Source organism: Amblyraja radiata, chromosome 6 (genome assembly GCF_010909765.2).
Source record: "Amblyraja radiata isolate CabotCenter1 chromosome 6, sAmbRad1.1.pri, whole genome shotgun sequence".
Lineage (NCBI taxonomy): Eukaryota > Metazoa > Chordata > Chondrichthyes > Rajiformes > Rajidae > Amblyraja > Amblyraja radiata.
This window is the reverse complement of record NC_045961.1, coordinates 44,044,171-44,188,349: the sequence shown is the minus strand read 5'-3', so window position 1 is coordinate 44,188,349 and position 144,179 is coordinate 44,044,171. Positions and strand designations below refer to the sequence as shown.

The 144,179-nt window shown below is 41.9% G+C and overlaps 4 protein-coding genes and 2 long non-coding RNA genes across 18 annotated transcripts in view; 3 read left to right on the top strand and 3 right to left on the bottom strand.

Annotated features, from left to right (window-relative positions):
• Window positions 1-31,083, bottom strand: part of dync2h1 (dynein cytoplasmic 2 heavy chain 1) — a 413,286-nt gene extending 382,203 nt beyond the window's left edge. The window contains exons 1-3 of one of the 2 annotated variants that reach the window (XM_033022666.1): window positions 30,847-31,083; window positions 23,876-24,081; window positions 1,721-1,891 (exon numbers count right to left, since the gene is read on the bottom strand). In XM_033022666.1, the coding sequence (XP_032878557.1) occupies window positions 1,721-1,891; window positions 23,876-24,070 (366 nt within the window). In that variant the 5' untranslated portion in view covers window positions 24,071-24,081; window positions 30,847-31,083. The remainder of the gene's footprint in view (window positions 1-1,720; window positions 1,892-23,875; window positions 24,082-30,846) is intronic. The other variant, XM_033022665.1, reaches the window with a different exon arrangement.
• Window positions 3,178-9,171, bottom strand: LOC116974324. Its single transcript, XR_004412335.1, has 3 exons — window positions 9,102-9,171; window positions 7,579-7,583; window positions 3,178-3,189 (listed from the first exon to the last, which is right to left on the bottom strand). It is a non-coding gene; the product is annotated as an uncharacterized LOC116974324 (long non-coding RNA).
• Window positions 31,084-32,050: 967 nt separating the features above from the next.
• dcun1d5 (defective in cullin neddylation 1 domain containing 5) lies at window positions 32,051-64,425 on the top strand. 9 transcript variants are annotated; one of them, XM_033022656.1, is made up of 11 exons: window positions 32,051-32,136; window positions 34,057-34,115; window positions 43,378-43,420; window positions 43,497-43,614; window positions 44,577-44,656; window positions 48,749-48,819; window positions 60,979-61,070; window positions 61,262-61,370; window positions 61,458-61,562; window positions 61,693-61,795; window positions 61,876-64,425. In XM_033022656.1, exons 1-11 carry the CDS (start codon window positions 32,085-32,087, stop codon window positions 61,929-61,931), a joined length of 888 nt encoding a protein of 295 aa, XP_032878547.1. In that variant the 5' UTR covers window positions 32,051-32,084; the 3' UTR covers window positions 61,932-64,425. The 9 variants fall into 9 exon arrangements, with proteins under 9 accessions (XP_032878547.1, XP_032878546.1, XP_032878555.1 ...); XM_033022655.1 differs by having other exon boundaries at window positions 44,568-44,656; XM_033022661.1 differs by lacking the exon at window positions 32,051-32,136 and adding an exon at window positions 32,746-32,954 and having other exon boundaries at window positions 44,568-44,656.
• Window positions 64,426-85,014: 20,589 nt separating this feature from the next.
• On the top strand, window positions 85,015-98,815 carry LOC116974319 (collagenase 3-like). Its single transcript, XM_033022654.1, has 10 exons — window positions 85,015-85,220; window positions 85,331-85,572; window positions 85,658-85,806; window positions 85,899-86,024; window positions 90,761-90,922; window positions 91,314-91,431; window positions 96,064-96,197; window positions 96,989-97,148; window positions 97,237-97,340; window positions 98,474-98,815. Exons 1-10 carry the CDS (start codon window positions 85,065-85,067, stop codon window positions 98,572-98,574), a joined length of 1,452 nt encoding a protein of 483 aa, XP_032878545.1. The 5' UTR covers window positions 85,015-85,064; the 3' UTR covers window positions 98,575-98,815.
• LOC116974321 lies at window positions 87,303-92,122 on the bottom strand. Its single transcript, XR_004412334.1, has 3 exons — window positions 92,048-92,122; window positions 87,616-87,695; window positions 87,303-87,509 (listed from the first exon to the last, which is right to left on the bottom strand). It is a non-coding gene; the product is annotated as an uncharacterized LOC116974321 (long non-coding RNA).
• Window positions 98,816-101,246: 2,431 nt separating the features above from the next.
• LOC116974318 (regulator of nonsense transcripts 3A-like) lies at window positions 101,247-136,557 on the top strand. Of its 4 annotated transcripts, none has more exons than XR_004412333.1 (11): window positions 101,247-101,419; window positions 107,786-107,892; window positions 112,573-112,679; window positions 114,417-114,515; window positions 115,577-115,687; window positions 118,552-118,650; window positions 119,039-119,094; window positions 119,184-119,354; window positions 123,850-123,998; window positions 129,964-130,276; window positions 130,387-130,525. XR_004412333.1 is itself a non-coding variant. In XM_033022651.1 (11 exons), the coding sequence occupies exons 1-11, from the start codon at window positions 101,303-101,305 to the stop codon at window positions 136,050-136,052; spliced, it is 1,497 nt and encodes a 498-aa protein (XP_032878542.1). In that variant the 5' UTR covers window positions 101,247-101,302; the 3' UTR covers window positions 136,053-136,557. The 4 variants fall into 4 exon arrangements, 3 of the variants coding, with proteins under 3 accessions (XP_032878542.1, XP_032878543.1, XP_032878544.1); XM_033022651.1 differs by lacking the exon at window positions 129,964-130,276 and adding an exon at window positions 135,882-136,557 and having other exon boundaries at window positions 130,387-130,696; XM_033022652.1 differs by lacking the exons at window positions 118,552-118,650; window positions 129,964-130,276 and adding an exon at window positions 135,882-136,557 and having other exon boundaries at window positions 130,387-130,696.
• The last annotated feature ends 7,622 nt before the right edge of the window (window positions 136,558-144,179 follow it).

Genomic DNA, 144,179 nt, shown 5'->3' with positions numbered 1-144,179 from the left:
TGCAGAACTTGCTCGTTCACAGAGAGGAACACAGAACAGGGAGGAGTCAGAGAGCCAAATGCCAGCGCGCTTCGGTGGAAGGGGGGGGGGGTGGGGGTGTTGACATAACTCAGCCTTGCAACGCCCGCAGCCGTTGATAACTGCCAGCTGACAACAGCCCTTTAAAGCTGCTAAGGCAAGACGCGTTCGCCCAGGAGCGAGCATTCACAGCAAAGAAGCACCGGCTTCTGACTCTCTGGAAACCCACAGCTGGAATGAGCGCACAGGGGATAGGAGGGGCGCACAGGCGGGAGTGACTTCGCGAGCTGCGTGGGCATGTGGGCATTGTGACGTCAGCAGCTGCTGAGCGCCGTTTATATTTTGAAAATTGAGTTTTGTGATCAATTTTATTCAAAATCTGGGGAAATAATTGACCAAGGGTTGGATATCTGAACTCATAAATTAAATCCCTACCATCCCTAAATGCAACAATCTCCGCTTTTTTGCATCTGGTTTTCGAGAAAATACGTTTCACATGCAAAATAACACACACACACACACACACACACATACAGTTTGAATAGATACTAGACCAAGTTGCGGGTGAGGGGGGGCTTGGGGGGGGCGGCATGCGGCGTCACACACACTTAACTACCCCCCCCACACACACGCTAACTATCCCCCTTGATAGACAGAGAGAGCGAAATGCAACTGTGCGTCACGCGTTCAGAATGTTCCGGAAATTAAGCGTGCGCGTCTCATGCATGAAAGCTTTCGGCAGCTCTATGGAATTCAGGGGAGCAGCCTGCCGCGTCACACACACACTAACCATCACCCCTCTCCCCCCCCTCCTCCCCTCTCCCCCCTTCCCCCTCCACACACACACACAGCGGGTCCGATCTAAGCTGTCAATGAATACAGCAAAAAAAATGTTTTAACTGTCTTTGAAATTAATATTAAGAATTAGTGATGTTAAGTGACAAATAATTAAATTCAATTCAATGAAAACCAATGGAATCCACAACCTGGCAGCTGGGGGCGGGGCCAGCAGACAGGCTGGGGGGGCAGAGCTGGGCGGGGCCACCAGGCAGGCTGGGGGGCAGGGCCAGGTGCAAAGGCATTGTGAGGTCAGTGAGCAGGGCCGGGCAGGGCCACCAGGCATGCTGGTGGGGGGGCAGGGCCGAGCCAGTTGGGCCAGGTGCAAAGGCATTGTGAAAGAGAGGGGGAGAGATCTCCCACCCCTGTCCCATTGTGATTAGACATCTGTGAGATGACACTGTGACTCATGCAGCAGTTTGATTTTAGTGGGATCATGTGAAGGCTCCAATCTCCCACACCTGTCCCATTGTGATGTCACATATGTAAATGAGATCCATTGTGATTGGACATCTGTGAGGTGGCACTAACTCATGCAGCAGTTTGATTTTTAATTATGTTAAGGTCTTGTGAAGAATTTTATTCAAAATCTGGGGAAATAATGGACGAAATGTAGAGAGGAGAGGATTTATGAAATCGTAAGTTAAATCCCTAACGAGATTGAAAAAACTGCTTTTTTGCGTCTGGTCTTCGAGAAAAAACGTTTCACATGCAAAATCACACGCACACGCACACGCACACACACACAGTTTGAATAGATACTAGACCAAGTGCAGAGCCGTTGGGTCTGTTCCCCCAACATGTGGTTGCGGGAGAGGGGGGGGTGGGTATAAACCAGCATTTGCATCTCCTTTCTACACATTACCTTTAAGAGCACAGGTGCAAATATTTGACGTATTGCTTGATAAAAAGCAGTTATGGGTGAATCCAGCATTGATGACACAAGTATATTGGTGTGCAAATTTTCCTCAGTAATGACATCTGGGCGCATCTTAAAGAACACCAGAATTTTGTCCTTAGCATCTCCTGGTTCAACCTTTCATTAAAACAAATAAAAATCATTAAAAACCACGTTCAGTAATATTAGAACATAGAACATAGAAAAGTACAGCACAAGAACACACCTTTCAGCCCAGAATGTCTCTGAACATGATGCCGAGACCATCACTTATCTACCTGCACATAATCCATATTCATCCATTCCCTTCATATCCATATGCCTACCTAAAAGTATCTTAAATGCAGGGCTGCCAACTCTCACGCATTGAGCGCGAGAAGCACGCATTTCGGCAAATTCTCACGGTCTCACGCTGATCACAAATTTCTCACGCTCTGTCGTGAGAAATTCTGTGATCAACGAAAATTTCAAAACTCATATCAACTGCATAGGCCACGGGTGTTGGAGAGCCGGGGCTGAGGGGGGGATGGAAGCAGAAGCAGCGGTGGGAACAGATGCGGACGGAGAGCCAGGGCTGGCGAGTGTTTGCTGGGCTGGCGAGTGTTTGCTGGGCTGGCGAGCCTCAGTGCAAGAGTCCCGGGCCGTCGGAGGCGTCAGAAGCATTGCACGCTGCCATGAGAGTCTCTGTGCAGAATCCGTCCAGGTGACCGGCATGGATCAAGCTGTGGCTCGGTGCATCCTGGAGGACAACCAGTGGCTGCTGGAAGTAAGTACCGAGCACTGGGTAGAAACGGTGGAAGATAGTGGCCTTCAAATGGGGGTGGTTGGAGAAAGCATCCTGCTTGCCTGCTAGATTTTTACTTACTGCAGGAAAAATGTTCCCGATGTTGGGAGAGTTCAGAACCAGGGGTCACAGTTTAAGAATAAAGGGTAGGCCAGTAAGGAATGAGATGAGGACAAACTTTCTTCACGCAGAGAGTTGTGAATCTGTGGAATTCTCTGCCACAGAAGGCAGTGGAGGCCAATTCACTGGATGTTTTCAAGAGAGAGTTACATTTAGCTCTTGGGGCCAGCGAAATCAAGGGATATGGGGAAAAAACAGGAAAGAGGTACTGATTTTAGATGAACAGCCATGATCATATTGAATGGCAGTGCTGGCTCGAAGGGCCGAATGGCCTATTCCTGCACCTATTTTCTATGTTTCTATGCTTGAGTATATGGCAATAAAACTTGATTTTGTTGCATTCATGCATGATGGAGGTATAATTTAGTCATAAAGTGATACAGTGTGAAAACAGGCCCTTCGGTGCAACTTGCCCACACCCGCCAACATGTTCCAGCTACACTACCTGCTTTTGGTCCATATCCTTCCAAACCTGTCCTATCCATGTATCAGTCTAACTGTTTCTTAAATGTTGGAATAGTCCCTGCCTCAACTATCTCCTCTGGCAGCTTGTTCCATATACCCACCACCCTTTGTGTGGAAAAAGTTACCCCTTAAAAAGTTACCTCTTAAAAATACTTCAAACAAAAAACATTGAAATCATACTTTTACAATGCACTAAAACATAATTTTAATACATCAAATTTCAAAAATGTCCGCAATCTCGTTGTTTTATTAATTGAACACATAGATGAGCATCCTCAAGGAGTGTAATCTGATGGAAACTGATTCAGATGCAATGTTTAACAGCTTGTTCAAAGAAGGGGCATATTTTAAAGGAGTGACAGAGATACTTGCAGAAGAATGTGTGAGGAGGTTATTATTTATCTTTAGTTTTAGCTTGAACCAGGACATCTGAAGATTCAAAGTTGAATATAGTAATTGTGCTGATACTGACTCCAACCAACCACATAATGAATATCATCCATTTCGGAGGTTTTATTTTTCTGATGCCATTTAAACTTCACTTGGATTTCATTCACTTCGATGTAAAAGTAATTGGGAATGAGGAGCATTGGAACAAAAATTTGCCCTCGGTACATATTAACTGTAATATAACAATGTATGCATTTTGGTGCAATCAAAACAAAGATCTTTTTATCAATGTTGTGTTGTGAATACCACAGAAAATATTATGTACTCTCAAGATCACATTTAATAGAATAATAATGCTTAAATATATAGTTATTGGACTTTGCATTTCGGAAAAGTCCCAGCTGAGAGGAAGACAGCAAAATACTGAAAATATTGGGGGAGAAAATGAATTCAGGACAGTTTGTGAGGAAAATGAAGGAAATGGTAACAGAATACTTATACAGCTGAGTGAATATAATTTTATGATGAGAAATTGTGTTCAACCAATTGATGACTTCTTTGACAAAGTAACTAGCATGTTAGATAACAAGGAAACCAATGGATGTAGCAAATTTTGTTATACAAAATTTGGTCCGTGATGTGCCCCATAAAATATTACCACATTAGATAAGCACCTGTGGACTTGAACGTAATAGGTTTAGTCCAGGGGGTCAGATATGGGGCTTTATGTGTGGGCCAGACATATTGTCAGTGCAGAGGGGCTAGGAGCAAGGCAAAGTGTGCATCCAGAGTCAAGGTCTGTAATAGTACCAGGTGTGCAGTCAAAGCTGGGACACTGGGACTGTTCAGCACTGGGAACCCAAGCAGGTAAGCAGCTATGATCAGGGTAGAATAGGGGGGCAGGTGTAAGGCTGGACTCAGGGTCAGGAATGAGAGAAGGTATGCAACTGGAATCAGGGTCAGGAGTAGTACCAGGTGTGCAGTGAGACCCAGGTTGGTCAACATGGACCAAGTTTTTGATTATAATCTGATTTCCATACATGAATATACTAAGACCATTCAAGTGCTGCACCACCTGTTGTTCAGAGCCTGGCTCTACTGTGGAATGTAATTAGGAATGTAATTTAGCCTAACCTTATTCATAGCTAATCCAATTTAAAGCATAAATATTGCATTCAAGTGTGAGTTAAAAGACTCGCTACAGTATGCACTAGATTGCACAATTTCAAGCTGAAAACTGCAAAAGCTCCGTACCAATGGGAGGGGGGACTTAATTTTGTTCTTACAATTAAGTCCTTTTTAATCTTTCCATATCTAGATGTACAATAAACACAACAGAAAATGCTTTCCTTCATTGATCACATATTACAAGGAATCAGTTCTATGTCCCGATGAATCAATCTGGGATTTTTTTTTTACATTCCCCACATTAGAAAGATAGCTTTTACAAGTTCAGCCAAACGCAGACAGCAGAATGCTGCTCAGGCAGCATTTTCGATATAATAATCTTTCCAGTAAAAATTAGATGTTGTTCAATTACTATGTCGAAGAATTTTACGTGAAATAAATTAACAATGAGAAAATGATGTTTGGTATTTAATTCCTGCAAAATCAGGTTCTCTTTGGCGGTAATATTCATATCAAATTATAATTTCTCTCCCTTAGACAGTTCTCCATGGCCATAGGCAACTTATTCTCACTCGGGTTCTTTGGATTCTAAGGTGGCAGAGACCAACGGGTCATTCACAGTTTCTGCCACCTGGGAAGAAAGAGGTGCTGGATAGGCCAGGCAGGTGGAGTGTTAAAGAGGTGGTGAAGGTATTCTCACAAATAGATGGAAATGTTACAAGTTTACAAGAACATTTTGAGAACATCCTTCATCTGTTCCTTCTGTCCATCTGGTGAGCAAAGCAGATGGACAGTTGTGACCAAAGATACTAGAGCAAGGTAGACAAAAGTGCTGGAGAAACTCAGCGGGTGCTGCAGCATCTCTGGAGCGAAGGAAATAGGCAACGTTTTGGACCGAAACCCTTCTTCAGACTGATGTAGGATGGGGGAGGGGGGGGGGGGGGAAGAGGGGGTGGGGAGAAGGCTAGAACAAGGTTGGTTGCAATAAAGCTCACAGAGCAGACTGTGTGTGTCAGAAGTCTGGGGTCACACATACGAGCAACGTGTTTTGCTTATCAGAGCTGACTGAGTGTGACTGGAAACTTAGTGCTAGAGTGTTGGCCCATTAGAGGAAGTTAACAGTAGTTTGTTTATCCTGCTTGTGGATCTGAAAGATTTGGTGCTTTGCAGTGCTTTGCGGTGTATGCTGTGGTAGCTCGTGACTTGAAAATGCAATAGGATGGAGATTAGTGCAGCTCAGTAGACCATGAGCTCTCTATTGGGTTTGAAAACTTGACCATCAAATATCTTTTTCTCAGTCACTAAAAGTTGTGACGGCTTACTGAAAATAATTAATTTCATCAACAACATCTTCATTCATTGAGAGTTGGTTAGTTTAGTGTATTATTGTCACGTGTAAGGTACAGTAAAAAGCTTTTTTGTTACGTGCTACACAGTCAGCGAAAAGACGATACGTGATTATAGTCAAGTTGTCCATAGTATACCGATAAAGGATAAAGGGTACCCGTGTTCAAGAAGGAACTGCAGATGCTGGAAGATCGAAGGTACACAAAAATGCTGGAGAAACACAGCGGGTGCAGCAGCATCTATGGAGCGAAGGAAATAGGCGACATTTCGGGCCGAAACCCTTCTTCAGACTGATAGGGGTGGGGGGGGGGGAGAAGGAAGAAAAAAGGGAGGAGGAGGAGCTCGAGGGTGGGGGGATGGGAGGAGACAGCTCGAGGGTTAAGGAAGGGGAGGAGACAGCAAGGGCTAGCAAAACTGGGAGAATTTAACGTTCATGCCATTGGGACGCAAACAACCCAGGCAGAATATGAGGTGCTGTCCCTCCAATTTCCGGTGTTGCTCACTCTGGCAATGGAGGAGACCCAGGACAGAGATGTCGGATTGGGAATGGGAGGGGGAGTTGAAGTGCTGAGCCACCGGGAGTTCAGGTAGGTTATTGCGGACTGAGCGGAGGTGTTCGGCGAAACGATCGCCCAACCTCCGCTTAGTCTCCCCGATGTAAATCTGCTGACATCTAGAGCAGCGGATGCAGTAGATGAGGTTGGAGGAGATGCAGGTGAACCTTTGTCAAACCTGGAACGACTGCTTGGGTCCTTGAATGGAGTCGAGGGGGGAGGTAAAGGGACAGGTGTTGCATTTCTTGCGGTTGCAACAGAAAGTGCCCGGGGAGGGGGTGGTACGGGAGGGAAGGGAAGAATTGACAAGGGAGTTGCGGAGGGAGCGGTCTTTGCGGAAGGCAGACATAGGGGGAGATGGGAAGATGTGGCGAGTGGTGGGGTCACGTTGGAGGTGGCGGAAATGGCGGAGGATTATGTGTTGTATTTGCCGGCTGGTGGGGTGAAAGGTGAGGACTAGGGGGACTCTGCCCTTGTTGCGAGTGCGGGGATGGGGAGAGAGAGCAGTGTTGCGGGGTATGGATGAGACCCTGGTGTGAGCCTCATCTATGGTGGCGGAGGGGAATCCCCGTTCCCTGAAGAACGAGGACATTTCCGATGCCCTGGTGTGGAACGTCTCATCCTGGGAGCAGATGCGACATAGGCGGAGGAATTGGGAGTAGGGGATGGAGTCTTTACAGGGGGCAGGGTGGGAAGACGTGTAGTCCAGATAAGGATAAAGGGTATATCATTTATTGCAACATAAGGTTCGATAAAGTCTGATTAGTTCAAAGGACTCCATGAGATGGATGGGAGATCAGGAGCACACTCTAGCTGGTGAGAGGACAGTTCAGTTGCCTGATAACAGCCGGGGGGGGAGGGGGGGGGGGGGGAGGGGGGGGGGGGTGGGGGGGGGGGTGGATTGTCCCTGAATCTGGTATGCATTTTGGTGTAGATGCAAGGATAGGCCAGGCATGGTATGTGGGCATTTATAGGAAAAGGATTTGAGTATAGGAGCAGGGAGGTTCTACTGCAGTTGTACAGGATCTTGGTGAGACCACACCTGGAGTATTGCGTACAGTTTTGATCCCCAAATCTGAGGAAAGACATTCTTGCCATTGAGGGAGTACAGAGAAGGTTCGCCAGACTGATTCCTGGGATGTCAGGACTTTCATATGAAGAAAGACTGGATAGACTTGGCTTGTACTCGCTAGAATTTAGAAGATTGAGGGGGGATCTTATAGAAACTTATAAAATTCTTAAGGGGTTGGACAGGCTAGATGCAGGAAGATTGTTCCCGATGTTGGGGAAGTCCAGGACAAGGGGTCACAGTTTAAGGATAAGGGGGAAATCCTTTAGGACCGAGATGAGAAAAACATTTTTCACACAGAGAGTGGTGAATCTCTGGAACTCTCTGCCACAGAAGGAAGTTAAGGCCAGTTCATTGGCTATATTTAAGAGGGAGTTAGATGTGGCCCTTGTGGCTAAAGGGATCAGGGGGTATGGAGAAAAGGCAGGTACAGGATACTGAGTTGGACGATCAGCCATGATCATATTGAATGGCGGTGCAGGCTCGAAGGGCCGAATGGCCTACTCCTGCACCTATGTTCTATGTTTCTATGAAGGTTTGTTTGCATGATGGTTTGGGGCATATCCGCAACTGTTTGCAATTTGCTGCGGTCCTGGATGGAGCTGTTCCGATACCATGCTGTGATGCATCCCAAAAAAATGCTTTCTATGGTGCACCTGTGAAAGTTGGAGAGTTGTCGGGGACATGACAAACTTCCTAAGCCTTGTAAGGAAATAGAAGTGATGGTGTGCTTTCATGGCTTTTAATTGTATGGCTGCATGGTAACTCAAATATCACTGTACCTTACTTGGTGCACAATAAATGTGAATCTGAATCTGAATCTATTGTTTCGATGTGGCTGATCCAGGACAAATTGCTGGTGATACTTATTCCTAAGAACTTGAAGTTTTTGACTGTCTCTATTTCCGTTTCATCAATGTATACTGGGGTACGTGTACGGCTTCATTTCCTGAGGTCAATCACATTCTCCTTTGTCTTGCTGACATTGAGGGAGAGGTCAGTGTTTTGGCACCAGATTATGAGGTTCTCAATCTCCTCTCTGTACTCCGTCTCATCATTATTTGATATGCGGCCCACTACTGTGGTGTCACCTGCAAACCTGTAAATTGAGTTGGATTGGCATTTGGCTGCACAATCACGAGTGTATAAGGACTATAGAAGGGAGCTGAGAACACATCCCTCCGGTGCACCAGCGTTGAGGATGATTTGTCACTTAGCCTCACTGATTGTGGTCATAGACTACATCTCTATACCATTATTCCAATCAAGCTAATTTCCAAACTCGTGAAACTTGGAGTCAGCTCTCCCGTCTGTAACTGGATCCTCGAATTCCTGACAAACAGACCATAATCAGTGAGATAGACTGGGAAGATCAAGTATAAGGGACTTGACCCGAAACGTCACTCCAAAGATGCTGCCTGTGCTGCTGAGTTACTCCAACATTTTGTGTCTATTTTTAGTTTAAACCAGCATCTGCAGTTCCTTCCTAACCATAATCAGTGAGGACAGGTGACAAATCACCCTCTATGATAATCCTCAGCACTGCTGCCCTGCAAGGATGTCTGTGGCTACACTAGTGGCTCCTGGTATATAGGAAGCACGCCACGATTTCCTGAGCAAATTCTGAGGAGGACCTGAAGAAATGTTGCATATCCATTCCCTCCACAGATGCTACCTGACTTGCTGAGTTACTACAGCACATTTGCTCAAGATTCCAGCATTTGCAGATCCTTGTGTTTCCATGTCATAATTTCCTGAATCTCATTGTGGAACTTTATTGCTTAATGACAGTATTCTACAGCGGGAGCAGGTTGGTCAAGGACAACAGTTTGGAGAACATTCTTTTGCAGATGTCCAGTGTAAGACCCATTTTCTCATATGTTTCAGTACACAAGTTGAAATGACTTGGAGCTCAATCTCTGAGCATGTTAATATAGTGAGGCTGCATTTAGAGTTTAGTTGGGCACCATGTTATAAGAAAGATGTTGTCAAGCTGGAAAGGGTACAGATAAGATTTATGAGGATGTTGCCAAGACTAGAGAGCTATAGGGGGAGGTTGAGTAGGCTGGGACTTTATTCCTTGGAACACAGGAGGATGAGGGGTGATCTTATAGAGGTGTATAAAATCATGAGAGGAAAAAAAATCAGGTAGATGCACAGAGTCTCTTGCCCAGAGTGGGTGAATCGAGGATCAGAGGACGTAGGTTTAAGGTGAAGGGGAAAAGATTTAAAAGGAATCTGAGGGGTAACATTTCACACAAAGGGTGGTGGGTGTATGGAACAAGCTGCCAGAGGAGGTAGTTGAGGCTGGGACTATCCCAATGTTTAAGAAAGTACGTGGATAGGACAGGTTTGGAGGGATGTAGACCAAATACTGGTAGGTGGGACTAGTGTAGCTGGGACATGTTGGGCGGTGTGACCAAGTATTACCAAGATATTAAACTGAGGAACTGTCCATCCCTACAGACAGACATAATAAATCCCATGCACTAAATGTGAAGGGCTGATACTTTCTTTGAGTACACCAACAACATTAAACCTTCAACCAACACCATTAAAAAGATGAAAATCAAAACCCAACTGCTGATGCTGGAAATCTGAAATAAAAAGAAAAAGTGCTGGAAACAGCAGGTTAGGTGGAAACTTAGGAAGATCCTATATCTGTAGCATTCATTGTTTCTCTTTCCTCAGATGCTGCCTGATCTGATGAATGTTGCCTACATTTTATATTTTTATTTTCACCAAAAATAGATTTGCTATTTATTCATCTTGTTTCTACATATTGCTGTGTGTAGTTTTAAAAAGTAACTTTGACAATACTTAATGAGTATCTGTCAAGCACATTGACATCACAGGCACGTGACAGATACCACAAAAGCAAATTCACTATTCCTACTTTTAAAAGTCTATGGCAATGTTGCAATGCTGAATACCTATCACCAGAGGGTGCCAGTGAATTAATACCACAGTTACAACAAATAGTTTGATGGTTCTCTATTGTCATGTATGCACTGCACAGTGATATTCTTGCACCGGTTGCCATATTTTGGCGGCATTTACAAAAGAAACCTACCACGCAGAAACTAACCGAGGTTCAAAAAATGCAGCATATTATATGTAGGTCATCCCTGGATTACCATTGGGTTCATTTCCTAAGAATTGTTCGCAACACGAACCTTTGCAATTCAGAAATGTGGCTGCTAACCAAGTTCCCACATGGCAGAAAATGCCTATAGAGCTAGGTTGTTCCATAAGAATAAATACTCTGGAGGAACATTTAAATCTATTTTTGCCTTTCGCAAAAATTAAAGGCCACGTTAACAAATTTAGCATGAACCTACCTCCGGCTAATAATTACATTTATTTGCAGATGCTGGAATCTTGGGCAAATATCTAACTGCAGGAGGAACTCAGCAGGTCATTCTTTTAAAAGATTTGTTTGCAGACGAGGTTTTAGACGGTATTGACAATTTTAAAAAGGACTCTGCTGTTGGCCCAGCTGACGTCTTTAGCTTGGAGTCACAAAATTGATGTTAACTAAAATGTATTCTTCCTGGGTTTGATGTGGCAAAATTCCTGCTAAGGTCAAGAACAGTCACCAGTCAACAACCGGCCCTGCAGCTGCTGGCTAATCCATTCCAGTGGTCTCCCAAATGCTCATTTTCATTCATACGCCATACGCAAGTCAAGCATTCTTAAACTGGGTACGACTTGTAGATAATTATATTAACCTACACCTTAAATCCTTCCATAGTTTTGATTTGCTTTACTTACAAGACATAGAAACATAGAAACATAGAAAATAGGTGCAGGAGAGGCCATTCGGCCCTTCGAGCCTGCACCACCATTCAATATGATCATGGCTGATCATTCAACTCAGTATCCTGTACCTGCCTTCTCTCCATACCCCCTGATCCCTTTAGCCACGAGGGCCACATCTAACTCCCTCTTAAATATAGCCAATGAACTGGCCTCAACTACCTTCTGTGGCAGAGAATTCCAGAGATTCACTACTCTCTGTGTGAAAAAAGTTTTCCTCATCACGGTCCTAAAAGATTTCCCCCTTATCCTTAAACTGTGACCCCTTGTTCTGGACTTCCCCAACATCGGGAACAATCTTCCTGCATCTAGCCTGTCCAACCCCTTAAGAATTTTGTAAGTTTCCTAATCAACCACCATTCAGATAATAATCTACTTTCCTGTTTTTGCCACCAAAGTGGATAACCTCACATTTATCCACATTATACTGCATCTGCCATGCATTTGCCCACTCACCCAGCCTATCCAAGTCACCTTGCAGCCTCCTAGCATCCTCCTCACAGCTAACACTGCCCCCCAGCTTCATGTCATCCGCAAACTTGGAGATGTTGCATTCAATTCCCTCGTCCAAATCATCAATATATATATCGTAAATAGCTGGGGTCTCAGAACTGAGCCTTGCGGTACCCCACTAGTCACTGCCTGCCATTGTGAAAAGGACCCATTTACTCCTACTCTTTGCTTCCTGTCTGCCAACCAGTTCTTTATCCACATCAATACTGAACCCCCAATACCATGTGCTTTAATCTTCCACAATCTTGCATAACAAGATTCCTCCACTACCTTCTGTGGCGGAGAATTCCACAGATTCACAACTCTCTGGGTGAAGATGTTTTTACGTATCTCAGATCTAAATGGCCTTCCCTTTGTTCTTAAACTGTGACCCCTGGTTCTGGACTCCACCAACATCTCAATTTTCTTCCTGCATCTAGCCTGTCCAATCCGTTAAGAATTTTATATGTTTCTATAAGATTCCCTCTCATCCTAAATTCCAGTGAATACAAGCCCAGTCCACCCATTCTTTCATCATATGTCAGTCCCGCCATCCCAGGAATTAATCTGGTGAACCTACGCTGCACTCCCTCAATAGCAATAATGTTCTTCCACAAATTAGGAGACCAAAATTGCACACAATACTCCAGGTGTGATCTCACCAGGGTCCTGTACAACCGCAGTAGGACCTCCTTGCTCCTAAACTCAAATCCTCTCACAATGAAGGTCAACATGCCATTAAGCTTTCTACACTGCCTTCTGTACCTGCATGCTTTTTTTCAGTGACTGATGTACAAGCACACCCAGGTCCTTTTCACCTCACCGTTTCCTAATCTGACATCATTCAGATAATCTGCATTCCTGTTCTTGCCACCAAAGTGGTTAATCTCATATTTATCCACATTATACTGCATCTGCCCACTCTCCCAACCTAGCCAAGTCACTCTGCAGCCTCAAAGCATCCTCATCCTCAAAGCAGCTCACACTGCCACCCAGCTTTGTGTTATCCGTAAACTTGGAAATGTCACATTTAATTGCCTCGTCGAAATCGTTAATATATATTGTGAATAACTGGGATCCCAACACTGAGTCTTGCGGCACTCCACTAGTCAGTGCCTGTCATTCTGAAAAGGACCCGTTAATTCCTACTCTTTGCTTCCTGTCTGCCATCCAGTTCTCTATCCATGTCAATACCCTACCCCCAATACCATGTGCTCTAATTTTGCACACTAATCTCTTGTGTGGGACCTTGTCAAAGGTTTTTTGAAAGTCCAGATACACCACATCCACTGGCTCTCCTTTATCCATTCTACTTGTTACATCCTCAAAAAATTCCAGAAGATTAGTCAAGCATGATTTCCCCTTCATAAATCAATGCTGACTTTGGCTGATCCTGTCATTGCTTTCCAAGTGCGCTGCTATAACATCTTTAATAATCGACTCAAGCAATTTCCCCACTAACGATGTAATGGGCCTATCCCACTTAGGTGATTTATTTTGGCGACTGCTGGCGACTGTCATGGTTGTTACTTGTTCGCGAAAAAACGGCGGCAGGAACCCCCCCAAGACAATGTCTACAACAATCTACCACCTAGTTGATGTCAAGCTACAGCAAGCTACCGACAACCGGCGACCCATTAGGACGTCCACCTACGACAACCTACATCCACCCGCGACAAGCTACGACAAGGAAAGACAATTCAGTCACCGGTACCTGTTGCCGGTTGACGTAGGTGGTCGCCAATGGAATTCACCAAAGTCAGCACCGGCAACAACCTACGTCATCCTGGCGCCAACCTACGTCAGGCTACGATCGTTGGCGTCAAGTGTTGCCGAAAAGTTTTGAACATTTCAAAATCCAGTGGCGACCAGAAAAATGGTACGACTCTGGGCGACTGAGGAGACCATACAGGCAACACCCCAACGACCATGTGGCGACAACCTAGTCGCCTATAGTTGCCTAAATAATCGCCTAAGTGGGACAGGCCCATTAGGCTAACTGGTCTATAATTCCCCGTTTTTTTTCTCCCTCCTTTCTTAAAAAGTGGAGTTACATTGACTACCCTCCAATCCACAGTAACTGATCCAGAGTCGAGAGAACATTGTAAAATGATCACCAAAGCATCCACGTTTTCTAGAGCCACCTCCTTGAATACTCTGGGATGCAGACCTTCAGGCCCTGGGGATTTATCTGCCTTCAGTCCCAACGGTTTACCTAACACCATTTCCTGACTTGTGTGGATTCCCTTCAGTTCCTCCCTCCCACTAGACCCTCAGTCCCCTTGTCTTCCTTAGTAAAAACAGAACCAAAGTACTCGTTTAATTGTTCTGCCATTTCTTTGTTTCCCATTATTAATTCACCCGTCTCTGATTGTACGGGATTGTACAGTACATTTGTCCACTAATCTTTTCCTTTTTATATATCTAACAAAGCTTTTAGTCAGTTTTTATATTCCCCACAAGCTTTCTTTCATGCTCTTTTTCTCCCCCTCTTAATTATCCTCTTTGTCCTCCTCTGTTGAGTTCTAAATTTCTCCCAGTCCTCCAGTTTGCTGCTTCATCTAGCCAATTTATATCCTTCTTCCTTGGATATCCTTGATTTCCCTCGTTAGACACGGTTGAGCCGCCTTCTCCGTTTTATTTGTTCGCCAGACAGGGATAATAATAATAATAATGGATGGGATTTATATAGCGCCTTTCTAATACTCAAGGCGCTTTACATCGCATTATTCATTCACTCCTCAGTCACACTCGGTGGTGGTAAGCTACTTCTGTAGCCACAGCTGCCCTGGGGCAGACTGACGGAAGCGTGGCTGTCAATCTGCGCCTACGGCCCCTCCGACCACCACCAATCACTCACACACATTCACACACAGGCAAAGGTGGGTGAAGTGTCTTGCCCAAGGACACAATGACAGTATGCACTCCAAGCGGGATTCGAACCGGCTACCTTCCGGTTGCCAGCCGAACACTTAGCCCATTGTGCCATCTGTCGTCCCAAGGGATGAACAATTTTTGTTTCTTTATATCTTTGCCATTTGAACTTTATATCTTTGCCATTGCATCTCCACTGTCAAACCTTTAAGTGTAATTTGCCAGTCTATCCTAGCCGTCTCATACCTTCAAAGTATTCTTTCTTTAAATTCAGGACCTAAGTCTCTGAATTAACCATGTCGCTCTCCATCCTAATGCAGAATTCCACCATATTATTGTCACTGTTGGCCAAGGGGCTTTGCATAACAAGATCGTTAATTAATCTTTCCTCATTACACAATACCCAGTATAGGATGGCCTGCCCTCTAATCGGTTCTTCTACATATTGGTTTAAAAAACCATCACGTATACATTCAATGAAATCCTCCTCCTCAGCACTGCTACAAATTTGGTTGGCCCAATCTATATGTGGATTAAAGTCACCCTTGATAACTGCTGTATCTTTGCTACATGCATCCCTAATTTTCTGCTTGATGCTATCCCCAACCTCCCTACTGCTGCTTGGTGGTCTGTATACAACTAAGCATTTTCTGCCCTTGGCTACTTCGCAGCATCTCTAGATAGAAGGAATGGGTAACGTTTCGGGTTGAGACCCTTCTTCAGGGTCATTAGTCTTGTTTTGTTCAAAAAAGGGCTTTGGTTCTAGAAAAAAGACACAAAGTGCTGGAGTAACTCAGCGGGTCAGGCAACATTACTGGAGAACATGGGCAGGCGAGATTTTGGGCTGAGACCCTTTTTCAGACTGAATAATTAGGGGAAGAAAGCTGGAAGAGAGGAGGGGCAGGACAAAGCCTGGTTGGTCGATTGATGTCAAGGAGCATCTCCGGATAAACGATGTTTTAGGGCCCTTCTTCAAACTGATAAATTAATTGTTCATATATTTGGGTTGTAAGCTGCCAAAGTATAATATGAGGTGTTACGCCTCCAATTTGTGTGTGACCTTACTCTGGTAATGGAGGAGACCCAGGACAGAAAGGGCAGAATTGGAAAGGGAAGTTATAATGGTTATCAATGGGGTGCACAGTGGCATAGCTAGCAGAGTTGCTGACTCATGGCGCCAATTTGATCCTGAGCTCGGATATTGTCTGCGTGGAGTTTGCGTGTTCCCCCTGTAACCATACGAGTTTCCTCCATGTGCTTCTGTTTCCCCCACATCCCAAAGACATGCAGGGTTTGTAGGTTAATTGGCCTCTGTAAATGGTAATCGATGGTCAGAGTGGATTCAGTGGACAAATGGCCTGTTTCAATGCCATATCTATAGATCAATCAAACTATACCAAAAAGCAAGCCTTGGTAGGTCGAACGCAATTGTTCAGCAAAACAGTCGCCTAGTCTACGCTTGGTCTCGCTGATGTAAAGGAGGACACATTAAGAGCACTTGAGTTTGACGATTTATGTATAATATGATCTGTGTATAGTATTATCTGTACTGATTAGATAACATGCAAAACAAAGCTTTTCACTGTACCTTAGTACACATGACAATAACAAACCTAAACCAAATGATGTGTGGGGGTTGTAAAGAGCTCAAACCACACAGGTTGAAAGACAAGCATCTTTATTGTTCAGGTCATAATCTACTAAACAGGTCATTACACGTTCACACTGCTACGGATACTGCCAGGCAAACATGCAATAGCCAATCTAAATCTCTTCTTGTATAAATGAAAAGCAAAGAAGGCATTACAACTGCAACGAGTAAATAAAATGTTAAATGCAAACCGCCACATCTACTAATAATGGGGTTGAACATAATCGCCATATCTAACAGGTGGCTTGCTAACGCGCCCGGCCCTCGTACGGTATGGAGCTGCCTCATCAACCTTTTCCTCCAAAAAGTTGAGGGCGTGGTTCAGTGAGCCCGACAGGCTATGGAGAGACACCGTAGGGGAACCCCAGCAAGACCGTCGCGGGGGCACCGGAGAGCTGGTCACAAAAGGGGAAGTGGGGGCAGACCGACACGGGGAGTGGACGGGACTAGTGGCGGCAGATGCTGGAACGTCTGGAACAGATGGCATCAGGACCCTGGAAAGCCGGACGCCGTTCCTCCACAGGATGAAGGTGTTGACGGTTGCGTCTATAGATACCGACATCGACCAGGTAGGAACGCAGTTCCTTTGAGGGGCCGTAAATGTACCCCAGTTTGGTATGTCCTTTGGCTGTCTGTAGTTGGACCACTTGGCCTTGAATGAGTGGCTTAAGTGGTTTGCTGGTCTTATCGTAACTTCGTTTCTGCGCGTCTAGATTGGACTGTACGTGCTTTTGTACTACAGCGGGGGGTGAAGACTTTAGGTTTTAGGTGATCCTGGGTGACGGGCAACGGAGGTCGCATTCGGCGGGACATCAGGCGCTGGGCTGGAGAACCTAGAATGCTATCTCTTGTAATATTCTGCAGGTTCAACAGGTCCAGGTATACATCGGATTTTACTAAATAGGAACGCTCACAAGTTGTTTAGCGCTCCGAACAGCACGCTCGGCAAGTCCATTGGACTGTGGGTATTCTGGGCTGCTAGTGACATGTTGAAAGTTCCACCGTTTTGCAAAGTCTTTAAACTTTTGGCTGGTGAATTGGGTCCCATTGTCAGTCTGAAGACGAGCTGGAATTCCATGTACAGAGAAATGGATCTTGAGCTTTTGGACGACTATCTCTGAAGAGATGGTTGGCAGAAAGTCAATTTCAAACCAGTTAGAATACGAGTCCACTAGCACGAGGTAGTGCTTCTCGTGCCAGTCAAAGATATCGGCAGCCACTGATGACCATGGTTGAGACAGCAGGGGTTGTTTTTGCTGGTACGCTGCCTGTCTGTTACAGATCGCGCATGATTCTGTTTTCTCCCGAATGTACTTGGTCATTCCGGGCCAGTAGAACATTTCTTTCGCACACTAAGGTAGCCTCCACGCCTGGGTGACCACCGTGGATTTCCTCATAGTACTCGTTTCGCAGGGATGAGGGTATGACCGTCTTGTGACCCCTGACAATTACCCCATCCTGTAGTACTAGTTCGGCACGTACCAGGAAGTAGGGTCGTAATTCAAAAGGGGTGTTAGACTGTTTGTTTGGCCACTCGCCTTTGATGATGGAAGTTAGCAGTTGGGAGGTTTTATCTGCAGCGGTGTGTTCGGCAAGGCGGCGTAAACGGTCGGTGGGAACAAATGAGACTTTCAGGACGGAGAATTTGTCCTGTTCGAATGGGTGTTGTTCGCTGGTGATGCGTGGAGCTCTAGATAGAGTGTCTGCGATGTGCATGTCTTTACTTTTTTTGTAGAAGATGCGAAAATCAAACCGTTGTAGCTGCATCATCATGCGTTGAAGTCTGGCTGGGGCAGCATGGATCGGTTTGCTCAGGATAGTGACTAGTGGTTGATGGTCAATCTCTACCGTGAAGGTCTTGCCAAAAATAACGTCTTTGAATTTCGAACAGGCGAAAACCATGGCGAGCAGTTCCTTCTCTATCTGTGAGTAGCGTTGTTCAGTATCAGTTAGGGTGCGCGATGCGTAGGATACTAGCATCACGTCGCCGTTGAAGGAGGTTTCAGGCATGCTGCGCCTAGCCCATACTGGGATGCATCGCAGGTGATTGTGACGGGCAGATTGATGTTGAAGTATGCCAGGGTTGGTGCACTAGCGAGCTGTAACTTTAAAGTCTCGAAAGCTCGTTGATACTGTGGGTACCAGGACCAGGTGTTGTCCTGGTGGGCTAACTGTCGCAGTGGAGCTGATAATTCGCTGAGATTGGGGATGAATTTGCCCAAGTAGTTGACCATACCTAAAAAGCGTTGTAAGCTGGTGACGTCGGTTGGTACTGACAGCTCGTTAATTGCTGTAGTTGTCAGCGGGTCAGGCTTTAACCCGTTGCTGATGAACACGTGACAAACGTAAGTAACTTCTGTAACTCTGAACTTGCACTTCAGAGGGTTCAGCTTTAAATTAATGTATCTGGCACAGTTCAACACCCTTCGTAGGTTGGCATCATGTTCAGTTGCGTCTCGACCGTATACTAGGATGTTGTGAACAATGATGGCACAAGGTTATTCTGCGAACAGCTGTTCCATTGCGCACTGGAAGACTTCACTAGCAGAGTTGAAACTGAAATGCATTCTTAGAAATCGGTAGCGGCCGAACGGAGTAGCAAAAGTTGTTAGCGCAGATGACGCACGGTCTAACGGGATTTTCACAAAAGGAGCTTTTGGCATCTAGGACTGAGAATACCGTTGCGTTACCGATCTGTGCCGCTACGTCTTCAGTGGTTTTCATCGGGTAGTGTTGCCGTTTGATTGCTGTGTTCAAATCTTTAGGATTGATGCAGATGCGTAATTCCTTCTTGACTTTCTTGGTGGTGACGACCATGGTGGAGACCCAGTCTGAGGGTTCGCTGACCTTGGCAATAACTCCGATAGAGAATATGCGTTTGAGTTCATAGTGTATTTTCTCTCGCATGCCGTGAGGGACGCGGTGAGGTGCACGTACAATTGGGGTCAATAGTGATCTTATATATTGTCGGTAACTTGCCGAGTTTGTTGTCAAACAAGTCCTTATAGTTGGATAGCATCTGTTGTGTAGGTTCCTCTGTCAGACAGAGTTTGTGTACAGCACGCCCAAAATAAACCAGATCCAAGTCATGGCATGCATTGATGCCAAGCAGGGTTTTAGAACTTGGTTGGACAATGTAAAAAAGTTCTTTGTCTGTTCGTTGATGGTACATTTTAGATCAACTTTACCCAGTGGGTGTAGAATTCCCCTCCATAAGCATGTAGAGTGGAGGAGTATTTTTTCATGAGCTCAGTGGTTCTTATGTTGTTGAACACTTTGAGTGACATGACGTTTACTCTGGCGCCGGTATCGGCTTTGGCGATCAGAGGTTTGTTATTGACTATCATGGTCACCGCAGGATCAGTCACTTTGCCTGGGATGCGCAGGTTTAGGGAAAGTACGGTAGACTCAGTGTCTGTGTTATCAGAGTCATTCCCGTGGGAAGATTCGTCTTGTTCATGGGAATCAGAATTGGACGGGTCTTGTTGAATCAGGTGCAACTTCGTCCTTGAAGCTGTACTCCCACTAGACCGACAACAATTAGCAAAGTGGTTGAGTTTCTTGCAATTATGACATACTTTCCCATGGGCTATGCAAAATTGGCGCACCCCTGGGGTGGAAATAGTTACAGTTGGAGCACCTAGTTGCAGGCACATTCTGATCTTTGTGGAGAATAGCTAGCCAGATTCACATTAAGTTGTTGATTAGGGTTAACGCTATCAAAGTCAGCAAGTGGTGCTACAGTCTCAGCCATCCGACAAGCATGAATCGCTTGCTCCAAAGTCAGTTCAGCGTTCCGCAACAGTTCGGCTCTTAACTGGCGGTCGCTGATAAATCGTTCTACAAGCTCATCAGCCTGTTGCATTCGGGCAAAGAATCTCGTCCTCTCGAGGATCCTGTTAGATGGCAGGTCACAATGTTCTCTAAACTTCCTCAGCAGAACCGTCGGGTTGTCAATATTTTCAGCAGGCACCACTACCAGACCATTCGCGTCTAGGTGAGCTGGTGCAAATTCGAAAGAGTCAGCGCCGATCATAGCTTCCGGACCCGCTAAATTCAACAACAGCGATGCTTTCAAATCGTCGGGATCGTTTCAGTGGATGATGCGGATATAATGAGCATAGTCTTTCTCAAACATTCGCCATTGCTCGGCAACAAGGGTAAGGGATCCATCAGCAACATCATTCTCCCTTGCTGTTGTAGATGGATTTACCAATACAGAATGAGGAACTTGCAGCAAGATCTTGATCGGTTGGGCTGAGGAATGGTTAATGGAGTTTACACAGCAAATGGCAGGACTTTGGGAAGTGTTGTCGAACAAAGAGACCGAGGAGTGCAAATACATAGTTCCTTGAAAGTGGCACACAGGTTCACAGGCACACTGTGGTCAAGTAGGCTTTCAGCATATTGGCCTTCATCAGTCAGAGTATTCAGTACAGAAGTTGGGAGGTTATGTTACAGTTGTACATAGGTGAGGCCACATTTAGAGTATTGTGTTCAGTTTTGATCACCCTGTTATGGGAAAGATGTTAAGCTGGCAGCACAGAAGATTTACAAGGATGTTGCCAGAACTCGAGGGCCTGTGCTACAGGGAGGTTGAGCAGGCTAGAACTTTATTCCTTGGAGCGCAGAAGTATGAGGGGTTATCTTAAAGAGGCTATAAGGTCATGAGAGGAATAGATTGGGTAAATGCAACAAATCTTTTATCTTGATTAGGGGAATTAAGCACCAGAAGACACAGGTTTAAGGTGAAGTGAGTAAAGATTTAATAGGAACCCAAGGAGCAACTTTTTTTACACAAAGTGTGGTGGGTATATGGGACAAGATGCCAGAGGACATTTGCGGCAGGTACTATGATAACATTAAAAAAAAAATTTACAGGTACATGGATAGGATAGTGTTAGAAGCATATGGGCCAAATGCAGACAGGTGGGACTAGTATAGATGGGGCATGTTGGTCAGCGTGGGAAAGTTGGGCCCGAGGGCCTGTTTCCACACTGTATGACTTTATTTACATTTCACTCCTCTACTCCCCATATCTGACACACCTTTATCCCCATTTATCCCATATTTGTCATTAGCCTTTATCCAACCATCTGCCAATCAAAAACACACCTCGTCTATATCCACCTATCACTTGCCAGACTTTGTCCTGGCACCACCTCTTCTCCAGCTTTTTTTCCCCTACTGTATTCAGTCTGAAGAAGGGACCTGACCCAAAGCATGTCCTAAAGAGATGCTGCCTGACCCGCAGAGTTACTTCAGCACATTGGGTTCTAAGTAGGGGGGAAGCCACTTTTACGAAAGACAGAAATTATTTTAGATGTCCTAGAGTGGAGAGCCTCATCTTGGGAGCAGATGGAGTGGAAATCGAGAAATTGAGTGCAGGACATGCCACCCTTTCAAGAAGCATGGTGTGAGGAAGTGTAAGCCAGATAACTGTGGAAGTCAGTGGGTTTATAGTTGTCACTGCCCACATCATAGACTAAATCATTAAAAACATACTCATTGCAGTAATGATAGCCACATTAACACACTGTTAAATAGTAATCTTTTAATTGCCCAATTTACTCAAGCGCGAGACATAATGCATTCCTATCCTAAATTCATCCATTGAGAACATTTTCTTTAATCGAATGGAGTTAAAAATTGTGATACATTTTTTTATCAGATGATTTCCCAACACTAACTTTCCTGTTTTTCACTAGCTACGGCTACAGACAAAAATCGGGATTTATTTTTAGACTGTTTAAAATGTTTTTTCATTATTTGTTAGTTAAGACATTTTAGTCAACTGTTTCATCCTATAGGCATAATACCAGTTGCAATAAACTTAATGATCAATCGATAAGTAGAAAGAGTCAATTGATTTAAAAAAACAGACTAGGTAAATGCGTTAGTCAAATTGTGCAGTAATTTTGACAATATCAATATTTTTATTACAACTTATGTAATGTGTGCATCAGTGCAATAATGAAATATCAAATCATTAACATTTTTCACGTGTTGAAGGGTAATTAAAAATGCTGAATGATTGGCAAAATAGTTGCAATTAATCAGCATTTTTAAACCATAAGTTTTGTCCAACATTCCAATGTCAGGAAAACAGCTCTGGATAGGGATAAACTGCAGAGCCAAAATATGACTAATTTTGTTGATGGCTCTCCTGCTGCTAATGTTAGCATAAACTGCAATATGAACATGCAGTAGTTCAACTAGTATAGTATCATCCAATTCAAATCGGATTCAAATAATTGATAAGCTCTAAAAGAAAAAGGTTAATTTTAAAATGTAATGGTTAATGATGCTGCTTTTAAAGAAATGAATTGAGATTTCTGATAAAGATTTATGTTTGACAAGCTAAGGAACACCAGTGCACAGGATAGGGCATTCTATCCTGTGTAATCCATTTGTAATCCAACATAACCATTAATCACTCCCTAGAGGAATGGAATAGTTAACCTCCTGACCTTATAATGTGTATCATTCAACCGTAATAGAACACTACCCTATGTAAAATTTCCCACAGAAGAGACAGGTGAAAAAATGCAGGAAAATTAGGAAGTTCTGCATGTACCCAACAATTCCAACCAACTTCTATAGATCAGCTGTAGAAAGCATTTTATTGGGATGCTGCACAGCATGGTTTGGAAACAGCTCCATCCAAGACCGCAGGAAATTACAGGGAATTATGGACACAGCCATCCTACAAACCAACCTCCCTTCCATTGACTCCATTTACACTACACGCTGCCTCAGCAAGGCCACCAGCATAATCAAGGACAAGTCTCACCCTGGTCACTCACCACTTCCAACAGGCAAGAAGTACAGAAGTGTGAAAACGGACACCTCCAGATTCAGGGACAGCTTCTTCCCAACTGTTATCAGGCAACTGAACCATTCTATGAACAACAAGAGATGGGTCCTGAGCCACATCTACCTCATTGGAGACCCACGGGCTATCTTTAATCGACTTTACTGGACTGTATCTTGCACTGAACATTTTTCCCTTTACATAGAAAGTAGGTGCAGGAGTAGGCCATTCAGCCCTTCGAGCCTGCACCGCCATTCAATATGATCATGGCTGATCATCCAAATCAATATCCCTTACCTGCCTTCTCTCCATACCCCCTGATCCCTTTAGCCACAAGGGCCACATCCAACTCCCTCTTAAATCTAGCCAATGAACTGGCCTCAACTACCTTCTGTGGCAGAGAATGATGTATCTATACACTGTGAATGGCTTGATTGTAATTTCGCTTTCCACTGACTGGTTAGCACACAACAAAAGTGTTTCACTATACCTCGGTACACGCGACAATAAACTAAATTAAACATTTTGAAAATTATATGAAAATTATGTTATGTGGGCATAGAAAATTAAACTCTACAAACTGTCATTAAGTATACAAGTAAAATAAAATGATACCTTATTACACACAACCAGCTGGTCACCCGATTTCTGTAATGAGATAACAAACACACTGCCATCGTCCAGAAAATTGTTCAATTCTCTTCTGTCTCCAAGTGAAGAAATTAAGGAATCTGAAGGCGAAATGCCAAAATAATTTCCTGCTGTTCTGAGGATGAAACTTTTTCTCGTATCATCTAGACATGCAGGCATGTTGTCTTCCCCTAAATAGAATTTTAAAACAATTTTTAAGTTCTAGACTCCACATTTTCACGCGTAAAAGAATAAAATGAGCCAGAAGATAAAAGATCAACTAGAATGCATTGCAAATTTTTACTGCAATGAAAAATGTTTTAAATCAGTTCTTAGCCAGCTGAAATGGAGTTCAGAATTGTTCAATGCAAACCCCAAAATAATCAATAAAAGTCCCTTAGCAATTAGACCCGAATAATTAATCAGCTAAAATGAAATTGCCCCCTCTGTTTTAAAGGCAGTTTTTCATGCAAAACTTCAAATGAAGACATTTTAAATAAATAATGTTGGACTGATGTTGTAAAATCAAGAGTCGAGAGTTTAGCTTAGTTTAGTTTAGTTTATTGTCATGTGTACTGAGATATAGTGAAAAGCTATTGTTGTATGCTAACCAGTCAGCAGAAAGACAATACATGATTACAATCTAAGATTATAGATACATGATAAAGTGAATATCATGAATAACGTTTAGTGCAAGATAAAGTCCAGGAAAGTCCGATCAAAGATAGTCTGAGGGTCTCTAATGAAGTAGTTCTCTAGTTGTTGGTAGGAAGGTTTGGTTGCCTGAAGAACCGCTGGGACAAAACTGTCTCAGAATGAGACAAAGAGTAGGGATTAACGGGTCCCTTTCAGAATTGCAGGCAGTGACTAGTGTGGTACCGCAAGGCTCAGTGCTGGGACCGCAGCTATTTACAATATACATCAATGATTTGGATGAAGTGATTCAAAGTAACATTAGCAAATTTGCAGATGACACAAAGCTGGGTGGCAGTGTGAACTGTGAGGATGATATGAGAATACAGGGTGACTTGGACAGGTTGGGGGAGTGGGCAGATGCATGGCAGATTAAGTATAATGTGGATAAATGTGAGGTTATCCACTTTGGTAGCATAAACAGGAAGGCAGATTACTATCTAAATGGCTTCAAGTTGGGAAAAGGGGAAGTACAGCGGGATCTGGGGGTCCTTGTTCATCAGTCTATGAAAGTTAGCATGCAGGTACAGCAGGCAGTGAAGAAAGCGAATGGCATGTTGGCCTTTATAACAAGAGGAGTCGAGTATCGGAGCAAAGAGGTCCTTCTGCAGTTGTACAGAGCCCTAGTGAGACCACCCTGGAGTATTGTGTGCAGTTTTTGTTCCCCTAATTTGAGGAAGTGCTATATTCTTGCTATTGAGGGAGTGCAACAAGATTACTTCCCGGGATGGCGAGACTGTCATATGCTGAGAGAATGGAGCAGCTGGGCTTGTACACTCTGGAGTTTAGAAGGATGAGAGGGAATCTTATTGAAACATTTAATATTGTGAAGGGTTTGGACACGCTAGAGGCAGGAAACATGTTCCCGATGTTGGGGGAATCCAGAACCAGGGGCCACAGTTTAAGAATAAGGGGTAAGCCATTTAGAACGGTGATGAGGAAACACTTTTTCCTCACAGAGAGTCTGTGGAATTCTCCGCCTCAGATGGCAGTGGAGGTAGGTTCTCTGGATGCTTTCAAGAGAGAGCTCGATAGAGCTCTTAAAGATAGTGGAGTTGGGGGATATGGGGAGAAGGCAGGAACGGGGTACTGATTGGGGGTGATCAGCCATGATCACATTGAATGGCGGTGCTGGCACGAAGGGCCGAATGGCCTACTCCTGCACCTATTGTCTTTTGTCTAATGTCATATGTACGAAAATGGAACACTGAAATTTTTACTTGCAGCCGCGTAACATGCCTGTAAAAACAGTGCTGAATGGATAACATAATAAACAAACAAAACGTTCAATAAATAAATAAAATATATAGTGTGAAACAAAACAAAAAGTGCAACCAAGACTGTGAGAAATTGTGAGAAATCAATGGAATCATGCAGCATTTAGTTTAGCTCCAATTACTCTTGGAGAAAGTTAAATACTGAAATGCCATTCGGTAACAAATTTAAAGTTCAATTATTATCATGCTTTAGCTGAAGAAGCAGTAAGCCATTTGGCCCTCAAACCTGTGCTGCTATTGAATAAGACCGAGGCTGAACTCATATTTCAGCACCATTTTCCTGTGCTGCAAGAAAGAATGTAATTGTTCTGTTTGGGACATATTACAATAAAGCACACCTTGAGGAGTTTCTCCAGCATTTTTGTGTACCTTACAATAAAGCACACTTGACTCTCTTGTCTCTAATGCCATAATCCCCTTAACATCCAAAACATCTGACGTGAACAGATTTAGCAATTGAGCCTGCTCAGCACTCTTGGTTAGAGAGCTCCTAAGATTCACTATTCAATGTGTAAAGATGTTTTTCCTGATCTCAATTATGATTGGCTGACCCTTTATTTAGAGACTGTGACCCAGTTCTAGACACCTCAGCCACGTAGTATAATATCCCAGCATCTACCAAGTCTGTTAAGATTTGCCTACGTTTTCATGCGATCACATTCAATTTTTCTGTACTCTAGAGAGTACAGGCTTAATCTTCGGACAGAGCAAGGCTTCTACCCAATATTGGGAGTCAATGCGATGAACATTCATTGTACTCAGTAGGAATATATTCTTCCGAAAGCAGAGAATATACCTGCATAAACTATTCCAAGTGCAATCTCAATATACCCAATACAAATTTAGTATGACATCTGTATTCTTGTACTCAAATCTACCTGCAATGAGGCTCCAGCTCCATTTGCCTTCCAAACCATATAGTCACAGAATGTCCAGTGAGCAGATTTAACAGAATGATAACAAAGGCAGGAAGCTATGATTCAGAAAGAACAAACAAGGACAAACAAAAAGCTTGCAATTTTATGAGGCTTTTTTGTAATTCAGGACATCCTGAAGTACTTCAATCCAATGAAGCTACTTTTACTGTAATCACTGTTAATGCAGAAAATCCAGTGAATCTGTACACTGGTGACTCATATCAATCTGATACTAACCAGATATGTTTAAGAAAGAACTGCAGATGCTGGAAAAGTCGAAGGTAGACAAAAAATGCTGGAGAAACTCAGCGAGTGAGGCAGCATCTATAGTCAAGTCAAGTTTTATTCGTCACTTGCACGTAAAGTGCAGTGAAATGAATTTGCCAGGAGCAGTACAATAACAAAAGAACACACAATACACAATAAATATTTAACACAAACATCCACCACAGCATTCATCACTGTGGTGGAAGGCAACAAAGTTCGGTCAGTCCTCCTCCATTTTCCCCCGTGATCGGGACCACAACCCTCCGCAGTTGCCACAGCGGGCGTCCAGATGTGCAGACAGGGCAAGTCCAGGTCGGTCCTGAATCGGTGCTTCCCCACCGCAGACCGCGGCTTCAAGATGGTGTAGGCCGCAGGCTGGCTTACGAAGATCTAAAGGCCCCGCCGCACCGCAGCCAGAAGCACCGCAGACTGCAGGGCCGGTGGTCGGAGCTCCTCTCCAGGGATCCCAGGCTCCGGAAGCCGCGCCAGCTGGAGCTCCGCAGACCGCGGCTTTGGGCTGCCGTGGGCCAGCGAACGGAGCGCTTCCCACCGGCGACCCCCAGAGAGGGCTTGCCCGCTCCGCGACGAAAGAGTCCTCACTGCGCCCGCTGCTGAAGCCCCGGGCGCGTCTCTGGGAAAGTCCGCACCAATCCTCTGTGTTAGGCCACGAGGGAGGCGACATGGAAAAAGTCGCCTCTCCGTGGAGGAGGCGACCAAAGCGGTTTCCCACCCCCCACAAGACACACAGAGAAATATTAAAAACACACATTGAGACACTAAAAAAACAAAAAAAGTTGAAAAAACTAACACGCTGCTGGCAGGGCTGCCGGCTCGCAGCACCCCCACCGACCCGGAGAGAAGGAATAGGCGACGTTTCGGATCGAGACCCTTCTTCAGACTGATGTTGGGGAGGGGGGGGGAGGAAAAGAAGCGCCGGCTCGGCGATCGCTTCACCAAACACCTCCAAACACCAAACACCTTCGTATTAACCAACCTGATCTCCCGGTTGCTCAGCATTTCAACTCCCCCTCCCATTCTCAATCTGACTTTTCTGTCCTGGGCCTCCTCCATTGCCAGAGTGAGGCCCAGCGCAAAATGGAGGAAAAACACCTCATATTTCGCTTAGGTAGTTTACACCCCAGCGGTATGAACGTTGAATTCTCTAATTTTAGATACCCCTTGCTTTCTTCCTGTTCCCCTCCCCCTTCCCAGCTCTCCCACAAATCATACTGCCTCCTCCTCTTCCTTTCTTTTCCTCACATTCCCCCCCCCCCCCCCCCCTCCATGACATCAGTTTGAAGTAGAGCAGGGGATTGAGCACAGAATCTTGAGGTACTCCTATGCTGAAGGTTACCGAGGAGGAAGAGTTGTCCATTTGTACTGAATGTGGTACGCCAATGAGAACGTTGAGGATCCAGTTGCAAAAGGATGAGCAGAGACTCCGTTCCCTAAGTCTGAAAACAACTTTGATGGGGACGATGGTGTTGAATGCTAAACTGTAGATGTAGTCAATGCACAATAGCCTGATGTATGTCTTAATTTATGTTGGGAACCTTGGGCCTAAGAAATAAGAGGTTGAAGATGTCTGCAAACACTTAAAAATATATATTTTTAAGTGTTTCCCTTTTTTATATTCTTGACAGGCCTCCCTGACTTTAGTTCCCGATACCAACTTATAGACCACTGGGATCTCTTCTGGAGTAGGGTGACCTGTACAAAAGGCCTTAACTGGAGGGGGACCGACATTCTGGCAGGCAGGTTTGCCCAAGCCATAACACCCCCACCAGATGGGTGGTATGCTTTGGATCTTGACCAGTTCCTTCTCTCCTCCATACTTTGCTCTTGCCATCACTCTGATATGTTAATCTGTGTCTCATATGTACACAAAACCTTTTTCAAGAACTGGGATTGCTCCTTTAAGTACTTCTTGGCAAACGGTAACCTTGCCATCCTATTTTTGCAGCTAACCAGTGGTTTGCATCTTGCAGTGTAGCCTCTGTATTTCTGTTCATGAAGTCTTCTGCAGACAGTGGTCATTGACAAATCCCACCTGACTCATGAAGAGTGTTTCTGATCTGTCAGACAGGTGTTTGGGGATTTTTCTTTATGACAGAGAATTCTTCTGTCATCAGCTGTGGAGGTCTTCCTTGGCCTGCCAGTCCCTTTGCGATTAGTAAGTGCTCTCTTTCGTCTTAATGATGTTCCATACAGTTGATTTTGGTAAGCCTACAGTTTAGCTGATTTCTCTAACAGCCTCATAATGGTTTCTTTGACTTTCATTGGTACAACTTTATGAGGCGCAACTTTCATCATTGTTCAACTTCTGTCAAGGAGAAGCTATACTTCACCCTCGTTAGACCGCAGTTGCAGCATGGGACCCATACACAAATAAAAACATTTCTTCCATCGAACGTGTCCAAAGACAGGCAGCTTGATTTGTTACTAACACCTATGAGGGAGAAGCGAATGTCACCAAACTTCTGAATTCTCTGGGGTGGAACCCTCTCCAAGACAGACTGTTTGACCTGTTTTTACAAAATGTTAAATGGTCAGCTCCACATAGATTACAAGACCTACACCAAACCAAAACCAATTAGGAGCAGACGAGGGCATTCGATCCAATTTGTGATCCCAGCTACAAAGACAGATGTGTACAGCAATTCGTTCTACCCCCGCACAATTAAAGCATGGAATAATCTCCACCCTACTATAGTTACCCAACCAGATGCAACTAAATTTAAAGTAGCTCTTTCTTCCCAATAACCCTTTCTGGCTTAAGTCCTCCCTCCACCACCTCCAGTTTAAATTCCATTTGGAATATTTTGGAGGAGCAAGAAACCAAGAAGAACAAGAACTTTGGTCCTCATGTTGAGAAACAGCAATAAAAGTTTCCAAACGTGATGAAAAGACTGGAGGAAAAACTAGCTGCTGAGAGCTCTATTATACCTGTCTGAAGGCAATTAAACACACCTGAGCAATTACAAACACCTGTGAAGCAATGTGTCCCAAACATTATGGTGCCCTGAAATGGGGGGGGGGACTATGTATAAACTTAGCTGTAATTTCTACATGGTGAAACCAAAATGTATAAAAACGGCCTTTATTAAAATCTGATAATGTGCTCTTTAACCACATGCGTTTTTTCTATTACAAATCTCCAATTGTGGAGTACAGAGGCAAATAAATAAATGATGGGTCTTTGTCCAAACATTATGGAGTGCCCAAACATTATGGAGGGCACTGGATACACCTAAAAAAAAGTCCACCTCTATGAGCCTTTTACGCTAAAACAATCCAGTTAATAGTTGGGAAATTAAAATCCCCTATCACATCTCCCTGCCAGTTGCCCCAGGTAACGTCCTCGTGAATCTATTTTTGTACCATTGATTGGGCGGAAGAAAACAATTATTTCGTTACAGAAAACCGGTGCGGAATCCTTCCCCATATTTTTCTGTAATTCAACATTAAACTATCCGATTTACAGGAAACTGCAGACGTTGGAATCTCAAGTAAACACGAAGCGTTGGCGGAACTCGGCCGGTCAAACACTGTTTGAAACAGCATCTGTGGATGGAAATGGACAATCGATGTTTGGGGTCGGGACACTTCTTCAAACTTTTAAATCCGAAATGAAGTGAAGAAGGATCCCGACCGGAGACGTGGTCTGTCTGTTCCCTCCCCAGATGCTGCCTGATCCGCTGAGTTCCTCCAGCACTTTGTGTTGGGATTACAGGAAATTGGAGTGAAATCCCAGCCTCAGCCCACTGGGGTTTAACAATGTGTATTCAATGAATCGTTTCACCTCCACAGAAGCCGCCAGCAGAGGGGCGCAATGGCACCGGCGAGGGACGGGCGCAGTTGGCTCCGTTTCACCGGCGGCCCGTCGTCTCCGTTCTGGTCCGCGACTCCACCGGGCCAAATGTCCGCACCGCCGGGGGTGGCTGTGAATAACCCGAGTGGGGAGGGGGGGGGGCGAGTACTCCCGAGTGGAGCCGAGGGACGAGTCGGGACTCTGGCGCTGGGCCGGGGGTCAGGCCGGGACTCGGGAGCTGGGCTGGGGGTCAGGCCGGGACTCTGGCGTCGAGCTGGGCCGGGGGTCAGGCCGGGACTCTGGCGCTGGGCTGGGGGTCAGGCCGGGACTCTGGCGTCGAGCTGGGCCGGGGGTCGGGACGCTGGGCCGGGGGCCGGGACTCTGGCGTCGAGCTGGGCCGGGGGTCGGGACTCTGGCGCTGGGCTGGGCCGGGGGGCTAGGCCGGGGGGCTAGGCCGGGGGTCAGGGCGCTGGGCCGGGGGCCGGGACTCTGGCGCTGGGCTGGGTCGGGGGGCTAGGCCGGGGGTCAGGCCCGGACTCTGGCGCTGGGCTGGGCCGGGGCGCTAGGCCGGGGGGTCAGGGCGCTGGGCCGGGGGCCGGGACTCTGGCGCTGGGCTGGGTCGGGGGGCTAGGCCGGGGGTCAGGCCCGGACTCTGGCGCTGGGCTGGGCCGGGGGGCTAGGCCGGGGGGTCAGGGCGCTGGGCCGGGGGCCGGGACTCTGGCGTCGAGCTGGGCCGGGATCAGCGCTGTTGGCAACGCAGCGCGTCCCCGGTTACGCGGCCGCAGCAACCGCCCGTCACAGCGGAAGTGACGCCCTCCCGGCCAACAGCACGCCGCTCCGACAGCCGCTTAAAGCGGCCACGCCAAAGTGGGCCCCACTCCACGCTGGGTGAAGCAGCACCGACGGGACGAGAAGTGCGCGGCCCCTTTTAGGGGATCCTGGCGCCAAGGGCTCCGCCTTCCCCTTGTGGGCGACAGCAAGGCAGGGGACCAGGGGGGTGGGGATGAGATTCATCCAGATTAATTAGACTTTCATTTACTTTTATGACTGCAACTCCGACCAGAGTCTCAATAAGATGTAAATAAACGAGCGAGGCGGACAGCAGGCGTGGTGCGAAAGTGATGGGGCGGATTCGAGGGATAATTTCGCTCTTGTGCCGCCGGCAACACCCTGGCTTGTGCGGTGGGTGGGTGATGCCGGGCAGGGAGACCCTCATCCCCGGGTCATTCATGAGCTCTTTGCTCAGCAGAGTAACAGTGATCGGGCCGGCGCTCTCCCACTGTGGGTTATTGTTATTGCACGGCTTGTCTTTACTGCGGGCGGCACAGTACCCCTTCCCCCACCCCCATCGCTCAAGCCCCTTCTCCTCAACCCACCCCTTCCTCACCCCTCCCCTCCCCGCCTCTTCGTCACTCCTCCTATCCCCCCCCCCCCCAGACTCACTCCTCCCCTCCTCACTCAAGTCTCTCCTCAATCCATCCCTTCCTCACTCAAGCCCCCCATCTCCCGCAGCCCTTCCTCTCCCCTCCCCTCCTCACTCAAGTCTCTCCTCAATCCATCCCCTTCCTTCCCCGCCTCTTCCTCACTCCTCCTATCCCCCCCCCCCCCCCCCAGACTCCCCTCTCCCCTCGTCACTCAATTCTCTCCTCAATCCATCCCTTCCTCACTCCAGCCCCCATCTCCCGCAGCCCTTCCTCTCTCCTCCTCCTCCCCTCCCCGCTCAAGTCTCTCCTCAATCCATCCCCTTCCTTCTCTTCCTCACTCCTCTTACCCCCCCCCCCCCCCCCCCCCCCCCCGACTCTCCCCTCCCCTCCTCACTCAAGTCTCTCCTCAATCCATCCCTTCCTCACTCCAGTCCCCATCTCCCGCAGCCCTTCCTCTCTCCTCCTGTCCTCACCTCACTCCTCCTCTGGTAGTGGGCGAGCCGACCCCTGTTACTCAGCCCCGGAAGTGATCGCGGTGTGCCGGTGTTAGAGTCGGCGACAGCGAGCAGCGGCGGCAGCGCGGGTTTGGGGAGCGGGGAGCGGGGCCGCGCCGACTCGGCAGCCCCGGGGGCAGAGGACGCTCCGGTCCGGTCCGGCTCATTGAGGCGGCCGCAGGTGCACACCGCGCTCTGATCGCCCGAGGGTCCGGCATCAAACCATTCCCGACCTGGGAGGGGGAAGGGTGTCGAGCCTCGGTACCTCGGCCATCGCCTCAGCGCCGACCCTTCCCTGTCCCTCCCGTTCCGCCGGCAGAGCCGCTTCACGTCCTCGGTGGCCGGGCCCATGTTTCCCTCCCTCCCCTCCGGGAGTCTCTCTCTCCGGCGCTGGTAATGGGGGAGGGGTCACGTAGCGAAGGGGCGATCTCTTTGTCAGGGGGTTGGGGACAGACACAGTCCCAGACGCCTGAGAGTGACCCAGTTTCTTTGCACAACGTTGCAGTCCGCTGGCTGCTCGGAAGTTAGTTTCGGGTGATGGTGAATTTTAAGCACAGCGCGGTGATCGGTGGAGCATTGAGCCTCTGTTTCTGCAGTTGGAAAGGGCGCAGGACTGAAACCTTATTGTAACTTTGTTTTCCCGACCTGAATCTGGGTCTTGCACCCCAGACAAGGCGGAGGCCCAGCCGGACGTAATTAGCATTTTCCTTTCTGCCATCTCCCTCTCCCAATCGCACAGTAATGGTGAGACATTGGAGCCGGCGCTGCCTGTCAAAGCTCTGCTCTGGCGGTGGTTCCTGGTTCGATCGAGGGCCCCCTTCACCAATTACAAAATTGCGCATTCAGTCACCATCGTTGGTACACGGCAAGAGTCCAATGCACGATGTTTTAGGATTGCTTATGAAGCCCGTTTCTAGAGAATTCATTTGCAGTCGTAGTTTTATTTGTCACGTAGGCCCATCGGGAAATCTTGGTCCAAAGGTTAGCATTTGCTCCGTGAAAGGGTTCTAATTTAAAAAGCAATCAAATTGACCGGAGCCTTTTCAGATATAATTCAGACTATTCTGTCTATGTCGTTTTTTGTTGTGTCCCATTTCGGCTTCTGCGCCCCAATATCTGTTCTGCAGCATTCAGGATGAAAATGTAAATGGAGCAGGGGCCGTGCAATGCATTCCTTATTTCATTAAAGAAGAAATATTCGCTAAAGCCAGACATTAATTATATAATATTAGAATTTGCACACAGGTTGACGTTTAACAATATCGCACTTTAATGTATTCTAGTGAGAGATTGGCTCATACTGGCAGACTTGCATCAGATATCCCGAACATTCAATCGACTGGTAAGTGTTGGAATACTGCCATATTTGATAGCTTTTCCTTCTAACTTAATTAGGTCAAGTTTACAGCTGAAAAATATCGAGGCCCTATTAGGTCAAAAAGAGCTAATGTGAAATATTACAGCAGAAGCTTCATGTGATACATTATAGTTGGAAACGGTCCTTTTTCTGCTGTACTGCACAATTTTTGGATTGATGAAGGGAATCTCTTGATCACTGCTAATAAAATGAATCATCTTCTTGCATATGGTGTGCACAGCCTAAAGTTGTAGGATGACGTATTCTATTTGATTGTGCACACCGGGTTGATTACATTTGTTGAAACAGGGCGGACCACGTGAAGATTGCAATATCCCACCCCATAAAATGAATCAAACAGCATAGCTATAGTGAGATGTAGATGATGCCACAACATTTTAACCCCTGTGTTATGTTAATCTTGGAACGTGTCATAGGATCTAAAGTCACACAGCACAGAAATAAGTCCATCAACCCAATTTGTCTATGCCGGCAAAGATGTCTGTCTGAGTTAATCCCTTGCCTGTGTTTGCCCCTTAAACCTTTAATCCTTTCCTAACATATATATATCTGTCAAAATGCCTTTTAAATGTTATTATTGTACCTGACTCTACACCTTGCTTTGGCAGCTCATTCTATGTACCCATCAGCTTTAATGAAAAATGTACCTTTCTAAATTTACAGTGCCCTCCATAATGTTTGGGACCAAGATCCATCATTTATTTATTTGCCTCTGTACTCCACAATTTGACATTTGTAATAGAAAAAAATCACATGTGGTTAAAGTGCACATTGTCGGATTTTATTAAAGGGTATTTTTATACATTTTGGTTTCACCATGTAGAAATTACAGCTATGTTTATACATAGTCCCCCCATTTCAGGGCACCATAATGTTTGGGACACATGGCTTCACAGGTGTTTGTAATTGCCAGGTGTGTTAAAATGCCTCCTTAATGCAGGTATAAGAGCGCTCTCAGCACCTAGTATTTCCTCCAGTCTTTCCATCACCGTTGGAAACTTTTATTGATGTTTATCAACATGAGGATCAAAGTTGTGCCAATGAAAGTCAAATAACCCATTAAGAGACTGAGAAACAAGAATAAAACTGTTAGAGACATCAGCCAAACTTAGGCTTACCAAAATCAACTGTTTGGAACATCATTAAGAAGAAAGAGAGCACTGGTGAGCTAACTAACTACAAAGGGACTGTAGGCCAAGGTAGACCTCACAGCTGATGACAGAAGAATTATCTCTATAATAAAGAAAAATCCCCAAACACCTGTCCGAAAGATCAGAAACACTCTTCAGGAGTCAGGTGTGGATTTGACAATGCCCACTGTCCTCAGATGACTTCATGAACAGAAATACAGAGGCTACACTGCAAGATGCAAACCACTGGTTAGGTGATGAAGGTACTGGCTCACTTATCTTTGTTGATGATACAACTGCTGATGGTAGTAGCATAATGAAATTTGGTGTGTATAGACCAGGGGTGGAGAACCAGCAGTCTTCTAGGCCATTAAGTGCAGCCTTTTGATTGAATCCAAATTTTGTAGAACAAATCCTTTTATTTTTAATAATACGTTTTTGTTTGACTTATTATTTTTATTTTAATCTTAAAATGAACGTATTTAAAATACCAGAGAATAAAAGAAGATTCAACAAAATAATCCTCCCCGACTGACGGCCACAATTAAAACTTTAGTAAGTCATGAGGGCTATTTTAACACCTGTTATGCTCATGATTTAGTTCTAATGCGACTCTAGAATGTACGTGAACCTCTCTGCCTGAGGCTGGTTGACGAGAGGGAAAATGTCGGGGAGAGTCCGCTGGCCATCCAGTCTTCAGTATTGTCAACTTTTGATGGCCTTATTTTAAAGTCCTTATTTGACGCTAAGAAATATCCGATTGAAATATGGAAAAATACAATAGAATACCCACGTCTTTGGCAACATGCACGAAAAATGCTTTCTTGCTTTTCACTTATTGCTGTAAATCTACATTCTCCTACCTAACCCAAATCAAGACGCCCTTAAGGTCACAAATGACGGATACCCATCTAGAAGATCAGCTGAAACTGCGTACCTCCATGTTGCAACCAAATATTCAAATGCTTTCCCACAAAAAGCAGTCACAACAAAGTCATTAAAAGGTTAGTTAACTTTAGAATTAACACATTTTTTTCATTTTCCTGAGGTTAGTACATAGTAGTTAGATTTTTACAAAATAATTACATTTTGAAGTATATCTAATTGATGTTTCTCGGATGCGGCCATATTAGATTACAGCTAACTTAATGCGGCATTCCAACATAAAAAGGTTCCCCACCCCTGGTATAGACACATCCTATCTGCTCAAGTTCAAACAAATGCCTCAAAACTCATTGGCCGTTGGTTCATTCTACAGCAAGACAATGATCCCAAACATACTGCTAAAGCAACAAAGGTGTTTTTCAAAGCTAAAAAATGGTCAATTCTTGAGTGGCCAAGTCAATCACCTGATCTGAACCCGATTGAGCATGCATTTTATATGCTGAAGGGAAAACTGAAGGGAACTATCCCCCAAAACAAGCATAAGCTAAAGATGGCTGCAATACAGGCCTGGCAGAACATCACCAGAGAAGACACTCAGAAACTGGTGATGTACAGGAATCGAAGACTTCAAGCAGTCATGGCATGCAAAGGATATGCAACAAAATACTAAACATGACTACTTTCATTTACATGACATTGCTGTGTCCCAAACATTATGGTGCCCTGAAATGGGGGGGAACTATGTTTAAACACTGCTGTAATTTCTACATGGTGAAACCAAAATGCGTAAAAATGGCCTTTATTAAAATCCGACAATGTGCACTTTAACCGCATGTGATTTTTTTTCTATTACAAATCTCAAATTGTGGAGTACAGAGGCAAATAAATAAATGATGGGTCTTTGTCCCAAACAGTATGGAACATATTTTCCTGTCGCCTTCAATCTATGCCCTCTAGTTTTAGATTCTGCCTTGGGGGAAATGATTGGAACCATCCACCTTAATTCTCAGTTCTCCAACCTTCTCCAGAGCCCTACCTTCATGTCTGCTTAGTCACCTCCTCAAAAAATTCAATCAAGTTAGTGAGACACAACTTGCAGCATACAAAGCCATGCTGGCGATCCCTAACCTATCAAATAATTTTCTCCAATAATTTCCCTACTACCGACATGAGGCTCACTGGCCTATAGTTCCCTGGATTTGCTCTACTTTCTTTCCTAAACAAAGCAACACCATTGGCCACTCTCCAGTCCTCCGAGATTAACTATGCCTAGAGGAGAAACAAAGATATTAAGGCCCCTGTAGTCCTCTCTCTTGTCTTCCTTAATAACCTGAGATAGATCCCATCAGGCCCTGGGACATATCCACATTAATGTTCTTCAAAAGCCTCAGCACCATCTCCGTCTTGATCCCAAACCGCCCTTGCATATTTGTATTCTCCACCCTGATCTCACTATCTTTCAAGTCCGTCTCCTCGGTGAATACAGATGCAAAGTAGGGATGCAAAGTCTGAAGAAGGGTTTCGGCCCGAAACGTCGCCTATTTCCTTCGCTCCATAGATGCTGCTGTACCCGCTGAGTTTCTCCAGCAATTTTGTGTACCTGCAAAGTACATGTCTAGTACCTCACTTATATCCTCCAACTCCAAGCATAGATCCCCTCCTTTATCTTTGAGTGGCCCTACTTTCCCCTGATTACCTTCTTATTTTTAATGTACGTTAAGATATAAGGGGAAAAAAAAGTTTTTTAAAATTATGAAATAAATCCAATAGCATTTGTAAAACTCCCACGCATTTTGCTGAAACATTATAACAAAACCCAATATTGATGCACATGAGACCAACTACTTGGGCATATCACTAAAAGTTGATCAAAGCAATGTCTTTAAGTCAGTTCAAAGTGAATCAGAGGTGGTGAGATTTGGAAACGGTCACCAATGACATTAATTAAAATCGTAATTGTTCAAGAGGCCAGAATTTGAATCTAAACTGTTTTAGTGTTTTGGAGCTGCACGAGGTTACAGAGTTTGGAAATGAAAAGATCTTGATGGGATTTGAAAGCTTAAATGAGAATATTAAAATCAAGTCATTGTTGGACTGGGAGACAAAATAGACCGGAGGTGAGAAAAGACCAGGACCATCCACAAATGATCTCAGGCAGGCAAGGTGTGTTCTCGGGAGCAACATTGTGGAGAACTAGATCTGGTAAAAACGACTAGAGGATAGGGGGAGTGAATGTGAGAAGTTATTTAAATTTAGAGAATCAATTGTTCATACCACTGGGTTGTAAGCTACCCAAGTGATATATGAGGTGTTGTTCCTCCTATTTAATGTGGCTTCATTGGCAATGGCGAAGGCCCAGGGCAGAAACATCAGAAAGGGAAGGGGGGTTGAAGTGGTTGGTAACTGGGTAATCACGTAGGCCTGAGCAGACAGAGTGTGTGTTCAGCAAAATGATTGCAGAGTCTACATTTTGGCCTTGCCCTCTTGTTTGAATCTGATAACACAAATTGGGATGTAAGCATGTAGGATGTTATGTGTTTGTTTACAAAAAGCTACAAGAGCAGCTATCCAGAAAAGGTAGAATGATTGAAGCAAGGTAACAAAAGCTTGGATGAGGGCAAAGCACAAGATCGTCCACAGTGGACCAATGCACTCATTTTGTATGCTTATCACGAGTCTCCATCTAGGCCCTTCACTACCAACACACATATTAAAGTATGTCATGGATTAAGCTACAGGATGCACCCCAGCAGCTCGAGGATAGTGAGCAACTTGCTCACGGATGACAAAAAAAACCCAGCAAAATCATAGGGATGCCATTATCTCCAAGTTGTGCTTCATTTGATTTGAATGCACACCTCTGTTGTTTTGTCATTGGGTCAACCCCCCTCAAATTGCATATTTAACCAGCATCACAAGCCCAGTACTCCAAACAAAGATTTGCCATCATCATTGGACTGAAAGGACAAAGTCAAGAGTAAATAAAGAGCTGGGTATATTTCTCAGTAATGGCATGACATCTGTTTGCACGCTTCAAGTATTAGGCCTGAATGCAATGGTCTGTGAAAGTCATGTCTCTCCCAAATTATTCCTCCATAACTTGCACAGCCTAGTTCTGTTGAAGCATGGATATATTCCATCCTAGAAAGGAGTTGTGTGGCCTGCCCAATGAAGTCCACACAACCACCTGATGATGTCACACTAGCACAACATACCCTGTAGTAAATGTTCTGATTGCCCTTAAAAAAAGGTTGGCATTCCTGCACTACAGATTTCAGGGGCTGAGGTAGGTTACTTGCAGTCACAAGGAATTGTAGGTGCTGCAATGTTTTGGAGAACACAAACTGCTAGAAGAACTTAACAGTGGAGGACGTGAGGTAACATCTGTGGAGGACATGAATATGTGACATTTTGGATCCTCAGACTAATTGTAGTGGGAATGAATAAGCTGGAAAAGAGGTGAGGGTGGAGGCAAAGGCAGGCAAATGATAGGTGGACAGACCTCTGCCCTGTTTGAAGAAGAGTTGCAACCTAAAACGTCACCTATTCCATTTCTCCAGAGATGCTGCCTGGCCTGTTAAGTTACTACAGCAGTTTGTGTTTAAGGTATAAACCAACATCTGCAGTTCCTTTCTATACAAGTGATGGGTCTATATAAGTGAGGGGGGAGGTTTGATTGACATATAGGTGAATAAAAAGGGTTGCAAGGGTGCCAAGGGGGACTAAAGGGTGTTGGTGAGGGGAGCAGAGGAGTAAAATGTAAAGCCAGGGGTAATTTACTTGTATTGGGAGCACCTTGGTCCATTCTGTGAATAAAAAGGAAAATATTACTATATTACCTTTGTACTTTTTCTAATATAAAAATGCATATGAGCATGTGAATGAATTCCCGGATATAAAAATGTGGGGTGAGACAGTGCATGTTTTTGAAACTAATCCATATGACTTTTGCATCAAAGAATGAGAGGTGCTTGCATGAGGAAACATAATGATGCACACTGCATTAGCCCACAAGATCAACCCTATGTTACTGGGCCAATATATATAGTGAACTGAATAACTTGTGGTGAAAACTACATGTGGGTTAACCAAATGTAGTACAATAATAAAGAGCAAGTTGTGGCTGGATCCACACATCCCACCAGACAACAAAAGGTCTTGGCAGCAACCACAGCTGTATGACCAAATGCTTTCCTGCAACCATGGACAATGTATGCAATCATGTAAAAAGTGAAGCAGAGCATGTCCATTTCTGAAATTAGATATTAAACTCTGAAGGAAAAAAAATCCCTGAATGAGTGTATACCCTAATCTCAGTCGTAATTTTTTTTTTCCCCCTTCTCAAGTCAAGAATTTAAACACATCGCTGCCCTTGTCCACCTTAAAAACAACGCCACGGAGTTATTGTCGGACGACAGATGGCACAATGGGCTAAGTGTTCGGCTGGCGACCGGAAGGTAGCCGGTTCGAATCCCGCTTGGAGTGCATACTGTCGTTGTGTCCTTGGGCAAGACACTTCACCCACCTTTGCCTGTGTGTGAATGTGTGTGAGTGATTGGTGGTGGTCGGAGGGGCCGTAGGCGCAGATTAGCAGCCACGCTTCCGTCAGTCTGCCCCAGGGCAGCTGTGGCTACAGAAGTAGCTTACCACCACCGAGTGTGACTGAGGAATGTATGAATAATGCGATGTAAAGCGCCTTGAGTATTCTAGAAAGGCGCTATATATATCCCATCCATTATTATTATTATTATATAGCACATAAACAGGCCCTTCAGTCCAACATGTCCATGCTAACCATGGTGCCCTAACTAAGCTAGTCCCAGTTACCTGCATTTGACCCCCATATCGCTCTAAATCTCTCTTATCTATGTAACTATCCAAATCTATAAATGCTGCAACTGTAACTGTCTCAACCACTTTGCCTGGAAGGTCATATATGTTTGAGTATTTATGTACCATCCTCTGTGTGAAGAAGTTTCCCCCTCCAGTTCCTATTAAATCTTTATTTTCTTGCCACAAACCTATGCCCTCTAGTAATTAATATCCCCTAGCCTGAGTAAAACAAATCCTTGTTCAATACGTACCAGGGCCCCATCCCCGACCTCTACCTCCGTTACATTGACGACTGCTTTGGGGCCACCTCCTGCACCCACACACAACTGACTGACTTCATCCACTTCACCACCAACTTCCATCCGGCACTCCAATACACCTGGACCATTTCCGACACTTCCCTACCATTCCTTGACCTCACCATCTCCATCACAGGGGACAGACTTCTGACCGACATACACTACAAACCCACTGACTCACATGGCTATCTGGACTACACGTCTTCCCACCCTGCCCCCTGTAAAGACTCCATCCCCTACTCCCAATTCCTCCGCCTACGCCGCATCTGTTCCCAGGATGAGACGTTCCACACCAGGGCATCGGAAATGTCCTCGCTCTTCAGGGAACGGGGATTCCCCTCCTCCACCATAGATGAGGCTCGCACCAGGGTCTCTTCCATACCCCGCAACACTGCTCTCTCTCCCCATCCTCGCACTCGCAACAAGGACAGAGTACCCCTAGTCCTGACCTTTCACCCACCAGCCGGCAAATACAACAAATAATCCTCCGCCATTTCCGCCACCTCCAACGTGACCCCACCACTCGCCACATCTTCCCATCTCCCCCCATGTCTGCCTTCCGCAAAGACCGCTCCCTCCGCAACTCCCTTGTCAATTCTTCCCTTCCCTCCCGTACCACCCCCTCCCCGGGCACTTTCCGTTGCAACCGCAAGAAATGCAACACCTGTCCCTTCACCTCCCCCCTCGACTCCATTCAAGGACCCAATCAGTCGTTCCAGGTGCGACAAACGTTCACCTGTATCTCCTCCAACCTCTTCTACTGCATGCGCTGCTCTAGATGTCAGCTGATTTACATCGGTGAGGTTGGGCGATCGTTTCGCCGAACACCTCCGCTCAGTCCGCAATAACCTACCTGAACTCCCGGTGGCTCAGCACTTCAACACCCCCTCCCATTCCCAATCCGACTTCGCAGTCCTGGGTCTCCTCCATTGCCAGAGTGAGCAACACCGGAAATTGGAGGAACAGCACCTCATATTCCGCCTGGGTAGCTTGCGTCCAGATGGCATGAACATTGAATTCTCCCAATTTTGCTAGCCCTTGCTGTCTCCTCCCCTTCCTTAACCCTCGAGCTGTCTCCTCCCATCCCCCCGCCCTCGGGCTCCTCCTCCTCCCTTTTTCCTTCCGTCACCCCACCCCCCATCAGTCTGAAGAAGGGTTTCGGCCCGAATCGTCACCTATTTCCTTCGCTCCATAGATGCTGCTGCACCTGCTGAGTTTCTCCAGCATTTCTGTGTACCTCCTGAGTAAAACTATGTTCATTCACCCTATCTGTACCCCTTATGATTTTATACACCTCCAAAAAATGAAGTCCTAGCCTGTCCAACCTCTCCCTATGACTCAGTTCTAATCCTCACAATTCCTCATAATTCTCTGCACTTGTTCCAGCTTAAATGGCATCTTTCCCATAACAGGGTGGCCAAAACTGAACCTAGTAAACCAAATGCAACCTCCCCAAGGTCATGTACTACTGCAGTGTAATGATCAGTCTTTGCCCTTACTGATGAAGGCCAGCATTCAAAAAGCTGCCTGTCTACCTGTGATGCCACGATCAGGGAACAATGTACTTGTACTCCTAGGCGCTACCATTCACCGAATCTTGGTTTGACTTCACAAAATGCAACCACACTCACTTATCTGAATTAACTACATTTGGCATTCCTCGATACACTTTCCGATCAAGATCCCACTATACTTCTTGATAACCACTTTCACTGTCTATTCACCTACATTAGTTTTATCTCAACATGTACTAGCCATGCCTCAAATATTCTCATCCAAATTGTTGATGAAGGTAACAAATGCATAACAATAGGCCCAGCACTGGTACCCCAAAGGTACACCACTAGTTAGGGGCCTCCAGTATGTAAAACAGCCATCTGTCATCACCCTCTGACGATATCAAGTCACTTATATATTCAATTAGCTAGCTCCCTCTGGTACATCCCTTCTTTAGAGATGTATATATTTATGTGATCAATCTCTGAAAGATGCGTAATTGGTCTGATCATTTTCAGTTCATCTGAGAAATTATGGAAGTACTTTTCATTGTTAGTTTCTTTTTATTTTGTTGTTTAATAGAATTTGAAAGAAGATCTGAATGGCCAAGGTGATCAAGATATAGGTAAGCTCAATAGAAATAGCTTATTGATGAAGCAGTTATAATAGAAGTGGAACTGACTAATTGTAAACTGTTGCAGGTAGCTCCTTTCAGTGCACCTGTTCTGTCTTTTGGTGTGCTCACAAGATGCCTGTTAAGAAGAAGAGAAAATCTTCAGGATCAGAAGATGCCAGCATGAAAAAATGTAGAATAAGCAGGTGGGTACCAATTTAGCTTTAAGACTTTCTTCACCACTTTCCCAGAGGCCCACTTACATGCCCCAAAGCCCAGTTATCATGCTGATGTGATATTAACCACTAACATATATCAACTGTTTTACTTATTCAAATTCAACAAAGCCTGGATTTTATGGATTGTTGACCGCAATAAATATTTTAACTGCATCTTAGAAATAATTGAAAATTTGAAGCTCTCCATTTGATTTATAAAGCCTATTATAAATCTGAGTCTGAAGACCCGAAACATCACCCATTCTTTTTCTCCAGGTATTCTGCCTGACCCACTGAGTTGAGACGCAAACTGAGACTTTACGTCTATCTTCGGTATAAACCTAAAAAATTGTTTCCATGATTTCAATATTAAATTCCTCCTGTGAGAAGTTTGATATCTTGGTAATTATACTTTCCAGATAATTTAATTACATTTTTTAGAGAAACATCTTTTCATTATCTATTGATCAATTTAAGAACTCCAATATAAGTGGCAAGCATGCATGGGCCAAATGTTTTATTTAGATAGGGCAGAAATATTTTTTATTCTGATGTTTATAAATGAAACTGAAGAGGCATATTTTGCTAATGCTTATTTAACACTCAATAATACATCCAAGATGACAAAAAGGTTCACTTATAGCTGCTGTTGGCTTTAATATTTTTGATTCTTCTAACATTTAAATTATGAGTTTAGGATATTTTAATTAGGAATTTGAGGCGGGGGGGCTTGTGCTGAAAGCTGGAAAAACTCTTCCCATTAGATTTAGATGAGAATAAAAGTGAGGAATCTGGTGGAGCAAAAATGCCAGGCTGGATTTATTTGGCCAAATGGTTTGTTCAATTGCATGCATTCTTTGTAATATAAGAGCTTGAAGAATGAAATAAAAAATTAACCTGTTTCAAGGAAAATGTTCACTGACCAGTTTCGTCTTTTTAAGTTTCTGTAGAGTACAGACGCCATCTAGATTAATAAGTGATGACAGTTTTTCAAGCAAAAAGTGCCTAGCTTGGTTTTATGAATATGCAGGTAAGAATTTTGAGGTATATTGTTACGTTATGGCAAGTTATGATGCCTTAAAATGTAATTACTAGTCTTCATTAAAAATGCCTACAAATATATTGAGAGGCAATTTAAATTCAGTGCTTTCTTTCTGCAGGATCTGAATAGAGGGGAACATGATATTTCAGTCTATTGGAACTGTGGAAAAGTAGTAAATAGTGTTATTCCAATGCGGCATTTCTATTATGTCTGTTGTATGTCAGTTGCACAACAGCAGATCATGATCAGGGAGAATGTTAATTCTGCCTGTTAACGTTAACTTTTTTAATGTAACAAGTTCTTGACCCGTATCTACAAAAAAATATTAACTCCCCTCCCCTCATCATGTCCTACCCAAGAACAAAACCAAGCAATGTTATTGAAGTGCATGAATGGTAAGTGGCTTTTAGTCTAAAGAAACATACTGTTATCATGGCGCAAAGGAATATACAAATTATTAAGCGTATATCTCCCAAATTTTGAGACTTTAAGATCATTCTGAATTGCTCTAACCCAGCATTTCGTGATATGGTTATTTAAAGCTTATCATTTGTGACAGGTTTTGGACAAATTCACATTGCACTTTCATAAGAAAGTGTCATTGAACATGGCACCACAATTTCTATCTTTACTTAACATTTCGGTAAGTATTCAAAAGGTATCTAACAACATTCTAGAGAATACATGTTTTTTTGGGGTTTTTACTCATTTTGAGGGAATGTACCCTTTTTTCCCCCTGCTGGTCTATGTATGGGCTGCAATCAACGATAAACAGGCAACCTCGTGCTTGGTTCCTGTTGGTGGCACTGCAGCCACATGTTAGGAGATGTGCTGATGCCGTCTCTAAATGGCTCTAGCACGGTTAGAGCCTCCCCCTATTATAGACAATAGGTGCAGGAGTGGGCCATTCAGCCCCTCGTGCCAGCACCGCCATTCAATATGATAATGGCTGATCATCCACAATCAGTACCCTGTTCCTGCCTTCTCCCCATATGCCTTGACTCCACTATCTTTAAGAGCTCTGTCTAACTCTCTTGAAAGCATCCCGAGAACAAGCCTTCACTGACCTCTGAGGCAGAGAATTCCACAGACTCACAACTTTCTGTGTCAAAAAGTATTTCCTCATCTCTGTTCTGAATGGCTTATCACTTATTCGTAAACTGTGCCCCCTGGTCTGGACTCCCCCAACATCGGGAACATGTTTCCTGCCTCTAGCGTGTCCAAACCCTTAATACTCTTATATGTTTCAATAAGATCCCCTCGCATCCTTCAAAATTCCAGAGTATACAAGCCCAGCCGCTCTATTCTATCAACGTATAACAGTCCCGCCATCCTGGGAATTAACCTGGTGAACCTACTACGCTGCACTCCCTCAATAGCACGAATGTCCTTCCTCAAATTGGGAGAACAAAACTGCACACAATACTCCAGGTGTGGTCTCACTAGGGCCCTGTGCTACTGCAGAAGGACCTCTTTGTTCCTATACTCAACTTCTCTTGTTATGAAGGCCAACATGCCATTTGCTTTCTTCACTGCCTGCTGTACCTGCATGCTCACTTTCATTGACTGATGAACAAGGATCCCCAGATCCCGTTGTACTTTCCTTTTTCCCAACTTGGCTCCATTTAGATAATAATCTGCCTTCCTGTTTTTGCCACCAAAGTGGACAACCTTACATTTATCCACATTAAACTGCGTCTGTCATGCATCTGCCCATTCACCTAACCTGTCCAAGTCACCCTGCATCCTCATAGCATCCACTTCACAATTGACACTGCCACCCAGTTTTATGTCCTCTGCAAATTTGCTAATGTTACTTTTAATCCCTTCATCTAAATCATTCATGTGTATTATAAATAGCTGTGGTCCCAGCACCAAGCCTTGTGGTACTCCACTAGTCACTGCCAAAATACCAAGCTTCTTTTCAGCACCCCATTACAATGATGAAGATCAGGAGCTCCAAATGGGTGGATTGATAAGATGGGGTGGGGGTTATTATTTTATCAACTCCACATACTGGTGTTATATAGTATGCTGTGCCAGTGACTATATACAGTAGATCAATTCATTTTTGTACATATGACATTGCATTAAAGTTTAAATGTTTCTTGTCCCACCTGTGTCTAACTTCTGCGCTAATGTTACTAATTGGATGGATTAGATTTAGTACTCTACGTATATTGGCAACTGTTATAACATGGGGCCATGAAATTATGTGAGATATATAATCTCCTCTTGCAGCATATTCTCTTCAGTGTCTCATCCAAGCATGAAGCTGTACAAGCTGTGGATTGGAGCTACATGTAGCCAATGTCAATATCAAACCCTTCATCTAAGGCATGGAGCCAATTAAACAGAAGTTAATTATATGTATTTAATACCACCAAAAATCAACCACAGCTTCAGACAAATTAAATTGAAAAGGAAAGTTCTAGAAATATTTAGCTCGGGCAGCATCTGAGAAAAGAGAAACAGTTAATATTTTAGATCCAAGACGCTTTGTGAGAACACAGAGAAGGATCTTTGACCCATAATGTTAACTCTTTTCTCTTACCACGGACATTACTATTTTATGTTTTTGTTTAATCTCTCCAGCAACTGCAGTTGTTTTTCCTAATTCAAAATATTGATTTTTATTTTTCACTTCTCCAATTCACGGCACACGTCAGTTTTTATCTATTGTGAACACTTCAGGACTGGCTGTTTCAGTGTATTTAAGTTATATCTGTCAAATTATTTCCGTACTTCAGTATCAACATTTAGAAGCAGATGTTCTTTATGAATTACACCTGATAATGTTATCTTCATTTATAATAGCAACAAATCAAATCTTTTTGATGGGGGGGGGGTTGATCAGTGGAATCCTTTTTTAGATGGTTTAGGTTTATTATTGTCACTTGTACCGAGATACAGTGAAAAGCTTGTTTTGCATGCTATCCAAACAGATCAGGTATACCATACATAGCAACAATTAGTTCAAACTCAAGTAGAATAGATAGGGCAAAGGAGAAGATAGTGCAGAATATAGTTCTCAGTATTTTTGCGCATCATTAGGTTTATTTGCCGAAACTTGAAATTGTCTTTTAACAATGCTGCATGCCACAATTGCCTTTAGTGTATCGCATATCAGTTGCATAACAAAAAATCTAGAGAAGTAGCGCATGTTTATTCTGTCATTATTTAACACAATAATGGAAAGTTAAAGATATCAGAAATTAGGCATAGCAGCAAATATGTGTAGGTTGGTACGCTAATACATTATAATCTAGTGATTGTACTTGTATCATTTGTGTAGTATTAATTTCCAATGAAACTTTGGTTTCATTAATTTTATGGAAACTTTGTATTTGGGTTTTTAATCCACCTATGAGGTGGACTTCACCTGGTTATGCTAAATACAGAACAGATTGTTTAAAAAAGTTGATTGTTACTGGGTATTGCTTGCTCTATGGTGATCTTGAATGACCGTCATCAGTGTACAACTAGCTAAGAAACCAATGGAATGATTCATCACTTATATATTTTCCAGTTGATATTTTGGACAACTGTCATTTGAGTAGTGTAGTGTGATTTTCCTTGCTGAAAAGCATGACGTGCCTTTGTCTTAAAATCGTAAATGAGTGACTACAGACTTATACCCAGTAACAATCAACTCTTTTTCCCCTTTTGAGAGTAGAAAACAGAATAGTTTCTATATAATCTAAGGGCAGAATGCAAACTTGTTATAGAGCATGTCAGAGTTAGGGGGGTAGTTACATGATGAATTGCTTTGGAGAAGGGTGTGGTAGGTACTGGCATTAGCTTGATGTGGCATGAAATGGCTAATTGAAACCATTAAATGCATCATCTTCCTTGGCCATGATAGTTATTGTGTGTATTTCAGAATTTTACAGAGTTATGTTACTGTGCATGTTAATAACATAACATGTTTGGTTTGGGTCTTTTTGGCCCTAACTTGTCTAACTAAGTAAAGAACATGATCATAACACTCTATCCAAATGCAGCAGAATTAGCTATAATGCACTGAGCCACCTTTTTTGGTTAGAATACAGTATTTTTTTTCCCCATTATATCTTAAAGGAACAGACGAAGTTGTTGGTCCTGAGGGGATGGAAAAATTTTGTGAAGATATTGGTGTGGAGCCCGAAAATGTAAGTTTTATCTTGTTTTTTAAATAATTGGTTATTGAAACGGTAATTGAAATAACTCTTAAGCAATACTGGACCATTAATATACTATACCATTAATGGTTCGTAGGTGTGCTGCCACTTTTTTTTTGTTTAACTTCCATTCTTTTAACAAATTGTACAAATTTGTATATAAAATGATTAATGCATAGACAGGGTAAACAGTCAGAACCTTTTTGTAAGGGTGGAAATGTCCAACACTAGGGGGCATAGCTATAACATGAGAGGTGGGAGGTTTAATCGAGATGTGTGCGGCAAGTTTTTCTTTACAATGTGCTGGGACCCTGGAACATGCTGCCGGTGGTGGTGGTGGCAGACACGATAGTGACATTTAAGAGGCTTTTAGATAGGCACATGGGGGTGCAGGGAACAGAGGGACATGGATCACGTACAGGCAGGCGTGATCAGTTTAACTTGGCATAGTGTTCATACATAAAAAATAGGTGCAGGAGTAGGCCATTCGACCCTTCGAGCCAACTTCGAGATCAATATGATCATGGCAGATTATCCAAAATCAGTACCCCGCCTGCTTTTTTTCCCCATATCCCTTGATTCCATTAGCCGTGTGAGCCGAAGGGTCCGTTCCATTGCTGTAATATATTCTATGTTCTAAATTATCAGAGTTTATGAACCTGCTGCTGTAGTGTGGTTTAATTCTCTTGCACTAAATCAATAGAAGATATTAAACACAGGAAAAGCAGAAGTTTTGCCTTAAAATAATTAAATGAGAAAGATGGAATAGTGAATTTATATTGCATTAATTGTTAAACCTTGATTCAATTTTGAAAAATTGTAGTTGATGTTATTTGGATATGAGACTCAATAGCTGTGTAAGTCACAGGAATGATAAATACTAAGTATGATTTTCAACAAATTATCCTGGCACATGTATATTCCAAGTTATAGAATTCCATTCCAAGTCACCAAATCGTAGTTAGCATGGACGAGTTGGGTGGAAGGGCCTGTTTCTGTGCCGTACGACTCTATGGTCCTATTTCCAGCACTCTTAATTATTTTCTGTCAACTCTCAGGCTTTCTCTCTTTTCTCTCAGACTATTTTCCCACCTCTCTCACCAGCAAGTGTTCCATACCATAACAGCTTTCTGGAGATAACGTTTTCTTTTATTTTGTAACCTTTGCCCAGAACATGACACACTGTTATTTGGACTATCCATTGATGGGAATCGTTCTTTTTTATTTGCCCAAGGGCCTCCTCGATATTCCGCAGCTCTGCTCTTGCTCCCCCTCCCCCCGTCGCAACAGGGACAGAGTCCCCCTAGTTCTCACCTTTCACCCCATCAGCTGTCACATACAGCACATAATCCTCCAACATTTTCGTACCCTCCAACGGGATCCCACCACCAGCCAAAACTTCCTATTTCCACTTTCTGCGGAGACAGTTCTCTCCGCACATCCCTGGTTAACTCGGCTCTTCCCACCTCTTACCCAGGTGTTGTCCAAACCAGTCATGATTAATTTCACCTCTACAAAATCTTCTCTCGACCTTCTTTCCATGAAAGCGAATAATCTCACCTTCCCAGGTCTGACCTAATCCCTGTAGGCTGTGGGCCGAGCATCAAAAATGTGCCTAGAAATAGGATTTTGTGACCCAAGTCACCAAACTACATGAAATTTTCACATATTGTGTAATTTTTTAAATATAAATCACCCCTGAAACTCGATATGAAGAAGACTTGCACATTTTTATTAAATTAGAGAAAAAACAGAAAAATGTCAGGAATTTTTTAATCCAATCAAAGCACGTTTAACATTGAGTTGTCTGCCAGTTGGCCAATCACGCACTTTGTTTCAGGCTAGCACACAAAATGGCTGAGGGGGCTTCACAAATGCCTGTTTTACTGGAGATTCCGATTTGTTGTTCTGTGGAATAAATGTCGTGGAAACTTGCAGCAGGTTAATTGTATTTAGTGGGAAAAGCATTAAAAAGGCTGAAGAAAGTGCTGCGAAGTGGATTAAAGTGCAAGAAAGCCTTCAAAGTCCCTGCTGATGTGCTGGAACACAAAGAAGGCCCCCATGAATCAACTAACTGAAAGGTAAGACTAAAGTCTGAATTTATGAAAATCTATCTGTATGGAGTTTAATTCATTTAATTGCACCCTTTTATAATGTGAATAAATTCATTAATTCATTCCTTATTCATTCATTCACTCACTCACTTATTCATTCATTCATGAAATTGAGGGCCTAAACTATAACATAGTCAATTAAACATTGTCACTAATAGCCAGCCTGTTGTAGAGTAATAAGTCTTTAACAGCTAATCTCGGAGCTGCCTGCGAAAACTTACCGGGAAAAAGTGCTCCGATCGCGGGGCATAGGTACTCGCGGTATAGTGAAGCCGCGGTCTAAATTAATAAGCGGCCGATTCGCGATCGCGGAACCGCGAATCATCTCCGCGGGCGGGCGGGGGGGGGGGGGGGGAGGCTGTACATAGTGCCGTCTGTAGCGGTCGTTTTCAGACCTCGATAACGGGAGAAAAACGGAGGTATATCGATCGTTTTTACCGCGAGTACCTAGGTCCCGCGATCGGAGCACTTTTTCCCGGTAAGTTTTCGCAGGCAGCACCGAGATTATTTGTTAAAGACTTATTACTTTACTACAAGCTGGCATTAGTGACAATGTTTAATTGACTGTGTTATAGTTTAGGCCCTCAATTTCATGAATGAATGAATAAGTGAGTGAGTGAATGAATGAATAAGGAATGAATGTATGAATTTATTCACATTATAAAAAGGTGCAATTAAATTAATTAAACTCCATACAGATAGATTTTTATAAATTCAGACTTTAGTCTTACCTTTCAGTTAGAGTTGATTTATGGGGGCCTTCTTTGTGTTCCAGCACATCAGCAGGGACTTTGAAGGCTTTCTTGCACTTTAATCCACTTCGCAGCACTTTCTTCAGCCTTTTTAATGCTTTTCCCACTAGATACAATTAACCTGCTGCAAGTTTCCACGACATTTATTCCACAGAACAACAAATCGGAATCTCCAGTAAAACAGGCATCTGTGAAGCCCCCTCAGCCATTTTGTGTGCTAGCTTGAAACAAAGCGCGTGATTGGCCAACTGGCAATGTTAAACGTGCTTTGATTGGACTAAAAAATTCCCGACATTTTTCCGGTTTTTCTCTAATTTAATAAATATGTGCAAGTCTTCTTCATATCGAGTTTCAGGGGTGATTTATATAAATATTTTTACACAATATGTGAAAATTTCATGTAGTTTGGTGACTTGGGTCACGAAACTGCAGAATAAAGCTCCTCGGCCCACAGCCTACTGGAACCATTCTCGTAACATCTTTTCGCAAAATTTAACGTGTGTGTGTGTGCCCGCCCACCCCCGCTCCAAACCTCCGAGCTCGCTGCCCATTCACAGTAGGCCCCGTCCAAGCCGCCCGCTCACCGAGTTCAGGTCCGTCCTCTCCATCTCTCTCCCCAATCCTCTCCCCATCCCCCCCCTCTCGCCCTCCCACCCCCCCCCTACCCCCACCCTCTGCCCCCCCCTACCCATTCGCTCCTCCCATCCATACCCCCCTCCCACCCCTCTCACCCATCACCCCCCCTCTCACCCATCACCCCCCTCTCACCCATCACCCCCCTGAACCATCACCCCCCTGAACCATCACCCCCCTGAACCATCATCGCCCCCTTCTGAAACCTCAGACCCCTCACCCCCCTCTGACCCCTCTCACCACTCACCCCTCTCACCACTCACCCCTCTCACCACTCACCCCTCTCACCTCTCACCCCTCTCACCTTTCACCCCTCATCCCTCTCTCCCCCCTCCTCTCACCCCTCCTCTCACCCCTCCTCTCACCCCTCCTCTCCCCTCGCTCTCCCCCCTCTCTCCCCACCTCCCTCCCTCTCACCCCCTCCCCCCTCCCTTCCCCTCACCCCCTCCCTTCCCACCTTCCCGCTTCACCCCCCCTCTCCCTCTCCCTCTTGGCCCTCTCTCTCTTTCTCTACCCCTTCACTCTCTGCCCTCACTCTCTCCCCCCACCCCCCCCCCCCCCCTCCTCTCTAGAAGCGCCTGCGAGTTGGGGGCTATGCGTCAGTAGATAGGGCCGTTATGGGGTAAAAGGGCAAATTAATAATATTAATATAATATCAAGGGGGTAGTTAGCGTGTGTGCGGGGGTGACGGGGGGGGGAGGGGGGTAGTTAGTGTGTGTGACGCCGCATGCTGCCCCCCCTTCCCGCAACCGCACATTGGGGGAACAGACCCAACGGGTCTGCACTTGGTCTAGTGTACAGTAAAACTTCAATAATCTAGCACACTCAGAACTTTGGTTTGTACTCTCATATATTCTGAAGTATTTGATATAACACTTATTAATACAATAGCACACCTTTAATTCACTTCTTTAGATGTAACATTGTAGTGAAACAGGCGAGTTTAAAGAATGCAGAAAATGGGGCGCGATGAGCTAGGTACCAAGTCCTGGATTTCCGTAAACTAATGAAACGGATGGAGGTAGTTGTTTTCCCTGCACTGCTCCCTGGACGTACTCCGTCAATGGTAATCCTGCTAACACTGAAAGAGGCCACATGGTCCCCAACTCCTTGCCCGTCTCAAATCCTTTCTACCCCATAGAAATTCCCTACAGTAGCATCGACACAGAACAGCGATTCAAGGCAAGGCCTTATTGATGTACTCGGGGAGCTTGTGTAATTATCCATGTTAGTGAATACAGGAAGCCAGAGTAGAAGGAATCTTATGTCAATCTTACATTTTCTGAAGAAGGGTTCCAACCCAAAATGTCACCTATACCTTTACTCCAGAGATGCTGCATGGTCCACTGAGTAACTCCAGCACTTTGTGTTTTACTTTTTCTTAAACTTTGCATAGAGTTAGCTACTGGAAAACCATGGGCAGAGGCTCCAAACAATCCCAGTATTCCATAAACGTTGAGTTATGTAGAAATTGTACCCCAGCCTTCAGGAGTAGTATCTAGAAACGCTAGAATAAGGTGTGTGCTGACTAACACAGCAATATTTTGATATATGTCAGGGATCGCATGCTGGGTGCTGACCTCTTCAAATCTGCAAAACTCACATGTTTACAATCTGAACGTCACCTATCCATGTTCTCCAGAGATGCTGCCTGACCTGCTGAGTTACTCCAGCAACTAGTGTCCTATTGTGCATTAACCAGCATCTGCAATTCTTTGTTTCTGCAGTTCTAAAATGGGCTTGGTATTTCTAATCAGCGCTAATAATGCCCTGGCTGTAAGCTGGTGGTAATTACGTGTTGTGTGCCTGTTCCTGATGGGTTGTCAAATTACAGAGGCGGGTATTTAGATACAAGAACTAGACTCAGTGGGACCCGTTGGGTCCCAGCATCACACGGGAGGGCTGGTCCCCCAACGCAATATTCCACCCCTCCACAGATTCCAATATTGGTGGCCTGTGGGGGGGGGGGGGGGTTCTGTAGCGCTAGCAGGGCTCTCGCTTAACCTTTTTTCCTTGTTGCCAGCTGGGCAACCTTGGCAGCTTTTTAGGTTGCCAAATGACAGTTTAGGTGGTCATTTAAGATAGCTTGCATGATGCGTGCTCGGACGAAGTGCATAGTTACCAGTCGGAATTACGCTCAATGAAGCATTCACATATTATTTCTGCTTCAAATAAAGTCACAAACTAACATATTCACAAATCATGACATGATATATACCACAATGACATGCAGCAAAATTATAATACAGTATATCAACTCTTTACACATTGTAATTAATGCAATTTTTATTATTTCTTTCCACTTCCAAACAAAAATGTGGTTGGATTATTCAGCGTATGATCAACCTGTGTCAATAAATCCTGGACCTTGATAACATATATGCTTAACCATGCACACTACAGATTGATGCAAGCATGTTTTCTGTGAAGGACCGAAAATTATCATGACATGGCCATAGCATGGGTCGTTATTGCTATTGGTACAGAAGCACTCTCTCTTCCCACATAATTCATCCACAACAAAATATACAGGTTGCAAGGAATTTTCTTAAGGCATTTTATGATTATAGCTGTTAAAACTGACTATACCCATCTGACATTACACTAACTAACAAGAGATGGCCAAAGGACATAAATGCAGCAAATGTTCTTTTGGTAATATATTTAAAGGTGTCAAGACGCCACATTACCTGACATTCAGATTAGATAGAAACATAGAAAATAGGTGCAGGAGTAGGCCATTCGGCCCTTCGAGCCTGCACCGCCATTTGATATGATCATGGCTGATCATCCAACTCCGTATCCCATCCCTGCCTTCTCTCCATAACCCCTGATCCCTTTAGCCACAAGGGCCACATCTAACTCCCTCTTAAATATAGCCAATAAACTGGCCGCAACTACCTTCTGTGGCAGAGAATTCCACAGATTCACCACTCTCTGTGTAAAAAATGATTTCCTCATCTCGGTCCTAAAGGTCTTCCCTCTTATCCTTAAACTGTGACCCCTAATTCTGGACTTCCCCAACATCGGGAATAATCTTCCTCCATCAAGCCTGTCCAACCCCTTAAGAATTTTGTAAGTTTCTATAAGATCCCCCCTCAGTCTTCTGAATTCCAACGTGTACAAGCCGAGTCTATCCAGTCTTTCCTCATATGAAAGTCCTGCCATCCCAGGAATCAGTCTGGTGAACCACCTCTGTACTCCCTCTATGGCAAGAATGTCTTTCCTCAGATTAGGAGACCAAAACTGTACGCAATACTCCAGGTGTGGTCTCACCAAGACCCTGTACAACTGCAGTAGAACCTCCCTGCTCTTATACTCAAATCCTTTTGCTATGAATGCTAAAATACCATTTGCTTTCTTCACTGCCTGCTGCACCTGCATTCCTACTTTCAATGGCTGGTGTACCATGACACCCAGTTCTCGTTGCATCTCCCCTTTTCCTAATCGGCCACCATTCAGATAATAGTCTACTTTCCTGTTTTTGCCACCAACGTGGATAACCTCACATTTATCCACATTATACTGCATCTGCCATGCCTTTGCCCACTCACCCAACCTATCCAAGTCACCTTGCAGCCTCCTAGCATCCTCCTCACAGCTAACACTGCCCCCCAGCTTCGTGTCATCCGCAAACTTGGAGATGTTGCATTCAATTCCCTCATCCAGATCATTAATATATATTGTAAATAGCTGGCGTCCCAGCACTGAGCCTTGCGGTACCCCCACTAGTCACTGGCTGCCATTCTGAAAAGGACCTGTTTACTCCTCCTCTTTGCTTCCTGTCTGCCAGCCAGTTCTCTATCCACATCAATACTGAACCCCCAATACCGTGTGCTTTAAGTTTGTATGCTAATCTCTTATGTGGGACCTTGTCGAAAGCCTTCTGAAAGTCCAGATATAACACATCCACTGGTTCTCCCTTATCCACTCTACTAGTTACATCTTCTAAAAATTCTATAAGATTCGTCATGATTTACCTTTCATAAATCCATGCTGACTTTGTCCAATGAACTCACCACTTTCCAAATGTGCTGCTATCCCATCTTTAATAACTGACTCCAGAATTTTCCCCACCACCGATGTTAGACTAACTGGTCTGTAATTCCCCGTTTTCTCTCTCCCTCCCTTTTTAAAAGGTGGTGTTACATTAGCTACCCTCCAGTCCTCAGGAACTACTCCAGAATCTAAAGAGTTTTGAAAAATTATCACTAATGCATCCACTATTTCTGGGGCTACTTCCTTAAGTACTCTGGGATGCAACTTATCCGGCCCTGGGGATTTATCGGCCTTTAATCCATTCAATTTACCTAACACCACTTCCCGGCTAACCTGGATTTCACTCAGTTCCTCCATCTCATTTAACGCCCGGTCCCTTGCTATTTCCGGCAGATTATTTATGTATTCCTTACTGAAGACAGAACCAAAGTAATTATTCAATTGGTCTGCCATGTCCTTGTTCCCCATGATCAATTCGCCTGTTTCTGACTGCAAGGGACCTACATTTGTTTTAACTAATCTTTTCCTCTTGACATATCTATAAAAGCTTTTGCAGTCAGTTTTTATGTTCCCTGCCAGTTTTCTTTCATAATCTATTTTCCCTTTCCTAATTAAGCCTTTTGTCCTCCTCTGCTGGACTCTGAATTTCTCCTAGTCCTCTGGTAGGCGGCTTGTTCTGGCTAATTTGTAGGCTTCCTCGTTTGTTTTGATACCATCCCTGATTTCCCTTGTTATGCACGGATGCACTACCTTCCCTGATTTATTATTTTGCCAAACTGGGATGAACACTTGTTGTAGTTCATCCATGCAGTTTTTAAATGCCTTCCATTGCATATCCACCGTCAACCCTTTAAGAATCATTTGCCAGTCTATCCTGGCCAATTCACGTCTCATACCCTCAAAGTCACCTTTCTTTAAGTTCAGGACCCTTGTTTCTGAATTAACAATGTCACTCCATCCTAATGAAGAACTCAACCATATTATGGTCACTCTTGCCCAAGGGGCCACGCACAACAAGACTGCTAACTAACCCTTCCTCATTACTCAATACCCAGTCTAGAATAGCCTACTCTCTCGTTGGTTCTTCTACATGTTGGTTTAGAAAACTATCCCGCATACATTCCAAGAAATCCTCTTCCTCAGCACCCCTGCTAATTTGATTCACCCAATCTATATGTAGATTGAAGTCGCCCATTATAATGGTTTTACCTTTGTTGCACGCGTTTCTAATTTCCTGTTTGATGCCATCACCAACTCCACTACTACTGTTAGGTGGCCTGTACACAACTCCCACTAGCGTTTTCAGCCCCTTAGTGTTTCGCAGCTCTACCCATATCGATTCCACATCCTCCAAGCTAATATCCTTCCTTTCTATTGCGTTAATCTCCTCTCTAACCAGCAACGCTACCCCGCCTCCTTTTCCTTTCTGTCTATCCCTCCTGAATATTGAATATCCCTGGATGTTCAGCTCCCAGCCTTGGTCACCCTGGAGCCATGTCTCCGTGATCCCAACTATATCATAGTCATTAATAACTATCTGCACATTCAACTCATTCACCTTATTACGAATGCTCCTTGCATTAAGATACAAAGCCTTCAGGCTTGTCTTTACAACACTCTTACCCCTTATACAATTATGTTGAAAGTGGCCCTTTTTGATTTTTGCCCTGGTTTTGTCTGCCTGCCACTTTTACTTTTCACCTTGCTACCTATTGCTTCTACCCTCATTTTACACCCCACTGCCTCTCTGCTCTTGCACCCATCCCCCTGCCACATAGATGTATGTGTTGTGAACAGTAATGAAGATACCCAGTTTGTAAGCAACATTTATTTTTTTAATTGTTGATAAACGCTTTTTCCATTATTCCCACTTCAGAATTAACGTTAAAATTTCAACTGAAATATCTCCTGACCAAATTTGTGATGTATATGACTGACTGTAGAAGTAAAACCTGGATAAATCCAACGTTTAGTTGTGAATGTTGCTCATTAAATAACTACAGTACTGATACTCCATATTAAGAGCATTGATTTGTCATTAAAATGAATTCTGTAATAACGTGTCAACGGAAGCAGTGACAATCGAACACTGGTTTTAATGTTTCACGTGTTCACAATTTAATTAATCCATCTTTATGGATTAAAACAAATAATAACATTGGGAATTAAAACATATTTGATTGCATTCCATTATCATAGTCAATGTTAGCTCTGAAGACATTTCCAGCACAATAGGGTCGGGGGGTGTGAATCAGTGCAGGATGGATAGATGGGGGGGGGGCTTGAGAAGGCAATCGGTGCGGATTGGATGGATTGAGGCAGGGGAAATAGTGCGTGTTGGTTGGAGTAGGTAAAATTGTGAAGGGAGAGCGCGGGGGATGACTGGGGTTGAATGAGGGGGATCTGTGCAGGATGGATGGGGGGAGCAGTGCAGGATGAAGGGGGAGAGCAGTGCAGGATGGATGGGAAGGGGGGTCAGTACAGGATGAATTGGGGGACCAGTGTAGGATTGATGGGGAGTGGCAGGAGAATCAATGCGAGGTGGATAGGGAGATCAGTGCAGGATGAATAGATGGGGGGGGGGGGGGTGGAGTAGATGAGGAGGGGAGCACAGGGGATGTCAGTGAGGACTGAATAGAGGCAGGATTGAGGATCAGTGCAGGATGGAGAGGAGGGGTCTCAGGATAAAGGGAGTGGAGGGGGGCGTACGAGAGAGAGAGAGAGAGAGAGAGAGAGAGAGAGAAAGGGGCAGAGGAGGTGGGAAGGAAGGCCAGCGCTCCTCGGACAACACCGGCATCATCGCTGCCTTGGTGGTCCCTGTCAGGCATGGAAATCGCTATCAAAATATGGAGGGGACCGGGGGACAGAATATCTTGGCGGCCGCGCGTGCATGCGCACACTCACACGCGCGAGGCTTTGGAGGCTCTGTGAACGGTAATTTGAGCTCCCCCCCCCCCTACTTCCGCCTCTGACCGACACATCCCTCCTCCAAGGGTTTGTTTTGAAAGCACCGTTGGTGGAGTGGCAGGCAGCGGCCGTTATCAGGCCGGGCGGGGTGCGGGAGGAGGAGGAGATGGAGCCACCTTTCCCACAACCATCCCCGACACAAAACAACATGTCCCTTTTCTCCAGAGATGCTGCCGGACCCACGGAGTTACTCCAGTTTTTTGTGTCTATCTTCGGTATAAACCCGTATCTGCGTGCCAAGCCGAGCAAAATGACTCGCCGTTTAGGTTGCCCGGCGGCACTTTGGGTGGTCAGTGGCACCCGGGCAACCGCTAGTTTGGGTGTTGTGGGCTTAAGGGACTGGTTTCTAAAGGACTAATATGGACATTGTGGGACGAATGGATTCTTGGGCTGGCGGCAGTCTTACAAACAAGCCTGTTGTGCTGGCAGCTCACTCACTCACGGCTGGTGGGCTGGCAGTTGACTCACGGCTATTCCTTGAAATTCCATTTCAAGCAGGGTGCAAGGCCACCAAATTCAAGTGCAATTTCATACCATTTCAAGCAGGGTGCAAGGTCACTAAAGACAGCGAGTCGTGACCTCTACTTCCTCCATCTTGCAGAGACTGAACCACACCCACACTTCTGGGTTTTATAGTCGTCGTCCCCTCCCACCCGAAGGGGCGTGGCCTACATGGCGTGATTGTCAGGAGAGAGAATCTCAACATTTTTTAAACACTAATAACTTTTTTTTATTGATGGGAAAAATCCTCGGCACCTGATGAGCAGAGGGGGGCTCTGTTTTTTGTAAAATCAATATAAAGCGTTTTTTGTAAAATTAATATAAAGCGCAAACAGGAAGTGGTCAAGATTAGACTTTTAATTATATAGAAGGCAAGGCAACTTTAATTAAGCAAGGCGACTTTAATTAGGAAGGCAACTTTAATTAGGCAACACAGTTTTAGCATTTGCAAGCTAAAGGCAACACAGCTTTAGCATTTCCAATCCATAAGCAATACAGCTTTAGCATTTCCAAACCAAAGGCAACACAGCTTTAGCATTTCCAAACCAAAGGCAACACAGCTTTAGCATTTCCAAACCAAAGGCAACACAGCTTTAGCATTTCCAAACTATATTTTCAAACCACATTAAGGGCACTGACGTCAGTAAAACCACTCACAGTTTAGTAGACATGTGTTCAGTGTTATTCACAGCTCAGACTGAGAGACGTGACCCTCTCGCTCCCCCATCTTGCTGAGATTGACTGAGGCACTCAACACTTCCGGGTTTTATAGTCCCTCCAGAAGGGGCATGGCCTTGAGGAGAGAGAATCTCAACATTTTTTTAACACTAATAACTCTTTTATTTTTCATCGATGGGAAAAATCCTCTTGTCCTGCGCAGCGGAGGGGGACTCTTGAGTAAGATGGCCAAAAATCACAGCCGTAAATGGCAGTGTTTTTTCTAAAATCAATATACAGAACAACAGGAAGTGGTCAAGATCAGATTTTTAGTAATATAGATTAGCCTAGTGTGTTAAGACACATGGCCTCCAGATGAAAGGAAGACTGGTTAACCAGTTGGCTCTCTTGTCTACTGCATTTGCTGCCCTGTTGGAGCCTCTGAGCCAGGGTGAAGCACAGACCGTAAGTTATAGACCAATGTATACGATGTGCTGAAAATGCACCTAATTTTTTTTTGTCTGCAGATTATCATGTTAGTATTAGCATGGAAGCTGGAGGCTCAAAACATGGGGTTTTTCACTAAAGAAGAGTGGCTAAAAGGAATGACGTCATTACAGTAAGAAATCTCTGCAATTATGCCTTTCACAATAAAACTGAAATTATAGCATGACAGTCCATTCCTTTCTGTTTAATATCTACCACATGCTAAAAAATGTGCTTATTCTGAATAAACGTGCACGTAACGTATGAAAACTTTGTTTATGCGTGGGAAAATCTTTTTTTAATGCAACATTTGTTTTAACCTAGATGTGACTGCACAGAGAGGCTACAGAGCAAGTTTGATTATTTGCGCTCGCAACTCAATGACCTATCAGCTTTCAAACAAATTTACAGATATGCCTTTGATTTTGCTAGAGTAAGACAAAAAAAATATTTCTTCAAGTTGATTCTCCATTTCTTTTCATGAAAGTTATCACAAACCCCTCTATGTCCCCTCTTCTAGGATAAAGACCAGCGTAGCCTTGATATTGATACTGCAAAGTCTATGTTAGCTCTGCTCTTAGGAAGAACGTGGGCTCTGTTCTCTGCCTTCTACCAATTTTTGGAGGTACTTTGTTAATTCTTTAAAAATAATTCTCCAAAATCATTGCAAAAAACCCCCCACAAATTTAACGGAATGTAGTAAATGGGGATTTTTACATAGTATGTTTTTCATAACGCCTCTACTCTCTTTGCAGCAATCAAAATACAGAGTTATGAATAAAGATCAATGGTTCAACGTGTTGGAATTCAGCAGAACTGTACTCGCAGACCTTAGCAACTATGATGAAGATGGTGCATGTAAGTTTCTTTCCCCTATCTGCAGTTATTCAAATATAATTGCAAAATAAATTGTAATTTCAAGTTGCTTTTGATTTCAGGGCCTGTTCTGCTTGATGAATTTGTTGAGTGGCAGAAAGCAAGGCAATCATCGTAACAAGATGGAGGGAAAGAGAACTAAGGGAGAGCAATAATGCTTTGCTATCCAACCAAACTACATCTTTAATTATGAAATGGAAAGTATTTGTCAAAAGCCATCTTTTATGCTAGCTACAGACTTTTCAGTGTTACAAGAGGGGAGAAGGTTTTCAAGTTGCATCTATACTAAGCATTTTATTATGTATTCATCAACTATGGCACCCGATGTTAAGATTTTGTCCAGTCTTAAGTCTTAATGCTTTTGACAATATCTGTTTATAACTTCATACGTACTTTGATGAAGCACATTAAAAATTATAGGTTTTCATTAGAAACAGAAACTATTTTCATGTGACTGAAAGATGAAAGGCCTTGAAGTGTATGGATGCATTTTTCAGTTGTTGGAAAGTATGCTATTGTACCAGACGTTTGCCATTCTGGTACTGTACCAAAAACTTACTGAACCTCATCATATGTTATTGTAACTATATAGCACCTTTTCTGTGATATAGTATATCAATGGGTACTGGTGCTGTTCTAGGACTGTGAGCTCAGGGTTAATGGTAATGACAGTAGCACCACTGCTAATCCATGTAACAGAGGATTACATGTGATGCAAATGTATATTTAAACTTGTTCATTTACATTGTTAAGGTATCCACAGATCTGCCCAATTTCAAAAGCTTTATTTTATACCCTTTAAGAACAAAATGGAATATGGTCATATAATTATAAATTAGAGTGGGGAGAAAGTATAATCAGAACCGCATGAAATGGAATTCTTCAGCGAGTAAGCATGTGGTTTTGACTAGTTTTTAGCACTAGGAGGTAACTTGCCACAATTGGCCCACTGTACTAAGTACATTTTTAGATAATACAATATCAAATATTTCATTCTCCAGGGTTGAAGCCTGTAAATTAGCTTGAATTCTGAATACTGAACTCAAATACTGAATACTAATATGATCAGTGAAAGCTTTTGTACAAAGGTGATACTGTGGGACCTTCAATTTAAAAGAAAATTCATGCTCATTAGCATCTAAAGTTGAAATATTGACAGTGAAGCCCTTGTGTATATAGAATGTATGATCTAAATACTTCAAATTGAAAAACTGAACTACAAGTGCAGTGTGGTTTTGTTTTTTTGTTGTTTTTTTTTTTTTTTTACCCTTCGGTACTTCAGATTCAAGCAGATCCTTACCAACTCCTAAACTTATTTTTTGCTGAAGGTATTGTGGCGACTTAATGTGTAAGAAGGAACTGCAGATGCTGGTTTAAACCAGAGATGGACACAAAAAGCTGAAGTAACTCAGCGGGCCAGGCAGCATCTCTGGAGAGAAGGAAGGGGTGACATTTTGGGTCGAGACCCTTCTTCAGACCAGTCTGAAGTTACTCCAGCTTTTTGTGTCTATCTTGCGGCGACTTAATTGCTAGAACAGTATGGCAAGTTCAGAAACAATAAAAGCTACTGATTTACTGTTCGCTCAAAGGCCCACAAAGTTAAATGTCGAGTGGTGTTTTGGGATGCACTTTACATGGTTCTGTACATCCTAGTGACAGTTAATATTCAAAAGTAATGTGTATCTGATTTTTTTTTTTTTTTCACAAGTTCACATTTTACAATTGTCTTACAAGGTCTTACAGATTTGTAATTGAGTTCTTTGGCCTGAAAGTGCAAAGGGCCAAAACACAGGATTGCTCAACTTTAAGAACCAATTGGTAAAATCCTGTATGACCTCCATCCACCTGTTTACACAAGATAAGCCATTATGAACCCTCTGCTGGAGTGAGCATTCAATTTTTGATCTATACCAATGCCATCATACTCTGTCCCTCTCAGTAAAAGTTATTAATGTGAATGAGGCTAGTTGCTGCAGAATCAGTTACTTGAAAAGTTTTCTTTTTAAACTGCTAAATGATTTATTGTGACAGTTTGTCTGAAATGATATATGTTCCTTCTCTGCGGCTAGTTCTTCCCACTTGTAAAGTAACCAACAACAATTGAATGAAGTTTAGCTTTTGTAGCACTGTGGATCTTTAAACAAATATAATTGTTTTTGTGAAAAAAATCCTTTGGTACAGTAGGATAATTATTAAGAGTATAAAAAAAACTTATCAAATCTTCAGTAAATATTATGTGGTTGTTTTCTTAAAGGTACAAGGGACGGTTTAAAATATATTATTTTTAATTTTTGATTTTTTGATATGTTTGATATATTTCTACCCTCTGACGATGTTATTTTTTAATGTCACCAAGAAACTAGTGCATCAATGTCTGCTCTAGAGGTCTCTTCCCATTGTAACTGCCAAGTTTGGCAAATGGCAGTCTTTCCCATGCAGTTGCAGTTTTGAACTTTTCAGACTTCAGTGTTAACAATGTGATGCCGAAAAGTCAGAACATTCTTGAGATTCCTTGTGGAGCCTGCTATTTATGACACTCAAAAGCTTTCTGGTGAGGAGACATGAGCTAACAGATCTTGGTCTAGATGATGCACAATAAAGCAAAAGCATTTAGAATATTTTTTTTAAGTCACACAGTCAGTGTTCATCTTTCAAATTACTTTTCTCTATATTGCTTGAAAATCATCTAAATAAAGTGCCCAACCAGTTCGATATATGGCAGACCCTCAATGTACTTAATTGTACTTAACATACAAGCTGTAAATCGTACAACAGAGAGCATTATTATTCAACCAATGAGCTAATTAAAGTTGGAAATATTTTAGCTAATTAAATTTCATTTGCGACTAACTCCAATAGATTCAGATATAAGCATGGTTGGAATATATGTTTATTTATTCCTTTTTAATTTTCCTATTTTATTCAGTTGCCTCTTTAAAAGAGAGAGCCTTTGCCACATGATGAGTTCTGGTTTCTGCATATTGACTGGATATGAGAAACACTGTCATAAAATGTGAAATGCTTAAGAATATCCAAGGAATTTGTTGTCCGCTTTTTTCCCCTTTCATAACTGAAAGATGCCCAGAACAGATTTCCTAAATCATAGAAATTAATAGTTGTAGTTTAATTCCAGATTATTATTTTTTTAAGTAATTTGTGATCAAAGACATTAAAATAGCAAAATGTGCCCTGTGAATAGAGAGGATGGTATTTCTTCCTTGTCCGTAAAATAATACCCTAATCTTTGAGAAACTCCCTTTTGCAGTATTTAGAAAGAATATCAATAGAAATAGATTGAAACGTACAGGTTGTGTAAGTTAAATGTACGTATTTCTTTTAAAGGGACATACTGTCGGTAAAACCTATAGTTCAGAGTACTTAAAATAATTTTTAAATATGCTGCTGAATATATACTTGCAATTTTTTTTCTTTTGTCATTTTCCAACGTGCATTTTAATCCCTCTGTTTTCTCTCAATCTGAGGCAGAAGAATATTGTAGAGTGTAACAAGATGATTATTATGCATGCATGTTGTGCTAAAAGGATAGAATCCGGTATTGTTAATAATTCAATCCAGTTTACAACTCTTTAAAAAAAAAAAAAAAAAGATTTCAACTTATTACAACTTTGCATTGTTGGGACGATCCTATAAAAGGAACACAACTCTTATTTTCTGATTTCACTGTTCCTACTCGGTGGTATCCACTCACTTTCCTTTGGATCGGAATTATGTTTATATATTTTTGCATTGCCAAATTGCAAACCTATTTAAATTGAATGATAAACTTTATAAAGAGGTTCATAATGGAATATAAAATGACTTTGCATGTTTTCATATTTAAAAGATATTGGTGAAAAGAAAACCAATTGCAATGCAACTTAAAGCAGGATTACTGACAAGCCAAGGACTGTGAACTCTGGCATTTTAGTTATATAATAAAAAAAGGAACAGTGTTTATTTAAGTGTCTTAATTCATAATTGGTGATATTGAAAATCAATTCACCTCTTGCTCATATAACCACAAATAGTCTAAATATTTTTGCACACCCAATGGAGAATAAGATTGTGGATTTTTAACATAACAAAGCATTAATAAGTGCCATTTTATTGTCTAGGAAGGAACTGCAAATGCTGGTTTAAATCGAAGATAGACACAAAATGCTGGAGCAACTCATGGGACAGGCAGCATCTCTGGAGAGAAGGAATGAATGATATTTCATGTCAAGACTCTTCAGTGTTTTCGGGTCGAGACTCTTCAGTGTTTACGGGGCGAGACCCTTCTTTAGACTGAAGAAGGTCTTGACTCGAAATGTCACCTATTCCTTCTCTCCAGAGATGCTGCCTGTCCCGCTGAGTTACTCCAGCATATTGTGTCTTATCTGCCATTTTATTGTCATTGTTTTGTGCAATGATTGTATGTAACTTTTTTTTCATTATACCCTTAAACAAAAAACAGATACAGATCTGATGCTATTTTGATTAATATTGAACACTAAACAAAAATACAAGCATAAGATCAAGTTGCCACAAATCTTGTGTGATTGTGTATCTTATTATTTTCTGAATCACAATACTTGCATCATAAATTGGATGGTATTACACTTTATTTTTGGCAACTGAGCATTCAATGGTTTGGAATGCCATGTTCTTTCCTTAAAGTCATCTTTATCACAAAACTAAAAGAAAAGATAATGATTTTTACCCGGCCTATGGCATCAGATAGACTCCAGGATAGATTAGTCTTGCATTGACTGTTTCTTCCCCCACCTCCTGACCTCCAAATCTCTGCTAATCTCCTTCTCCCAACCTCTTTGGAAGACTAATATTACTGGAATTCCAAAAGCTTCCATTGGCTTTTCAATTCGTAGCCATCCATCATCTTTTAAAAGCCAATGAATCATTAATCTACCATCATAGATTTCATTTAACAAATGCACTTCTCTGCATAAAATGCACAATGATATGGCACAGAATTTCAAATCATTTACACCTGCTCTTTGAAAGAGCAATCTGAGTAGTCCCTTCCTCAACGTCCTTCCCCATAGCTTTTTAATATTTTTTTCTTTTAAAAAAATTCGGGGGGAAATGCTATTGGAAGATGTTAGTGCCACCATATCAGCCTTTGTGATAAACACACTATAACAAGGATGTGTAAGGAAAATATTTCCCTTGTATTGTCTATGATTATTTACCAATCACTTAAAGTTTGTGACTGGAAACAATTTCCCTGTATTTACACTGTTATAACCCTTATTTTTCTAAAATATTTTGAACATTGCTATAAACTTTCCCTCAGATTTCTTCTCAATATTAAGAACAACCCCAGATCCTGTATGTTTTTTCTATTTTAACAGGTCCTTCATAACATGAAATTCTGGCGACTCAGACTTGTTCTGAATGTGGTGCCCAGGGTGTTTGTGATAACTAACCAGTCTGTTATAAAGGTTTATATATGACATGTTAGCTTTCATGTTCTCCACACCTAGTCACCATCATAACTCTCCATTCATCCACCTCTGGTCTCCTGTTAAAGTTATACCATGTTATGTAGTAATCTCAAAAGATGATTAGATTCTCACTTCCCTTTGTTAAATTTTAGCAGCTGTGTAAGACTATGTCCACCTGAAGTTGTTATATCTTGCTGCTCAATTTATTTTTGTGCCTAAAATTGGCAGTCTTTGTAATTATGTCGTAGGTGTACAATGGAGAAAACATTTGTCCCAACACCAAACCCTGAGGGATACCACTGCACATTTCCATCTGGAAGAAAAATAGCTGGTCACTGCTCCTCTCTTTTGAATCTATGCATCCTGTAACTTGAAACCCATAGGTTTTAATTTTATTTGTGAATCAATTATGAGAACATTATCACATCCACTCAAAGTTCTTATTTTGAATATAATCACGTTAGAAAAGATTATAACTACTATTTATACTCAGACCCTCTCTCACACCGCCTGCTGCTGAAAGACTCATCCATGCCTTCATCTCCTCCCGACTGGACTATTGCAACTCACTTCTCCTTGGCATCAGCTCCACCTACATCAACCGACTCCAACTGGTCCAGAACGCAGCCGCCCGACTCATCACCCACACCAAATCCTGGCATCACATCACTCCAGTCCTCAAAAAACTTCACTGGCTTCCCGTCTCCCACCGGATCACCTACAAAATCCTGGTCCTCACCTACAAAGCCCTCCACCATCTGGCCCCCACATATCTCATTGACCTCCTCTCCCCCTACCAACCCTCACGGTCCCTCAGATCCACATCAGCCGGTCTCCTCTCCATCCACAAGTCCAACCTCCGCAGTTTTGGGGACAGAGCCTTCTCCAGGGCAGCTCCCAGGCTCTGGAACTCCCTCCCCCAACTGATCCGCAATTCCGTGTCCCTCCCCATCTTCCAGTCCCGCCTCAAGACCCATCTCTTCACCTCTGCCTATCCTTAGCCCCACGTCCCCGTCCCTTTTCATCTGTGCATTAATTGCCTCATGCTGTGTTTTGTATTGAATTCTGTCTTTACTTTGTGTACTAGTCATGTCTCTACTATTTATTTCATTCCCCTTACATGTTTTTCCTATACATGCTCAATTTTTGTAAGGTGTCCTTGAGACTCTTGAAAGGCGCCCATAAATAAAATGTATTATTATTATTATTATTTAAAGTGCTTTGAACCTGGCTTTTTGCGGTTATGTTTTATAGCTCCAACACAGGATCCAAGAAGAGCCCTGACCTGAAATATCATCTTTCCATGTTCTTCAGAGATACTGCCTGACCCCTGAGTTACTCCAACCCGTCTTTTTTTCAGAATTACCAATTTCTAATTATCTAAAATTTGGAATGTAAGAGTAAGCCGTTCTATAATAATAATAATAATAATAATAATAAATTTTATTTATGGGCGCCTTTCAAGAGTCTCAAGGACATCTTACAAAAATTTGACACCTTACAAAAATGTTTTGTTCTAAGCATGCTCTTCTGTTTAATTGCATCTGTAACCAACCTATCTGCAGTAACCTGTATCATTCCCTCTTCATTGATGCAAGAGACATCATAAATCAGCTGCACTATTGCCTATTGATAGCACAGGCTCAAAGGAATTTAATACCTTTGCTTTTCTGTCCAGATGAGTACTCCAAACTTTTTGGCGTCCATTGTAAAATAACACTACTGTACAATTATCCAAAATGTATATGCCACGTTAAGAATGAATAAAACAAAGTGAAATAATGAAACTGAATGGAGGGGGGAGGGACAATGCAACAATCAAACATGTTGACAACCACACTAATGGTTTCTTTGTCCACCCCACCTTAATTGCAAAGATGTAATTTAATAACTAACAAGCACCTCCTGAATAGCTGATGTATGAAAGATCTGCATTGAGGTATTTTAAAAAAATTCTTAAGTATCCATTCGGAGCGGCACTGTGGCGCAGCGGTAGAGTTACTGCCTTACAGCACTGTTAGTGTATGGGGTGATCGCTGTCGGCGCTGTATCTCTAAAGTCTAAATCAAGAGGATGTTTTTTTAATGGGAATATTATCCAGTATGTTTTGGGCTACTTGTATACTGCTCACTTTCTAACAGATGTTCTTGCCAGATGAGCCTACAAAGTTTGACACTTCATAATAATTTTGCTGCTTGATGCTATTCATGAATTTAACAGCGATACTCTTTTAATTGAACTTTTACATCCATTTTATTTTGACTGTCAATATCATGAGCAAATATACTTCCAGTAAACTAGATGCTTTGTGGAGCTCGTCTACTAATAGGATTCTAATGAATGCAACACTGCTTATCAGGAAAACTGTTAAATGGCCCCCTCGTGGAATATAGGTTATTAGCTTCCACTTCAGAACAAGCTTGTTTGCCAAGCTTACACAATATTGATTCAACATTGTGCAAAATTATTGTCTTGGAACCACTCTGAGTGTACAGCCAGTCTAGCAGGTAGAAGCCATCAATTGCCTTCACAATGATGTAGAAACAAGGAATATGCAAGTACTGGTTTACAAAAAAATACAATGCTGGAGTAACTCAGCATCCCTGGAGAACATGGATAGGTGACATTTCGGGTCAGGACCCTTCAGGCTTAACAGTTACAGTGCATTCAGAAAGTATTCACATCCTTCACTTTTTCCACATTTTGTTATGTTACGGCCTTATTCTAAAATTGATGAAATTCAATTTGTTTTATCATCAATCTACACACAATACCCCATAATAAAAAAGAGAAAACAAGTGTTTAGAAATGTTTCGTCTTCATGACTTGGTTTTTGCTCCAACGTGCATTGTCAACTGTGGGATCTTATATAGACAGGTGTGTGCCTTTCCAAATCATGTCCAATCAATTTAATTTACCACTGGTGGACTCCAATCAAGTTGTCTCAAGGATATTCAATGGAAACAGGATAAACGCAAGCTCAATTTTGTGTGCCATAGCAAAGGGTCTGAATACTTATGTAAATGGAATATTTCAGTTATTTATTTTTACTTAGTTGCAAAAATTTCAAAACGCTTGTTTTTGCGTCCTCATTCTGCGGTATTTTGTGTAGATTGATGATAAAAAAAATGAATTTCATCCATTTTAAAATAAGGCTGTAATGTAACATAATGGAAAAAGTGAAGGGGTCTGAATACTTTCTGAATGCACTGTACATTAGATTAAATAATCTCATGAACACATTTATTTTGGCATGGAGTCTTATGATGTGGAAAGGTGAAATTAATCGGGATCTTTTTTGGCTTTTAAATCGGCTTTTTAAATTGTGATGACTGATCTGGAGAATTCAAAATTCATTACATAAAATATAAATTATCATTCAACAATAACTGAGGAATAAAATAACCATTTATTGCAACAGAGTTCAACATCTGCCTTCAATTCAGCTCATTTCAATCAATCTGTCTATATCATCGATCTATCTATATCTATATCTATTCTATCTATCTATACTTCTATCTATATCTATCCATCTTCTATCTATATATCTTCTATCTTCAATATCTATAGATGCTGATTGAGTCCACAGGCTGTGCTAATTGAGTCCGCAAGCCATGCTGAGTAAGCCCGCAAGAGGAGACGGAAGCCGCTGAGTGGAGCCGGGAGGTGCTGTGTGGTGCCGTGGCCGCTGAGTGGAATCCCTCCACACCCCACACACCAACACCCCCCCCCCCCCCCTCTCCACACTACCACCCACTCCCTCCCCCACACACCAACACCCCCCCCCCCCTCTCCACACTACCACCCACTCCCTCTCCCACACACCAACACCCCTCCACACTACCACCCACGCCCTCTCCCCCGCACACCTCCCCCTCCCCGACAGCCCCACACCCCACCTCCTCCGAAACTCTAGTTTTTGTCACATGTACCGAGGTAGTGAAAATTTTTTGTTGCATGCTAATGGAGACAATACACGATTACAATCGAGTCATCCACCGAATACTGATACTTAATAAAGGGAATAATGTTTAGTGCAAGATAAAGTCCAGTAAAGCCCAATTAAAGATGGTCTGATGGTCTCCAATTATGTAGATAGTAGCTCAGGGCCGCTCTTTAGTTGTTGATAGTTCAGTTGCCTGATAACAGCTGGGAAGAAACTTCCTGAATCTGAAGGTGTGTGTTTTCAAACTATATGAAAGTGCATTGTTATACTATCAATGCCTCATGATTTTATCTGCTTCTATCAGGTCTACACTTAGCTTCGAATGCTTTAGAGAAAATAATCCAAGTTTTTTCAACTTCTCCTAGCTGATACTTTAATACCACAACAGGGTGAACGTCTTCTGAAGACTCCACATCTTGTAATTGGATGAACAGAATTGCACATAATACACCAAATGTGGCCCAACCAAATTTTTATGTAACTGCATCGTGACTTTATATTCAAGCATGTATGCCATATACCTTTTTCCGGCAGCCTTCCCTCACCGTGCAAGCCGGGCCTGCGGTTGGGATATGGTCACGGCATGCTGGACCAAGCCCCATGCTGCTGCAGGGCCTCCAGTGCCCCCTCCGTCATCAAGGCCCTGCACTGCCTCTCGCCACCACTCTGCTTATCGGCCCTCGGTGGGACTCCATCCTCTCTGGTCCATGGGGTGAGCAGTGACTGAGCTCGGCAGCCACCTCTCCAGGCTGGTTCTCATTGCCACGGCATTGAGCCAAGCCTGTTGACTTCCTGTTTCTCCTGCATCAATTACATTCCACAAAAGCCCCAATCTCAGCACCCTAAACCTTGCCTTTGCTTCATTTTACATTTGAGCTAGATTTGCAACATTACTCATCATCCAAAGTTCCTGAACATTACCATCATTGTTTCTCTTCCTCAGAGAAATGTGTTTTTCTGAATTCTAACCAACCGGCTTTTAAACAATGCCCACATGTCAGATGTAGACTTGCCCAACAACGGGTGGCACTGTGGCGCAGCGGTAGAGCTACTGCCTTACAGCTCCAGAGACCAGGGTTCGATCCTGACTACGGGTGCTGTCTGTACGGAGTTTGTACGTTTTCCCCGTGACCTGTGTGGGTTTTCTCCGAGAACTTTGGTTTCCTTCCACATTCCAAAGACGTACAGGTTTGTAGGTTAATTGGCTTGGTATAAATATAAATTGTCCCTAGTGTGTGTAGAATAGTGTCAGTGTGCAGGGATCGCTGGTCGGTGCTGACCCGGTGGGCTGATGGGCCTGTTTCCATGCTGTATTTCTAAACTAAACTAAACTGCTCCCAATCTTTTCTCCCCAGCTCTTGTCTAATGCTGTTGAAATTAGCCAGTTTAGCAAAGTCCCCCAGGGTCCAGTTTTCCCTAACTATCTGAAAGTGTGTAGGTTTATGATCACTGCTCCCAAAATGCTTTCCCATTGAAACTCTGATCAACTCGTTATGTTTATTTCCCAATACTAAGTTTTGTATGGCCCTTTCCCATGTTGGATTAACTACATTGTATGAAGAAAGCTTCTGAATGCACCAAATAAATTCTGCCTGATTTGTAACCTCTGGCACTAAGAGAGTGTAGGGAAATTAAAAACTATAACTAACATATCTGTTCCTCTATATATCATGTGCTATTGGGAGACCTCTAACCCTACCTTTGTGATTGCACTTTTTTTTTTCCTGGGCCCTACTCATATGGCCTGACCTGATGAGTGCTCGAGGGATGTCCTGTCTGTGCTACTGTGACATTCTCCCTGAGCAGTAGTGCCGATCCCCCACCTCTTTTTGCATCCCTCCCTATCACATCTGAACAATGGATCATTGAGCTGCCCATCCTCAGAAAAAGCCCCAGATTACTGCAGTTACAACAAATATCAGAGATAAAACAACTCGGCTTTGTTTTTCACCTGTTAGTGAATTACTTTTTCCCATGGCAAAATAATCCCAAAAATTAAAACTACAATGTGATACAACAATTACTTGAATTTCAGCTATGAACCTCAACAAACATAAATGACTATTGTTTCAAAATTGCGGAGATGGGGAATTTAACAAAAGACAAAGATATTTTAAAACAGTAAACAAATTACATATGATACCTCAGAATAATACCTCAGAATGTGATATTTCATATATACAGATCCCCATCCCTACAGGAAATATTGCACAATTATATTACAAAATACCATGGTCACATTTCAAGAACTTAATTTTAAAAGGATGTGAGTGAAATATTCTCGTCATCTTGGAACACATAACCTCTCAGACGCTAAGATAGTAATCGTCATAAAATATTAGTTCTTGTAAATTCACATCATGTAATATATTCTAAGAACAATATTTTGAGATAATGGCCATTAGTGTAATAATTTACCAACCCATGCATGAACACTATCAAGATCTTGTTATGTGCGGGCAAAGACGATGTCATTTGCTGAAGAACTGTGAATGGTCAAGAGTGAAGACCATGACTTCTGAACTTGTGATGAAAGCAAGTCATTGATGAAGCAGCTGAGGATAGTTACAGCAAAGGCACAGCCCTTTGGAACACTCACAGAGATGCCCTGAGTCTGGGACTATTAACCTCCAACAATTTTAACCACTTTTCTATGTATGATGTATGACTCCAACCATTAGAGTGCTTTCTATTGACTTAATGCCATCAATGGCAATCATTTTCCTCACCTGAATTTGATCAATGTTTAGGCATAGTTTGAAACCAAGCACTTTATATTATTTCTATTTTTATGTCTGTGGTGTATATTTCCTTAGAAACAGATATAAGGGCAGAAACAGGCCCGTCGACCAACCAACCAAGTCCATGCCATTCGCCTGCATTTGGCCAATAGCTCGGTAGACCCCTCTCCATATATTTATACAAATATCTTGATACGTCATAATTCAGATTCAGATTCAAACTTTATTGTCATTGTGCAGTGTACAGTACAGAGACAATGAAATGCAGTACAGAGTCAACAAAATGTATCCACTTCCTTCTTTAGACAGGTCTTGACCCAAAATGTCACCCATTCCTTCTATCCAGAGATGCTGCCTGTCCTGCTGAGTTGCTCCACCATTTTTGTCTATCTTTGGTGTAAACCAACACCTGCAGTTCCTTCCTCCACATTGTATCACTTTGATGGCTTCCTCTTGCAGCTCATTCCAGATATGGACTACCCACTGAGAGAAAAAGTTGCTCATGAGGTCCTTCTTAAATCTCTCTCCTCTCACCCTTAAGCCAATGCCATACAGTTTTGGAATCCTCTACCCTGAGTAGGATTCACTTTATCCTTTATCCTTATAACCTTGTACACCACAACCTCTTAAGCTCCAAAGAAAAAAGTCCCAGTATATCCATCCTCGCTCTGTAACTCAAGAAAAGACATAAAGTGCCAGAGTAACTGAGTGGGTCAGGCAGAATCTCTGGAGACCATGGATAGATGACATTTTCCATCAAGACCCTTCTTCAGATTGAGGAAGCGTCCTATCCAAAACATCATTTATCCATGTTCTACAGAGATTCAGTTACTCTGGCACTTTGTGTCTTATTTTGTAAGCCAGTATCAACAGTTCCTTGTATTTATTCTATAACTCAAGTCCAGATAACTTCAAAGTGAATCTCGTCTGTACCATTTAATTACATCTTACTTTGGCTGGGCAACCTGAACTGCACACAGTATAAGTCTAGGTCTCACCAATGACTTGTATCATGATGTCCTAACATCCGTACTGAATATGCTTCCCAATAAAGGCATGTGTGCCAAAAGCTTTCTTCACCACACAGTTCACCTGACTCATCACTTTCAGGGAACCATACACCTGCACTCCGAGATCTCCCTGCTCTGCAACATTCTCCAGGCTCTATCTGTATGTTTGGGCTGGCCTGGTTTGACATATCAATATGCAACACCCATCATTAATTAGATAACAAAAAACAGTAGACCTGCACTGACTCCTGCGGCACTCCATTGGTCACAGGCCGCCAATCAGAAAAACAACCTTAACCAAATCAAAACATCATCTATATATTCGCTCCACAGATCCCACCTGTATCTTCCTCCACCATGACCGAGCATCTCTGGAGAAAAGGAATAGGTGATGTTTTGGGTCCAAACACCTCCTCAGACGGTCTGAGGAGCGGTTTCGACCTCAAACGTCACCTATTCCTTTTCTCGAGAGATGCTGCCTGACCAATGAGTTACTCCAGCATTTTGTGTCTACAGGTTTGTTGGTTAATTCGCCTTGGTAGAAAGAATGTAAATTGCCCCTAGTGTGTAGAATAGTGTTAGTGCACGGGTGATCGCTGGTCGGCACGGACTCAATGGACTGAAGGCCCTGTTTCCACACTGTATCTCTAAAGTGTAAAGTCTAAAGATTTGTGAGACAAGATTTTCCATGCACAAAGCCATGTTCTCCATCCCAAACCAGTCCATTAAATCCAGGACGGCCATAAAATAAGCAATAAATAGGGAGGAGAAATGGCCAAAGGATTTGGTTGTCTGGAAAAATTTTACCAAAATATGCACAAACAAAATCCAGAAACCATGAAGTCCTACCTGTGTATCAAAATAAATTCAGATAAATTATCATATTTAATTGAAGGCTCACAAAAGTGAACCAACATTGACATCATCTGAATGTTGTAAAACTCTGCTGATTTAACATTGTCTATATGTGGCACCTTACTACATTACCATTTATGAGCTTTACCTGTCCTTTAAAGCAGTCCACTAAATTATTTACTTTTGGTGATGTGCAACAAATGTCATATTTTATCAAAACACAGGAATTTTAAGATAGACACAAAAAGCTGAAGTAACTCAGCAGGTCAGACCGCATCTCTGGAGAAAAGGAATAGGTGGCATTTCGGGTCGAGACCCTTCTTCAGACTGAGAGTTGGGAAAAGGAAACGAGAGATATAGACGGTGATGTAAAGAGATATAGAACAAATGAATGAAAAATCTGCAAAAAAGTAACAATGATAAAGGAAACATGCCATTGTTAGCTGTGTGTTAGGTGAGAACGAGTGCAGACAATGAGACTCAACAAAACATTGAAGCTGGTACGGCTTGGGTGGGGGAGGGATGGATAGAGAGGGAATGCAAGGGTTACTTGAAGTTAGAGAAATCAATATTTCTCTATCTGAAGACCCGTCTGAACAAGGGTTTCGACCTGAAACGTCACCCAATCCTTCTATCTAGAGTTGCTGCCTTTCCCAGCATATGCCAGCGTTTTGTGTCCATCCTCAATATTCATACCACTAGGTTGTAAGCTGCCCAAGCAAAATGTGAGATGCTGTCCCTCAAAATGTGTATTTTTCCTCATTCTCACAATGGACAAGGCCTAGGACAGAAAGGTCAGTGTGGGAATGGGTAGGGGAATTAAAGCGTTTTGCAACCGGGAGATCAGGTAAGTCCAGGCGGACTGAACGAAGGTGTTCAGCGAAACGATCGCCCAGTCTGATCTCTCGTTTGGTCTCGCCGATGTATAATAGTCCACACCTTGAACAATGGATAAAGTAAATGGGGTAGGTGGAGGTGCAAATGTACCTCTGCCTAACCTGAAAAGACTGTTGTGGTCCCTGGCCAAAGTTGAGGGAGGAGATATAGGGACAGGTGTTGCATCTCCTGCAGTTGCAGGGGAAGGTACATGTGTAGGTGGTGGATTGGATGGGAAGGGATGAGTTAACCAGCGAGTTGTGGAGGGAACGGTCTCTGCAGAAGGCAGAAAAGGGTGGAGATGGGAAGATGTGACTAGTGGTGGGATTCCGTTGGAGGTGGCGGAAATGGCAGATCCTATGCAGGAATTTTAAGAATATTAATTCTCAAGCTGTGTGTATTGCAGGCTAGAATTACCTTTACCTAAGTCAATTTGCAAGCAGTTTTGTGTAACTTTGTGGCCTGCTACTTCACTTGAAAGGTGAGTTGTAATGGGATTGATGTAAAGTTGGCTCAATGTTATTAATATTGATGTAGAAACCAGGAACTACAGATGTTGGTCAATACACAAAAGGACACAAAGTGCTAGAGTAAAGGGCCTGTTCCACTTGGGAGTCATTTGCGCGTCATAATTTACGCGTCACGACGCACGTGTCATGACGTGCACGTGATGCACGCATGGTGCGCATTACACGCGCATGGTGCGTGGTGATGTAGGCAATGACGCCCGGTGTCGCGCGCGCCCCAGGATTTTGGGATGTACAAAATCTTTGCGCGCCATCTGCATGACGTGCAAATGACGCTCAAGTGGGACAGGCCCTTAACTCAGCAGTTCAGGCTGCATCTCTGGAGAACATGGTTAGGTGACGTTTATGTTCGAAAACCTTCTTCAGTGTTAGTTTATTGTCACATGCACCTAGATACAGTGAAAATCTTTATTTGTTTGCTAGCCAGTCAAATCACACCACAATTAACTAATTGTAGATGAGTATAATTAAACCATACACAAGTGCAACAGATAGTGTAAAGAGAAAAGTAATCGGAGTGCTGAATGTAGTGCTGCAGTGCTACAATTCTACAGCAAAGAAAGTGAAGTCAAGAAAAGTGCAAATACCACAATGAATTGGGTCTAGACTACACCTTTAGCTAATAGGTGGATTGTTCAGTGGCCTGATAACAGTGATGGATCAGCTGTTTCTGGTTCTGGTGGATATGTGTCTTCAGCTTTAGCATCTTCTGCCTGACAGGAGAAGAGGGAATGACTGGGGTGGGGTTTAAGTTGATTATGTTGGTTAAATGGCTCTGAAACAGCATGAAGTGTAGATGGAGTCAATGAGGAGAGGAGGCAGGTTTGCATGATGGACTGGACAGTATCCATAACTCTCTGCAATTTCTTGCAGTCTTAGTCAGGGCAGTTGCCAAACCAAGTTGTGATAGATCTCGGTAAGATGCTTTCTACGTTGCCTTTATAGAAATGGGTACGATTCATTGGAGACAAACCAAATTTCCTTAGTCTCCTGGGAGACTGTCTATTTATGTGTATATGTGTGGTCTATGCTATATAAACACACTGAACTGTTCTGTATTTATGCTTACTATATTCTGCTGTGCTGCAGCAAGCAAAATATTCATTGTCCTATCTGGGACACATGACAATAAACTCTCTTGACTTGACTTGACTTGAAAGTAGAGGCATTGGTGTCATTTCTTGACCATAGCATCAATGTGATTTGGATCAGGACAATGGGTCTCTTTCCCTGGAGTTCATTTGTTGACTTCTTGAGTTTTTACAATAATGGTCAAGTTTTATTGAAAACAATTTTTTATTTACAGATTTTTTAGAACAAATTATAATTTTGAAATATCTTAGGTGGCAATTGAACTCACATATAACCAGATTCCTAATACAGTAATATAACATCACATCAACATCCCAGTGAATTAAAAAAAATACTATGCTCTCAAGTCAAGTAAAGTTCAAATTTTTTGTAAAACAGGTTTACTAATTTGTAGAAACAAAGAACGGCAGATGCTGGTTAATATGCAGAAGGACACAAAGTGCTGGAGTAACTCAGCACGTCAGGTTGGATCTCTGGAGAACATGGGTAGATGTCGATTTGGGTCTAAGCCCTTCTTCAGAGTCTGAAGAAGGGACTCAACCCGAAACGTCACTCATCCATGAGCATTTCGACCTTAAACGTCACCTCTCTATGTTCTCCTGAGATACTGCCTAACCTGCTGAGTTACTCCAGCACTTTATGTCCTTTTAAGGTTTGCTAAATAGTTTTTCACAATATTGCAACCATCTCTTTTAACACATAGCTTTGGGTTGGGTACATTGCAACATTTGCTTTGCAACAGTTTTTTACTTGCCATCTAATGCTTCCTGTTGCTCCAAGAGTGAAGCAAGCTCTTGAGCAATTAAGTTGCTGTAATATTGTGGTGAAATGTAAAATAAGCAAGTTCAGTATTCTGAAAAGCACAAGGAATCATGGGATTTGTCAAAGGTCACTCGCGATAAAAAATTCTCGGCAACTGTGCTGCTGCATGTATACAGACCTGTGTTTTATCCGTATTCAGGATCGAACCTGGGTCTCCGGCGCTGCAAGCGCTTTTGAATTGCTACTGGACAGTCCCCATCCCCTCCCGAGTGTCCCATCCCTGTCCGGGGGTGACCCTGGACTGACGGGAGTCAGACGGGAGTGGCGGCCCAGGCTTACAGCCATCGCGGAGAAGAAGCGTTAATTCCAGCTCAACTCTGCCTGTCCCGCCGGGTTAACCGACAGCCCTGGAATGACGGGACACCAACCCGGAGTAGTGGCGGCCCTGACTTACAGCCAGCGCAGAGAAGAAGCACTAACTCCACTGCTCCGGGCCAGTGTCCCATCAGTTCAGGGCTGTCAGTTAACCCGGCGGGACAGGCAGAGTTGAGCTGGACTTAGCGCTTCTTCTCCCTGCTTGCAGCGCCGGAGACCCGGATTTCGATCCGGACTACGGATGAAACGCAGGTCTGTATTCATGCAGCGGCACAGCTGCCGAGAATGTTTATCGCGAGTGACCTATGACCTGGGCATGCGGAATACCGATCTCACTTATTCAAATGCTGTATGTGATTACAATACTGGGCAAACTTTATATTTTATACTTTTAAAGTTTCATACTCAAAAAGGATTGATGACAATTTATTTTGACAAACATTAAAATGAAAATGTATTCAAATGCTGACTTTATTTTTATTCACTTTTTACTATATAATTTGAAAAAGTTTGTAAGTTTGATATTCTTCAGAATTGAGTTAACTTTATAAATCAAATATCTGGTGTTGTTTGAGTCCCTGGATGATGGTAAAGGAAGAGGTAAAAAGACAGGTGTTGTACTTTGTGTAGTTGCATGGAAAACTGCCATAGGATGGGGAGTGACAGAAATGCGGACCCGGGAACTCACAAAGGGAGCAGTCCCTTCAAAACGATGAAAGGGGAAAGAAGAGGGATATTGGTCTGACAATAGAATCTTGTTGGAACTAATGGAAATTGCAAAGTGATGCTTGATTGAATGCACACATTGATGGGGTGGTGATGAGGACCTGTTCTTAAAAGAAGACAAAGTTCTGGAATAACTCAGTGGTTCAAGCAGCATTTCTGGAGAACATAGGTAGGTGATGTTTCGAGTCGGGACCCATCTTCAGACCTTTTTCAAGCTCTCCTCCTCTCTCCGACAAGAGTCCTATAAGATCCTCCCTCACTCCGTGATTTCTGCTGCTCTCTTGCTCTGTGATGAAATATTAACTCTGTTTACTTTACTTTTGAGATACAGCATGGAAACAGGCCCTTAGGTCCTTCGAGTCCATGCTGACCAGCGATCACCCCGTACACTAGCACTATCTTACACACTAGAAACAATTTTACAATTTTGCCAAAGCCAATTAACATACAAACCTGTAAGTCTTTGGCGTGTGAGAGGAAAGTGGAGCACCCGGAGTAAATCTACACAGTCACAGGGAGACCGTACAAACTCCGCACAAACATTATCCATAGTCGGGATCAAACCCGGGTCTCTGGCACTGTATGGCAGCAACTCTATCACTGCTCCACTGTGCACGTTGCTGTTCTTACACAGACCAGGAGAAAGGGGGAATGGAGAGGTGTGGGTAATACACATGTTGCTGTCAAGGGCTCTGCCCATTTAGTAGAAAGGTAATCAAGGCCCAGGAAGTTTACAGGCCAGAAAAACATTTGCAGGCCTCTAAATAGTAGCCAGGAAGTAGGGTGCAAGAAAGGCAATGGGTTCATAGGAGATTTCATTATGCAGGTAGACTGGAAAATCAGATTGGTACCAAACCTCAAGAAAGGGAATTTGTGGAGTGCCTACGGAATGGTTTCTTAGAGCAGCTTGTAGTTGAGCCTACCAGGGTAAAGGCAATTCTGGATTTGGTATTGTTGTAATGAACCGGATTTAATTAAAGAAGTTAAGGTAAAGGAACCACTGGGAGGTAGTGATCATAATATGATAAAATTCAACCTACAATTTATAACATATAACTTATAACATATAACAATTACAGCACGGAAACAGGCCATCTCGGCCCTACAACTCCGTTCCGAACAATTATTTCCCCTTAGTCCCACCTGCCTGCACTCATACCATAACCCTCCATTCCCTTCTCATCCATATGCCTATCCAATTTATTTTTAAATGATACCAACGAACCTGCCTCCACCACTTCCACTGGAAGCTCATTCCACACCGCTACCACTCTCTGAGTAAAGAAGTTCCCCCTCATGTTACCCCTAAACTTCTGTCCATTAATTCTGAAGTCATGTCCTCTTGTTTGAATCTTCCCTATTCTCAAAGGGAAAAGCTTGTCCACATCAACTCTGTCTATCCCTCTCATCATTTTAAAGACCTCTATCAAGTTCCCCCTAACCTTCTGCACGCCAGAGAATAAAGACCTAACTTATTCAACCTTTCTCTGTAACTTAGTTGTTGAAACCCAGGCAATATTCTAGTAAATCTCCTCTGTACTCTCTCTATTTTGTTGACATCCTTCCTATAATTGGGCGACCAAAATTGTACACCATACTCCAGATTTGGTCTCACCAATGCCTTGTACAATTTTAACATTACATCCCAGCTTCTATACTCAATGCTCTAATTTATAAAGGCTAGCATACCAAAAGCTTTCTTTACCACCCTATCTATATGAGATTCCACCTTCAAGGAACTATGCACGGTTATTCCCAGATCCCTCTGTTCAACTGCATTCTTCAATTCCCTACCATTTACCATGTACGTCCTATTTTGATTTGTCCTGCCAAGGTGTAGCACCTCACATTTATCAGCATTAAACTCCATCTGCCATCTTTCAGCCCATTCTTCCAAATGGCCTAAATCACTCTGTAGACTTTGGAAATCCTCTTCATTATCCACAACACCCCCTATCTTGAAATCATCCGCATACTTACTAATCCAATTTACCACACCTTCATCCAGATCATTGATGTACATGACAAACAACAAAGGACCCAACACAGATCCCTGAGGCACCCCACTAGTCACCTGCCTCCAACCCGACAAACAGCCATCCACCATTACCCTCTGGCGTCTCCCATTCAGCCACTGTTGAATCCATCTTGCTACTCCTGCATTTATACCCAACAGTTGAACCTTCTTAACCAACCTTCCATGAGGAACCTTGTCAAAGGCCTTACTAAAGTCCATATAGACAACATCCACTGCTTTACCCTCGTCAATTTCCCTAGTAACCTCTTCAAAAAATTCAAGATTAGTCAAACATGACCTTCCAGGCACAAATCCATGTTGACTGTTCCTAATCAGACCCTGTTTATCCAGATGCTTATATATATTATCTCTAAGTATCTTTTCCATTAATTTGCCCACCACTGAAGTCAAACTAACAGGTCTATAATTGCTAGGTTTACTCTTAGAACCCTTTTTAAACAATGGAACAACATGCGCAGTACGCCAATCCTTGGGGACTATTCCCGTTTCTAATGACATTTGAAATATTTCTGTCATAGCCCCGGCTATTTCTACACTAACTTCCCTCAATGTCCTAGGGAATATCCTGTCAGGACCTGGAGACTTATCCACTTTTATATTTGATAAGGAGAAGATGAAATTGGATATGTCCATATTTCTGTTGAGTAAAGGTGACTAAGGGGGCTTGAGGGAAGAGTTGGCTAAAGTTGATTGGAAAAGGACGCGAGCAGGAATGATGGTGGAACAGCAATGGCAGTAATTTCTGGGAATAATTCAGAACATGCAGTATCTTTTCATTCCAAAGATGAAGGAAGTTTCTAACAGGAGAATGAGGCGACCTTGGCTGACCAGGGAAGTCAAACATAGCATAAAACTATAAGGGAAGGCATATAACATTGCAAAGATTATTGGGAAGCTGGAGGATTGGGAAGCTTTAAACTAAAAAGGCAATACGGGAGAAAAGATGAAAAGATGAAACATGAACGTAAGCTAGCCAATAATGTAAATGAGGATAACATAAGTTCCTTCAGAAAAAATAAAGAGTAAATAAGGGGCAAGAGTGGACGTTGGACCACTGGAAAATTATGCTGGAGAAGTGATAATGGGGAATAAAGAAATGGCAGATGAAATGAATAAATGTTTTGCTTCAGTCTTCATAGTGGAAAACATCAGCAACATGTTGGAAATTCAAGAGAGTCAGGGTGTGGAAGTTAGTGGAGTGACTATCACTAAAAGAAGGAGCTTGGGAAACTGAAAGGTCTGAGGGTGGATAAGTCACTCGGACTTGATGGAGTGCACACCAGGGTTCAGAAAGAGGTGGCTTTAGAGAGTGTGGAGGCAATAGTTGTGATCTTTCAAGAATCACAAGTCAGGGGTGGTTCCTAATGATTAAAACATTGTAAATATTACTCCGCTGCATCAAAAGGCAGCAAGCATCATATAAGACCCACACCAACCTGGTCAATGCTCTTAATTCACTGCTGCTATCGGGAAGAAGTTATAGGAGTCGAAGAACTGTGACCAGCAGGTTCAGAAATAACTCCTTGCCAATAAGTTTTAGGTTATTGACCATTACAAACATCAACTAAACTTTGGACGAGGAACTTTGGGCTTTTCTTTTGTTTTTGCACTGATATTGTTTTTTTATTATTGAACTTTTATTGTTTATTTATTATGATATCTATTGAGTACTGTGTTTTGCAGATCTCCTTTGGTACTGCAAGTAAGAATTTCATTGTTCCGTTTCAGAACATATGACAAACACTTTTGTCTTGGAATCAAGGGATATGGGGAGAAGGCAGGCAAAGGTTACTGATTGTGGATGATCAGCCATGATCACTATAATGGCGGTGCTGGTTCGAAGGGCCAAATGGCCTCCTCCTGCACCTATGTTCTATGTTTCTATGAACATGAGAGGAAAAAATGGGACCAATGTGGATGATTAGCACTGTTGTAGGAATGTAATTAAGGGGACAGCGAGCAGATCCATTAATAAGGAGAGTTAAAAGAGAGAAGACTATGTTTCATGTCTCCAGCAGAGAAAACAGCAGACACCAAGGAACTGCAGAAGGTGAAATCTTGAGTAAAACACAAAGTGCTGGAATAACTCAGCAGGTCAGGCAGCATCTGTGAAGGACATAGGCAATGTTTTGGGTCAAATTGAAGAAGGGGTCTGATCTGAGTGAACTTTGGCAGTGGTTTGCCTTGGTGACTGAGGGCATGGAGCAGGGGAAAGTGTAATAGTGGCAGGTAAATAGTTAATTTTAAACTTAGTGACAAAATCATCCAGAGGTTTGTTGCATTTTTATCGGAGGTGAGAGTGCCAAACGCTGGGAAGACCTATTTAAAGTTGTGAAGAAACGGAGAACATTAAATGAGCAGAATACAATGGACAATAGACAATAGGTGCAGAAGTAGGCTATTCAGCCCTTCGAGCCAGCACCACCATTCACTGTGATCATGGCTAATCATCACATTCAGTACACCGTTCCTGCCTTCTCACCATATCCCCTGACTCCGCTATCTTTATAGCTCTATCTAACTCTCTCTTGAAAGCATCCAGAGAATTGGCCTCCACTGCCTTCTGAGGCAGAGAATTCCACAGATTCACAACTCTCTGGGAGAAAAAGTTTTTCCTCATCTCTGTTCTAAATGCCCTTGCCCTTATTCTTAAACTGGTTCTGGACTCCCCCAACATCGATTCTGGACTCCCCCAACATCGGGAACATACACTAGCAAGTCATGGTGTTGTAATACACTAAAATTTGCAATTGTTTCCTGTTCATTTTATTCCAAAGAATTACCTTCATTAGACTGATGTCCGGTCTGAGTTACAATGTTGTGGTTTACATCACTAATGAAAGGATTGATTGAATCATGCAATGGTATAAAAGAGGCAGAGAAGCAGCAAATGTCCCACTGCTGTCTCCAGTCAAGATGACGATTCTTCAGATTCCAACTCTATTGATCCTGCTGAAAATTATACCTGTATTCACATTCCCATTGCCAGCTGATGATTTGGATTCGGCCACGGTATCTGAGGATTCAAAATTTTAACTTATTTTAACCTAAAATTTTGAACAATGTATATTTTTGTATACTTGAGGTATGTTAATTAACATTTTGTGATTCCGATTTTCTAGCATTACCTTAAGGAATTTTATGGCTTTCAAGATGATTCTTCTGATATTGTGAAAGGAGGCAAAGCTGCTTTCAGAGCTAATGTTATGAAAATGCAAGAATTCTTTGGCCTCCATAAAACTGGAGAATTGGACTCTTCAACCCTGGGCATTATGAAGAGATCCCGATGTGGATTTCAAGATCTTCTTCAATATAATCACGGCCCAGGCAACCTCAAATGGCAACATAAGAACCTGACTTATAGGTACGTTTTGTACTTCTCCAGTATTTTTTAGGGTACTTGGTAATAGCAAGCATATTTCTAATATGTTTCAATTAATTTCCAAAAGAATCATCAATTATACATCACGTTTGAAACAGAGTGTTGTAAAGAATGCAATCAAAAATGCTTTCAAAGTGTGGGCTGATGTCACACCATTGACCATTACCAACATTTTGAAGGGTGAAGCTGATATGATGATCTCCTTTCAATACAAAGGTAATTTAACAACATTTTTAAAATGGCCTAATTATAGATGTGCGATTACAACGTAATTGATTTATTTACCTTTTCTTTCTTCCTGCATCTAGCACATGGTGATGGGTCTCCATTTGATGGACCTTCAAAAATTCTGGCCCATGCCTTTTCACCGGGAAAATACATTGGAGGTGACATTCATTTTGATGTAGAGGAATCTTGGTCGATGAACAGAGAAGGTATAAGGTTTATATTGTTGTTGAAGAATCTAGTCCATTGTAACCTGAGATTCAGCAAGTTACGTACTGGAAAGAAAGCAGTTATCATATTAAAATAATGTTTCCACATTCTAAAGATGGATCCCAATCCAAACTGAAACAGTCTGAAGAATGTTTCCGATCCAAAACACCCCCAGTCCATTTCTCTGCCTGTCCATAGCTGCTACGTGAGCTGTTACATTCCTCCATCAGTTTGTTTAATGCTCAAATTCAAGTATGTGACCTTGAACTTGAGCATAAAACAAAGTGCTGGAGGAATGTAACAGGTCAGGTAGCAGCTATGGACAGGCAGAGATATGGACTGAGAAATGGACCAAGGTTTCAGCATCTGCAATCTCTTGTGTCTCTTTTAAAATAACATTGCTGGGAGGGGGGGGGACTGGGGGGATGGCATGCGGCGTCACACACACTAACTACCCCCCCCCGCACACACGCTAACTACCCCCTTGATATTATATTAATATTATTAATTTGCTCCTTTTACCCCATAACCGCCCTATCCACTGACACATAGCCCCCAACTTGCAGGCTCGTCTAGAGAGGGGGGGGGGCGGGAGAGAGTGAGGGCAGAGAGAGAATGGGGAGAGACAGAGAGAAAGGTGCAGAGACAGAAGGGCAAGATACAGAGGGAGAGGGGGGTGGAGGGAAGGAGGAGAGGGAGGGTGGGTGAGGGGGGGGGGGGGGTGGAGGAATCTGGGGATTCAAAATCTGGGGAAATAATTGACCAAATCTAGAACGGAGTGCATTTATGAAATTGTAAGTTAAATCCCTACCGAAATTGTAAAAATCTCTGCGTTTTTGCGTCTGGTTTTCGAGAAATAGGTTTCACATGCAAAATCACACACACACACACACAGTTTTAAAAGTATACTAGACCAAGTTCAGACCCGTTGGGTCTGTTCCTCCAAAGCACGGTTGCGGGGTGGGGGGGGGGGGGGGGTTGGCCTGCGACATCACACACACACACTAACCACACCCCTTGATATTATCTTAATTTTATTAATTGGCTTATTTTATCCCATCTCCACCCTAACCACTGACGAATAGCTCTCAGAGAGGTGGGGGGGGGGGGGGGCAGAGAGAGGGTGCACAGACAGAGTGGAAGAGAGAGAGGCAGAGAAAAAGATAAAGATCAAAGAGAGAGAGAGAGAGAGGGCAGAGAGAGATCGGCTGACAGGCGCTGCAAGTGGAAAAGGGATTTATTAAATCTTAAAATGTAAATAACTTAAAATACAACAATTTAAATGTTAAAGTAAAATTTATTCAGTTAAGTTCATTTTCGTTGTGTCTCTTGCTCCATGTTTTGTGTTTTTCCTCGTTGATCCTCGACATGTTCAGTTATTTCTTCTTGGGTCTCTTGCTCCCCTCTGTTTTATGTTCTTTCTCATTGATCCTCGAGACATTGTTTTTCTTGTCACGGCTGTTCATTCATTTTGTCTTGAATTCCTTTTTTTGGAGAAATTTCTAACGTTATTTCTTGTTGCGTCTTCATTCCTTCTATGAAGCCAATAACATATGAATAAAAAGCACAATTTTATTCATCAGTACTTACTGTTCTGAAAACAGGTGATCCTTCTCCAAGGAGTTTTCTAACTGGTTGGCTGTCTTTTAAAAGGAGGATTCAATAATAGTCTGCTAGGCAAAAAAGATAAAATGACAAAAGGGCCAAGAAAACAGAGGATGGTTATTTAACAGAAAAGAAGGAAAGATGGGCAGCGGTAGAGTTGTTGTCTTACAGCATCAGAGAATCAGGTTCAATCCTGGCTACGGGTGCTGTCTGTACAGAGTTTCTACATTCTCCCTGTGACTGCATGAGCATTTTCTGGGTTTCCAGTTCCCTCCCCCATTCCAAAGGTATACATAATTGGTTTTGGTAAAATTATAAATTGCCCCATGTATAGGCTAGTGTCAGTGTACGGGGTGATCGCTGGTCAGCGTGGGCCGATGGGCCTGTCTCCACGCTTTAAATCTAAGGTCGAAAGTCTAAAAGATGGAGTTGGAGGGGGGGGGGGGGTATGAATAGGAATCGCGTAATCATTGCCAGTAGTCAGAGCACAATAAATTAATTTTGACTGTGTTGTAAGGAATTGTCAAATTCATGCATATTATAAACTTATTTGTTCAATGTCTATGAAGGAGGGATGTCCCCATTCCTCTTCGGACCACCCTTTTGCCACATATGCTCTGCTACTAAATTAAATGATCCTGGTAGTGGTTATGATCTCACAATACAGGTGACAATCGACTGGAAGCTCAGGTCTTGTTTTGGAATGGAGTCAATCAAAGCGTTCGGTATGTAGTCACCATCTGTGTGGAGGACACCATATTGTGTCACCACGTGAGGTCGTGTAGACATATGGACACCTGCCCAATACATGTATGCCCCTCTTAACGCATTCAGCTTCCCGTGCATGCCCCTGTAGCAGATTGAATTCCAATTCAATAGGTAGATTTTTTTTCTAGTTTAATTTAGTTCAGAGATACAGCGCGGAAACAGGCCCTTCTGCCCACTGAGTTCTCACCAACCAGCGATCCCCGCACATTAACACTATCCTACCACCAAGCCAATTAACCTACATACCTGTACGTCTTTGGAGTGTGGGAGGAAACCGAAGATCTCAGAGAAAACCCACACGGTCACGGGGAGAACGTACAAACTCCATACAGACAGCACCCATAGTCAGGATCGAACCCAGGTCTCCGGCGCTGCAAGCGCTGTAAAGCAGTAACTCTAACACTGCTCCACCATGCCACCCAGAATATTCAATGACATTAGCAATGGCTGAGCTCCAGCAGGGCAACATTGACCAAGAAATTAGTAGGATCCAGCTGACATCCAAAAGCCTTTCACCATCAGCAAGCCACAAGTCAGGAATGTTCTCCACTTGACTGGAGGAGTCCAGCAGTAACAACTTCTGAATAACTTGTCTATGGGATACCAAATCAGCCCACGTCATTGGTACCTCATGCACAATCTTAAATATTTATTCCATCCACTATTGACGCACAATAGCACCAGCGTGTGCTACGTATCACTTAATTTGGCTTGGTTATTCCATCATGTAGGGAGAAAATGTCATTTGGACACAAAGCTGCTGAAATATTCAAACTGGATCACAACAGGAAGTAGCATCTTGTCACAGCACTGTCATCACAAAGTTGGGGGAGATAACCTGAACAGAATGTCCCACATTTCCCACAAAATGCGGTCATAATTAGGATCCATATGGGTTTCCATCACAATCAGTTTCACAACAAAAGTTGTCTGCAACAAGAACCAAGCTGTCCAGGTAATGCAGGTCAGTAACAGATGTGTATTAATTGTGCCTCGGTCATCAAGAAACAGGAGGGCCTCAGACCATATTGGTGGAAAAGAGAGTGGTGAAAGGATTGGTAGCCCATGGTAAAACAATGATGGCCTTGGTGAGCATACTGGAAACTGTTATAATGGCAGAGCTTGAAGGGTCACGGAACTACATAGAACAGGCCAGGAACAAGCCCTGTGGCCTGCCATGTCTGCACTGACCATGATGCCAATTTTAAGACGAGGTCTGATGCATAAATCCTGGGAAATTACCACAATGTCATGCTCTAATCCTGGGCTAAGGAATACAGCTTGGGAACAAAGAAAGAAAAATGCTTGAGAACAATGAAGTTGAGACTCCTGCTACAATACATACTTACACAGACATCCTAAATTCAGTGACAGATGCAGAAATATCGTTGGCACTCCCACATGGAACAATTGCCCTTTTTAATCCAAAAACCCTGGGGGAAGGGGGGGGGGGGTGGAGAGAGAGTTGGAGGTGGGGAAATATTGCATTGAAACTGTTGGAATTTAAATTCTTTACATAATTAAAATAAAAGTAACATCTAGAGTAAACACACCTATTTAAAGTTACAGTCAGTGATTCTCCTCTCCATCGAAGGGTGCATTGCTTTGCAAACATGTCCAGTGCAATGTTCAGATATCATGCATTGCAAAATTTAAGCTATTTACAATCTATTCTCACTGTTAAAAATAACCCAGAATTGTTGTTCTGCTGAATGAATTTGGCGACATACTGCACCAGAATTACAGATTAACAATCTTTCGGGTCCTAAAAATATTAGTTTTATATTTATGTATTGTTATGCTAAGAAAATTAGTATAAAAAGGGTTATATATTTTATTTTTTATTATGTCCATATATGGCATTTCAGCTTACATCTTAATCTCATACATTTTGCGTTCTCATCATGTTCTGTAAAAAGTTTAAAGTACCAGTTAAAAAATTGTTAATCTCACTATGAGAATATTTCCAAGTGTTCAGCTGATACAGTTGCCAGTTGCCAAACATTACGTAGAACGGGCAAGCAAAACTTGGAAAGGTGAAATCCACACCACGGCAATCAGTAAATGTTTGTGGGCAATAACAGGTACTATCATTTGGCATTATCTGCAAAATGAAAACTATTTAGAGAAAAATTGGGTTGAAAGTATAATAACGAAGAACATCGGTAAGTACATTTCTAACAAAGATGTATATGATTATAGATTGAATATTAAAATATACTGGATAAAAACAATGTTTACCTTAATTTCTGCTTTTAACTTTATGTTTGTTATATATTGTGACTTTATACTAATTACTTTTTTAACCTATCATTTTAATGTTCAGTAAAAAGACTGTTAACTGTTTTGGATGTATTTGCAGAATACAATCTTTTCTTAGTGGCTGCTCATGAAATTGGCCATGCTTTGGGAATGGGTCATTCTAAAGATGTGGGAGCTTTGATGTACCCCGTTTACGCATACATTGAACATCAAGATTTTGCACTGCCACTTGATGATGTTAAAGGAATTCAGGCACTGTATGGTAGGTCTTGATCTCAATTTTACTGCAGAAGCTATAACTAATAGTTTAAAGAACTGATTGAACAATATGCGCTTCAATTCATACCACAGTCATCTCCCAAAGTTATATAAACTTAATTTTGTTATTTGAAATCAGGTAAACTGTGATTCCATTATATTCAAAATAAATTAATCTTTTCATTTGAAATATGTGAAGTTTTGTCTCCCACTGCAATAGCAGATGAATGAAAACTCACAAATCAATACATAAACTGTTTGCAATTTAACAAACTGCTGGCCAATCATAAATAGCCAGCACGCAGTACAAATAATGGACATCTGTTTTCAACTCAGTAGTTATGTCAAGGTAAAGTTTATTGTTGGATTTGATTTGATTTGATATGCTGCCCTAGGCTCTTCAAATAAACGTGACACAAAGCCACATCCAAAGACTCCAGAGAAATGTGACACCAGCCTGACCTTCGATGCAGCCTGCACATTGCGAGGAGAAAAAATTTACTTTAAAGACAGGTGGGAAATTCTGTGTGCACATTTCATCATTAACATTAACAATGTAATATTAATATTGAAAGGAAACTATGTCTGGAAATCAGCAACAAATCAAAAAAGAAAGACAATTACAGATTGTTTAGTTTAGTTTGATTTAGTTTAGTTTAGTTTAGAAATACAGCGTGGAAACAGGCCCTTCGGCCCATCGAGTCCGCGCCAATCACCAATCCTGGCACACTAACACACACCAGGGACAATTTACCATTTTACCAAACCAATTAACCTACATTGTCTTTGGATGTGGGAGGAAACCCGAGCTCCCAGAGAAAACTCACGCGGTCACAGGGAGAACATACAAACTCCATACAGACAGCACACGTAGTCTGGATCGAACCCGGGTCTCTGTCTCTGTAAGGTAACAACTCTACTACTGCGCTACTGTGCCGCCTCAATTGCCCCAAATATCTTTACAGATTTTGCGAGTTAGCCCGTTGTTCCTAATACAATATATATCAGCTGCATTTCCAACCAATTCCCTGCCAGTTGTCTCCTGAGAAAAAAGATTGGCTACATTTCTACAACGGTTTGCATGGTCTCTGCACCATGCAGCATATCACTGCAAAGGACTTTCAATTACCTCAAATGACATTGAGTTAGAAACAGAAACAGCTGCGGTTTTCTGATGCTCAGAGCTGTGATTTGCCCAGGAATCATGTGAAAAGAGGAAATATATGACATTAAGTTACCTTGCACCAGATTTTTGGAGGCACAAAATTCCCATTCATCCCTGACCATGTTTTACTATTCAATTCGATCAGGTTGATCTGAATGTTAAGACCATCTGATCCAATACCCTAAAATAACACACAAAATCACTTTTGGAATTTTCTATTAATTTAATCTCTCAAGAGTATGTTATCGAAAATGAAAGAATGGTGTCTACATTGTTTAATGGAGGCATCTGACAAAACTGATATATAAAGTGAATAACAACATTAACGCCATGGAATAAAGGAATAGGTTGCTCCATGGATAAAAAAAATGTCTCAAGGCTAGGGTCATGATATAGAGATGCATTTCAGATTGGAGGATAGTAGATGGTCAAGGTAAAATTTACAAAACAGAAAATAATTAGTATGGTTTAAAGTGTGGAAGATAGAATTATTTGTCTAAATGTTTGCACATGGGACAGATAAGTGGCAATACAATGTAATTTAAGTTGCATTTTGGCAAAAGAAGAGATAAAGTAGGTTAAATAGCAATATTTTGAAGGATTAGCAGGAACAGAAGAAACTCTAAGTGTTTACATAAATCTTTGAAAATTAAATGTTCAAAGGACAAGTAAGGTGGAGAAACCCTAGGGGCGGCACAGTGACAATGGGCGGCACAGTCGTGCAGCGATAGAGTTGCTGCCTTACAGTGCCAGAGACCCGGGTTCAATCCTAACTATGGGTGCTGTCTGTACGGAATTTGTATGCTTTCCCTGTGACCTCATGGGTTTTCTCTGGGTGCTCAAGTTTCCTCCAATACTCCAAAGACGTGCGGGTTTGTAGGTTAATTGTCTTCTGAAAAATTGTAAATTGTCGCTAGTGTGCAGGAAAGTGCCGGTGTATAGGGTGACCGCACATTGGCATGAACTCTGTGGGCTGAAGGGCCCGTTTCCGCGCTGTATCTCTAAAGTCTAAAGTAAAATCTAAAATCTAAATCTAACATTTAGATCTAAAAAAGGGCGGAAATTCCTTTCTTTTAAAATCTTTTTATTAGTTTTTTTCCAAAAAACAAAAACAAAAATACAAAACAAAAAGAATAATGATAAACATAACAATGATATTGATACATAGGGATCAGGATTACATTAATAACAGGTATAACCTAAATATGAGTCCAGTGTCAAAATACACATTGAATATAGACCTCCCAGTCTCTATGTAAATAGATTTAAATGTTTAAAAGAAAACCTATGTGTAGAAAAAAACACAAAGATAAAAAGAAAAAAAAGAAAAAAAGGGAAAAAGGAAGAAACAAGACCCCCCTAAACTTAAAAAAAAAGCACAACAGAATCTGAGCTGAGAATTTCAACAATTTAAGTCTGTTTGTCGTCAAGTCCGTTCCACCATATAGAGGTAAAATCATTTTTATAACGGTTGGAGAGGGAGCAATTTATGTTGTGTGAAAGTGTTGAATGAATTTTCCCCAAGTCTTATCAAATTTAACCAAGGGTTCAACAATGCCACTTGATTTTTTCTAAATTTAAACATGATATCGTTTCAGAGTACCAATGGAGTGTGGTCGGAGGGTTGGAGTCTTTCCATTTAAATAAAATAGATCTTCTGGTGATTAATGTGGTAAAAGCAATCAACCGATGGGCGGAACCAGACAAATGAATAAAATCTAACATTGGTAGCCCAAAAATTGCAGTAATAGGATGAGGTTGTAAATCAATACCTAAAACTACAGAAACAGTATCAGAAATTTATTTCCAATATTTTTCCAAGAGTGGGCCGGACCAAAACATATGGGTCAGTGAGGCCACTTCAGAGTTAGTTAGGATCTGTCACAGGTAGGATTTATATGACCATAAAAACGAGCGAACTTATCTTTTGACATATGAACTCTGTGAACCACCTTGAATTATATCAGAGCGTGATACTGATAGAGAAATTTGGTGTTCTGTTTCCCAGTCATTCTTAATTTTATCAAATATATCTATTTGTAATTTCGAATAAGGGTTCAAATGTAAAAAAAATTCCAACATTTCGGTTTGATGTGGTAGCGGAAAAAAGGGTAGAGTAGCCTTAAAAAAATTTGTAAATATTTTTAAAAAGTGTGAATTAGGTAAATTATATTTATTGGAGGATTGTTCGAAAGACATAAAACAACCATCCAAAAACAAATCCCGAAAAGCTACTAATCTCTTCCTCGTCCATAACAGAAAGGCTTGATCAGTACTAGAAGGTTGGAAGAGAAAATTAGATAAGATATGACTCGATAAACTAAAACCATTTAGTCCAAAAAACGTACGAAATTGAAACCATATTCGAAACGTATGTCTTATTATTGGGTTAGTCGTATATTTATTCAATCTCGTAATTGTAAAAGGTAACGAGGGCCCTAGAATAGAAGCCAATGATAGCCCTTGTAAGGAATCACGTTCAAGATTTATCCATCCTGGGCATTGGGTATCTTCTAAATCTTTTGTCCAAAACGTTAAATAACGAACATTAACTGCCCAATAGTAGAATCTAAGGTTCGGCAATGCCAAACCACTGTCTTTTTTTGATTTCTGTAAGTATTTTTCACTTAGTCTGGAATTTTTATTCTGCCATATATATGAAGAAATTTTGGAATCAATAATATCAGAGAAAGATTTGGCAATAAAAATTGGTATTGTCTGAAATAAATACAAAGATTTAGGTAAAATTAACATTTTAATAGCATTGATTCGGTCGATTAAAGATAAGGACATTGGTGACCATTTAGTAAACTGTTATTTGATATGGTCAATTAAAGGCATAAAATTAGCTTTAAATAAATCCTTGTGCTTCTTGGTAATCTTAATACCTAAATAAGTAAAACTTTCAGTAGTCAATCTAAGTGGAAACTGTCCATAATTCGAAACTAGATTATTTAATGGAAAAAGCTCACTCTTACTAAGATTTAGTTTATAACCAGAGAAACTACTAAATTGATTAAGTAATGCTACTATTGCCGGAATAGATTTCTTAGGGTTAGAAATGAATAATAACAGATCATCTGCATAAAGAGATAGCTTATGTGTCTTATTCCCGCGGATAATAGGGTGGAAATTCCTGGGGCTCTGATGGAAAGTTTTGCATCACCTTTAGCCACAAGTGACAGGATGGTAGCTAATGTTCCCATATTCAAGAAGGGTGTCAAGCCAGGAAACTACAGGCGTGAGCCTTATGTCATTAGCAGGTAGACTATTGCAAAATATTTCTCAGGGATAGGATTAATAATTACCGGGAAAGGCGGAAACTGATTAGGGATTGTTTTGTGCATAGGAAATTCTGCCTCGCAAATCTGGATTTTTTTAGGAGGTTACTGAGAAAAATAATGCATGCAAGGTGGTTTACATGGTATACATAGACTTTAGCAATGCTATGAAATACTGGAATTGCACAGTTCCATATCATATGCCTGCATTCTTTGGGCTCCACCCACTGTGGTGGATGTTCATGTAAAAAATTTGTATTGTGTTTTTGTGTGTTCTTTTTCATTGTACCGCTGCTGGCAAATTCATTTCACTTGCACTTTATGTGCAAGTGATGAATAAAACTGATATTGATATTTACTGCAGGATTTCCTTCCCTGTTTTTTTTTAATGTACTCTGCAACCTCAAGTGCAGCACAGTGGAAAATACAACTTCCACTCTAACAGCATTAACTTGTTTCTTTTTACTGATACTATTGGACTTATTTATCTTTCTGGAAATCTGGTAACTTACTGTTAACAATACATAAACAAGATGATGTTAACATTGACATTATGAATGATCATGTACTGTTTCTAAAACAACTTTAAGCAGTTAAGAGAAGAGTGCTATTTTCACAGCTTTAGAAACATGAGAATGATAATCAAATATCAATGATAAAAAATGTCTGCATGGTATTAATCTTTGTAATTTGGTTTAGGTTTCTTTGGCGTTTCCACCCACACACTCGAATGTCACAAATGTATGTGATCAGTACTCAATGGCCATTTCTCCCATCTAAAATTGATGCTTCCTTTGAAAACAAAATTTTGGACCTAGTTGTATTTTTCCATGGTTAGTCATATTTATTTCAAGTTTCTCGTAACAGTGCTTTTGTAAATATTGGGAACTTTGTATTCGTGGCTCAGTATAGGGCATATTAAAGCTTGGAATGGAGCAGGGAGAATACTGAGAGCCACAATGTTTCTTATTGCATGGGCCAGATGCTAGTTCCTCTAATCCCCCACAGACCAGAGACCGAGATTGAATAAAAACATATAGCAAAACAGACAGACAATTAAAATAGGGCACAGCAAGCCAACTGAGTGGAGTGTTGGGTAATGAAGGTATTGACTTCTCCACTCTCCTTATGCACTCCAATCTCACACTTTTTGAATGCAGAAGGGCTTTATGTGAAGCAGAGCTGGGCACCCAGGCGTGTAGTCAATGACATTTATATACTATTCAAACTGTAGTCAGTCATTTAAAAAGGTATTAAAAAAAGTACATTTAATACCCTAAAATTAAATAATTCTATTGCTTATCTGCATTCATCATTAGTAAGAACATTTTCAAACAGCCAACCCTAGCATAAAAGATGAGATGTAAAGTGCATGTGACCACTGCCATGAGAACAGTAGCCCTCCATTACGGGACTCCCAGATTATCTCAGACTTTCAAGGTTGTCCATGTACGTGCAGAAGTCCAAGGAGAGCTGAGCCACAAAAAACTGACAGAAAGCACCTCCCTGTGGAACAGCTGGCTGTCCTTCAGTTTGATATGACACGTTAAATTTTGAATGAGGTATGCAATGTTTCATACAATATAATCTCAAAATCTGTTTAATGTTTTATACATTTGGACAGGAACAAAATACTGGGTCGTCAATGGATATGACCTTGTATCAAGAACCCCTGGGTCTATATATGAGTTTGGTTTTCCTGAAACTGTTATGAAAATTGATGCAGCTGTGCAGATTTATAAGACTCGAAAGACTTTCTTCTTTGTGGGAGACAAATGCTGGAGGTATGAAATTTAACTTTGTGTAAATATTCCAGTAAAAGTATTAAGCATCCTTGCTCAGTTAATTGGATGACGATCTTTTTCATATTAGTTACAATGAAAGGGAAGGAAGGATGGATAAAGGATATCCAAAGTTGATAGAAGATGAATGGCCTGGCATTTCTGGCCCTGTGGATGCTGCTCTTCAAGAAAATGGTATGTATCATAGTGTTTGTTTCACCAGACTCTAATGGAATGGCACGGTGGCGCAGAGGTAGAGTTACCTCCTTACAGTGCTTACAGCGCCAGAGACCCGGGTTCGATCCCGACAATGGGTGGTGTCTGTGCGGGGTTTGTACATTCTCCCTGTGACCGCGTGGGTTTTCTCTGAGATCTTTGGTTTCCTCCCACACTTTCCACACATACAGGTTTGTAGGTTAATTGGCTTGCTATAGATGTAAATTGGCACCAGTGCGTGTAGGATAGGATTAGTGTGCGGGGATCGCTGGTCGGTAAAGACTCTGTGAGCGGAAGGACCTGTTTTCACGCTGTATCTCTAAACTAAACTAGTTACTTATAACGTTTATTTAGTTATCTGATCAAGAAAATGTTTAGCTTAGGCATAAACATTCTGTGGCCTTGTTTTGGACCAATTTTAATTTAGTTTAGTAACTTAATTTTCTTTTTTGATATTTTTATGTTTATATAATGCCAATAAATTAGACTCAATGCATTACTGTTTCCGTACACAAAATCCTCAAACTGTACGGTATATTTTCAACCTATCACCTGGTCATAAGACTGATATTGAAAATCAGTAGCAAATTTTAGAAAATTTCCAAATTTTCTTCACATTTTAGAGGAAAAATAGGTTTTCTGCAATGAGCAAGATAATGCTATTTCCATGCTGGACAACATGTTGAATAACTATGCCAATGGTATACCATCTTCATGGGAACACATATAACAAACAACTATCATTATGTCCATTAATGTGGAAATAGTACATAAAAATCATAACATCATAATGTGCAGAAGTTCCTCAAAGAATTAAAAAAAAAAAAAGAATATGTTACTGACAAATGTGGTGCTCAATTTCTGTAATACTTGTAAACATGACAATAATAATCAAATCAAGTATCCATCATTCATTTGTTACATATCTGTTAATTTCACATGTAATCTATTGCATCTGATATAACTGCACCTTTTATGTACAGCAAGTTTCTCAAATATCTTGGAAGCTGCTGAAGTGAATTCCAAAAAAACAACTCGAGAGCCCTTTGAGAAAAACTTGGGTTATATTTGTGTGCTGATTTTCAAAATAATTAGCATTGTTTTTTTTCCAGATTTAATTTATTTCTTCAATCAATACACAACATTTCATTATGACTACGAAGACAAGCGAGTCGTTAATATTGCATATGCAAGTTCACAAGTCTGCAATTAATCAACATAATTGCTCCACTTCTTGAGAAAAATCAGAATTACGTTGATGATTCATAAAACATAACATTGTTTTAGCTTCTGCCTTTGCAGTGTCAATATATTTTATTCTGCAACTAATCATATTCATTAATATTTGCTGAATAAATTTGAGCTACTTCCTTATTGCATTTCTATAATATACTAATAGTTAATGAACGTTGTAACAATTCAAGAAAATTAAAGCTGAATACATTGTACCTCCATTCATGCTGATTTCTAGTTATTGAAAATTGCAATTGATGGGAACAGTTTATTAGTGATACTCCCCTCATCAACATAAACACCAGGAAGATTAATAAAACACATATTACTGGAGTAACTCAGCAGGTTAGGCAGCATCTCTGGAGGGAATGGACAGGCAACATTTTGGGTCGGAACCCTTCTTCAGTCTGATTGTAGGGGGTGAGAAACCTGGAATGGAGGTGGGGGCGGGACAAAGCCTGACAAGTGACAGGTGCCTGCAGGTGAAGGAGGGTTTTTGAATTACAGATGGGTATATATGGTTTAGAGATGTAAAGGGAGACAAACAGATGTCAGATAAGGAGAGGATTTAATTGTAGAGGGAGGGATATACGTGAAAGTGGATCGGGGCAGGAAGGGGGGCTGGATAGTGGGTGAAATGAATACAGACCGGGGTGGGGGCAAGGGAAAGTGAGGGGGGTGCGTAAAGAGAGGTGTTACCTAAAATTGGAGAATTCAATGTTCATGCCATTGGGTTGTAAGCTACCCTATCCAAGTGGAATATGTGGTGCTGTTTCTCTCTCCACCAGGATGATGTATGCCTTTCATCAAAAGTTGCACATTATATTTTATACCCATGACAATTTTCTCAGATGGATTCTTTATAGGCTGGCTAATGCCTATACTTGTCCACGTAACTCAGCAAAATAGGCAGCATTTTCTGTTATTATTTCAGATTTCCAGTATCTGTGATTTTGGTTTTCATTTTCAATGTTGTATTCAGAGATATATTTAGAATGCCCAAGAGGGCAGATTAGACCTAGGTTCAAAATCTCATTCAAACAAAATTGGAAATGGCACCTGTCATTTTCACTGAAATCCTAGCCTAATCACATGTTCACGAGTCTGGGGGAGGGCTTAAACCCAGATCTTTCTGATTCATAATTGAGAGAACTTCTACTGAGAACGAAGGCTGATGTCAATGTAAAATGATACTCAATCATTGAATAACACACCTTCCATAAAATCCAAATGCTATCCTTTCACCTTCAAAGACATTTGAAAAGTAAGCCTTTGACTTTTCTAATCTTTCTTTTTCTTATATCTATTACTTCATCATTTTTATTCATTATTTTTTAAAACTGCTTTAGTACATTTATTTTATATCTTCAAAGCATTTAGTGCATTCAAGAATGATAAATAATAAAAAGGACATATAGACATTAAACATTTCATTTTATCTTTCTCACTTGGAATAAACACTATCAAGTTGTATTCTCTACCACAAAAAGTGAAAAAAAAAACATTTGTAACAACAGTAAACATTACAAACAGTTCTTTATAGCTAATATTTTGAATTAGCGGGATTTATTTTAAAAGACTTATATGAAGCAGCATTATTGCGTTAATCAGTGTAATGTTACTGCTTCACTGAATTGATAGGGGCCAGTCTTATGTACTTTGCACTATCTGAATTGGATCTGTCCTATTCTGATGCTTAACTCAGTATGGTGTTATCTTCAAATTTGACCACCTTTTGTTGTGCTTCTGAGAGATACCTGTTCAGACCATTTCCCATGACAAAGAAGGAGGCCATTTGGTCAGGTCATGTCAACAAATGGGGTTTGAATTGATGGGTCAGTAGTCCCCTGTGCCTATTTCCTTCGCTCCATAGATGCTGCTGCACCCGCTGAGTTTCTCCAGCATTTTTGTGTACCGTCCCGTGAATGTAACTTTGAGTGACTGTCCATTGCACAGTATGGAAATGCACCAGGATTATGTAAATGGCTCAGCGCAGGATAATGAGATAACCACACAATCTATTTCACTGCTGTTGTTTGAGAGATGAACATTGACACAAGGAGAATGTCTCTGCTTTTCTCCAATAAGTGCTGTGCCAACTGCGATATTGACATAGGATTGATGAAGGTAGTTTTCATGTCTTTTTAAAGGTAGCTCATTCAACAATGGAATGTAATGTGAAGATAGACATAAACAGCTGGAGTAACTCAGCGGTTCACACAGCATCTCTGGAGAAAAGGAATAGGTGACGTTTCGGGTCGAGACCCTTCTTCAAAAACGCCACCTATTCATTTTCTCCAGAGATACTGTCCGACCCGCTGAGTTACTCCAGTTTTTTGTGTCGATCTTCAGTTTAAACCAGCATCCGCAGTTCCTTCCTGCACGTGGAGTGTGATGCTACTGCTTCACTGAATTGATAGGATCCAGTCTTGTAATCGTGAAGAGATACTGATGCAACTTGAATTTAAAATATGTGAGTTGTGCCAGACGTTGTCCGTGAGGTGGGTGGGTGGGTAGGTAACTGCACACCAACGTACCGTGGCCTGAAGGTCTCGCCACATCATATCTACACGGTCACCCAGTTTGATGGCGTCAACCCATGGGGGGAGCAGCCAATGAGGGAGCGGCGGCAGCGGCGAGGCGACTCTCGCGACAAGCGGCGCCTGCGAGGGAGGAGGAAGGGAGGAGGGAGCGGCGCCGCCTGCGGAATGAAAGAGGAGAAGGAGAACAAGGGGCGAGAGCGACGGGTGGAGATTCAGTTCCGAGAGCGGGAGGAGGGCGAGAAGCGCAAAGAGAAGGATGAGAAAAAAGAAGTGCTCACCAAGGTGGGTGTGTGGAGGTGGCGGCGCCCGCGTCCCTGACCCTCGAGCTCCGACCGTTATTTTTCGGATGGAGAGCGTGCCGGGGTCTCCATGGTGACGCGGGAGTTAATGTAATTTCTCTCGGGGAGCTTGGACCCCAGCGGTGTGAACATTCATTTCATTACCTTCAAGTAACCATTGCATCTCCTCTCCCTCCATCCCAATTCTCCGACCAGTTTCGCCGTCCTGATTAATTTTATTGTTTGTACACCTCGGTGTCACCTTCCTCTCAGCCAACAATGAACCATTCTACATTTCCTTCATTATCGTCTGATTTGATCTAAGACAGACATTAAAAAAAGCTGGGATAACTCAGCGGGTCAGGCAGCACCTTAGGAGAATAGAAATGGGTGACGTTTCGGGTCGAGATCCTTTTTCAGTCTCCATTTCTTCTCTCCAGAGATGCTGCCTGTCCCACTGAATTTCTCCAGCATGTTGCGCCTATCTTCGGTGTAAACCAGCATCTGCAGCTTTTCCCTGCACATTTTGTCTGCTTTGATCTGTGTTTTCACATCTTACCCCCTCCATATCTCTGGTCTCCCTCTCCCCTGACTCTCAGTCTGATGAAGGGTCTCGACCAGAAAGGTCACCCATTTCTTCTATCGAGAGATGCTGCCTGTGCCGTTGGGTTACTCCAGCATTTTGTGTCTATCTTCAATTAAATCGGCGAAGCGGGCGCTGGCGCTGCTGGGCGGCTGCAGCTGTGACCCACAGACGCTCCTCCTTGAAGCCACCCCAACCTGCCCTGATATCGCCGGTGCAGACATTTTCCAACGAAATGACGGGGAAGCGTGTATTGTTATTCCATGGAGACACAATCAATGCTGGTTAATTCAACTAAAAAGAACAAAGCGATGGAATAACAGCGGGGATTTAAAAAAAACTGCAGATAGAAACATATAAACTGCAGATGCTAGTTTTTACACCGAACATAGACGCAAAATGCTGGAGTAACTCAGCGGGACGGGCAGCATCTCTGGAGAGTAGAGTCGAGACCCTTCTTCAGACACAATAGATTAGTGTGCAAAATTAGAGCACCTGGTATTGGGGGTAAGGTATTGGTATGGATAAAGAACCGTTCGGCAGACAGGAAGCAAAGAGTAGGAATTAACGGGTCCTTTCCAGAATGGCAGGCAGTGACTAGTGGGGTGCCGCAAGGCTCGGTGCTGGGACCCCAGATATTTTCAATATATATTAATGATTTAGACGGGGGAATTAAACGTGACATCTCCAAGTTTGCGTATGACACAAAGCTGGGTAGCAGTGGTGAGGATGCTATGAGGCTGCAGGGTGAGTTGGATAGGGTTGGTGAGTGGGCAGATGCATTATAATGTGGATAAATGTGATGTTATCCACTTTGGTGGCAAGAACAGGAAGGCAGCTAATTTGAATGGTAGACACAAAATGCTGGAGTAACTCAGCGGGACATACAGCATCTCTGGAGAGAAGGAATGTGTGACGTTTCGGTTTGAGACCCTTCTTCAGACCATCTGAATTATCTGAATGGTGTCAGATTAGGAAAAGGGGAGGGAGGTGCAACAGGACCTGGGTGTGCTCATCAGTCACTGAAAGTAAGCATGCTGGTACAGCAGGCAGTGAAGGAAGCTACTAGCATGTTGGCCTTCATTGCGAGAGGATTTGAATTTAGGAGCAAAGAGGTCCTACTGCTGTTGTACAGGACCCTGGTGAGACCGCACCTGGAGTATTGTGTGCAATTTTGGTCTCCTAATTTGAGGAAGGATATTCTTGCTATAGGGGGGTTGCACGTAAGGTCACTGGGCCATAGGGCTTGACGCACGGTGCCGCTCAATCCATCTGGAGGACATCCGTAACTTCCGGTATATGTTATTAATGCAAGAAACGCCTACTTTCCTACCTGTTAAAAAACGCCAAAATGTTTAATTTTTGCGCTGTAAAAAATTGTGGAAGTCGGGGTAAGTGTGAGAGACATTTATCTAACTTCAGAATTCCAAAAGTGAAGCGAAATGAAGGTAAAGAGAAGCGAGAGCTGAATGAACAACAGCAGCTGAAGTGCTTGGCGAACATTGGCCGTGCAGATATCGGAATTGAAAATATTGGGGATTATCGCGTTTGCTCACTGCATTTCATCAACAGTAAGGCATTATTTGTGGTTTTTCTTGATTCATTTGGTATCTAAAAAGTCTCAGAAGTGATAAATCTGGCTGTAAATTTTGCTTCAGAGGTGTTTTTTTTTGTATGTAAAAACCCACTTGAGAACCATGGGCGATTTTAAAATTTTACAGACAGATTTATCACCTGAAACCTTTTAGATGCCAAAGGAATCAAGAAAAAACACAAATAATGCCTTAGTTGATGAAATGCAGTGAGCAAACGGCCAATGTTCGTCAAGCACTTTGGCTGTTGTCCCTTCAGCTCTCGCTTCTATCTACCGTAATTTCTCCTCACTTTTGGAATTCTGAAGTAGACTAAATGTCTTTCACGCTTATCCCGATTTCCATAATTATTTACAGCGCAAAAATTGACAATTTCGGCGGGTTTTAATGGGCCCGCTACGCTGGAAACAATGGTCAGTGCTTACCTGCAATTCATCGCGTGTACTCCACTTGGCGCAGTGTAGCAACAGTACAGGTCATGGGTCGTGACCCGACTGCCGTGAAACTTCCCTATTGAGGGAGTGCAGCGTAGGTTCACCAGGTTAATTTCCGGGATGGCGGGACTGACATATTATGAAATAATGGGTTGGCTGGGCATGTATTCACTGGAATTTAGGATGAGAGGGGATCTTATAGAAAGATAAAATTCTTAAAGGATTGGACAGGCTAGTTGTAGGAAAAATGTTCCCGATGTTGGGGGATTCCAGAACCAGGGGTCACAGTTTAACAATAAGGGGACATGTAGGACTGAGATGAGGAAAAACTTCTTTACCCGGAGAGTTGTGAATCTGTGGAATTCTCTGCCATAGAAGGTAGTAGAGGCCAATTCACTGGATGTTTTCAAAAGAGTTATATCTAGCTCTTGGGGCTTAAGGAATCAAGGGATATGGGGAAAAAGCAGGAACGGGGTACTGATTTTAGATGATCAGCCATGATCATATTGAATGGCGGTGCTGGCTCGAAGGACCAAATGGCCTACTCCTGCCCCTATTTTTCTATGTATGGTTCCATGAAATGTTATCGAAGGTAGACACCAAAAGCTGGAGTAACTCAGCAGGACAGGCAGCATTTCTGGAGAGAAGGAATGGGTCAAGACCCTTCTTCAGACTGGTTAGGGATCCCATCTCTTCAGACATGCTGTCTGTCCCGCGAAGGAACATCAGATGCTGGCGAATTCAGAAAGAAAGGCACAATGACACACAGTGCTGGAGTGCAAGGAAAGGCGACGCTTCGTGTTGGGATCCTTTGGACTGATTGTAATTGTGTCTTTCCTCTCTTCAAGCTTTCTCCCCCCACCCCCACCATAATTAGCCTCGAAACATCACCTGTCCATGTTTTCCAGAGATGCTACCCAACCCGCTGAGTTTCTCCAGCACTTTGTGTCTTTCATTGTTATTCCGTGTTAATTTGTAAGCCCATTATAACATTCACCATCGTCGGCAACTGGATACCTTCGCCCGAAGAAAGGTCCCACCCATGTTCTCTTGATCCACTGTTACTCCAGCACTTTGTGTCTTTTTGTTTGAAACAACATAGTCATACAGTGTGGAAACAGGCCCATCGACCCAACTTGCCCACACCGGCCAACATGTCCCAGCTACACTAGTCCCACCTGCCTTATCCCTCCAAACCTGTCCTACCCATGTACCTGTCTAACTGTTTCTTAAATGTTGGGATAGTCCCAGCCTCAACTACCTCCTCTGGCAGCTTGTTCCAAACACCCACCACCCTTTGCGTGAAAAAGTTACCCCTCAGATTCCTATTCAATGTTTTCCCCTTCACCTTAAACCTATGTCCTCTGGACCTCGATTCACCTACTCTGGGCAAGAGACTCTGCATCTACCCGATCTATTCCTTTCTTGTTTTTATAAACTGTAAGATCATCCCTCATCCTCCTGCGCTCCAAGGAATAGAGTCCCAGCCTACTCAACCTCTCCCTATATCTCAGACCTTCTAGTCCTGGAAACATCGTCGTAAATCCTCTCTGTACCCTTTCCAGCTTGACAATGTATTTCCTATAACATGGTGCCCAGAACTGAACACAATACTCTAAATGCAGTCTCACCAATGTCTTATGCAACTGCAACATGATCTCCCAACTTCTATACTCAATAGTCTGATGGATACTCCGACATCTGCAGCTCCTTGTGTCTGCCATTCACCTCTTAGATCTGTGATTTCAAGACACGGGTCAGGTCATGGTTATCTTTCTAAACTGATTTGTATGGCCGCGATGAAAATTGCTTTAAAGAGATGGCACAGTGCTGGTGGAGCTGCTGGCTCACTGAGCCAGTGACCCGGGTTTGATCCTGACCTTGGTGCTGTCTGTGTGGAGTTTGCACGTTTGTTCTGGACCGCATGGGTTTCCTCTAGATGAGAACGCGGAATAACATAAAACTAGTGTGAACAGGTGATAGATGGTCAGCCTGGGCCAAAGGCCCTGTTTCCATGCTGTATCTAAATTAAAAATCTTTCCCCTCTCACTTTAAACCGATGTCGCCTGGTTCCTTATTCCCCTGTTCTGGGTAAAATACTGTGCATTCGCCCTATCCCCCTCAGGATATATTTTCCCTCAAACAAGACCCATTGTTTAATATTGCAGGCACACAAACTGTAAGCCAGTTTTGGATGTAATTGTTTAACATGTGTGGAGAAGAAAACAGTAGTTGCAAAATACCCAGTTTCAACAATTTGTGGTGATATTTGCATCTCATGAACTGAGCTGAAAATGTTTTTATATATATAATATATATAATATGTAGAAATGTATCAATACTGAAAATCTGCTAAATGTATTTATATTTGTTGGTCATTAATGCACTGAATATGCTATCATAAATTCCAAAGATAGACACAAAAAGCTGGACGCAGTCTGAAGAAGGATCTCGACCCGAAACGCCACCCATTCCTTCTCTCCAGAGATGCTGCCTGTCCCGCTGAGTTACTCCAGCTTTTTGTGGCATCTGCAGTTCCTTCTTACACATCCTAAATTCCAATTTGGCCAATTAGTTTTCTAATCATTTAAACATTTTATTGCTGATAAAAGATGTAATGTGTTTTGTTCTATGGGGATTTTAAGGTTTGTTTTAGTTTGCAACTTAAGTCAGCAACTTAATATTTTGTTATTATAATGTTTTTTTGTAATTTTGCCCACTTAGTACAGTTATTAGAAATTCTGGGGATGGAGGATGGAAGTTTTGGGCTGGGTTCCTAACCCCTCATTACAATGTGTTTTTGCCATTAGTGCCAGACTGCTTTTTCTTGCAACATAATTTTTGGACAGCTTTACTTTGCCTGTTGTTGTGTTTCTCATTCTGAATTAATTATATTTGAATATCCTGGAATGCATTTCATTTCTTTGATTTCTCTAATCATGCCTCTTGTTGTCTCATGCCCTCGTTTTTTTTAAATCCAAGCATTATGTGCATTGTTTATAATTTTTCTCCATTTGTAGTCATTATCCTGATTATTCTCTCTCCAGGTTAAAAAATAACTTATTTTTTTACCATTTTTGTATGTACTGTTGCATTCTCTTATTGTTTTCTTTTGTTACTATGCCTATGTTGTTGGCTTTCCATTATTTTGATGCTGTGGTGTAGCTTAACCTGAAAATATATTTTTTGATTTTTGCATCTTATTTATACTTTGATCTCAAAACCACCTATTTTAAATTAATTTTGAAGTAAAAGGCACAACATTTGCTAAGTGATGTATCACGCTTTCCGTAACTATTTCTTTGAATGTTCGACACTTTTGAGAAATGACATTCATAATCATTTTTAAACTTTAAACATTCTGTTTTGACTGCACATCCATATAATTTGGAGCACAAAACCGTGTGCTATTCGAGGAACTTCTGTTTCAAATACATTGTTCAGAAACTCTCGTCAAGGCTTCTTCATGCATTGCAGAAGTCTCATACTGTCATGGCACTTTTATCAAGCATAAAAATTGGATTGTGCATGCAGCCTGGATTTGTTTTCTTCTTAATAAACTTTGACCTTTCTGAAAGTTTTCCAAAATGTAAAACATGACAAACAGACGAGCATGTCCATGGCTCACAAACGTGTGACACTGGTGTTCAAAGTGAAATAGAAGCAAAAAGCCTGGGAATCTTTTGAGTAAATAATTGGATATGTCTTTAGATTTCAGTGATTTAATAAATTAAAATAGAAGAAATGTTCTCCTTCCATAGGTGGTGATTCGACGTTTACCTCCTAACCTAACCAAAACACAACTAGAAGAACAATTGCATCCACTACCTACGCATGATTATTTTGAATTCTGTGCTGCAGATGTAAGGTATGAAATGTATTGGATCCATTTATAAGTGGTTCATATTAATAATATTATTACAATGCAATGAAACATAAGATTCAGTGACTCATTGATAGTCACTCATGCAAATACAATATAAACGGTATTTGGTTTTCTCCTATATATTTAAATTTTGCTTTTTAATTGACACATACCTAAGAAAACTATATTTCTCAATAAAACACAATGTTTTAAAGCTGTTGAAATGGTATTGCTGCATTATTGTAACTCTTTCAGCTATAATTTTTGGTGAAAGTCAAAATTGTACTGAATGCTGTTTTAGTTTCAGAGTTACTGGCATTTAAAACTAGTCGAAGGATATATATATTTTTGCAACTTGGACACTTGCATTCTAACATATACACCCTTGGTGTCCAATACTGTAGAAGTCATAAATCAACAGCATTTCTAGTGTTTAAGCAAATTTATAAAGTCTCCAGAAAATGCCTTTCTTGCAAGCTGTCTTTCTAAAGTTCTAAAAACAAATTTAAAGAAACAATTTACAGATTGATAATCTCCTTTCACTATCTCTATAACTTAGTATAATAGAATTTGCCTCTTTCAAAAGAGTTAATATTTCAAAAACATACTGATTTTCGAACTATTACCTTTTGCACCTGCAAGGAAAATAACAACAATTGAACAGATTTTCAACTTGCTGGACACGATTTGAATATAAAAGAGAGGCTCGAGATATTAGAAGTCCCATAAGTTCATAAGTTGGACACTGAGTATTGTTCATTATTGATACCCTGGAAAAGAAAATTACGGCCATTTTTGTTTTTCCATTTTAGTCACTTGAAAGAAAAGATGGGTCACTTTATATAAAATGTAGTCTATTTGTTTGATCCTGTTGGGGGGGAGGGACTCAAATTGGGAAAGCTAGTAGTCAGTGTGTGAGGCAGGAGGCAGAGAAGGGTAGCACTCTGACCCAAAATGTAGGGGAGAAAGAAGAAAAAGACAATAAACAGAGAATAAGAGAGGATGGGTTTCTTAAATGTGTATATTTTAATGCTAGGAGCATTGTAAGAAAGGTGGATGAACTTAGAGCCTGGATTGACACCTGGAAGTATGATGTTGTGGCGATCAGTGAAACATGGTTGCAGGAGGGCTGTGATTGGAAACTAAATATCCCAGGATTTCGTTGCTTCAGGTGTGATAGAATTGGAGGAGCAAGAGGTGGAGGTGTTGCATTGCTTATCAGGGAAGATATTACAGCAGTGCTTTGGCAGGATAGATTAGAGGGCTCGTCTAGGGAGGCTATTTGGGTGGAACTGATAAATGGGAAAGGGATAGCAACACTTATAGGGGTATATTATAGACCGCCAAATGGGGAGCGAGAATTGGAAGAGCAAATATGTAAAGAGATCGCAGATATTAGTAGTAAGCACAAGGAAGTGATTGTGGGAGATTTCAATTTTCCACACATAGACTGGGAAACACATTCTGTAAATGGGCTGGATGGTTTGGAGTTTGTAAAATGTGTGCAGGATAGTTTTTTGCAGCAATACATAGAGGTACCTACTAGAGAAGAGGCGGTGCTGGACCTCCTGTTAGGAAATGAGACTGGTCAGGTGGCAGAGGTATGCGTTGGGGAACAGTTCGGGTCCAGTGATCACAATACCATTAGTTTCAATATAATTATGGAGAGGGTCAGAACTGGACCTAGGGTTGAGATTTTTGATTGGAGAAAGGCTAACTTTGAGGGGATGAGAAAGGATTTAAAAGGAGTAAATTGGGACATTTTGTTTTATGGGAAAGATGTGGAAGAGAAATGGAGGACATTTAAAGGTGAAATTTTAAGAGTACAGAATCTTTATGTCCCTGTTCGGTTGAAAGGAAATAGTAAAAATTGGGAAGAGCCATGGTTTTCAAGGGAAATTGGACACTTGGTTCGGAAAATGAGAGAGATCTACAATAATTATAGGCAGTATGGAGTAAATGAGGTGCTTGAGGAGTATAAAGAATGTAAAAAGAATCTTAAGAAATAAATTAGAAAAGCTAAAAGAAGATATGAGGTTGCTTTGGCAAGTAAGGTGAAAGTAAATCCAAAGGGTTTCTACAGCTATATTAATAGCAATAGGATAACGAGGGATAAAATTGGTCCATTAGAGAGTCAGAGTGGACAGCTATCTGCAGAGCCAAAAGAGATGGGGGAGATATTGAACAATTTATTTTCTTCGGTATTCACCAAGGAGAAGGATATTGAATTATGTGAGGTAAGGGAAACAAGTAGAGTAGCTATGGAAACTATGAGATTCAAAGAAGAGGAAGTACTGACACTTGAGAAATATAAAAGTGGATAAGTCACCAGGTCCGGACAGGATATTCCCTAGGACATTGAGGGAAGTTAGTGTAGAAATAGCAGGGGCTATGACAGAAATATTTCAAATGTCATTAGAAACAGGAATAGTGCCGGAGGATTGGCGTACTGCGCATGTTGTTCCATTGTTTAAAAAGGGTTCTAAGAGTAAACCTAGCAATTATAGACCTGTTAGTTTGACGTCAGTGGTGGGCAAATTAATGGAAAGGATACTTAGAGATAATATATATAAGCATCTGGATAAACAGGGTCTGATTAGGAACAGTCAACATGGATTTGTGCCTGGAAGGTCATGTTTGACTAATCTTCTTGAATTTTTTGAAGAGGTTACTCGGGAAATTGATGAGGGTAAAGCAGTGGATGTTGTATATATGGACTTCAGTAAGGCCTTTGACAAGGTTCCTCATGGAAGGTTGGTTAAGAAGGTTCAATTGTTGGGTATTAATGGTGGAGTAGCAAGATGGATTCAACAGTGGCTGAATGGGAGATGCCAGAGAGTAATGGTGGATGGCTGTTTGTCAGGTTGGAGGCCAGTGACTAGTGGGATGCCACAGGGATCTCTGTTGTTTGTCATGTACATCAATGATCTGGATGATGGTGTGGTAAATTGGATTAGTAAGTATGCAGATGATACTAAGATAGGTGGTGTTGTGGATAATGAAGTAGATTTTCAAAGTCTACAGAGAGATTTATGCCAGTTGGAAGAGTGGGCTGAAAGATGGCAGATGGAGTTTAATGCTGATAAGTGTGAGGTGCTACATCTTGGCAGGACAAATCAAAATAGGACGTACATGGTAAATGGTAGCGAATTGAAGAATGGTTGAACAGAGGGATCTGGGAATAACTGTGCACAGTTCCCTGAAGGTGGAATCTCATGTAGATAGGGTGGTAAAGAAAGCTTTTGCTGTGCTGGCCTTTATAAATCAGAGCATTGAGTATAGAAGTTGGGATGTAATGTTAAAATTGTACAAGGCATTGGTGAGGCCAATTCTGGAGTATGGTGTATTTTGGGCGCCTAATTATAGGAAGGATATCAACAAAATAGAGAGAGTACAGAGGAGATTTACTAGAATGTTGCCTGGGTTTCAGCTAATTTACAGAGAAAGGTTGAACAAGTTAGGTCTTTATTCTTTGGAGCGCAGAAGGTTAAGGGGGGACTTGATAGAGGTCTTTAAAATGATGAGAGGGATAGACAGAGTTGACGTGGATAAGCTTTTCCCACTGAGAGTAGGGAAGATTCAAACAAGAGGACATGACTTGAGAATTAAGGGACAGAAGTTTAGGGGTAACATGAGGGGGAACTTCTTTATTCAGAGAGTGTTAGCTGTGTGGAATGAGCTTCCAGTGAAGGTGGTGGAGGCAGGTTCGATTTTATCATTTAAAAATAAATTGGATAGTTATATGGATGGGAAAGGAATGGAGGGTTATGGTCTGAGTGCAGGTAGATGAGACTAGGGGAGAATACATGTTCGGCACGGACTAGAAGGGCCGAGATGGCCTGTTTCAGTGCTGTAATTGTTATATGGTTATATGTTTCTTAACCCTACACCGTTCAAATATCTTGGAGCCCCGCTTCTATATTCATCCTGATTTCATTCTATGGTGAATCATAATAATAATAATCATAATAAGTATATTTCATTATTAATATTGAACAGAAAGTCAGCTGCACGTCTGAGATGTCATCATTCAGATAAATTGTTAAGATGAGCATTATTGGTCTTTTCCGTATCTGTAAAAATATTATCTGTATCCTTGAAAGGTAAAGAGACATTCATCTTGTTGTTTTTTTTTTTTTTAATTGATCAACAATACTTAAAAGGTTATCTTGTTGTTGCCACATCTTTTTGTGCATTGCCTGCACTTTACAAATATTTTATTGAAAAGTGATTTGAATTAAAAGATATCTTGCATTGCACATTTCTTTTAACGTTGGCTTTCGGTCTATGTAAGAGAGCTCAGGTTTGCAATCGTGATCTAAAATATTTATATGATATACATATTATGAACAATGCATTTGCAGACTTTAAAAGAGGCATTCAGATCATTGAATAGTAATAATATTAGGTTAAACTTCTTTGGATTGGATTAACATTTGTCTTTTATCTTTGAAAAAGTATTTTGATTCAGTTGTTTCACCCAACAGATTTAAGTAAGTTGTACAAAGCACCATATTTGTGCAGATTACACATAAACATTTAGAAGTTGATAAGTGGATTTTTCTTATTTATTTCTTAGTGATATGTGAATCTTAGGATTTTTTTTCTGTGTGCAATTTCTAATAAGGCATATCTATAGGTTCCATATGATATTGTTATCCAAATATTTTTGTTCTTCCTCAGCCTTTACCCCCACCTATTCTCCAGAGCGTATATCAATTTTAAAAATCCTGATGATATAATTCTGTTCAGAGACCGATTTGATGGATATATCTTCATTGATAATAAAGGTAAAGATGCAAAATGTTTTAGTCTCAATCCAAACAGTCCCATTTACACATTAAATGCCATTGGTGTTGCATCTCCTGTAATGTTAACTTTCATATGTGATGGCACCAAATAACTTAAGGCTTAATTGTTATTTGTGTAAAATAAATATGTGTATATATATGTGTGTGTATAAACAAAACAAATACAACATTTACAAAGATAAAAACATGACTGCAAGTACACATCTAGGACATAATAAATAAATATATATATTGCACCAAGTTTTGTTCCGATCAGTTGAATGTCGTAAAAGTTAGCGAGGTTTAAAAAATCTTAAAAACCGCGTGTGTGCAGATCGATCTCTTCTCCAGCCGTTTAGCGCCACGCGGATTAGTCTCTTCCCCTGTCACTCACCGGGACGGTCCGCCCCTTCCTGTGCCATCGCACCTTCACTGGAGCTGAGGATGGCAGGTGGAGGTTTCCAACCGGACACAATTTTCAGAGGGACCCCAAGCAGCCCAGCCCCAAGCAGCCCAGCATCGGAGACCCTGCCCAGCCCAGAGTCGGAGACCCAGACCAGCCCCCAGAACCCCAGAACCCCCCCCCCCCTGCCCCCACACACCCCTCCTCCTCCCACACACACACAACCTCCCCCATACATCCCTCCTCCCCCTTCCCACATCCTACCTCCCTCCCCCTCCCACACACACACAACCTCCCCCATACATCCCCCCTTCACACCCCCTCTCCCCCACACCCCCCCCTCCCCCCACAGCACCATCTTCCCCCTCCTACACCTCCCTGTCCACACACACACACCTCCTCCCCTCCCACCCCACACCACCGCCCGCCACATACCCCACTTCCCTCCCCTCCCCCTTCCATTCCTTCCTTACCCCCCCCCCCCCCTCCCACACATGAAGAGGAAGGGAAGGGAGTGCTCGGGGACGAGGAGAAATGAGCCACACCTGCGCAGTTAGGGGCTATGGTTAAGTGGTGGAATATTGCGTTGGGGGAACGGGTGAGTGGTGGAATATTGCTATATATAGATAGAGATAGATAGATCAAGTATCAACTTGTTTGCATGAATTTCAGATTAGGATTTTTAAATGTTTTTTAGTTGTGATGTATTATATATTAGTCGAATGTTTTAAACTACAGGTCCACCCCGATTTTCTGGCAACAGGTAGTCTGGCATCTCTTTTATACCAGACATAATTAGAAGAGCACACTTGAGGTGTGTGTATGTGTATATGTCCCCAGAAGTCCCCCCGAAAATGTGATGCCTAGCCCGGGAGAGGCAGACGATGTCAATCTCATCGGGACTTCTGCGGCCGTTCAGCGGGCTGGGGCTCTGGAAGTTTGCAGGCCGGTATCTTGGCCAAGGTGGACCATTCTGGTACCGTTGGACCTCTTAGAGGCCCGTGCGGGTAGCGGGCGCACCTGCCCCATCGCATTTTCGGCAGATTCGGCAAATCTTGAGTCGGCAGGGGTCAGTTCTGATGAGGTGTATTGTTGTATCATTATTATGTGAACCTTGTTGGTCCGGCAAAACAGATAAAATGGCAGTACTTTGGAGCCAAAAATACCAGAAAATTGGTAGTGGACCTTTATATCATCACTTATGTTTACACTAATATTTTGCTAATATGACTCATATTTGAAGCACAAAAATACTAAATGAAAACACATTTTTGGTTTGAAACTTGTTTTAAACAATAAATGACTCTATCTTCCTGCAATTGGAACTCATCTAGGCCAGGAATATCCAGCTGTAGTTGAATTTGCACCATTTCAAAAAATTTCTAAAAGGAAACTGAAGAAGAAAGATACAAAATCGGGGAGTATTGAAGAAGGTAATTATCTTCCCCTAGGCAAAGTAAGAGAGAACACTATATGTTCAGTCACTTTTTATCTCACAAATAGAATACGCAATTGCATAACCAAAATTGTAAATTTGTTGTTTAATTTAAGTATTTTTTTCAGACAATACCTATTCAGCGTCCAGCTTGAACATGAATTTATATGGGAAATATCGAAGAGGGGCAATAAATCCTTTATTTATTGGACCTTTTCATCCCTATATCTTACTATTGCTGGTGCTTACCTGGATATCAATCAAATAAAAATAAACACACTGGCGTACTAAGGCACAGGAGAGTCACAAAGAATGGAAGGAAGTGAAGCTATTCAGAGAAATGTCCAGCATAAACAAACAACAGAATTTAAATTTCTTTACAGAGAATATTTTGGACTAGTTTACGTATCATTTTACAGTTTTTAAATACAGTAATTCATAAGACAGTATAATTACACATCTATCTAGAAAGGATCTACAGTACCTTATTCTGGTACACTACTAGAAAGTTTGCCTCTGTCACTACTGAGAAAGTCTATTTCATATGTTGGCTATTGTTTGTGGAAACACATTTACCAATTTGAAAGCATCTCTTCACCTTTATCACAAGATCCACTTTAATGCCAAATGGGATGAATAAGTCCAATAAATAGGAACTCACCGGTCTTTCTTAGAATCATTGTATGAATGTCACAGACTGAGAACATGCAAATTGTTAAGAGCATAAATGGAAGGAATACACCACAAACTCCTGCTGCTAAATGCTGCTCCACTATTCTGTAAGATCTGACTCAGTGCCTGCATCAACTTTACTTGCACTGCATCCCATGTTCATCGCAATAGATTTGAAGTTTTTTTTACATCCTAGTGTTCGATCTTAATGGTAAATGGAGTATTCTCTAAATTTCTCAGATTCAATCTGCTAATCAAAATCATATTCAAATTCATTTCCTTGTGTCATTTGTAATGTCAATTATAGAAATTAGGTATTTATTTTTTCTTTTAATTTAAAGTGTATTATATTTGGTAGGTAATTAAACATTTTTTATGTAATTATAGATCCCGAGTACAAGAAGTTTTTGGAAAGTTACTGTGCAGATGAAGAAAAAGTTGCAGCTAATCCAGAGACGTTACTGGGAGAGATAGAGGCAAAGACCAGAGAACTGATTGGTTAGTCTGATGGTGATTTTCAGGTCCACTTTCATCACAATTATTTTGGAGAACTTTATTCAGGAGCATAGCGGATTGATATTTTACTATATCATTAGGTCAGTATCAATAACTGATCAGATGTGAGTTAAACAATACAGGGAGGTATTTTCTGTTGTGCATGTTTTCATTCAATATATTTTTTACTAGGAACATTTTAATTTTAATTTGAAATCGAACATTGGGATTAAATTTCTAACCCAAAGAGGACAACTACTTTTGAGGTCAAAGAGGACAAAATCTCTGGTTGATTTGTTTTTGTTTCTTATATATTTCTTTTAAGTAACGTTGATGATTGACACTAACAGTATGTGTGATATCAGAAAATAAGTTGTTTTTAATTCTAATTGCATTGGCAAAATTAAAATCTTTAAATATTTTGTGGTATTGCGGAAAGATCAATACATTAAGTCATACAATTCAGCTGTTTCACCATAGACTTGGGTATGTTTCTTTCCCCAAGTGTACATCTAATTCCCTTCTAAAAATGACAATTGAATCTGCTTCTGTCACTCATTGGCATAATGCATTCTAGATCATGGTTACAAGGTGTGAGAAAAATCCTCTTGTATTTTTGGTCATTTTGTTTGTACTTAAGTCTGTGTCTTTGGTTATTGACCAAACATTCTCCTTGTCAACCTCTATTAAACTATCCTTAATTTTGAACATGACTGTTAAATAAACACTTGACCTTCTCTGCTCTGAGAAAAATTACACATTTTGCAATGCGCTTAATTAAATCCTTCATCCCAATATATTAGTTCACTTCTGCACAGTCTTCGTGGCTTTGAGGTCCTTCCAAAAGTCCGGTCCACTAAATTTGTCAGTGTTCTTAGCTGAGATTTAACCAGTAATTCAAACAAGAGAACAAAATCTCTCCGTTGTGCAATGCCTTTCATAGTTTGAGACCATGCCAGAAAACTTCAAATCTAGCGCTAACAGCACACTGATTCTGCAAATGACAATAAGATAATGATTAGATAAACTATACTATTGACGTTGTTTGAAGGATGAATGTTGGCCAGAACATGATTGGTAGCTCCTCTGTAATGCTACATAGTGCAGAATTTGTATATCCACTGGAAAGAACAGATGCAAATTTAGCCAAAGGCCAAAATATTTTTGACAGTGAAATGCTATTGCAGTTCTACACTAAAAACAGGGTCACAGAATGAGTATAGCTGGGAAGGAGACTTTGTGGCCAATCAGGTCCCGACTGAATCTGTGCAAGAACAACACCTTTTAATGCCACAATTGATTTTTGCCTTTACACACTGTTGAAATTCATTCCAGATCCTGGTTATGTCATCCATACCCAAGTCTTATTATGTATGAATTAATCCTTTTTGACACCATCCCACTGGCGCAGAAATTAGAATAAGTAGCACAATCTATTTGAATTCCACCATAATGAAATAAACATCTGACAAATTGACCAGTTAACAACTATTCATGGATCAGTCAAAAAAGTTGCCCAGACACTCTCCCCCCCCCCCCCCCCCCCCCATATAAGTTACATAAAACTTGTAAAATGATTTTCAGCATCAAACCGACATCAAATAATATCACTCCTGGCAATGCCATCGAGGAAATGTTTCTGTTTTCCTGAGAATGCTTTTCATCGGTTACCCTGAGGCACCCATGTCTGAAGCAGTCACATGTAAGTTCCATATAACCTTTCTAGATGCATTGCAGTTTCTCAACTATATACCTTTCCTTTCATGAATTTTGTGAGTTTCAAGTTTACCATGTGGCATTTGTGACTCAAATAAAATATAGCATTATTAAAATCAATCAGGATGAAAGGGGATAAAACAATTTTAAAAATAAGCTAAAACAAAAGATGTAATGCCTCAAGTGGCAGCAGTGGCTTTGTGGGGAATATTCATCTCCGAGGTAGAAACAAATTTCTACTCTATTAGGCTTTCACATAAATGCTGTTTTTAAAGAGTTCTGTTTGAGGCGCTGTCTTTCTGGCGACACTTTATAGTGAGGCTTTGTTTGGCAATGATGAAAAGGTTCCATGATTTTCTTTTTTCCAAGAGTAGATTTCTACCTCTAACCTAGCTGATATTTAGGTTTCCTGGTCATTTATTTAATCGGTGTTTGTGAGACCTTGCTGTGCACAAATTGATTTTTGCTTTTCCATATTTTCTAACAGGGAGTACCCTTCAAAAGCACTTCATTGGCTGTTAAGTGCTTTGGGACACCGTGAAAAGCATTATATGAATGCAACGTCTGCCTTTCTTGTATATGGTTGGGTCTGCCTCGCACAAGTTCGACTAATGAACCATACCTAATCTCATGAATTGAGTTGGTGATCCAAATGCCCCTTATTTATCTGGTTTAAGATGTGATCACCATTACACCAGACAAGCAACTATATACTTGTTGAGAACAATAACTGATTTTCATTGCATTGTTTCGTAGTTTCGATATCCGAGATCTTCATTAGTATCCATTTATTTAATTGCTTACATAAATTTGATGGTGCAATGACAACTTTAATCCCTAAGCATTAAAAATATTGAATTTAGTATATGAATCTCATATTTATCTATATTGCTTCACTGGTATCTTTAATAACTGTATATTTGTTTTCTGCATGTGTTAACCTTTAATTCTTATTTTTAAAGAATATGAAAACAAAAGAGCAAGAGAAATGGATGAGAATCAATAGCTCTAGTTAAGGAGCAATGGCATGATGTGCTGGGTGGCATCCATGTGTGCTATACATTTTATGATTTCTCACAATATTGGGCTCAGTATTTTTTCCAGTTCATGGTTTATATGTACAGCCTGAAAATTTGTTTTTGCATTGCTAGCAGGTACAGACCAATTCCCAACTCTGGAGAATGTCTATAGCCAGGAACTTAAGGGTGTAAACAGAACTTGGAAGCAGCTGCACGGGTACAAGAACACAGGTGCGCAGTTGTTTTAAAGTCACAGCTGTGACTATTGAACCACTGCATAATTGCACTTGTTCACTAAGCCAATTGAAATCAATTCCGCAATGTAAACTGGGAAAATTCAAAATATCAGCATTCTTAATTAGCAGAATAACTTCCTCACTGTTGTGCTAATTTTTAAAGGAAGAAGAGAAATTAATTTGACCTACATATGTTTAAATTACCAAGATTTATATAATTTTTGAAAAAGTAATAACAATTATTTTTTTAAAGGCATGTAATAGCAATAACAATTTGCATGAATACCCTAAAACATAAATTGTGCCAATGTATTTCATTTTAGAGGAATGATATATAATTGGTGGTTTTAGAAAACTAAATTTAATTACTGCATTATTTCTAGCCAGGCGAACCACACCTCTTCTGGAATATATTAAGAACAAGAAGCTGGAAAAGCAGGTGAAATTTTATGTTTTAAACTGTGTTTGTCATTAAATAACATTTGTTTATAAAACTGGCATTTTCTTCAATTGGGCATTATATTCCAGCGAATTAGAGAGGAAAAAAGAGAAGAAAGAAGGAGACGAGAGTTGGAAAAAAAACGTTTGCGAGAAGAAGAAAAAAGGAAACGTAGAGAGGAAGAAAGACGTAAAAGAAAAGAAGCAGAGAAACAGAAAAAAATAGCGGAAAAGGAAAGAAAGGAAGAAATAAAAATTAAGGTTAATTTCTTTACTTTAGTAGATTGGTGAATGTATCCATAATTTTAATTTAAGATGCAATTTGATTTTGTGTCAAATATTCATTTATAATAGTAAAACACAGGCTGCTCATTAAGGTCTACATTGCCAGTGAGTGCAAAACGCTTTCAAGAGAGAAGGCCATCTCCTGAAGTCATTCACAGTTACCCCTCAATTACATTGCTGTGTTCTATAAATAGTTTGCCAGCCCTGTCAGTGTTCTATAAATAGTTTGCCAGCCCTGTCAATAAGCCTACATCAAATTTATGCAAAGAGAATGCAATAAGTCTTGATCATAAATATTAAATATTGCATTGATACTGACAATTGACGCACTGTTGTGAGACCATTTTCCTTTTTTAACCGTGGCAACTTTCTGTATGAAACTTTCTTGGAGCACAGTTTCCTCAGTATAGTCATCCTACTTTTCAACCTAATGGTCAGTGCTTATGTTATTTTTTTTTATTGAGCTTGGCAGCAGACTTTTTAACTGCAAGAGTATCTCTGCTGAGATGGTGCATAACTGACATTTGTTTTTGAGTATTTCAACCCATAATTGTTAGATTGTGGTGAGCCCCAATTCCCTATCAGGAACTTAGCATCACTAAGGTCAATTGGCGTACCGCTACCAGCACGAATGCCAAGATTAATTAACTCAGTAGAAACACAGATTTTTTGGCTTCCTGCATCCTAACCTTTTTTTTCCCCTCGCAACCCTTGATTTGCTGAATTGCCTTTCCCCAGTTTCTGTTACTTAGACTAACTCCTCTTTCTTTCTTGGTTCTAATGAAGGATCTTCAACCTGAAACATTAACTGGTTTCTCTTTCCACACATACCCCTTGTGTGGTTGAGTTCTTCCACAACCTCTGAGTTTGTTTCAAATTCCAGCATATGCAGTTTTATTTGTATATATGTATGAAAAGTAATGGTACAATTAAGATTGAGATCTTAAATTGGTAATTTACAACATATCAATGTTACATTCCACTGTATGAAGATCCACTCTCTATTTTAATGCATTATTCTGTTGTCTATCACAAGATCACGCCCCTAAACAGAAAAATGCACATTAACCATGCTGGTTGCTTCAGAGATGGCTTTTGCTAAGATGGGAGAAGTGAATGACATTGCCTCTAAAGGCAAAATCAATTTGTGGATAACATTATTCCCAAACGGCATATCGTCTGCTATCGAGCAACCATGGTAACCCTTCAGAGGAATAGCTGCTGCTCCTAGCAGGAGCTTGCCTATAACTATGTGTAGTCTTGGATACAAGCAATTTGGGGATATCTGCAAGGTGACAAATTCTTGGTTCTGGCTTGTTGCTGTGGGCTGAAGATAAAGTAGATTAAACATTCACTCCTTGATGCTGTTGCTTAAGTAGGCTGTCTTGTCATCTGAGAAAAGCGAGTCCTGTCATGGATCTGTGGCAACATCCTGCACTGATCTCAGAGGAAGTTGAAAATGACTCTCATTGACTTTAGTGTTCAAAAGGGAACTGCAGATGCTGGAATATCGAAGGTACACAAAATTGCTGGAGGAACTCAGCGGGTGCAGCAGCATGCTTTGGTGCCACCTCCTGCACCCACACACAACTGACTGACTTCATCCACTTCACCACCAACTTCCATCCGGGAAATCCAATACACCTGGACGATTTCCGACACTTCCCTACCATTCCTTGACCTCACCATCTCCATCGCAGGGGACAGACTCCTGACCGACATACATTACAAACCCACTGACTCACATGGCTATCTGGACTACACGTCTTCCCACCCTGCCCCCTGTAAAGACTCCATCCCCTACTCCCAATTCCTCCGCCTACGCCGCATCTGTTCCCAGGATGAGACATTTCATACCAGGGCATCGGAAATGTCCTCGTTCTTCAGGGAACGGGGATTCCCCTCCGCCACCATAGATGAGGCTCACACCAGCGTCTCATCCATACCCCGTAACACTGCTCTCTCTCCCCATCCCCGCACACGCAACAAGGGCAGAGTCCCTCTGGTCCTCACCTTTCACCCCACCAGCCGGCAAATACAACACATAATCCTCCGCCATTTCCGCCACCTCCAACGTGACCCCACCACTCGCCACATCTTCCCATCTCCCCCCATGTCTGCCTTCCGCAAAGACCGCTCCCTCCGCAACTCCCTCGTCAATTCTTCCCTTCCCTCCCGCACCACCCCCCCCCCGGGCACTTTCCGTTGCAACCCCCAGAAATGCAACACCTGTCCCTTCACCTCCCCCCTCGACTCCATTCAAGGTCCCAAGCAGTCGTTCCAGGTGCGACAAAGGTTCACCTGTATCTCCTCCAACCTCATCTACTGCATCCGCTGCTCTAGATGTCAGCTAATTTACATCGGTGAGACCAAGCGTAGGTTGGGCGACCGTTTCGCCGAACACCTCCGCTCAGTCCGCCTTAACCTACCTGACCTCCCGGTGGCTCAGCACTTCAACTCCCCCTCCCATTCCCAATCCGACCTCTCTGTCCTGGGTCTCCTCCATTGCCAGAGTGAGCAACAGCGGAAATTGGAGGAACAGCACCTCATATTCCGTCTGAGGTCCTTGCGCCCTTATGGCATCAACATTGAATTCCCCCAATTTGGCTAGCCTGTGCTGTCCCCTCCCCTTCCTTCACCCTCTAGCTGTCTCCTCCCACCCTCCCATCCGCCCGCCCTCGGGCTCCTCCTCCTCCCTTTTTCCTTCTTTCTTTCCCCACCCCCCATCAGTCTGAAGAAGGGTTTCGGCCCGAAACGTCGCCTATTTCCTTCGCTCCATAGATGCTGCTGCACCCGCTGAGTTCCTCCAGCAATTTTGTGTACCCTCATTGACTTTAGCTGTGAGAGAAATCCAGGTACATGTGGCACTTAAGCCTGAACAGGCATTATTTCTCAGAGAAGTCAAGATAGGAGCATGGGTCCCCATGGGTGGGTATGGTCTTGATAATGAACCCTTCTATGCCCCCTCCACAGGGTCCCCATGGATACCTCTAATTCCTGTGGTTTATCTTAATGTTATCCAGCGAGAGATGTCTTGCTTGCAGATAATTACCCATTGTAAACAATTTTTGATTGCAAAGATAGACAAAAAATGCTGGAGTAACTCAGCGGGTCAGGCAGCATCTCAGGACCCTTCTTCAGAATGATTGGGCGGGGTGAGGGGGGAGACCGGAAGCAAGAAGGGTGGCACGGTTGCACAGTGGTAGAGTTGCTGCCTTGCAGTGCTTATAGCGCCAGTGACCTGGGTTCGATCCTGGCTATGGGTGCCGTCTGTACGGAGTTTGTACATTCTTCCTGTGACATGTGTGGGTTGTCTCCGAGAACTTCGGTTTCCTCTCACACTCCAAAGATGTGCAGGTTTGTAGGTTAATTGGCTTGGTATAAATGTAAAAAATGTCCCTCATTTGTGTAGGATATTGTTAATGTAAGGGCATTGCTTTCGGTAAAGACTCGCTAGGTCGAAGGGCCTGTTTCCGTGCTGTATCTCGAAACTAAACTAAAAGACCAGGATAAATTTTGTGGGCAAACTGATGACTTTTGGGGGGGATTCCCTGGTAGGCTGATTGTTGGCCAGGGACAGTGTGATCCCAAGAGGGATACATTGTTATGGACTGTGGATCTAGTTAACTGACTTTTAGTGGAGGGAGGGGGGAGGAGTGTTTGTAAACTTACCTAAAATTAGAGAATTCAATGTTCATACCGTTGAACTAGCGAAATATGAGGTGCCGTTCCTCCAATTTATGTTGGCCTCACTTTGGCAATGGAGGAGGCCCAGGACAAAAAGGTCAATATGGTAATAGGAGAGGGATTTGATTGCAGAGAGGTTACTGAAGCTGTGGGAAGGCTGTCATAAGTGTGAGGCTGTTTCTAATCTTCAGTTCCTGATGGAAAGGAGTTTGGGTTTTGGATGATTGCACCATTTGTACCAATGTACATAATTCATAGGAGCTCCACACTAAATGTCTCATCCCAAGTTGCCAATAACCACCATTTTTGAGGCAAGAAAATCCCAAGCAACAAAGGCTGTAGATAAGTTCCCACATGTTTAAACTTGTAGAATTCTACAAAAAATAGTAGAATGTATCAACACTTTAATAAAGAGCAATGGACCTGGAAAATGTTGTGAGAATGCCAGGGAATTTTTTAACTTTAAGACCACAACATACTGTCATGCTCTGTTGAAATTAATTCTTAGTGAGGTATGCAATGCTCCTGTAGCTAAAGAATTGCTAAAATGAGTTTGGATGGTAAAATTAGGTTTTACACCTGCTTCCTGTGTATGTTCCTGAAGGGCAGCCTGGTACAAAAGGTAAAGAATGACAATGGTGAAGTATTGGATAAAGTAACATTCATGAACATGCTCCGAGCTATGAAAGACAAATTAATTTAGGATAAGAAAGCCTAAAATTTCAAAATGTAACATGTTTTATAATATACTTTATATATAATCAACTTGCATTCTAATCTTCAGTTGTTGAAAAAGGCTGATAAGGAAGAAGAACAGGACTTGGACAAATGGAAAGAGAAAGCAGAGGATGGTGAGATTGATAAAGGAAAGTGGGAAAAACCATGCTGTCCAGGAAAACGATCAGATAATACACAAAAGGATGTCAAAGATAAGTGAGTTTTAAAAAAAACAGTCTTATTTATGTGGTTGTAATAATTATATATTTGCCTGCACATTTGAAGCGAAAATGTGTATTGTATTCTTGATCCCTTCATGGCACCTGGACATTTAAATCAAATGTAATGTGAAAATTGATAAAAGGGATTCCTTTGCAATTGTGCTCATGGCCGTACCAAGGGGAGGTGCGTTGGGTGCGACCGCACCCCCCTTTCCCCCCCCCCCCAAGAAAAAATCACTCAAAAAATAAACAAAATCGGAAGGAAAAAAAAATCAACGTTTCCACTTTGGAAACGGCCAGTTCTCTGTTCTCCCGTCGTAGGGCAAGAATGGCTGAATCTGAACCCAACGGCTGTAACCCTAACACCAGACGCCGCTGCGGAGGAGCCCGTTCCCCCCGCCGCCGGGGCACAAGCCATCTTCCCCCCACCCCATCCCCGCTGGGCCCACGCCACCCCTGCTGAGCTAACGCCACCCCCGCTGGGCCCACGCCACCCCCACTGGGCCCACGCCACCCCCGCTGGGCCCACGCCACCACCGCTGGGCCCACGCCACCCCCGCTGACCTCCGCTGGGTCCACGCCACCCTCGCTGACCCCCGCTGGGCCCACGCCACCCCCGCTGGGTCCACGCCACCCTCGCTGACCCCCGCTGGGCCCACGCCACCCCCGCTGGGTCCACGTCACCCCCGCTGGGTCCACGCCACCCCCGCTGGGCCCACGCCACCTCCGTTGACCTCCTCTGGGTCCACGCCACCCTCGCTGACCCCCGCTGGGCCCACGCCACCCCCGCTGGGTCCACGCCACCCCCGCTGGGCCCACGCCACCCCCGCTGGGTCCACGCCACCCACGCTGACCCCCGCTGGGTCCACGCCACCCCCGCTGGGCCCACGCCACCTCCGCTGACCCCCGCTGGGCCCACGCCACCCCCGCTGGGCCCACGCCACCTCCGCTGACCATCGCTGGGTCCACGCCACCCTCGCTGACCCCCGCTGGGCCCACGCCACCCCCGCTGGGCCCACGCCACCCCCATTGACCCCCGCTGGGATCACGCCACCTTCATTCCCCCCGCCCGCTGCGCCCGTGCCACCTTCATCTTCGCCCCCCTAACAAGAAAGAGGGGGGGATGTGAGAGGGGGAGGGGGAGAGAGAGAGGGGAAGGGAGGGGAGAGAGAGATGGGTGAGGGGAAAGGGAAAGGGGGATTATCTTTAGTGAGATTGCAAAATTAAGGTAGGTTTTAGAGCTATTATATTTGCTCCTCCATATGAATAATATTAAATAATATCAAACAATTGTAACTGCTTTCTTTTCCTTGATAACAATACTGAAAAATATGAATTCCATAGTTTGTGACATAAATACACATTTTAATGGGATCATTGTATACAGATGTAACATTTCAATCTCGAGATCGGGGGGAGGGGGGGGGGGGATTGGGGGCAAATATGCGTCAAGCCGATAGCCTAATCGTTAAAGAGTTAAAAGATAGCCTAATCGATAAAAAGCTGAGAAGAGCTGCCAAGGAAAGGTACTCTGAGAAGTTGAGGAGCAGGTTCTCAGCTAATGACTCTTCTTCAGTTTGGAAGGGCATGCAAGAAATCACCAGCTATAAGAGGAAAGCCCCCCACTCTTTGGACAATCGTCAGCTGACGAATGACCTGAATGAGTTTTACTGCAGGTTTGAAAATCAGAAACGTAACCCTGGTACCCCCTAGCCAACAAACACAGCCAGATCCCAGTCTGCAAAGAATGGACCCTGCACCCTCTCCTTCCCATTCACCACACACCTACTTAAGGCAAGACTCCAGTATGAAAAGAGTGGACCCTTTCCCACCCCACCCAACACTTCACACCTACTCACAGCCTGACCTCAGTCTGCAAAGACTGGGCCCTTCTACTCCCATCCCACTCCAATCACCACTTCACACCCAATTACTCATTTTTAACCAGCCCCTGCCTGCTTCAAAGTCTCCACTATTGTCCCTGTACCCAAAAAGGTAAGGATTACTGATCCTAATGACTACAGGCCTGTCGCACTGACCTATGTAGTCATGAAGACCGTTGAAAGGCTTGTCCTGGCCAAGCTGAAAAATATCACAATCCCTCTGCTGGACCCTCTGCATTTTGCATATCGGGCCAATAGATCTGTGGATGATGCAGTCAAACTGGGCCTGCACTTCATCCTCCAGCACCTAGACCGCCAGGAAACCAATGCGAGGATTTTGTTTTATTGATTTTAGCTCTGCATTCAACACCATTGTGCCAGAGCTACTACGCTCCAAACTTTCTGAGTTGACTGTGCCTGAACCCCTCTGTCGGTGGATCACCAGCTTTCTGACAGACAGGAAGCAGCATGTGAGGCGGGAAAGCATATCTCGGATGATCCGTGGGAGATTTCAATTTTCCACACATAGACTGAGAATCACATTCGGTAAATGGGCTGGATGGTTTGGAGTTTGTAAAATGTGTGCAGGATAGTTTTTGCAGCAATACATAGAGGTACCTACTAGAGAAGGGGCAGTGCTGGACCTCCTGTTAGGAAATGAGACAGGTCAGGTGGAGGATGTATGCGTTGGGGAGCACTTCGGGTCCAGTGATCACAATACCATTAGTTTCAATATAATTATGGAGAGGGTCAGAACTGGACCTAGGGTTGAGATTTTTGATTGGAGAAAGGCTAACTTTGATGAGATGTGAAAGAATTTAAAAGGAATGAATTGGGACATTTTGTTTTATGGGAAGGATGTAGAAGAGAAATGGAGGACATTTAAAGGGGAAATTTTAAGTACAGAATCTTTATTTCCCTGTTCGGTTGAAAGGAAATAGTAAATATTTCAAATGTCATTAGAAACGGGAATAGTGCCGGAGGATTGGCGTACTGCGCATGTTGTTCCATTGTTTAAAAAGGGTTCTAAGAGTAAACCTAGCAATTATGGACCTGTTTGACTTCAGTGGTGGGCAAATTAATGGAAAGGATACTTAGAGATAATATATATAAGCATCTGGATAAACAGGGTCTGATTAGGAACAGTCAACATGGATTTGTGCCTGGAAGGTCATGTTTGACTAATCTTCTTGAATTATTTGAAGAGGTTACTAGGGAAATTGATGAGGGTAAAGCAGTGGATGTTGTCTATATGGACTTTATTAAGGCCTTTGACAAGGTTCCCCATGGAAGGTTGGTTCAGAAGGTTCAATTGTTGGGTATTAATGGTGGAGTAGCAAGATGGATTCAACAGTGGCTGAATGGGAGATGCCAGAGAGTAATGGTGGATGGCTGTTTGTCAGGTTGGAGGCCAGTGACTAGTGGGGTGCCTCAGGGATCTGTGTTGGGTCCACTGTTGTTTGTCATGTACATCAATGATCTGGATGATGGTGTGGTAAATTGGATTAGTAAGTATGCAGATGATACTAAGATAGGTGCTGTTGTGGATAATGAAGTAGATTTCCAAAGTCTACAGAGAGATTTAGGCCATTTGGAAGAATGGGCTGAAAGATGGCAGATGGAGTTTAATGCTGATAAGTGTGAGGTGCTACATCTTGGCTGGACAAATCAAAATAGGACGTACATGGTAAATGGTAGCGAATTGAGAAATGCAGTTGAACAGAGGGATCTAGGAATAACTGTGCATAGTTCCCTGAAGGTGGAATCTCACGTAGATAGGGTGGTAAAGAAAGCTTTTGGTGTGCTAGCCTTTATAAATCAAAGCATTGAGTATAGAAGTTGGGATGTAATGTTAAAATTGTACAAGGCATTGGTGAGACCAATTCTGGAGTATGGTGTACCATTTTGGTCGCCCAATTATAGGAAGGATGTCAACAAAATAGAGAGAGTACAGAGGAGATTTACTAGAATGTTGCCTGGGTTTCAGCAACTAAGTTACAGAGAAAGGTTGAATAAGCTAGGTCTTTATTCTTTGGAGCGCAGAAGGTTAAGGGGGGACTTGATAGAGGTCTTTAAAATGATGAGAGGGATAGACAGAGTTGACGTGGATAAGCTTTTCCCATTGAGAGTAGGGAAGATACAAACAGGAGGACATGACTTCAGAATTTAGGGACAGAAGTTTAGGGGTAACATGAGGGAGAACTTCTTTACTCAGAGAGTGGTAGCTGTGTGGAATGAGCTTCCAGTGGAAGTGGTGGAGGCAGGTTCGTTTTTATCATTTAAAAATAAATTGGATAGATATATGGATGGGAAAGGAATGGAGGGTTATGGTCTGAGTGCAGGTAGATGGGACTGGGGGAAAATAAGTGTTCGGCACGGACTTGTAGTGCCGAGGTGGCCTGTTTCCGTGCTGTAATTGTTATATGGTTATATGCTGCCTGACTCGCTGAGTTACTCCAGCACTCTGTGAAACGTCGCCTATTAATATTCTCCACAGATGCTGCCTGACCCACTGAGTTACTCCAGCACTTTGTGACTATTTTCCCTTCACCCATCTACCCAAGCCCACTCTCCCCCTCCTTTTCTATGTTCCTTTCCACCCATAAACCTCTCTCTGCCTTTACATTTCACTCCTCTTTCAAATCAGCTCTACTTATCTACATGCATTTTTATTCTTCACTTTTTAGTCATGGAATGATGCAGTGTGGAAACAGGCCCTTCAGCCCAACTTGCCCACACCGACCGACATGTCCCATCTAAACTAGTCCCACTCACACGCGTCAGGCCCATATCGATCTAAATCTGTCCTATCCATGTACGTGTCCAAATGTCTCTCGTTACATACACCCAGCACCCTTTGTGTGAAAAAGCTACGTCTCAGGTTCCTGTTAATTTCTGAAATATTGGTCATCAATTTGGTGCAAAAATGCTCCAAAATAAGGCTCAGAATGCATCAGAGAGCATCTAAAACCCCTGGCATCGAGGGACTTCACGCTGCGCGCACGTGATGTGCGCAGCACGCACATTATTTCACACTAAGTTTTTTGTAATCCTGTCATGCCACCCCCCTTTTTGAAAAGCTTCGTACGGGCCTGGTGCTATTAGGATAATTTATCTAATTTTGCAGATGTAGTTACATCTGCAGGACAGAAAATGATTATATCTTCAACATTCATTTTCTCGCTTGCTAAAAATATAAATATTTTTTCAAATATACTAAATAATTATTAAATTGTATTAATACCAAACCACATAATTTTAGTTTATTGTGATTGCAGTGTTTTTCTCTACCGTTTTTCAGTCTCTTACAGTTTTACAAACTAGTGGAATAATTACACACTTTTATTTACATAAAATAAGCAGATTACTCAAAACTGCAGTTTGGTAAAGATTTTAGCTCGAGGTGTTTTTACTAGCAAAAATATAAAAAGAGTTAAAACGACTTTTTAACATTAAAGGCAAAAAAAAAACATAATTCTATGAATAAAGAACCAAAAATTACATTTATAAAATATTTGTGTTTACTGTTTGTCGATCAACAAGCACTATCATTGCCTGCTATCATTTATTATCTTCTGAAAAACACAGCATTTAAGATTTTTTTAGAACGTTTTAAGTCAATGAGAATTATCATGGAAGAATCAGATTTGATCTAGTTTATTTCAGGTAAATGGATAGAAAGTAATTGACCTGAAATGAAGATCAAATAATTTGTAGCTATTAGACTTGTTATGCATGGAACTATAAAGGATAACTTTAATTTTAAATTATTGTATGAAATGGGTGTAATGAATTAGGTATCTCTTACAACTCGCCCACTTCATATTTTCATTAAAATGAAATAATAAATTAACCATGCTTTGGTGAAGGTGTCAGTGGCTAAACAATTACCAAGCCAAGGTTGTAGTGTAGTTGTCTTCTCACCAGTGGGCTAGTTCTGGCATGTCTTACTACTTACTGTCAGGAAAATGTCAATTTAAATGTTGTCATTGTTTATTTGTATGATTGATTTTTTTTTTTATCCCCCTGATTTTCTTTTTAAAGCTTAATTTTCTTTAACATTTTAATTTTTAACAGGTCCTGACTGAATGCTTGTGAATGTTCAGTTTAAACAGCAGATTTGGCAGCTGGGGAGCAGAGGGGAACGGGGTCTCGCTGCTTTCAACGCCGGTCTTGTCACTACAGACGGCCACTTGCGCTGAGAGAGGCCCAGTGTTGCCTGAGCCTTGTCTATGTGCTAGAAGTCAGGCTCCCAGAGGAAGACTGCTCCCTGGACCACGCTGGAAGAAAAGCATGGTCCAGGGCACAGACGACCAGCAAACATGGGGTAGTAGAAGATCTGCCCTTTCTGTTACAGCTCCCTTGAGTTTCATAACAAACAATAGAAATGGTATTTAAGTTTTCCTAATTTACCTTTTATAATTATTTAAATTATGTCATTGCAGGCAACCGTGCAAAAAAATAGAAACAAAACTAATATCAAGTTTTATTTTTACATAGACCACCAAACGATAGTGATAGGGAACGCAGGGAGAGAGAGCGGGAAAGAAGATTGAGGGAAAAAGAACGAGAACGAGAGCGACAAAGGCGACGTGAGGATGACCGCAGAAAGCAAAAAGAGCGTTATGATGTAGAAAGGGCTTTCAGAACAAAAGAAGACGAAACAAAAAGAGGGAAGGAGCATGGACAGGAAAGAGAAAAGAAGGGAGACAGCTTGAACTACATGTTCAGTACTGAAAAAATAGACAAACTGGGTAAAGAAGACAAAAATGATGACATGGGATCTAAAAGGGAACGGATAAGGAATAAGGTATCTGTCACCATTTTTTCAAGCTACTATGGTATTGGCAACATTAATTGGAATGGATATTCAAGCCCCATGTTTTAAAATACTGAAAATTATATGCATACATAAATTAGTTGTCAATTACTTTGAAAATTGGACAACATCTAGCATTGACAGGTACTGTGATGTACTTTTTCAATACACTGTATCATTTTAAAGTACTATATTAAAACTATTCATATTTAAGATGGGGTAAACAATTCTGTTCTTCAAATTTTTTGTTTTACTATATTCAGTTTGTTTTGAAATTTACATTAAAAATTGCAAATCTTCTAGAAATGGAGTTACTATTTTCAAAAGTTAATAAAAACTTAAAATTCTTCAAGAGACAGCTGATCAAGATTCATGCCTATTAAAACAAGTATTTTACTCGGGTGACAAAAGGAAGCAGGATAGGATCCTTCTATTCCATTACCACCAACATTCTGATCTCAAAGTTGCTTGAAATCTGCATTTTTTTTTTTTCATTCAGGGATACTAAATTATCTTCTAAAATAGAATGGAAAATTTTAAATAAAAATATATTTTAACTAGGTTTATAAGTTGATGCTTTGACAAGGAAATCAGATTTGGTACACTGATTAGGAGAATTGTTTAAGGAAAGGTCTTATTTAGTGAATGGGTTATTGTCGTGTCCTTGAATAATGGGGAAGGGGTTGTGTCCATATAATTGTTATTTCACTTTTTTCAAAACTTTGGTTAGGAGATGCATCTTTGAAGAATTATCCTTGAAGAAATATAAAACATAATGTACAGGCAACCCCTGTATTATGACAATTTGTGTAATGGATATGCACCCTTATGGAATTCACAAATCATGACCAAAAAACCTGGGATATATAATAAAGATTCACATTAACTTTATCTGAAAAAAGTAACTGAATAAATAGAATTTATTTTTTTCAACTCTCATTTCTTAATGTATGGATGACATGGCTTTGTGTTATGGAAAATGTGTTTTCTAAGAATGCAACTTTCTTGTATATAGTTTTAATAGGCCTTCCCAACACACGCATTTCCAAAATTCAAAATAATTTTTACAAATTAGGTACAAGGCATTAATATAAAGGAAAAAAAATGAAATAATTGCAAACAATAACTTTGAAAAAAACTATAGTATTGAACAAAACAGCATGAACATAGTCATAGAATTCTCCAAGGTCTACTCTTCAAGGCATTCTGTTTAAACATAGCTAATCACATTCCTGTTAGTATTGTAAATGTGAATAGGTTTGTGAATTTAAAAAAATATATAAAGATTAATAATTCTCTTAGAACCTTAACTTACAAACAAATCTAATTTCTCCATTAAATTGAGAACATTCAAATTACATCACCTCGCTGTAAGCTGTTCAGTGTATTGAATCCTAAAAGTTGAAAAGCATGTATTCATACTTAGATGGGGTGTTGCAGCATAGGGTTTAAGTCAAGAAAATTATTTAAGAACATGTACTGTTTTATTTTATACATGTGTGAAGAGAAAACGATTGGTGAAGAAAAATATAGGCCCTCTTTTCAGAAACTGGGCTTTCATTGTAAACCCAGATACTGAGTGCTTTTCCCACAAATGGCACCCAATTCAATCCTCAATCATGTAGTTTTGTCATTTGTCTGGAATTGGTAACTGACTTTGAATGGGGATTTCTAAAGGCAGGGTAGGTCATTTGATTAGCTGAAGGCACCAGTGATCAATTACATAATCAGAAGCAACATCATCTTACGAATTTGTAGAAAAAGTGCTTATTGAGGGTCAATTTGGTTGAGATATTCAGCGAGGAAACAAACCTACCGGCCCACTGAGTCTGAACCGACCAACGATCACTAGTTCTACCTTACACACTAAGGCAAATTTACAGAAGCCAATTAACCCACAAACTTGCAAGTCTTTGAATGTTGGAGGAAACCCACGCAGTCACAGGGAGAACATACAACCTCCGTACAGACAACACCTGTAGTCAGCATCAAACCCAGGCCTCTGACTCTGTAAGGCAGCAGCTCTACCGCTCTGTCACTGTGCCGCCCTTGCATGTGGTGCAGTTCTATTCAGTTATTCAGAATGTCTGTGAACTTTACTGCTAACACCTTTAAGTGTTTTGAATTTTGAACCTGGAAAAAGGACGAGACATGGGTCGGGTAAAACAACTGGGATCAAACATAGAAACATAGAAACATAGAAATGAGGTGCAGGAGTAGGCCATTCGGCCCTTCGAGCCTGCACCGCCATTCAATATGATCATGGCTGATCATCCAACTCAGTATCCCGTACCTGCCTTCTCTCCATACCCTCTGATCCCCTTAGCCACAAGGGCCACATCAAGTTGCCTAGTCCCTGATAAGAGAACCTTACTTGTGTTTTTATTAACTGTTTTCTCTTCACATATCTATAAAAGAAAACAGTACATGTTCTTAAATTATTTTATTAACTTGAATAGGTAAAAGACTTCAGTAGACCATTAGTTAAGCTGAAAATTTCTAGTCAGCTCTTTTGAATAATAAACAGCTAAGTGAACAAAATAAAATACAGAATTATTTACAGCAAATGTCATCTTTGTTGCTTTCACAGGGCAAGGATAGTAGAGCTGCTTCACCCGTGCTCACACTCAATGTCATGCCTCTTAAAACTTAATGCCTTGCCTCCTTATGTGGATGTTCGCCACCAGAGTGTCCCCCTACGATTAATTTGAAAATAGCTGCTAACTAATTGAATATCAACCTCGAAGACCTGCAGAAATGCATTGCAATCATCTATCCATGCGGTAGTTACTCACAAGGTTTAACATTTTAGGCATATAGAATTAGATGTCAAACAATTTTAAAAAATCTAACTCAACATTTTTGTTTGTTGTTGAATAAAATGTTAAAGTCATAAAACTGAATAGAATTACACCCCAGCACATGTAAGGAACTGTTTCTTTATAGCTATGTCTTTTAGCACATACTGAGTGTATTTATTTTTTTGCAACTAGCACATGAACGGCCATGCGTACCAAATATTTGGACTATTTTTAAAATAAAATGCTGGAAGTACTCAAGGAGTCGAGCAGCATCTGTGAGGAGAGTCAATGTTTGAGTCAATGGCTTGTCATAAAAATATTTGAACTGATTACCAGTGAGTTGTGCAAAGAAACAACCCTTTAATTCATGAAGGCACTTTATATAGGTGCGTTGATTGCTTTGCATATGCAACTCAGAAGATGTTTCAAACAAAGTTGAATGCTTTGACCAGAGCTGACACTGCTTGCTTTACTCAGGATTAACAGTTTCAAATCAGAACAAACTCATTTGTTTCATTTTGATACGTTATCCTATTTCATTTGATGCAGTGCACTAAGAATCTGTGACAGTAAAGAAGAAAATTCCAGGAAGATATCAATAGTGTGGTCAATTGGACAAATTAGAGCAAACTAATTCAATCTATAGAAGTGTATGGTAGTGCATTTATGAGGGCAAAAGAGTATACAATACCAAGAAGTGCTGAGGAACTTTGAATGCATATTCATAAATCCCTGAAGTTCCAGATTGGTAAATAAGGTGATTAGGAAGGCATACGGGAGAATTATACATTATGCCTTGGGTAATAAAGTAAGGAGCAGGGAGGTCATATCAAAATAGAACTTTCTCATTAGGCCACAGCTAGGGAAAATATACTATTTTTTTTGATTTGTGATTGTTCCCTTTGGCCAAGAAAACCCTGATAATACATATGGATAAAATGTAACCTAGAATCATTAAAGCTTCTTTCAATATTAATTTCTCGGTGTGTAGAATTATGAGCAATAAAAAGAGATCGTACGTCTTATAAATTAAATCTGTTGCAAATAAGGTTAGCAAAGGCTTGCAGTAAATTAGACTGGCAATTGGTCAAAGTACCCCATGCGTATTTGCTGTTGATCATTATGGTGAAAATCTAATTGCTGGTTTCTTGATTTGCCCTAATTTCATTGTAATTTGTCATAACCTCTTGAAACAATAGGATGGGGAGGTGACACAAATAGCCTTGTACAAATGCAAGAAAGGGAAAATTAAAATTATTTCTTGTGATAATTTAATATAACAGATTATAGTCCAGCACAGGTCTTTTAAATAAAGAGAAGGTACTCTGCGCCTTAACAAGCTTAAAGGTAGCTAAATCCTCAGGACCAGATGAAATTTATCCCAAGCAAGTACTGCAGGCAAAGGAAGAGAGTGCTTATTTTTTTTGGAATGTTGTTTATTTGTAAGAGAATGTCGGGGATATGGCAGAGACTTCTACATCTTTGCTGGACACAAGTGTATGGTATGGGAGGGTCTTGGGGAGTATTGAGAAATGGAGTATGCTTGAAGATGACAACATAGATAGATAATATGTTTACGAAGGCAAAGGAGATGTTGGTCTTCATTGATCAGGTTATTGAATACAGAAGTAGCGAGGTTATGCTCCAACTTCAAAAAATCTCGGTCAAACAGCTGGATTACTGTGTGCACTTCTGGTCACACACCTGGTTATGATCTGATAGTGCTTGAAAGGGTACAGAGATTCACCAGGATATTGCCAGTTATGAGGAGAGACTGGAGAAACTAAGTTGGTTCTCCCTGACGCAGAAAAAATTAAGAGGCCACATGATTGACATACATAAAATTATGAGAGGTATCAAGCAGAAAATATTTATCCATATCAAATCCAGGATAAGGAGGGGATATGAGGGTCACATTCATCATACAGAGTGGCTAGCACCTAGAAAGCATGCCTGAGAGTGGTTAAAGCTGGGTTGTTGATAACATTTAAGAAATGTCTGGATGAGCACCTAATCACCTTGGTCTATGGACTAAGTTCTGGGAGATGGGGTTAATACAAAAGGGTGCCTGCCCTCTGGTCATCGTGGATGAGCTGGGCTGAATAGCCTGTGTTCATGTAGTACAATTTGATGATTCCTATTTAGCTCTCAGATTGAAATTGATTTCCATAAAATCTAATTTTGATGAAAGAGTCACATAGCAATTGTCTATTCACAAACTAACATGCATTCCAGAACCATCTTTTGGAGTTTCTTATGTTTCCATTCTTAACATTACATTGTCACACTGAAATGACACTGCTTGTAAAACGTGTATCACATTGCAGCCGCATGGGTTTTGCACAGTACCACTTTTTCTGGTTTTGATTGTACAGGACCGCCCAGCTATGCAGTTGTACCAACCTGGAGCACGGTGCCGAACCCGTTTGGGATCTGGTGGAAGAGCATATGACTGCTGCAGTAAATCCTCTGAAGATAGCACAGAAAGAAAGTATGAAGATGACAGTTCTGTTGGAGCCTGTTCCGAGAAGAGTTGTGAAGAATGAAAGAGCCTCAGTTATGTGATCAGAGGAGAAGTACTTTTATTACTGCATTGAATCAAACAGATGGTATCACAATGTAAAAAGCACTGATTTTTCATTTAATCTGCTATTAATAAAAATTCTGTGATTTTATTTGTAATTTGACTAGTTAACCTAGTTTAAAGTAGTAAATGACAGGTTGAATTTATTGCAAATGAAATCTATAAAGCACACCAAATTAAGTATCGGACCAGTTGCACGAGGAAGCATTCTGCTTTACTGGGAGTAAAATTGGTAGGTAGATGCACCAATCATTTTGAATACAATTATTGGATGGGGTGCAGGATGAATGGTGAGCTTTGGTTATTAATACAATATTGACAATTTATAAACAACAACAGATATTGTGATTTTGTAGAAGTTGCATGTATGTGATTAGGATGCCCATGGTTTTAAAACCAGTGTGGAATGATAAATTCAGTTAAGCAATCTGATTATTTTTCAATACACATTACCCTGTGAACAGGAAGAGTGGTGTTGTTATTTTGAGTTTGATGTGAAATGGTTTTAGGTGTTCATTAATACTGAAGTGACAGTATGACTCATTGTAGATCCAAATCATCTGGATCTGAAGTATTCTGAAGCCAGGAAATTGAACACTGCCCCATGATGCCAATTTGTACTGGTTTATCACATTTGTTGCATTATAATTATCTTTTACTCCTTAGGTAGTTCCTCGGGATAAAGGACAACTTGTTTCCATTCCGACTTTGCAGATTCTGCAGCGACTAATGTGGAGGCTGCAGAATTCCATAGATGGACAGGAGGTGGCTGGTGGGTCAAGTGGGTGGGTAGCTTGTGAAGTAGTGTGCCCATTCTGCCACTTACATGGGGTTATTGTGTCCTCCCAATGCATGGCCTCAAGCATCTCAGTGCCATCCTGACCTCTCCCCTTTGAGCAATTCTATTTTATTCAAATAAACTTTTGAGCACACACTTAAATATTAGTTACATTTATGTAAAACAGCATTTTAAAAGGAGCATAGGCAGTCCAAAATGTAATACATACGCTAGTGAATACAAGAAACTGCAGATGCTGGTTTACAAAAGAGACAAAGTGTTGGAGTAACTGATCTGCCAAATTACTCCAGCACTTTGTGTTTTTATACATAATATGATAACTGTCTCAGCATGAATACCAAGAGCTTTTTGCAACTGACCTCATGGTTTCACATTTGTCAGCATAACTAACATAACAACTGAGCATTAACTTTACAAAATATCCATCGGACACCAATTGTTGCAACATATTTCCATTTTAGAATTTACAACCAACTTTAAATCTTTGCATAGATATCAGGTCTAAAAGATGGAACAGCTTTTAACTCATAAATAATGCAAATGTTCAATATCCTGTTCCAGTGCAAATTGAGATAAATACATCTGCAAAGCACAAGCTTTATCATACATATGCATGTTTAATATTTAGCAATACTTAAGCATGGATGGAAATTGTGGGAGAAAGAATAGTTGAAATTTAAATTTTGGTGGGATATTATTGTGTTACATTGTTCCACAGTTACCTTTAAGTATTACAGAATTTTTTTGTGCCATAACACTGAGCCTCATTTACTGCATGTTGAATTTCTAATACCTAGATTTCATCTCAGAATATGGAATTTGTATAGTGAACTTAGAAACATTTAAAACTTTAATACTATTTTAATATCCAATCATCTATTCCTCCATTGCTTTTGTAACACAATAACAATACAATCTATATATGGTATGGTTTCAGTAATTTATAATTGAACAGCTATTATTGCATAGCTGTTGAAAGATATGTAAGTGTTTCATAAATTATTTGATCCATTATGGATCCTTGTTATTGTTGGATCCAATGAAAATAAGTGTGTGTGTGTAATATTATTAAATGGCATGACATTGAATTGGATTCTATTACATCTTTTCTGTTTATTGAGAATATATACACTAACATTTCACTTGTAGGCACAATTTCAGCAATTGTATTAGCTGTTGATCTAGTTGAAAATATACACGTTACAATTTTTTCCAACAGCCAAATTTACCAACAAAAATTTACATCTGAGTAATATATTACACATACATTAAAAAAAAATATATATATATATATATTACACACACACACACATATATATATATTATATACTTTTTTTTTTGTCACACTCACATATATATATATATATATATATATATATATATATATATATACTAGAGAACTAGACCAAGTGCAGACCCGTTGGGCCCGTTCCCCAACGCAATATTCCACCACTCACCCATAGCCTCCAACTGCGCAGGCGTGGCTGATGTTTTTAAAGTTTAAAATGGCAATAACTTGTAAAATATAAGATCAATGTGAACGCATCTCACTCTCCCTCTTCAGTCCCCTACTCCCCTCCTCCATTATCCTCAATTTCCCCACCCTCCACCAACCCTCCTCTGCTTCTTCCCCTCACCCCCTCCCTCCCCTCCTCTCTCTTCCCCGGCCCCTTCTCCATTACCTCGCCATCCCTCTCCCTACCCCTATCCTCCGTCTCCCTCATCCTCTAGCACTCACTCCCCCTCCTCTTCACCCTCCCTCTTTTCCATCTCCTCCCCGCCCCCACTCTCTCCCTCACCTCTCCCTCCCTCTCCTTTCTCCTACCCTGTCACCCTCCCTCCATAACTCCTCTCCTCTCCCCTCCCTACCCACCTCCTCTCCCTCTATCCTCTCCACACCTCACACCCCCCCACACTCCTTCCTCACCTCCCCCACTGCCCTCTATCCCCCACTCTCCCGCCTCACCGCTACTTTCCCCTCCCTCTCCCTCCCTACTCCCTCCTCTCCTTCATTCCCCCCAGACTCCCTCATCACCTCCCCAGGATTTTGATGTAAACCAACGCCGGCCCTGTTTGCTCTACCACGTCAGCTATGGGGTTGTAGTTGAGGCAGGGGCTGTCGGGTGAGACGAGCCGAGCGGCCTGGAGTCGCAGAAGGGGGAGGGAGAGGCCGAGGCTACTCAGGGCCCAGTCCGTGTCTGTGTCCGCTCCCCAGCGCCCAAAGCCCGGGCCCGGCTACAGCCCCTGGGCTCGACCCACGCCATGTCTCTTCACTTTCCCTTTTCTTTCCTCTCTCCTCCGCTCCCCCACTCACTCCCTCATCTCTCCCTCCCTCTCCTTTCCCCTACGCTCAGTCACTCCCTCCCTCCATAACCCCTCTCCCTACCTACCTCCCTCCTCTCCGTCTATCCCTCTACTCCCCCACTCCTCACCTCCCCCTATCCCACCACCCACAATGAAAATCGTGTTTTTTATTTAATGGAATAATATAACCATATAACAATTACAGCAGGGAAACAGGCCATCTCGGCGCCTCTAGTCCGTGCCGAACACTTATTCTCCCCTAGTCCCATCTACCTACACTCAGACCATAACCCTCCATTCCTTTCCCATCCATATACCTATCCAATTTGTTTTTAAATGATAAAATCAAACCTGCCTCCTCCACTTCCACTGGAAGCTCATTCCACACAGTTACCACTCTCTGAGTAAAGAAGTTCCCCCTCATGTTACCCCTAAACTTCTGTCCCTTAATTCTCAAATCATGTCCTCTTGGTTGAATCTTCCCTACTCTCAATGGAAAAAGCTTATCCACGTCAACTCTGTCACCCCACACTTATCAGCATTAAACTCCATCTGCCATCTTTCAGCCCACTCTTCCAAATGGCCTAAATCTCTCTGTAAACTTTGAAAATCTACTTCATTATCCACAACACCATCTATCTTAGTATCATCTGCATACTTACTAATCCAATTTACCACACCATCATCCAGATCATTGATGTATATGACAAACAACAGTGGACCCAACGCAGATTCCTGAGGCACCCCACTAGTCACCGGCCTCCAACCTGACAAACAGCCATCCACCATTACTCTCTGGCATCTCCCATTCAGCCACTGTTGAATCCATCTTGCTACTCCTGCATTTATACCCAACAATTGAACCTTCTTAACCAACCTTCCATATGGAACCTTGTCAAAGGCCTTACTGAAGTCCATATAGACTACATCCACCACTTTACCCTCATCAATTTCCCTAGTAACCTCTTCAAACAATTCAAGAAGATTAGTCAAACATGACCTTCCAGGCACAAATCCATATTGACTGTTCCTAATCAGACCCTGTTTATCCAGATGCTTATATATATTATCTCTAAGTACCATTTCCATTCATTTGCCCACCACTGACGTCAAACTAACAGGTCTATAATTGCTAGGTTTACTCTTAGAACCCTTTTTAAACAATGGAACAACATGCGCAGTACGCCAATCCTCCAGCACCATTCCCGTTTCTAATGACAATTGAAATATTTCTGTCATAGCCCCTGCTATTTCTACACTAACTTCCCTCAATGTCCTAAGGAATATCCTGTCAGGACCTGGAGACTTATCCACTTTTATATTTTTCAAAAGTGTCAGTACTTCCTCTTCTTTGAATCTCATAGTTTCCATAGCTACTCTACTTGTTTCCCTTACCTCACATAATTCAATATCCTTCTCCTTGGTGAATACCGAAGAAAATAAACTGTTCAATATCTCAATACTGACACTAAGCTGGGGGGCAGTGTTAGCTGTGAGGACGATGCTAGGAGACTGAAAGGTGACTTGGATAGGCTGGGTGAGTGGGCAAATGTTTGGCAGATGGAGTATAATGTGGATAAATGTGAGGTTATCCACTTTGGTGGCAAAAACAGGAAAGCAGACTATTATCTAAATGGTGGCCTATTAGGAAAAGGGGAGATGCAACGAGACCTGGGTGCCATGGTACACCAGTCAGTGAAAGTAGGCATGCAGGTGCAGCAGGCAGTGAAGAAAGCAAATGGTATGTTAGCTTTCATAGCAAAAGGATTTGAGTATAGGAGCAGGGAGGTTCTACTGCAGTTGTACAGGGTCTTGGTGAGACCACACCTGGAGTATTGCGTACAGTTTTGGTCTCCAAATCTGAGGAAGGACATTATTTCCATAGAGGGAATGCAGAGAAGGTTCACCAGACTGATTCCTGGGATGTCAGGACTGTCTTATGAAGAAAGACTGGATAGACTTGGTTTATACTCTCTTGAATTTAGGAGATTGAGAGGGGATCTTATAGAAAATTACAAAATTCTTAAGGGGTTGGACAGGCTAGATGCAGGAAGATTGTTCCCGATGTTGGGGAAGTCCAGGACAAGGGGTCACAGCTTAAGGATAAGGGGGAAATCCTTTAAAACCGAGATGAGAAAAACTTTTTTCACACAGAGTGGTGAATCTCTGGAATTCTCTGCCACAGAGGGTAGTTGAGGCCAGTTCATTGGCTATATTTAAGAGGAAGTTAGATGAGGCCCTTGTGGCTAAGGGGATCAGAGGGTATGGAGAGAAGGCAGGTACGGGATACTGAGTTGGATGATCAGCCATGATCATATTGAATGGCGGTGGAGGCTCGAAGGGCCGAATGGCCTACTCCTGCACCTATTTTCTATGTATCTATGTATGTATCTCCTCCATCTCTTTTGGCTCTGCACATAGCTGTCCACTCTGACTCTCTAATGGACCAATTTTATCCCTTGTTATCCTTTTGCTATTAATATAGCTGTAGAAACCCTTTGGATTTACTTTCACCTTACTTGCCAAAGCAACCTCATATCTTCTTTTAGCTTTTCTAATTGCTTTCTTAAGATTCGTTTTACATTCTTTATACTCCTCAAGCACCTCATTTACTCCATGCTGCCTATAATTATTGTAGATCTCTCTCTTTTTCCAAACCAAGTGTCCAATTTCCCTTGAAAATCATGGCTCTTTCCAATTACTACTATTTCCTTTCAACCGAACAGGGACATAAAGATTCTGTACTCTTAAAATTTCCCCTTTAAATGTCCTCCATTTCTCTTCTGCATCCTTCCCATAAAACAAAATGTCCCAATTCACTCCTTTTCACGGCCGTGCATGCGCAGTTGGGGTAGGGTTTGCCTTGACTTGCGTCACAATGGGGATCTCTAGCATCACAACGGGAACCCGTCAGCCGTGCCTGCTCAGTTGGGGGCCATGGGTCAGTGGTGGAATATTGTCTTGTGGGACGGGCCTAACGTGTCCGCACCTGGTCTATCATCTATCTATCTATCTATCTCATATACTTATTAAAACTCTGATCTTGTCCGTGTGTATATGTGTATGTCTTCACATTTTTGAGAAAAAACTATGCTGTAACGATAAATATTTTACATATTCCGGTTGACATTTTTCCCGTCGAGGCCGGGATCAGCTTATCTAAACATTTCATGCTATATTCCTCGACATTACTGAAAATGTTTAAAAATATCCAAGACTTTGAATTTAAAACTAGCTTTCGCTGATGACGTCACAATGGGTCTGTTCGGTGCGTCTCACACAGAATCTTCCACGCGCTTCGAGTGACTTTTCACACACAGAATATTCCACGAGCTTCCAGTCAGGTCTGGGGGAGGGCAGCATTTCCAGAACATTCTTCAAATGCTTCACCACCTCCCCAATGGTCATTCTCACTTTGATGAACTTGATGCTTCATGCTCACTTCCCCATCTTTAAAGATAAGACTTCACAATTTTTGTCTGATTGATTTTAAGACATTTATTGGAAAAAAAAGTTCACGTTAGTTTTATTCATAAAAGACTTCCCGCTTTTTGTAACATTGCTTTACTTTTATTCTTCAGACATCACGATCTTTACAATTTAAAAAGTTTAACTTTGCTGTTTTTCCCTTCGCGATTTTCGCGTTTTTTTATCTTTTAAAATACCTTGCTATTTTCTTACGTTGGTTTTATTGTTGTTACAAGAATTCCCCGTTTTTCACTTCATGATTACATTTATTAAAAGACTTCCCGCTTTTTCACTTCATTGTACTAATTTTTTTACAATTTTAAAAGTTTAACTTCGCGGTTTTTTACTTCGCGATTTTTGACAGATTTCAAAAGAGTTCGCTGTTGATTTATTTTTGCACTTAATCTTTCAATAATACCGAAAATGTTATTACATTAACGTTTCTTTTATTGTTCTTAAAAGATTTCTCGGTTTTTCACTTAATTGTACTAATCCTTAAAGATAACATTTTAGCGGCTTTTTACTTCGCGATTTTCGCGTTTTTTTAACTTTTAACATACCTCGCTATTTTCTCCGACAAGAATTCCCCGTTTTTCACTTCAAGATTACATTTATTAAAAGACTTCCCGGTTTTTCACTTAATTGTATTATTCATTGAATAATACCGCGATTTAACAAAAAAAGATTCACGTTGGTTTACTTTTATTTTTCAGACTTTGCGATCTTTACAATTTTTTTGACAGATTTCAGAAGACTTCACCTTTGATTTATTTTTGTACTTACTCCTTAATACATTAACATTGCTTTTATTGTTCTTAAAAGACTTCCCGGTTTTTCCTTAATTGTATAATTCTTAAAGATAACATTTATTTTAAAAGACTGCGATTTTCCAGGCTGCTGATTGATTGATGCCCAATTGCTCCAGGTCCCCACGTGGGGGGAGCACAGCTCAACGCCCGATTGGTCGCTGTTCCAAGCTGCTGATTGGTTGAGGGGATCAACTGCCAAATCGTTGTAAAATAAAGGGCCTGTCCCACTTTCACGACTTAATTCAAAACCTCTGTGGAGTTTAGACCTAAAAAAAAAAATCAAGCTCGTGGTAATCTACGAACTCCTACGACCTTCCACAACTATGTTCACAAACTCATATGTCTACGAATTCCCACGACTATTTTGATGCCCTCCTTACGAGTAAAAAGTTGCAATTTCTTTCAACTTGACCATTTTTTTTACTCGTGGACATTTTTTATCAGGCAGGAAAAAACCGTCCCAACTTACCCGATGCCATGATTACCTACGGCTAGCATAACGAGCCGCTACGATATATCTACGAACTCCTACGACCTCCAACGGACTCGTTACGAACATTCTGGGAGTTTGAATCAAGGGGAAAACTAGGGAGAATTCGTGAATTATCTCGTGAAAATGGGACAGGCCCTTAACATTTCTTCACATTTATTTCATTCCATAGGAAAGACTAAACAAAAGACTCATATTTTAAACAAAATACGCTTTTTT

What these genes read in the sequence shown, in the direction of transcription:
- LOC116974319 (XM_033022654.1), top strand. Translation starts at nt 85,065, where the DNA reads ATGCAATGGTATAAAAGAGGCAGAGAAGCAGCAAATGTCCCACTGCTG. An exon ending in CATAAGAACCTGACTTATAG is followed by an intron (nt 85,573 to 85,657) that starts GTACGTTTTGTA and finishes AATTTCCAAAAG; the next exon opens with AATCATCAATTATACATCAC. An exon ending in TGCTGCTCTTCAAGAAAATG is followed by an intron (nt 97,341 to 98,473) that starts GTATGTATCATA and finishes TTTTTTTTCCAG; the next exon opens with ATTTAATTTATTTCTTCAAT.
- dcun1d5 (XM_033022655.1), top strand. Translation starts at nt 32,085, where the DNA reads ATGAGCTCTTTGCTCAGCAGAGTAACAGTGATCGGGCCGGCGCTCTCC. An exon ending in CCAAGGTGATCAAGATATAG is followed by an intron (nt 43,421 to 43,496) that starts GTAAGCTCAATA and finishes AAACTGTTGCAG; the next exon opens with GTAGCTCCTTTCAGTGCACC. An exon ending in TTGGTGTGGAGCCCGAAAAT is followed by an intron (nt 48,820 to 60,978) that starts GTAAGTTTTATC and finishes TTTTGTCTGCAG; the next exon opens with ATTATCATGTTAGTATTAGC.
- LOC116974318 (XM_033022651.1), top strand. Translation starts at nt 101,303, where the DNA reads ATGAAAGAGGAGAAGGAGAACAAGGGGCGAGAGCGACGGGTGGAGATT. An exon ending in TATCTTCATTGATAATAAAG is followed by an intron (nt 112,680 to 114,416) that starts GTAAAGATGCAA and finishes GAACTCATCTAG; the next exon opens with GCCAGGAATATCCAGCTGTA. An exon ending in ACAAGAAGCTGGAAAAGCAG is followed by an intron (nt 119,095 to 119,183) that starts GTGAAATTTTAT and finishes ATTATATTCCAG; the next exon opens with CGAATTAGAGAGGAAAAAAG.